General features: G+C 39.9%; 3 protein-coding genes and 2 non-coding genes across 7 annotated transcripts; all 5 read left to right on the plus strand.

Annotated features, from left to right (window-relative positions):
• Nucleotides 1-10222: 10222 nt before the first annotated feature.
• Nucleotides 10223-66326, plus strand: DENND2B (DENN domain containing 2B). 3 transcript variants are annotated; one of them, XM_054390559.1, is made up of 18 exons: nt 10223-10878; nt 13365-13501; nt 24603-24751; nt 27236-27451; nt 28466-28562; nt 29516-29560; nt 30786-30970; nt 31761-31870; nt 32569-32638; nt 40827-40904; nt 43416-43556; nt 46524-46672; nt 60777-60954; nt 62008-62049; nt 62931-63042; nt 64027-64266; nt 65195-65281; nt 65625-66326. In XM_054390559.1, exons 1-18 carry the CDS (start codon nt 10238-10240, stop codon nt 65657-65659), a joined length of 2712 nt encoding a protein of 903 aa, XP_054246534.1. In that variant the 5' UTR covers nt 10223-10237; the 3' UTR covers nt 65660-66326. The 3 variants fall into 3 exon arrangements, with proteins under 3 accessions (XP_054246534.1, XP_054246536.1, XP_054246535.1); XM_054390561.1 differs by lacking the exons at nt 10223-10878; nt 27236-27451 and having other exon boundaries at nt 13372-13501; XM_054390560.1 differs by lacking the exons at nt 10223-10878; nt 31761-31870; nt 32569-32638 and having other exon boundaries at nt 13372-13501.
• A 2276-nt stretch (nt 66327-68602) lies between these two features.
• Nucleotides 68603-71924, plus strand: RPL27A (ribosomal protein L27a). Its single transcript, XM_054390546.1, has 5 exons — nt 68603-68680; nt 69003-69066; nt 69617-69692; nt 70486-70660; nt 71747-71924. The coding sequence occupies exons 1-5, from the start codon at nt 68678-68680 to the stop codon at nt 71873-71875; spliced, it is 447 nt and encodes a 148-aa protein (XP_054246521.1). The 5' UTR covers nt 68603-68677; the 3' UTR covers nt 71876-71924.
• LOC128974258 (small nucleolar RNA SNORA3/SNORA45 family) lies at nt 70051-70182 on the plus strand. Its single transcript, XR_008489307.1, has one exon. It is a non-coding gene; the product is annotated as a small nucleolar RNA SNORA3/SNORA45 family (small nucleolar RNA).
• On the plus strand, nt 70973-71104 carry LOC128974259 (small nucleolar RNA SNORA3/SNORA45 family). The gene has a single exon (XR_008489308.1). It is a non-coding gene; the product is annotated as a small nucleolar RNA SNORA3/SNORA45 family (small nucleolar RNA).
• A 3319-nt stretch (nt 71925-75243) lies between the features above and the next one.
• TRIM66 (tripartite motif containing 66) lies at nt 75244-114449 on the plus strand. The gene is made up of 20 exons (XM_054390516.1): nt 75244-75424; nt 83096-83199; nt 85203-85350; nt 88034-88166; nt 88793-88909; nt 90123-90237; nt 91505-91651; nt 91788-91905; nt 93236-94128; nt 95162-95317; nt 104632-104904; nt 105121-105348; nt 108241-108308; nt 109027-109201; nt 109956-110263; nt 110666-110789; nt 112093-112167; nt 113117-113269; nt 113877-114095; nt 114411-114449. The coding sequence occupies exons 1-20, from the start codon at nt 75244-75246 to the stop codon at nt 114447-114449; spliced, it is 3774 nt and encodes a 1257-aa protein (XP_054246491.1).
• Nucleotides 114450-144179: the final 29730 nt, after the last annotated feature.

Genomic DNA, 144179 nt, shown 5'->3' on the forward strand with positions numbered 1-144179 from the left:
TCAGATAATCAGAGCAGGAGTCTTATGTGAATTAATTTTTTTGATGGTGATAAGAAGTAAGGCAAGCCCACAGGGGATATAGCATAGTAGTTATGTGCAAAACAATTTTTACATCACAATGCAAACATTTCTTTTTCTGGAGGAAGTCATTCTTAGGAATGAAAATCTACTGCCTTCTGGACAGGAAGATGCTGGCAATCTCATTGAGAAGACCAACAAAGACACAAGTCATGAGCATTACTAATGATGCTTCATGTTCTGTGAGTGTCTGTCTGTTAGGAGCTGGTCTAAGACCCTCATCGCTTTGCACTTGAGCTGCTGAAAAGGCATCACTATGGGAGAACAATTTCTATTCTGTGCCTTAATCAGTCTGGATTTGAATCAGTGGTTTAGAAATAAGAGTCTGTGTTCTCTTACTAGTTTCCCGCACTGTTTAGTTATACTAAAAAAAAAAAAAAATTCTACTTAAGCAGAACATAAAATTGAAAGAATGCATAATAGGAGTAAGATTGCAATGAAGATCTGAACATAATGAAATTAAGAAAAGTGAAAGAATTATTTCTCTTCCCTGATCAGAAAAAAAAAGTTGTCCACAAAGCCAAAGCAAGATGTGCATCGACGTAGCATCCTCACAGTCTTTTCACAGACTTTGTCCTCTAAATAGCATAACAACTCTTCACCAGGTAATATTGTACAGAAACTGGGAATTACCTAAGTGCTTGACTCAGTTTCCACATCGAGTGTCACCCTTATTCACACATGAAGAACTTTAACAAATGGCCTTTACAAGCAAATGAAACTGTAAGAATTTTCCTGCAAGCAGGAAAATAGGAGCTAATGGAAATATATAGGTGCCATTACAATATGTACATGGAAAAATGCCCATGGTGCCCAGGAGACTTTGATCAGGAGAGACGTCAGTGAGAGCTCTCTGCAGAGGAGCAGCTGGTCTGGTTTATTCTAATGGCACTGTCAGCAGACAGAAAGAAAATGTTAAGATTGCAAAGTAAGGCAACTTCTCCAGTGTAGGCTGTCCACAGTGTTGTGGCTGTACAGCAAGTACATCTTTATAGCAAACAATTAACAGCAGCTAATAGATGGAAATGGTATTTTGCATTTGGATTCCTAGAATATGGCCATTTTGCATCCGGATTTCTCAGAAGTAACCTTTTCCCAGGTAACTGAAAATGGAGCTCATTGCAGTGACAGTGTCATAGAAGTGTTTCGTATTTCAGAACCTCAGCTTATATTTTTTGAGCTAATGCTGGCAGGCACGTGGACTGCTGGTACCAGAGGTGTCTGCAGATTGGTATTCTGGGGAGTATTGATGGTATTCAGGTATGAGTAGTGTTGGTTACTCCCGTTCTGACAGTGTAAGTTGTCAGAACCTACTCCAGCTGACCCATATCTATATTTTTTCTGCACAGCAGCAGCATGCTTACCCAGGGAACCCCGCAGCTGTGTGTCTGTGCAGCTGCTGAGGCCAAAAGGGGACTTATCAGTACAGACAACAGAACAGATGCCCAGTAATCAGACTGCTCTCATGTGAAACCTCTAACCTCTTCACTTGCTGCTGATTTGGAAAACCTCTGTATATCAACACAAGTGAACAAGGTAGATGGCAGATAGCCTGTGTCTGTTTGAAACTGTTGGCAGAGACTTGAAAGGATTTGAATGTGGATTTTTAACCTCTCCCTTTCCTATCAAACAGCGTTGCCATCCATGTGGGCTTCAAGATAGGTGCCGGGTCTGGCAGGCCCGTTCACTGTGTCTACATGCATGTGGTTTGGTACTTGATACAGCTCTGATTTCTTTAGCAACAGCCAGCTGGATTGCCTCAGTTTAGAGCTCAGAAATGAATTGCAAACTGTTGCTCTCTGTGACGTTAAAATAAAAGCCCAAGCAAAACAAGACTTTTCCCTAGTCATGATCAACCAGGAGGAAACTTCTGGCTTGCTAGATCTCTCACACACCTGTTGTTTCAAAGCCAGCCTGCCAGATTGCAGAGAAAGGCTTTGCTACTGTTAGTTTTGTTAAACATTAATGCCAGTTTCCTCCCTTTACGCATACAAAGGGACAGAGGTTGGACAAACACACTCAGACTGTGTCATTTGTTATTTGAAAGTGAAGCAGGCAGTGTTCAGGAGGTGTGGAGGCTGCGTCAGGGCGTGCAGGGCTGAACAGAACTTCTCCGTCTCCATTCTGTGCCTTTCCAGGAGGGAAGAGCTTCTGAGTAAATCTGGGATTGGTATGCTGAAGCAGATGCAGTAATCTACAGTCGTGTGCTTATCAGAGGTATGAAAGGAGGACACTAGGTAAAGCAGAAGTGAAAAGAATGAAGTGTCACAGCACTGAGCTCCATGTCCATTTCTATAACCAGTTTTGCAGTAGGTTGGCTTTCTACTCATAAGTAGGAACTTGCCACCAGCCTTCTGCTCACTAAAGACATCTTCAAGGGTAGCAATGGGTATTGACAAATGAGTGAGACACAGAGGGCTGTTGGGTGCAATTGCATTACTGAGCGACTGGGAGGTTCTCAGTGGATGATAATACCCTTTATTATGTTGGAAAAAAAAACTCCAGGTTTTAAGCACAGAGGTCTTTGGATATCTAGGCAGGTGGAAATGCACTTTTCTAAGGGACAGAGTAGAAACAGTAAAACTTACGAAATGAAGCTAAAGATGAAGAACCAGGGCACATTTTTCTAGTCTTACCATTCTAAGAGTAATACAGTAACAAACAAGAAGCTGTCAGACTGCTTCATCCATACTATAGAAACAGGTGAAAAGTGCCCTTCAGAGGACAAAGAAGCTTTCTTAGCATTGTGTAACCTGATTGTATGTCATTGCTTCAGCTTTTTGCTTACCTTGGGGAAGTTTGCAGAAAGCTGAATTGAGCTGGGGGAGTTGGACTTAATGACAGGATGGCATCCAGCTACTGGTCAGAGATTAGACCCCTCAGAGGCCTGAGCACTCTTTAGAGAGGGTATAAAATCAGAATTACTCCTTTTCCACTGCCTCAGACAGTGTTACTTGTTAACTATCCTCCCAATAATTGAGCTTCAAGTGCGTGGCAGTCAGAGTTGGTTTGGAGAAGCTGTATTCAGACAGGGCTGATGTTGAGTTTGTTCTGGATGCACAGGCATAATGCAGGAGCTTCTGTTCTGTTGGGATTTTATTTTATTTGGGTTTATATTATTCTTATTTTAATGTTTATTGGATTTTTATTTCCTATGCAATGAAATAACTCCAGAAGTAGCAGAGACATATTCAGATCTTTTCAGTCTCTTTGGCGGTATCCTACTGTGACAGACTGTGTTTTCTCCAGATGTCCTAGGCCTCAGACTTGCTGGATAGTGATATTAGTAGTTGAAATGATGACAGAAATTAAAAATGTCTGTTTCATAGCAGACAGATGGATAATGGCTTTCAGTTTTGTAACCTGCTCTTCTAGGATACATTCTCACTGTGTTAAATAAAATATTTTGCAAAACCAGAAAATTGGAAAGACCAGATCTCTATGGAGAGACCTCCCTGGACATTGCCAGCATGTTGGGGACCAGAGCTGAGCTAGTGGGTGTGGAATAAAAAAAGTGGATATTGGTAGAAAAGAATCGATTTTGCATTTAGTCTGAAGGCAGCTGTTTCTGCATGGGTGAGATTGAAAATTGCTGTTAAAGATAGGATGGAGTAATGAGTTCCCATTCTTTTTCTGTTCCTATTAGATAGGAATTATTAGGTCTATTTGGTGAGGTTTTGTGTGACCTAGAAGTTGATTTATACGTGAAGCAGAAAAAGCAGGCTTGGCTGTATTCTGGATTGGTGTGTAGCCACAACACATGACTTTCTGGCTTACAGATCAGTTCTTTTCCCTTTGGATATAGGTTACTTCAGTGAAGTATACAGTGGCCTCATAAGGTTTTCTGACTTGTCAGAGCAGAAGAGGCATGGACCTATTTTATAACAGCTTTTCCAAAACAGAATTGCAGAACTGGAGGTCACCAAACCCAGAATGGCCTAAGATACTTAAAAAAACTAAGCATCACAATTTCTAAAAGACATTTTTAACCTTTGCCAAGTTGTGTTCCTGTAAGTGTAGAAAACTTGCAAAGTTCTGGCAAAATTAGTTCCACAGAGTTTACAGCTTTGAGATTCCAGGGCAGATAAACAAACATGTTGAAAAATCACCTGTGCTTTCAAAAACAAAGCTGGGAGCTTTCATGTGTGCTGGGAATTTGAACAGTCATGTTTAGACATGCTGCTAAAGAAGAGGTTTCAATATCTGGCAGTTTTAAAACAGACAAATAAGGGCTTGTGTATCCTGCCTGATTTAAGACAATGCTATCATTTGCTATGTTGCTACACTCTCCAACAAAACTTCCAAGGTCTTAAGAAAAGCAGGTGAGACAAAAACATGCTGAAGTGTTGCCAGAACATAATGATAAAAAAAAAGTAACAGTGGAGATATAATAGTGAAATATCTGTTGCATAAACTATTATTGAGAACATGCAATAGGAAAAGAGTAATGGCGAGAGGCTTCCATTTTTCAACTTTGAATCATGTTATTTCTTCTGAGGAGAAAGTGAGAGATGGTCCTATGAAACCAGGGCACGTTTGTTTTTTCTTCTCCTGTGTGTAGCCAACTTCTGATCACTATGATGGAAGGTACAGCACAGGCTAGTCAATCTGCTGTGCTTTGGGTAGTCATTTGTATCTGAAAAGAGGGAGTGATAAAAGGCTTACACATGGCATGAAGTAAAAACTACCCTGCACTTGCCTTCTAACAGAGCAGAAGGCTGCCATAAATCTGGAGTGGCAGGGAATGTAGCCCTCTCAGTGTAGATAATTTCACAATTTCTTATGTTCTTCGCCCTTAGAAATTTTTTGGCAAAGGCATTTACCTAGTGTATGTTGATTGATCGCATTTTATTTCATGGTCATTCATCAGATCTTCTTGCTGTCTTAGCTTTACAGATCCAGTCTAATTCCAGTATTTAGAATCTAACTCATCAGCTTTGATTTATCTACCCTTTTTTTTTTTTTTTTTTGCAGTTGCGGAGCATATTTGCCACTTCACGTAATTTACTTTGGCAGAATAACTCCTGAATTTCACTGGTGTAAATCAGACACTTTGCTTTTAAGCCATAAAAACAGTTCAGCTGGAGTCAGCTGTGTATCTGTGTATCATGACCTGACTGCAAGGACCCAGAGCTCTGGAGGGGGTTTGTATGCAGTTTTTCACCACAGCACCCTCCAGAATGCATCCCACAATTGTTATCATTAACTTGGTACATCTTGGGAGCACTGAAGCTTTAGATTTTACAAAGGGCACACAGTGCTTTATCTCTCTTTTGTTTCACAATCCCTGTGGTCATCGTTTTGTAAGTAGTTCCGTTATGGTCTCAATTTTTATGTACATGGAAAGTATCAAAATTCCTCAGGGGAAAAAAATTGAGAAGTACAAACAAAAATAACTGGTGTTTCTATTTTTTGTTTTATCTTTAAACATTTCATGATATTCATCTACTTTGATTTTATTGCTTCACTCTCTCTAAAAGCTGGGACTTTTCCATCACTAGCATGTGTTCATGACAATGAGCAGTCTTACAATGCAGATTCACTTTTCAGTTTGGAAAGTATTTTGTCTTGTTTTTGTCACAATCCCAAAGTCAACAGTAAAGGGAGGAGGTTATCTGGAATGCACGTTTTTCGGGGATTTTGAGCCATACTGCTGGTGAGACCTCAAAAATCAGAAACGGCCTGGTGGAAAAGGGATTGGTCTGTCGACACTTACATCACTTGGCTTTCCAAGAGAGGTGCAAGATATGACAAGCTGTACTGCTCATTTCGTTACCAAGCTGAATCAGCTCAAAAACCACCTTCCTACTGTGTGCCCAGAACAGATGTGAAAAGTTCGTGTCCTTTACTTACCATAAGCTGTTATGTAGATGTAAGGTAATTACAGTGTAGTTACCTTCTCGAGTTCTTCAGAAAATTACAATACTGTAAGGTATGGCAGAGTGCATATTTTAATACAAACATTTACAAACGAAACAAAATTCAATTTAGATTTAGTAGTGTGGGAGGTCCCTTTTGTCTGATCTTCATGTTCCTCTACTCCTTAGTTCCAAGAAATAACAATAACATAGATTCTTAAACTCCTAGAACAGCTAAGACAATGAAAGATTCAATTTGTCTTTGATGGAGTGCAACTGTCTGTATGCTCATTTATATTTCAAAAGAAAATGACAAAACTCAAAGCATTAATAAAGCAAAAAAGCCATTTCAGACCATGTATTTTGGTGATGGTTGTACATTTGGCTCTCATGCCACTCACCTTGTAACCCAGTTTAGACCAGTCTGCCTGCCTGTCTTTGTCCCCTGAGCATTCCCTGTTGTTTCCCTACAGTAATGCCTTGTTGAGCACTTTGCAATTGCTGTTCCTGCCTTTCTGTCCCCACTGATGAGGATGTAGCTAGGGATGAAGAAATGAAAAGAGAGCAAGTGATGCTTATTTGCTTCTCTATCTAGTGGTTTGTTTCATAACTTATCTCAAAATGCAGCCAAATGACTAACTGCTAATGTTTGACAGCTAAAACTGGACTTCTCATAGCTCCTTGGAGGAAAGCATAGAGGATATTATTCCTAGTTCTTGTATAGAGACAAAGAGGGAAGTTTTTGGGAAGTGCCCTTTAACATTGCTTCAGTCAAAGTTGTTGAGGGTTTTTTGGCTGCCTTCATGTTATTTTGCTGTTTTGCATCTTTAGAGATACAGATGGAAGATTGCTGTATTGCAGTAGTGTGTTCAGGTATTGTTTGTGCAAAAGTATTGATTGGAACCAGGAGCTTTCACAAGCATGAAGTGTCTGAGGCAGAAGAGTGCTTTTCTGTTTGCTGGGTGGTTGCTTGGCAGCAGCCCTCTTAGGGTAGCATGAAACTGTACTAGTTAGAAGGAGCTGTGAGTACTGAACTCTTCCAAAAGTGATTGTTTTGTCCAGGTCACAGAAGTAGTGACACACAAACACTGGTTCTAATTTGAGCTTCTCTTGGTCTCACACATTTTTTTTCTCCTCTGCCTATGATGTCAAATTGAGCAGAAGCACAATGAATGCCCTAGCAAGCCCTTACAGCTGTTCTCAGTAGTGGTGCATCAACGCGTGCATGGTACATATGATTCCTGTTAACAGGTGAGCAGGGTCAGCTTCCCTCCCACTCTGGGAGAAGGATGGATTCCAGTATTTACACTCACAATGGCTGGCATGAAGTAGGATCTGCTGCTTACTCAAGGAATCATTCTGAGCTGCTGAATCTTTCTGTTGCAATCTGACTGTTCAAGGCTTTGCTTTCTGGGGATATGATCTTGCCTTTTGCTCAGTTCAAAAACGGTATCGTCCTATTTGTTTCGACATCCTGAATTATGGATCAGCTCTAACCAATAATAAAATCAATTTTTAGTCTGAATACAAAAATGCAAGTATAGCTTTTTCATGTGGTGAGAAGTTACATTTGCAAGGGAGAAAAAAATCCTTTTAAGAATCCAAGAAGTTGAATCTTATTCTCTGAGTTTCTTATTTCACTTGCTTTTCAACCGCTTATACTTGTTGAAGATCTGGACACAGATCAGCTCACCCGAGCACACACTAAAGTCCCTAGGATTTTGGGGGTTTTCAGCATTTATTTTTAAAGATAATTTCAGTTTTCCATTCTGAAATCTGAGCACATAAGTTTTGTTTGCTAAGTAGCCAAAAAGATTAACAATTCCAGAAAGGTGTGGGCTTTGCCACTTTTTCCAATGGAGTGTTAGCACTGCATATCTGAATTAGTGCTTCAAATGATCATTTGTGTGCAGTCTTGTTCTTCAGAGACCTTCTTTAAATAAAGGCCTGAAGATCATTATTAACTGTGGTTATTAATTTGTAATGTCATATGAAATAATATGAAAGTTGGTAGCTGAGCATTTCTTAGCAGTTTTTTTCTTACAAATTTCTGGAGATTTTTGAACTCACATTCTCAGTTACCTGAAATCAGGATAGTTTAGTGTCCATATTAAAAATTAGTTTTGCTGTTGTTGCAAGGAGAAATTTCTCCTGCTTTTGTTTCAGATCTCTTTAAATATTGGCTAGAGCAACAAAAAGTCTCTAGTCTTGTGGGGTGTGCCAAAGCTGCTTAGTAACATGCTTATGGTTATCATCATATTCTGACATTATCATCACTCTGAAAGAGGTTAGAATGTCCTGATGAAATGGCAGAATGCCCTGAGAAAAATCAGAGATAAGCAGAAAGCCTACACAAAGTACTAAGAAAGCAATGTTTTCCTAGCAGAAGTGGAGAGAAAGTCCCGAGGAATAAAAACAGCACTGTGTGACTATGTGTGAGCTCACCATCCATCAGTCTTTATGTGAAATTATGGGATTTCATCAACATGAGCCTGGAAAGACCCAGTACCTTTTTGTCAACGTGTTTCTTGCTCTTTTTTTTCAGTAAGTGGGCTCCCAAGCATGAGCATGTTGAACTGGGAAATTCCCTGGATCAGAGCACCAAAGCCTCTTTTTATTCTGTAAGCGCTGATTTAAGCAGGAAAGATGGGATTTATGAAACTGAAAGATCACTCAACAGCTTCTGCCTGCTTGTCTTTCCTCAGAACAGGATGATCTGTGGAGTCACTCCTGACACTTCAGGAAAGCGAAAACTCACAGCAGCAGAGCTAAGCATTGTCTAGAGAGCTGGAAACCACCTCTCAGGTTCTGTTTATTTCCCCTCACTGTGCACTGGGAAGGTAGTTTTAGACCGTGTGACCTGTTCTTATAAGACATTGTGGGCTGCTAGACAGGTGATTTGCCTTTGAGACTGTAATTCACTGCTCATTTGCAGTTTTGAGAGTTGGATGAACACCCTTATCAGACAGGAAATTGGGGCAACTGATTCCAATGTGTTTTGTAAAATGCTGATGTTCTCAAAGAAATGTTATTGCCCAGAAAGAAGGTACCTTTCAAGTGAACTTGTTAAGAAACATAAACTTGATTCCATGATCTTTATTTATGCTGTTTATGTTTGAAAGTGTATGTGATGATGTGCTTTGTAAGGTGCTGCAAGTATCATTGTGTACGAAGCAAACTTCAATAAAACCATTTTTCTTTACAGTCTTTGTATTGAAGATTGCAAGTTCTTTCATTACCCGCCTCTGCCCAGTAATACTAGTTTTAAAGTCTGTGGGATTATTGTGCCTTCAAGAGACTCTTCTAACAGAAGTAGGTTTCTTGGGGAAGGACCATGTCATTATCCATTGATCATTATCCACTGGCCTATGCCTGTGGTATTTTCTGTTAATGAGCCAAAGGCAGAGAGGGTTGCCAGTGTGTCCTCCACCTCTGCTGTTCCATTACTGACTATCCCAGGCATGTTGTGTTTTATTCCTGCTGTGGTCAATAAAATAAAATTTTAACATGCTAAAGCATTCTGCATGGACTCTTCACAGGGTCTGTCCCAATCCCTTGGCTCTGTGGCTGAGTGGTATCTGGTGTCTTAGTGATGCTTTGGAATAGTTTTGCAGTGTGCAGTCACCCTCTGCTTTATCTGTGGCCAGAATTGGAAAATTTGGCAAATTGCTCTAGTTTCCCTAGGGATTTGATTTTTTTTTTTTTTATTTCTTTCTGCTTCTAGGTGTCACTCAGTCTCTCCACCGCCTCTTTTGTCCCCACGCCGAAGCCCAGCCTACCCTCTCAGTGACAGTGAGGACTCTTGCCGCTCTGCTCAGCTCACCAGAATCTCCAACTCCAGACTGCGCCTCAAGGACTGGAGCAACCGCACGTCCACGCTGCAAAGCACCTCCACCAGCCCGTCAGACACTGACTCCCCCAGCCACCCTCTCAAAGCCATCAGTGTGGGCGCTTTGGATAAAAGGCTCTCTGTGTTTAAGGCCGAGGACCAACAAGCGAGTTCAAAGGAGGCTCAGGATGGGGATGCAATAGGGAGCCATCCACTAGCCAGGAGCACTTTGTCCTTGGGCACTGCAACCAACTTGAGGAACCTCTCCCTCAGCCGGGCGAGTGTCCGCTCCCAAGCACTCGATATCCGGCAGAAGATCACAGAATGGGAGTGCCGCCGGGAGCTGCCCCCCAGGATGAGCACTGGTGTGGACAAGAGGGATGCTGGGGAGAGGTCAGGCAGTGAAAGCTGCCCCAGTGTTCTGACCTCTCCCTGCAGCGAGAAGACATTTGATTTCAAAGGCCTCAGAAGAATGAGCCGAACTTTTTCCGAGTGCTCTTACCCAGAAACAGAGGAGGAGGAACTGCTGGACAGGGATTCCTGCCATCGGTTTGAAAAGAGACTAGGCAGGAGTGAGCCTCCTGCTGCTGCTTTCCTCAAGGGCCACATGAGGAAAGAGTCCTCTGCTGTACTTAACAGAATACAGAAGATTGAGCAGGCACTGAAAGAGCAGCCCGGCAGAGGCCTCCCCCAGTTACCAAGTAGCTGTTACAGTGTTGACAAAGGGACTAAAAAGTCTCTGACTCTGAGTACTGTGGAGGGACTGAGTGAAAGCCCAAATGATAGCAAAGGAGGGAGTGTTATTTTGGGGAGTGAACCAGAGACACCTGAGGCTGAGAAAAGCAGTAAGACAAAACAGGGACTTACTGCAAACTCAGCTGGCCCTAAACTGCTCCTTGAAAGCCCAGATAACAGCGCAGTGAATCCTGTCCCCAAACCCAAACGCACCTTTGAATATGAGGCAGACAAAACCCACAAAACTAAACCAAGCAATGGCCTACCTCCTTCTCCTACACCTGCTGCTGCTCCTCCTCCCCTCCCGTCCACCCCTGCACCACCTGTGACCAGAAGGCAGAAGAAAGAGTCACGCTTTCACAGAAAATCCCAGAATAGGTAAAATTCAAGGAAATGTCTTATGCTTGGTCTTTAAATAAATAAATGGTGCTGTGTTGTGTTAGTAACAGTATTTGAAAATTTCACCCACATGCAATGCTTTTAACCTGAGAAATGCAAGAGATTGTGTGCAAGACAAGCATTTTTCTGCTGGACTGCATTGATGAGATGCAGTGGTACAATGCTTTACATGGCTATGGCGTTGGAGTTCTTCAACCTGTATTCCTTGATCCCCAGAAAAGGCCATGTTTGCTAAATGTTTTCCAGTTAACTCTAACAAATGCCCTCACTTGTGATTTTTAATGGAGCATAATTTCATTATCCTTTTGTAGTGGGACCATAGCTGATCTGTTGTAGTCCTGTTTTCCTGTTCACTGCAAAACATACCTGTGTTTCCAAAGCTTGTTCCTACAGCACTTTGGTCAGTTTTATGAAGTGTTGGCCATTTTGTTTAATTCAGTGCTTAGAAATGTTTGTGTTACTGTAATAGCTGTAGAAGATTAATGCTGAGATACCTGTATTTTAGCACAAAAAGACCTTTATGTCCTTTCTGAGTTCATGATGAGCAGACCATATGGCTATTTTTCGCCAGCAGTCTGTGGAACTTGTCATGTTTCAATTACATCATTGGTCTTGTCTTTTGGTAAAACTTATCCTGCTCACCTCTTAGAGAATTGTAGGTGTAGTTGTTGATAAGCATTCAAAGGAGGGCATTTTTAACAAGTTCACCTATCTGTGCATGTGTGTGATACACATGTGCTGTTGATATTTAGTGATGAACTTTGCAAATAACAGCATCTCAGCCACTTTCTATCAGTTCAGTATCTGGTGCTCGATGTTGGCTCAATTAATTAAAAGTTTATGACCTGAAATATGCTGGGGCAGGAAAAGCAGAAGAGGAGCCTTCAGATTCTGATCTTTACTTCCAGGAGACACCTGCTTCTGAAATGGATCAAACAGCTCTGCTGATGTGTGTTGTTTCTCTGAGAAAGGCGTGGGGGTGAAGTGTAGAAAGCCAAACTCTGATTAGCTGTGCTTATCTTTGAGTTCTGGCCATAATCTCAGAGAAAGTAAATCTGGTTTTTAACAAGAACTTGTGAAATAAACCTGATCTCATTTTGTTCAGCACAGCATTCACAGTGTACAGAAGACAAACAATAATTTCTTAGATGTTCTACTATAAAAGATGTCCTTTATTGGAAAGTTAAAGGGCAAGTGGTAAAATTCTGTGTTGTGTGGACAGGAAGAGCTAATTCTTGCACAGAACCACTGTGTGACCTACAGCTGAGTGATTCAAGTCAGTCTCCACTTACATGCTTGCACTGAGTTTGAGACTATGTAAGTCATCTAAGAACCACAGTATTTTGTTATGATGAGTTTCTGAGATGAAGTTTTGAAACTTCTTTCAAGAAGAGATAGAATTTGCTTGCACCTACTGTTCTGCAGGTTCAGTCTCCCGTCATAGTGGAGTGAGTTAGACAGCAGCTTAGTTCGACAACAGAGCCTCAGTTCTGGGTGGCTCCAGTCAGTAGGAGCCCAAAACAAAAGCAATATTTATCAACTTCAGTTGTGATTAGTGGAGTATAACTTGTAGGATTTACAGTGTTACAATGTGTACCTGATTAGCCTTGCAGATCAGTTTGATGTTGTACAGGGTAGCTTTCCATTTGTTTGTAACAGCTTTACCCTACTGTAGTTCAGTGATTTCTCTGGACTTACCTTTATAAAATCTTGTCTTTACTACTATCTATCCTTTAGTAACAGTAAGAAGAATTCCAGCATTTACTAAGAGCTTGAGACCATACAAGTCATCTGACAGTGTTTTTTTAAGTGTTATTGAAATCTCAGTCTTGAAACCATTCTCTTTTTGAGGACAGAATTCATTATGCCTACGTGGCTGTGTGCTTCAGACTGAACATACATGTAGTTTGCACTCACTGTATCTCATGAGAATGGATTGTGGATATTTATTTCTCTAATGTTTGGGTTGAAAGCAGTGATTTTCTTTGGCTAAATCAACATTATAGTAACATGGAGGAAGTCTTTCATATTTCCCTGCTAGCGTAGAGCCAGTTTGTATTCAGAGGACCTGGTTGCCCATGGAGCTTTTATGTTTCAGATTGATGTGACCTGGGTGTTCCCTAGTGGTTAGAGATTCTCTGGCACAGGTACAGTACAGGAGTGTCCCAGGATAGGCTTGGGACTACAGCTGAGTACTGTCCACAGAACCATTCTCATGGTCCTCTGCAGTCCCTGTCCACATAATGGAGATGATAATACTTCCAACCTCATAAAAGTGTCACAGATTGCTGTACTAGAGACTGCTGTGAACACAGGGCTTGATGTCCTCTAAAAGTCCTTAAAGTATGATGTAATTTTTTAAAAAATTGGTCATTTATTACAGATTTCTTAGCAAATAAGTGCTCAGCTAAACATTTGAGTATTTTGAATTCTAGTTACTAAATATGTATTGTTTTAAACTTTAGAAAATCCTTTGAGTTTGAGGATGCATCAAGTCTTCAATCCCTGTACCCTCCCTCCCCAACTGAAAATGGGACTGAGAGCCAGCATAAATTTGGATCCAAGAGCACTTTAGAAGAAAATGCCTATGAAGACATTGTAGGTAAGAACCTTTTGCAGTACGTGAGCTCGCAGTGGGATGTTGAGCAGTTATGGTCAGACTGTATTGTTGAACACATGCCCTGTGCAAGGATGTTCAGTGCTGTCAGTGCAGAGAGATTAGGTGAAGGGTAAATGGATTCAGTGCATCAGTGCAAACATAAGTCTCAGTCTGAATGCAGGAGGTCTTGATTCCTTTGGACTTCATTGGGTGGTAGTGGAAATGGACTGTCTGGTCAGCTTTTTGCCATGATTTCCAAGAACCAACTCATTCTTTTTTATCAAGGCCTTGGCTTGAAGCCTTGATTAGAACTGGGGATAGTGTTTATAGAACTATCAAATAGCAAGATTAACCTCACAAGCCATATGTAGTCAGCCTGATCTTTGCAGGGCTCCTGTGTGGACTGCCTAAGGCAGTTGTTTGTAGCACTGTTCCTGGTCTCCCCTAAGTCCCAGTTGCTGGTTAAAGAAAAATTAATTTCCTCTAGCTATGCAGCCATCAGGAATGTGCAACAAAAACAGTTTTGATTAAGCTTCTCAAGAAAAACATGTTTCTTTTGGTCTTAGAAGGAAATATATGGCCTCTGCATACATTCTTTTAACATCAAAAAGGTTGTTATAATTATCAAAAATTGGGCAGCCCTTCAGAGCACAGATTTTCCACAGAAGTGATGAATATCTACATTATTTTTAACTCTTTCAGTGTTGTATCATTACAACAGATACAAAGGCTATTTCATTTTACTTTGGACAATGCATCTCTATCTGCTGAAAGCTGGAGGGTTACCAAGATAGTTAGAGGCCCTAGAGCTCATGTCTTATGAAGAGACACTGACAAGCTGGGCTTGTTTAGTCTGGTAAAAAGGAGGACCAGAGTCACTCTAATACTTGTTTGAAGGACAAACAACGATGATAGAACAAAAATCTTCTTCATCATCAGTTGATATAGCAAGGAACAATGATCACAAATTGCAGTGTGGGACTCTTTGACCTTATAGCCAACTGCTGTCTCTGGCTTGTCAGGCTCAGTGGAAACAGTTTCAGCTGTGGTCTTCCACTATGTCATTCAAAAAACTGCTTTCAGAACACACCAAAAAATGCTGTTGCTCTTCAGTGTCAATAAAAATGAGAGCTTATATAGCTACTAATTTTCCTCCCCCCTCCCTTTGGAGAGCTTCCTTATGTGATCATCAGCCTTCTAAATGAGCAGTCAGACCAGCATTTCATTTACATATGAAAAAGTATTGTGTGTTAATTACAGTGTTCATCTCTGCTCAGGACCTATCAATGTGCTGCCAGATGTTAGGTGGTATGCTTCTTTTCCTTGCTCTGGTTTGTTAAATATCAAAATAAAATGGTAAGAAGCTTTCTCAAATGAGAAGAAATCTTGGGTTCAGTAAAACAAAATCATAATGGGCTTCTCTCTCTCATGGGAACTATAAGCCAGCTCACTGCAGATTAAAATTTGGGCATTTTGGAAAGGCAGTGGGAAGAGAATGCAAAATTTCAGATCTGTGGACAAACACAGAACTTCATTGTTTTGTACTTCTTTTTAACAACCTCTTTCCAAAGCACTTCATTCAATGCAGACAGTGTGGGGGAATACCAAAACAGTCTAATTCTTATAAACTGTCAAGTGTGATTAAAGACAAGCCAAAGTAGTTTGATCTCCAGCTTTAAAGAAACTATCGTAGTTTTGTGTATCACATCTCCATAATTTATACCAATAGTGCTAGACCCCAGTCTCTAAGTAGCACTTTTGTACTCATGTGAACCAGGTGTCTGTAAGAGTGAGTTTATAGATTTACATCTGCTTCTAAGCTATAAAGGACTCTTGTTACTGCTGCTTTGGGTTTTTGCAATCGGTTGCTCTAGAGGTGGTGGTGTACTGAGTGCTTGCACTCAGACTAGGGCAATGATCAAAATACAGCTTCTAAGAACATAAGAGCTAGGACTAGAGTCCTTGGTGTTATGCTTACTACGTGACCTCCTCATGTGGTGCATATGCATGCTAAACCTGTGCATTCCTCTACCTGTTTCCTTTCTTATTGACCAGAACAGTGATGAACTGAACTGCTAAGGCTGGTTTATGTTATATTGAGAGCTGATTGAAAAAAAAAAATATAATCAATTGAGGTGCATTAAACCCCAAAATTAATGTACTTTGAAATCCAGCGACATCATGAACCAAATGTTTTGTTTATTTTTGTAATATTTATATACTCTTTGTTAGATGAAATACCTGCATTCAGGACAGGTATTGGACTGGAACATAATTATCTATTCTGCATTTATCGACAAGCAGCTGTATAAAGGGGTGCATATTCCTAATATTAATCAGAGCTCTATTCCTTGTGCAAGGAGCCATGTGGGCTTCATTCATCTTCTGTACTAGCACTCACAGGAATGTGGCAGTCATAGTAAACTTAGCATTGTTATGCTTCTTGTGGTTTTGAATGAGTCTTTAATCAGACCAAAATTGATGTGGCTTTATGAATCCAGTTGGGGAAACCATGCTTGGCTTTGTGTAAATTGAAGAAACTATCATGGTATTAAGAGATGTCTGAGATGGTTGCTTCTGCTGTGTTTGTGGACAGCAGTATTTCCTGTCATATGCACCACATGGTTTCAGTTTTCCAGTCTCTTCCCATAAATGCAGTTGCGATATTTTACATTGTTATTTCAGGTCTGCTGTCTCTGAGGCATTTTTCACCTGACATCTAGAAGAAAGCGCTTGTTATCATCACCAAAAAAAGCTGAATGAGTAATATGAAGGCAGGGTTAAGGGCACAAGATTAAGTTTACCTTGAGAAAATCTAGTAAACCCATATAAATTATAGTTTGTATTTATAAGAGAAATTGCACTTACAGTTCAGAAATTAAATATAGTGGAAGAAGCCCTTGACAAGGCCAACCTTCTTGCTCTGTAACTTCTCAGAGTGCTGGATGCAGAAGAACAGGTGGAGACTTTTTCTAAGGGGACACTACGAAGATGTGTAGGAGACCTATTGCTGGGCTCTATGCATTGTATCATAGATTGAGAGTGTTTAATTTGATGTTGCACAAGTCCATTTGCCTTGTCCAAGCAAGAACCATTTGCTATTATAGCTGTGCTCATTTAAAACTTTTTTTTCCCCCCTTAAGAAAGTGATTAAAATGTTTTTTTTCCCCCTGAAGATCTGTGACTAACACAGTTTCTTGCTTCTCTGCTGTTTTTGAAGTCATAGGTGGACTGTTCAGCACATAAACCAGGTTTGGCAGTTTGGGGTGACATTAGCCTTTATTCTGCATTGGTTGGCATGCTTCTTGCTAGGCATTTGCCCAGTGCATAGATCTGCTAGAATTGCTCCAGGGCTGAAATAGGTCTTTTACTTTATCCCTCTTCATCAATTTCCTTTGAAGAGGAGCATAAGTGACTGCTGCTGCCCTGGGGAAGCTTTGACATTTTACTGGCAGCAGAGTCCCTAGGAACTCAAAGTCTGGGGACACCAGCATATTGCCAGTTATGTATAGCCAGGCCTGGTCTATGCCAGAAGTTAGGTGGTGAGCCAAAGGTGCAACAGGTACCAGTGCCAAAACTTGTTAGAACTGCTTGGTGGCAGGTCACAATGCTGTGTGGATCACTAGGCCATATGCCCCTCCTTTAACCTTGTGGATAGTAGAGTCAGCATCTTGGGGCTTCTTTGTTAGTTAAATCCAGGTACTTTTATCAGCTGACATTTTCGAATATACTGTGGAAGATCAAATCTTCACTGGCTGAGGGAATGTTCTTGAGGAGACTCTAGTAGCTGGAATATGAACCTGGGCATATGGATTGGCTGTTAAAGAGGGACAGATAACCTGTGCAGGAGAGGAATAGTCAAAAGTGTATGTCTCAGGTAACTGGCACAACTGCTTCATTCACAAGAGAGGAAATGGAGCAATAAGCCTCAAATTAGTATTACTAAGTGGGTGCCTGAGCAGTTGCAATAGGCAGGTGTAGACCTACATGCAAAATTCTGAGCATGGAGGAAATGTCAGTGATGAAACTTTCCCCATGGAGCTCACAACAGTGTGTCACTCCATTTACCCCTCCTGGTAAGGCACCTCTTCTCTCCTAAACTGATGAGTCTTTTTGAATTCTGATGTAAATTGAACATAGTGCATGTCGCATAACAAATGAGATGATTTAGCTGTTTTACTGAACCTTCCACTGTGTGTGCCAAGAGCTTCAGAAATGATGACTGAGGTCCAGTTGGAAGATGTTCCAGCTTGACATTGCTTTCAAATTAGAACATTCACAATGTTCTTCCAGTAAATGTGAAGAAAGGTTAGAAAGAGAGCAAGCTGATCTTTCCAGTAAAAGCCCATCATCACGTGCCACATTATCGCCTGTCATGTGTTTGTATCACATTGTTGTCTGTCACATTATCATCTCACGTCACATAAGTTGCACAAATCTGGGAGAAAATGGAATTGCTGGGCTGCTGTGAAGCTGAAACAAACTTGGAGACTGCACCTCTGCCAGCAGTGCTGTGTAAATTACTTCTCTGAAAACATTTTGGGTTTTCTGTCAGACCCTTATCAGGAGGTCTCTGGGTAGTCATCAGTCAAAGACAGAGCTAGGATTGATACAAAATAATGGCGCAGGCAGTAGTCAAAGAGACATATGCTCCACACCCCCAGTCTGTTTCTCACAGTCTAAAAGGCAGAGGAGTTTTTGAAAAGTGACAAAATTTATAATAGATCCTGTAGGATAATGGCAGCCAGAGCACATTAAATCAAACAGTACCCATATGGGCCTGTCAAAGAAAGGCCAAATACTCTAACTGTCTGATCCTATAGACCATCAGCCTGCTGCTTTGTTGCTATATTGGCATACATGGATTTCAGTTAATTTTAATGATTATCTCGTGCTTTATTTAGACCTCTGTTTTTTTCTCTGTAGAGTCTGTCTCACCATCCACTAGAGCTCCTTTTGACAGTGTGTCAGCTTTATTGCCTAGTTTCCTAGTCGATGCATCAGGATTAGTAAAATAGAGTAGAATGACTGTGAGACTGCTCTCCCAAATTCTAGTTTAAATTCAGAGATTGTGTTGAAGACAGCAGGGTTAAACTTCTGTGAAGCACAAGCAGCTTAGGCATGCTGATGCTGTAGTGTGCTAATAGATGCTCATCAGATGTTTTCACACACATGATTTTGGACTGCTAAATGCATGATTTTTGAGGCATGAGCTTTCTTATTCATTTATCAGCCATGTTAAATCTTCTCCATCTAATGTTTAATTATGATTACACCTCAAAGCTCTTGCAGTACTTGCAGAGACAGCAGGGAGCTGAAAGTATCTGCAGTGTTTCTTTCACTTATTGCAAGGTAAAGCACAAGTGTAAAAGTTCAGAAAAAAACTGTAGGTTGTTGCCTACAAACTCCATGGACCAGAACTCAAAAGGCTGATTGCATTTTAGACTTCTCTCTGCATGTTGCAGATGCTCTTCCACTTTTCTGAGAACATGGCACTAAGCTGATAGGATTGGAAAAGTGTAATGGCTTTCCAAAGCAGCTATAATGTGTCTTAGCTGTAATTTGATATTGAAATAGTTCCTCTTTCCACAGATTCCTGGGGTAAATTCCTCAGCTGAGACGCATGGTTACAGCTTCTCTGATGTTAAGAGCTCATCTATGTATTAAAGATCTAAGCTCAGATACTTTATTGGAGCGTGGAGATTTTGTGGTTTTCATCCATTTGATCTGAACAAGCTCGTAAACATCCCAGTGGCTGAGTTTCCTCCAGCACTGGTGGTGTGAATCTTGTGTAATTTTTAATAAAATGAGTGAGTAATGAACATGCATTGCAATGAGCACACCTGGATTCCCATCGCTCTGCAGTTCTTTGGACTTCAGTGCCCAGAGATGCTGGGAAGCTGTAAATCTGCACACCACGCGAATGCTGTGCTGTTCCTTCATGCAGTGCTTGCGCTCAGAGGTTGATTCCCATTGCTTCCTCTTCAACAGCAGCAAAAGCAGAATTTGCCAACCACCCTTCTCTACTGGCTTCTTCCTTAGAATAATAGAATTGTTTTGGTTGGAAAAGACCTCTAAGATCAAGTCCAGCCATTGACTTAACAGCACCATGGCCATTAAACCATGTCCTGAAGTGCCTTGCCCATTTCTGTTTTATCTTAATCCTCTGCAGGGCATTGTGCACACCAAATATGGGTGAGCTGGAGGAATTGGGCTACATCTACATATCATAGAACACAGAATGTTAGGAGGTGGAATGAATAAAGATTGTGGCAGGGGGCAAAAACGGTAGTCCAGAGGAATTATGTAGAGAAGGTAATTGATATTGTGCCTTGTGTCTGTTACAGAAACACTGCAAAATGCTGAGGGTATAGGTGCCACCAGCATCAGAGGTTTTTACAGACTGCTCACTTGAGCGTTTCTACTTTGTTATTCAGTCCAGATTCTGCCTAGCTGGGCTTCTTTTTGTGCTCGTTTATTGCTGCTATTTCCAGCTGCTTGCTTCTGGAGGTATGTGCTGCTTTTGCCCAGGTCTATCCCAGGGTGGCAGCTGAAGCTTTCATCTCCCAGCTCAGTGTAATGTAAAATACATCAATTGCATTATATTTTGTGTGTGAGCTCAAATGTGCAGGAAATACTTTGTCATTTGTGAGGTGCTAGCCCCATCCGACCCTCTCTACAGCTCAGAGGCCTGGGCTTTCTATGTTGCCGCAGGGTAGGCAGTAGGGTCTTAGCCTGGACACTCAGCATCACCCTCTGAAGGGACAGTATCTCCTCTGTGAACATTGGCTCCTAATTTAGGCACCCAAGTTGGCAGAAGCTGATGAGCCCATTCCGTTGCTGTATACCTGTATACGAGTTCCTCTCACTTTCTGGCAGTGCAAAAGGCAGGAGTTATAATCAGCTCTCAGGGAATCACTTCATTCCTCTGATAATTACTACTTCTATCTAGAAAGAAATGATGCAGTTCCCCTGTTTTCTATCAGTTATAGGGAAGCGTCTGCCTGCATTTCAATTTTTTTTCCCTCAGCCTTACTTTTCTCTCCTTTCTCAGTGTGAGACAGGACTGCTGAGCCTGCCTCTGCTTCCCATTTGCCACGTGTTAGAGGCTGAGCAGAGAACATTGTGTGCTGCCTTAGGCTTCAGTGGGCCTGGCTCACAGAACATCACGGCGTAAGGAATTGCAACTGTCGAAGGAGACTCATCGATCCTTAAGCTCAAGGACTGCATTCCTCAGGGCTTTTCTGAAGATCACTAGTTGTTTCTTCTTTTTGTTTTCTTTCCCCTGTGGGCAAAGCATTAAATTGCCTATGAGGTCTTCTGAAGATAAATGTCATGTACGTAAATGTCCCATGTGAACTCAGCAGCTGGGCAGATAGAATTCAAGAGAATGGGAAGCTTGAAAGACATGCTTATAAAGAGAACTGATCTGGGAGCTGGGATGGTGATCAGAGACAGTATTTGCTAAAGACTTGCTATTTCATGTGACCATATGCATTCTGAGGGTCTGATCCAGCTTTCTTTGAAGCCAGCAAGTCTGCTGTTGTCTTGTGTGGCAGTTAGATCAGCGTCATTAAGACAAGCCTGGCCTCTGTACTGTGTAATGTTTTTTCTTTTGGCTTCCAGTAGAGACATCCATATGGAAGGAACAAGGATGTTTCCTTGCTCTTTCATTGTAAATGTGTTTTCCTTTTGCAGCAAATCCAAATGAATGCAAAAGCACTCCAGCTTGCAGATGGTGAGCATTCTTCGTTTTAGACTAGAGAAGTGACGGTGTTGAGGAGAAATGCAGAGATCAAAGCTGCAAGTCTCTGAGCCAGCCCAGTTATATGGAAATGTTCCTCATTTTTGTGCTGCAGCAGCTGTCTTTGCAGCATTTCTCCAGAGCCTTCCTCTGGTGTGGGATCCTCACCTGCTGGTGGCCACGAGCTCACAGGTCTTTCTCTCATGGAAGGGAGTCACTGTGCAACCAGATGGGGTTAAATGCTCCTCTAAGGCAGTTTAGACTATCTTCACATATCTTTTTAGCTTATTTGATGTTTTTGGTTTCTTATCACTTCTGCAGAAACTAGTCTGGGCTGTCTAAATGCTCTTTTTGTTTACTTGGTCTTTTGTGGCTTATCCACCAGGGAGAACATACGTATGAAAAAAATGGTGGTTTCAAGGCTTGATAATTACTGAAGACCTTCAAAAAAAATCTCATCTAGTTCATTGACTGAACCAAATACATGGTTCAGATGCCAAATCAGCAAACCCAGATTGTTTTGGATTGATTAAACTATTTCACTATCAGAGATCTGTTGTGGAGGAGATTATTCTTTGGGGGAAAAAAAAAGAAAAAAGAAAAAGAATGGTTGAACCATAGTTGGCCTCAAGTCATTATTTAAAAATAATAATAAAAAACCCAAGCCCACCCTGAAATAATCTGATATTTAAGCAAATGAGGAAAATAAAACAAGTGTTCTTGAACAGAAAATCAGTCATGAAGCTCTATCAGATCTAGGGAAAGGGTTAAAATTGCTGTAGTGTCTCCACTGACCTCCACATTACACTGAAGAGGAATTTGGCCCAAGCTTTCTTTTGGTAGAGAATATGAGTCAGAAAAGCAGCCTCTGCTCATAGTTCCTTGCTCCTCCCTCTTCTCTCATCCAAGACTTCTCTGGTCCTGTTTCTGTACTTAATATTTTAGGTCAGTATTAGTAGTGCTGACTTTTAACTGGGTTCAAGCAATTGTTTTATATTGTGTCTTGGAAAGAGACTCACCCTAAAACTTTTAATTGCTTTACATTTTGAAAAAAGTTTCTTTTCAACTGATGGACTTGTTTCTTCTCAGGAGCTTGGATGCTATGCAGACTAATGTAATGAAATGTCTTTTCACAAGGAAGCATATGTTTAAGCACTGCCTCATGTAGCTGGGTATTTTGAAATCTGTTAATCCATTCTAAAATGCTTGCTTGACCTATACTTGACTTGGGCTTACAAGAAATTTTATTATGCTAGTACAGTCCAATTAGCTGAGAGTAAGTAGCAGCATTTTGCAAAGTTGGCTATTTATTGTTGTTATGATTGTCATATCTAGAGCTCTGGAGTTTACGAGAAACAGAATTAGTGTGCAACGTCTATTTATCTTTCTTCCTACAGAGGGAAGCAATCAGTTCCATAGTCCTCCCAGGACATTTGCAGCTTTATTTTTCTCAGTAATAGTTTTTGCTTAAGATTTATCCTGTTCATTGTATTCGCCAAAAGCTCTTTCTTCTCAGTACCCCACGCACCTGAAGGTGTTCTCTCCATGTGACTTGTAGGCTGACTATAATGATAGTGCAGCCTTCTAGAATCAGATTCCCACTGGATAAAATAATACATGGGGATTGCTAATTCAAACATTCATCAAGAGCAGCAGTTATGCAGGCTTCTAATTAAAACAAAGCTAAAACCTTCACTCCTGTGCTTATATTTGACTGGAAATCTCAGTATGATGCACTATTGAAGTCAAACTGCATTTTTTTACTTGTATTGTGAATATGTGAGCTTGCTAAGCAAAAGCTCTGGTTGCTAGAATTAATGAATCAACCAGTCTCATGCTTCCAGGCTTAAAAATGAAGTCAAAACACAAACTGCTTTTGTTTTCTTTTGTAGAATAAGGAAATGTACTACACTGTCTAACCTCCCCACCCTACCCTGAGAAAAAAAAATCCTTCAAACAAGGTGGGAGTTAATGCAGACCTTGCTCTCATTTAAAACACCTATGCCTGAACTGTCATCTCTGTAACAGCAGTGAATGTTTTCTGTAACAGTGTGAATAAGAACCCATTCTAGAGCTTTCTGTCCTCAATTCTTAAATGACACAGTATGCAGTAAAATCCAAATTTCTTGTATTTAATAGCTTGTATTGCAATATGTATCGTACCAAAGCCATGAGGTTTGGAGTCATCTTTAGATGTAAAACCAAAACCAAGTTGGTTCAAAAGCTTTACACTTCCTTTACGTTTCAAGTTTCTACAAATGCAGGTCTTGATTTTGAGTAGATTACTGTCTTTGGGATGATTTTTCTGTGTAATGTGGTTGGAAAACTGGAATAACCCTGTCTTCAAAACACCTGAAATTCTAAATGTGATTCTGGTTGGTAATTATGAACTGTCTGAAGAAATGCATACAAAATGTTCATTTTACTGGTGGCATTCATTCATCTTCATGCTTCTTAGCTCTGTGAAGGTTTTAATGAGTTTAGGAGTTTTGAGGAGAAGGTGGGTTATTCCACTGATCCTTAGGCTGCTGAAGGGTATTGGATCTCACTTAAATCTGGACTTTCAATTTTCATTCTTGTTTTCAATGCTAGATTTTCAAAGGCTGCAGTCTTCTTTTTGCTGTGCTATTCATTTATGTCATATTTGGTGATTAACTGTTCAAGCCTTTATATATTACTGGCAGGATGAGTTTCCCCTGAGAGATATTAGTTGTACATAAATTGAAATGAATAGCTGCTTAATTAGAAGGCATGATGTGTTTAAAAGACCACCTTGAGGATACAGTATGGTTGGGGCAGAAATTCTTCCCTCTTCTTTTACATTTCCAATCTTCTCTCCTGGCACTGTTGAGCTGAAGTGTTTATTCTTTGCATTCTCTCAGGGGAAGAGAAAAATGAAGGTAGCATCAAATAAAAGTTGTCTTATTGTGTGTAAGGGTGGTATGTTGAGAACAGCTATTTATTGCTATTCATTTCACCCTCTGAGGGGCTGCTATAGATTTATAAAAATCCACTGATACACTTTAAAGTAGTTCTGTGCCTTACTTTTTATACATCAATAAATTTTCCACAGCTGTGGATGCTCAGAAGCACGTCTTGTGAAATCTTTGCATTTTATTGAAGAAAAAAAAAAGAAAAGGCAGTAAAAAAAAAAACCCAAGAAACTTGTCGACCTCATAGCCAAGTTCTTCTCCAAATACTTCCAGCTGCAGCTAGAGGGATGAGTCATGCTGAAAGCCGAGGAGCTTTTCTAAAAGCCTTTCACTTGGTTCACATGATTTTTTTTTTTAATTTTTTTTTTTTAAACTTAACATTCCTGTCTGTTTTTCTTTTCTTAAAAAAAAACCCCAAACCGTGAAGGCGAGTCACCCAAGGAAAACCCGTACGAGGATGTGGAGCTGAAAGGCCGTCACGCGGGCCGAAAATCCCATCAGCTCTCCGAGAATTCCCTAGATTCTTTGCACAGGATGTGGACACCGCAGGACAGGAAATACACATCACCTCCCCAGGTAACGGCGTGACAGCCTCCGTCTCTCGGTGCTTGAGGCCTGTGTAAAGCTTTAGCAAGACAATCAGCCGTAGCATAGGAGGAAGAGCAGCCCTGCTGAAGGAGGAAGAGTGTCTGGTATAAAGGAGTGAGCAAACGCATAAATCATTGCTGGCAACGCTCTTGGCAGCCGTGGCTCGGCTTCTCCACGCTGTGCTGCAGAACCTGATGGCCTCTTTGTGCTGGCTATTGCCTGATGACTTAAAGCAGAATCCTTCCACCGGTTGGTTGTGAGCTGGGTCTGTCCCTAAACTATTTGTTTGGCTGCATCTCCTTGTGAATTGTCTCTGTGTTTGCTGCTGGGCTTTTAGTTGGGAAAGGAGGGGAGGAAAAACGCTGCTTATTCTTGCCCACATGTTGTTACGTGCTTTGCTCATGTGAAGCATGTAGCCTGGCATGTTTTATTGTAAAATGGAGATGGCCAAGTGTGCCCCCCAATAAATAAATGAATAATAAAATAATCAGAAAAACCTGAGTGTTTGCATTTAACAAGGTTGTATAAGTTGTGTTTGCGACACAAAGACCAAGAACTCTGCAGACTTTCCATTTTGTGGTGAATTTTCCAAGGCAGTCTGTTTTTTGTGAATGCTGTGAAACATCAGGTTGCTTTGTTGTTTATAGGATCATTGTATTCATCACATACTTTTGAGACTCAAAGTGCTTTTAAAAAGAACTTTATTTTGTGTGGAATCAACAGAGAATTTGCAGCTGAACAAGAGGTCACAACAATTTACGTTTTTGTTTTGTAAAATGATGTAGGAAAATAATGAATATATATTCTGGCTTTTGTGTGTGTGTGAACATCACAGTTCAAGAGACAAGAGAAATATCACCAGGACTCTTAGTGTACACCTAGTAAATCATTTGTGAAACAGGAGTGTTTTCAGCAAAGCTACTGGAAAGGGAACAAGGGGAAATTAGTAATCCAGCAGAGTGAGGACAAACAGAAACTGTAGCCACAAAGATAATTTCCTAGTGTAAGACATACTATGCATAACTATTACTTTTGGCTGTTAACAGGAATTGTGTAGCATCTAGACGATCCAATATGATGTACCATCAGGGCAAGAAACCTAGGTCCATAGTGAAACACTGTTCACTGTAAAACACAAAAGAATATGCAGATTAAAATGACTTCTGTAAAGTTGCTCAGTAAATAAGTACTCTCTGCTATCTTTGTAACAGGGCTATCTTTTTTGGCAGCTTCTTTTTGAAATATTGCCAGGAGTTTCCTGCCAGGAGTCAGTCCTGCCATAACTGCATTGTCATTGTGCTGATATTTAAAGCAGAGAGACACTAAGCACAGGTCAGTTATGGGCCTGGGTAATTCTCCAATGACCAGAAATAGAAAACTTTCAGTTTCCTGAGGAATGAGAGCTTTGGCAATGATTTATCACCCAGTTTTTCCATCATAGCAACATAGCTGGATTAGCAACATGACTTTTTGGTCATGGATGATGACAAACAAGATGGAAGAGATCAGAAGGTCAGCAAACTGGCAACAATGATCTTCAAAAAGAACTGATTTTATTAAAGTATAGACTGCTGCAGATTTTCTAGGCATGCTAACCTGTGGTAAGCAGAGACCTCAGAAACTCTGGTTTGTGGTCAATTTGAACTCCACTGTATCTTCTCCTTTCCCATTCATTATTTTCAGGTTTTGAAGTCATCAGAGATAAAAAGACAGTTTTACTGATGACATTATATTTGTGATGCAAAAATGCATAGAGAAACACCTATGCCTACCCTCATATAGCGGTGCTGTAATAGGTAAGCCCTCCAAGCAGAACAAGTGGGACATTTATTACCTCCAGGTTTATAGCTCATCATACCGCTGATAGAATATTGACAACTGTTTGACATAATAGTACAAATGCTGGGTAAGCTTCTTACAGTGTTTGTGTTTGGGAAAAGGCAGGGACCTGGCCTTGCCAGTCTGCCTTCCTGAGAGCTGGACAGAGCTGCTCAAAGGACTGCTCCAAAAGAGCTCCAGTTTTCTAAAGGTAGCTTTTACTTGGTGTCTAATCTTGTCAATAAGATTTTTCCTTCCCTATGCCATGAGAATGGTTTTATGTTTCAAAAGGAATTTTTTGGGAATGCAGGACAAAGCTGTAACTATGCCTTTGCATGTTGGCAGATCTTAGACTATCTTAATACCAAGGAAACACAACAACTTTGGTTTTCAATTTCCTTTCTCTAAGATAGACAGCTTCAATGTAATTGCACAGGAATGCACCAAAGTCAAACATTCTATTGCTTTAGAACAAGCCTTATGTCTTGACCTTTGTCCCTTCATTTTGACCTTAAACCATCTCTCTGTGCATATCCTTCAGAGCAGTGGCTCACCTGGCTTAATATCCTTGTGAGGCCACCACTCACAAAGAGCTGCTTCTGTGCTAAGTGTTGCTGAGGAGAGAGAAGGCTCAAGCTGTTCTTGTTCCTGCAGCTACCTTCGAAGCCCAGCAGCCAGTCTCTGCGCGTCGGGAACTGGTCAGAGAGGAAGAGCCACCGCTTACCACGGCTGCCCAAGCGGCACAGCCACGATGACATGCTGCTGCTGGCTCAGCTTGGCATTCCCTCTTCCCCTTCCAGCATCAATGAGGACAGCCTGAGTACCACAAGTGAGCTGCTGTCTACACGACGGGCCAGGAGGATCCCAAAGGTACTGGCAGGTGATCAAACTTATGCTGAGGACAGGGCACCTGTGCAAAAGACCTTGCAAATTTCTATTCAATCTTTAGCTGTCACTGAGAACACTTTTTGTATCCTAAAGGAAAATTGAGACCAAAACAGAAACAGTAACTCTCAGGAGCCAAGACATACTCTTAGTAATCCCAACCTCTTGTTGAGGGCACTAAACACAAGTTCTCTCTTTAATATTATCATCTCAAATTTTTTTTTGGATAGACAGTTAGGATTACTAGGAGTTAAAATTCTGACTAGTGCTGGTTAAAAGCTGGCTAAAGGCAGTACTAGTAACTCACTTCAAAATACTTTTGTAGATAAGGATAAGTTTGGAGAAAGTAGATAGACCACTTCTGAAGTGAGTACAGCATGAGTTGCAAGAGGAACAGAGGAGAAGTTCATATGGAAGCTGATATGACATAGCCTCAAAGCAGATGGTTTGCTCTGTAACAGAAAAGGCTTGGAAAAAAGTTAGGGCCATCTCCTTCTGTGCTTATTCGAACACACTAAAATCTCAGTTCAAGAGAGGTGCTAACATACATGTTAATCTTATATCCAAATTCAGAATATGGTCTTAAGGTCCATGAGAGTGTGGCAAAATTGGATATGGTTAATGAGTTACTGTTACTGCAAGTAAGAGGCAAAAAACAGCATAGAGAGAGAAGAATGAGGTGGTAGAGGAGAACATCTACCTTCAAATTCTCAGGCTGATGCTTTTATTGCAGAGACTGATGAGACTTTTGAAAATGAGACTTATGTTTCTGAGCTATTTAAACAAAATATAGGTAAATGATTGAGGTTCAAAGTAAGTTTCAAACAAATGGGATTAAAAATAAGAGAGATAAGAAATGCATTTGGAAATAGTAAAGGCTTTGGGTGGTTCAGCTGGTCAGTCATCTGTGGCCAAATTCTTTGTTTGGATAGATTAATTAAACGTATCCTGGTAGAAGTGTGTTTGGTCTTACTGATTCCTCACTTTCTTATTTTGCAGCTTGTCCAAAGAATCAATTCCATCTACAGCGCAAAAAGAGGGAAAAAACGACTGAAGAAACTTTCTATGTCCAATATCGAGACAGCATCCCTACGAGGTATGACATAAGTGTCACATCAGTGAATCCATTTGAATGTCACAGTATTAACAGATTCTCTTCTTTCTTCCACACCTACCTTGGGCTCTACCTTGTTTGGAACTTTCTTCAGAGGACAGTGATAACTTGCTGTCTACAAGAGAAGAAAATGGGGATTAGCTAAAAATAAAGGAGAGTAACAGCATTGTTTGTGCTACTAATCCCATGATCAGCTGCTTCTTTAGTTCACTTTTTGAGTAATTTGCTACTGTGAGTTTTGTCCAGAAATCAGAGTCTTGACCTTGTAATTAATTCATGCTTTTTGTCCTGGCATGTGAACATAGCTCAGACTGCACTTCAGACTGCTTCTGAAAATGCAGGGTCCAAAAAGAAATGCAGGCCATGTTTCTAGCAGGCGTACAGCAGAACCTGAATGCAAGTAATACATTTTGTCATAAGATTACTTTTGCATATTATTCTCACTCAGTTTGGAGAGCTCTGGTGGTTGAAAAAGTTGCCCAGACAGACAAAGCTGATAAGGTTTACAATGATTTCTCAAGGGCTGCATAACATGGCTTTTTTTTTTTAATTTTTAATTTATTTTCACTAAAAAAAAAAAAAGTCTTCAAAAGAAGTGGAAGAGTTAAAATCCTTTTCCCAAATGCCACATTCATCTCTGTAGCTCAGTGTAGATGGGGGGGTTCAGCGCAACCAGTTGCTGTAATGGAGAATGAATTTTGCAGTTTCATCAAAACAAAGCCCTTACTCTAAGCAAAATGGAAACTTATTCCAAGCAAAACACAGTCTAAGGAGCTATTTGAACTGCTTGTTCCAAGATACTTTCAAACTGGGGAGAGAGCATGCATGGATCACAGGGCTCAGTATGAGACATGATTTTTTCCCACTTTCACCATACTAAACCAAATTTGTTTGCTTTGGTTTTGCATTAACTGATTCTTCTGTCTCTTCTGTAGATGACAACAGTGAGAGTGAGAGTGACTCAGATGACAGGTTTAAAGGTAAGGGATCAGCCTTCAATAACTTATAGTCAGCCACTATCATAGACCTTATCAAAGTACATTCTCCTCTTACTGCATGTTGTTTCTGTCCATGGCCTTTATTTTCATGCCTGAACTATACTAACTCCTTATTGCAGAGCTCATGGTTTCCAACACAGGAGCATGAATGTGGAAAGCAAGGACAAAATGAGCTGTGAGGATCTAACAAGGATTTGGCAACTGTGTTATATAATGAAGAACAGGACCTTTGATAGATTTGCTTTGTCAGCCATTTCTCAGATGCTGATGTTTTCCAGACTGACTACTGGGTGCAGACTTAGAGGGATGAGATTGGATAAATATGCTCTCTCCTTATTCATGCACTGCTTTAAGTGTTTACTGCTAGCTGCTATTGGAGGCAAGACCCTGGGTCTGATCCAGTGCAGCAATTCTTATACTCTTTTATAGGTCTGCAGTCTCCAAATTGTAGAAATTCCTTTATCAGCACACAGCACCTGCACAAACTCTGCTTGAGCCAGGCCAGTAAATTAGTCCTTCCTTTTCAAGAGTCCTGATACACAGAGAGAACTGTAAAAAAGCTGAAGGCAGCAACAACAGATTTTATTGTTAAAAGCCTCTTGTGTTGGTAGTGAGGGGAGAAAACCCCAGAAGTGCTGTGCTGTGGTTATAAGATAAGGGGCAAGTTTTTCTATCTACTGCAGATGTCACCTGCTTAATGTTCATGCAGCAAAACTTGCTGGTAAAAATTGTCTGAAGGAAAATGATTGGTGTTGGTAAGACCACCCAAAACAGGCTGTATGCAACATTGTACAGTGATGTGTAGAAAAAGACTCATTGCTCTTTTTCAGCAATGTAACCCAGGTTCAAGACAGGCCTGAGATGTGCCACCCTGGAAGCTCTAGTGCACAGCCACATCAGGGCTTATAGTCTACTTTTGCATGTGAGGAAAAAGCAGGTTTTTGGCAGGGTAACAGTTATGAACTGCAAATTATTTCACATTTCACACTTATTGTCACATCACTTCAGTACTTGGAGAGAGTTTTGATTTATGGGTGTGATTCGTGAGGGAGACTATAGTATGAAGGTTTGCTTTTGAAAGGCGAACCTGTTTGGAACAGTACACTTATGAATTTCAAGGCCCTGTGAATGGCTGTGGCCTTACATATTACAGTCTCAGGTAATGATCTGTCTCTTTTTTCTTTTTCTCTTTGTTTTAAAATGTTAGCTCACACTCAGCGTCTAGTACACATCCAGTCAATGCTGAAGAGGGCTCCAAGTTACCGAACCCTGGAACTGGAGCTGATTGAATGGCAGGAACGGGAGTTATTTGAGTATTTTGTGGTAGTGTCACTGAAAAAGAAGCCCTCTAAAAACACTTACCTTCCAGAAGTGACATATCAGTTTCCCAAGGTAAAATGAAAATTCTTGATGTTGTAAAATCAAATAAGTGAATAAGTGTGAAAATGAATAGAATTTGTTCACTGTGAGGGTGATGGAACACTGGAACAGGCTATGAAGTCTCCCTCTCTGGAGATACTCAAAACCCCTCTGCATGCATTCCTGTGTGATCTGGTATAGGTGATCCTACTCTGGCAGGGGGGTTGGACTAGATGATCTTTCAAGGTCCCTTCCAGCTGCTAACATTTTGTGATTCTGTGATTCATAATTGTTCCAAAGTGTTCTGTTCCAAAGTGAAGACCATATAAAAGGCAACTGAAAGATTTTATTGTTTGCCAGTTTATCTTTTCCAGTGCTGGAGAGTTTGGCATGATGGTAAGTGCTTTAAAGACTGTGTCTAAATTCAGTTTCTAAGCATTTCACTTTAAACTTATTTTGACTGTGTTAGGACTTGTTCCAAAACTCACTGAAGTCAGTGGAAAGATTTTTGCTGATCTATGGCATGTCTCTTGTGCTCTTGCAGCAGAAAGGAATTTGAGTGTTTTAAGTGGCCATTGTGCAACAAGAGAGTTTGGGGCAATTAAATATATATATGTTTTTAATAAACCCAGCAGTGATTATTTCTGTTGTACTAGCATCCATAAACCTGTCCTGGGGTCATGCCTCACTCTGTCAAGCACAAATAAATGACAAGCTGATGGCCGCTTGCTCCTCAGAGCTCATTGGTAACCCCCCCTCCTGAGAGGTGCTGTTCAGCTGTCACTAACAGGAACTGACTGAACCTCAATTGTCTGTCCTGCAGCTAGAAAGACCAACCAAGCAAATGCGTGAAGCGGAGGAGCGTCTCAAGGCTATCCCTCAGTTCTGCTTTCCTGATGCCAAGGACTGGCTCCCTGTCTCTGAATACAACAGGTAAACCTTCTGGTGCTGCTCTGCTGCAGTGCTGATGGAGTGCATCTGGAGCAGCCACAGGCTTGCCAATGCCCAATTAAGGAAGTAGCAGTTTGAGTCTTGGCCACTTCAGGCTCAAGCAGCTGTATTTAATTTTTTTTTTTTTTGTCAAGTGTTGTATTATTTTTCTTCCTTGTTCTGCCTGCCTCACAGGCTGATGTGGCTGAAGTGGTGACATTTGAAGGTTCCTCTCAGTGCTAAACCCAAAAGCATAGATAGAATTATTTAAAAGAAATCTTAAAAGGGACAGGGCCCTGCCTAGCACCTGTCCCAGTGCTTGTCCCTGAGTGCTTGTCTAAAATTGCAGGATACTTCTTCATTTGGCTCAATAAGGGGCATACGGTATTTGATCACTGCCCTCAAAACCTGGTTCTTGTGTTGCTTTTGCAAGAGAAAGGGACTGAGAAGTCACTGACATTCAGCACTCATCTCATCTTGCAATAAGATAGCTGGGTTGTCCATAGCTGTATGGGTATTTTTTTCTCTACTGATGGTAGAATTTGTCCACAGAACATATCCAGATGATGGGCAGGGGGAAGGAAGACCCTACAACGGGTAGAATCTCTCCCTGGATAAGATAATATCCCTTTTAAAATGATCTACCTCATAGCTGTGCTGTAGTTCTGATAGTAAGATCTGGGTAATTTATTTTCTTCTAGTGAGACCTTCTCTTTCATGCTGACTGGGGAGGATGGGAGCAGGCGGTTTGGTTATTGTAGGAGACTGTTGGTAAGTATATCACCTCAAAAAGCAGAATTCTGTTAAACAATAACTCAAAGCTGTAATCTGAACTTTGAAGGTGTCTCTCATGGTTTTAAAAGAAAATTAAGTTACCCATTTGAGTTTTGGAAATGTACAGAGCTAAAGTAAAATAACAACTTGTAGTGGCTGCCTCAATCAAACGGATCCCAACTCATGTGGGAATTCCTAAGGATGTGGAAAGTTTCTTGTATGTGCACTTACTTCTTAAATTCTGCTTTCAAGCAGAATCAGAAATACTATAACACTGCAAACAAAGGCAAATGTGGTATTTCTAAACATTTGTGAGTTGTATTTCTCTCTTGGACAGCTGCTTACATCTCCAAAGTACTCTGCCAGCACTAAGTAGTCTGCAGCTGGCCTGTGGTGTAGGTAAATAAGCCACCCTGTTGAGTAGGAGGGCAACAGTAGTGCAGAACATGCCATCATCACCATTTGCTCAGGATCATGCAGTAAGCTGATGCCAGTGCTGGGAGGTCTAGGTTCTCAGGCTCCTTTTCAGTCCTTGTGACTGGGAATGGTCAGCTGGTGATGTGGGGACCAGACTCAGCCTACCAGGCAGTTTTGTCTCATCACCTGGAAAATCACTGGTCACCTGATAAATTGCATCGTCATTGATAAATGATAGTTGCCTGCACTCTGTTGGAGAGTTTATATGAAATTGGAAGCTGCAGGAACCTTTTGTGTACTTTCTGTGCAAAATGGAGCAACATTGCAAACTTGAATAAAGGTACACCTAAGAGAAAGGGACACTGACACTTTCCCCTTCCTTTCCTCTCTGGCGTAATTTCCACCTTTCCAAGCCTTCAGTAGCTTTCAGTGGCTTCCAGTAGATAGAGCAAGTTGCTGTTATTAGAACAGCTCCCTCCACCCTGCATGCTGCCTGTATCTGACCCTGCTCTTTGTCTATGGGAAAGCTCCTTGTGCAGACAGCAGATGCTGTATCTGGGAGGTATTGCTGTGTGTGGTGCCTCTATTTGTAAGAGGTTTCCTTTAAACTAACAGAACAGAAACCTTGTTTACCAGTTCTGTGGGTGGTATTTGCCATAGGTAGCATCCCAGAGACTTGCTCTGTGTAACACAGCAATGGGCCACAACAGAGTTTGTATGTGAAAAGAAAATGTCAGTGAGGCTCATGCTTGTGTAAATCTAGGGCTGGTGATGAGGTGATTCAGAGGGAAAAGAGTGAACCTAGAAGGTATTCTTGCTGGTGAAAATAAGCATGACAAGATGTAGGGCAGCAGTACAATTCCATTACTTGGTAATGTATTGTGATTTAAAAGGACGATAAGGTATATTTGGAAAAAAACCCCAACAAAACCTCAGAAAATGTTGCCTAGAATTAAATTATAGAATGTTTTCACTCTGTCAGTTAGGGATAGCTTAAGACTTTTATATTTCTGGAAAGACTAGCAAGTTTGGAAACACGCAGAGCTCGTATTTGTGAGATGCCAAACAGTTGATCCTGGACCAGGCTGAGACTGAAATCATCAGACATAATAAAAAAGACATATACACACAAGTGTTGAATCAGTTTATCAATGAAGGCTTATTTTTTTTTTTACTCACAGCTCAGTGAAATCCACCCTGCATTAAAAGCAACATAGAACACTGACTTTCAGCTGATGCAGAAAACAGGTTAGCACAGTAGGAAACACCAGGAGCAAATTAAATCAGTACTACACACCTGTATATGAATGGTGTTCTGAAAGACAGCATTGGAGATTGTTTTTATTCTCCACTGACTATAGCAAAAATCAATCAATCAGATAGCAAAAAATAATTTTAAAAAGGGAAAAAGAAGTACTGTTTTGCTAATCTGTCTAATAATTAGATCACTTGATTCAGGTTGTTTCATCTGGTTCCAAAACCTGACACATGGGAGCTGATGTGTCTCATCTCACTGGCACAGCCTACCCAGCATAGGAAAGTGGAGTGATACCCATGTACTTTACCCACTTGTCCTTTTCAGTGCCTTCTGAGAGCAAAACTAGCACAGTCGGGGCTTAGAAAGAGGATTTTGGAAGCTGCGGAGAAATATCTTAGTATTTCTCTGTCTGGGGATCTGGTAAATGTAGTGGAGATCTACTGTTATTTGGATCCTGCAACCTCCTTCTGTCTTGCTGGGAGAAACGGTGGAATTGGGGTTGGTACCTGAAGTGCCTTCTCCCTATGGTTCTGAAGTGCTCACAGAGCCTAACTATTTCCTGTGCCCTGCAAATGTCAGAGTCTGGGTGGAACAGCCTTGCCAATGTGTACCTCAGGGTGTTTCTATTCACAGTCATGTGCCTCCTTTCTCATTTGATATATGCAAATACAAAGTTTGTACAGGTAACAAGGAGCAGGCAAGTTCTACAAGCACTGTTTATATGCCAGAGGCTTGAGCTCTAAAATAGATTTTTATATATGTTTTTTTTATATCAGAGGAGTGCACAGCATCTCCTCTGACTGATCCCATTCCTGACTCACAAGTTCTGTCAAATAGAGTTTTTGGCAAACATTCCAAAAGAGAAAGGTGAGGCTGTACTGTGTAATATAGAACCATAAGAGAACTAAAAGTGTTATAAACTGCTCTGCTTCAAGAAAAACCAACTGCTGTAAAGCTAATTCCTTAGAAAATATTCTCCAGCTGTTCTGGTGAGAGGTGTCTTGTAAGAGAGGTGTCTCACACATCCTAGAGCTTTTGGCACTCCAAAGCAGCAGGCTCCACAGCACCATGGGCCAACAAGCATGATCCTGCGAGAACAGCTGTCTGTGCCTTCTGCAGGGCATTCTGATTCCTTTGTTTATGAAACAACTACTTTTTGTCAGCCTTGTTATCTTTTGGCATGTTGGGATATGAACAAACTGCTCCACTTTTGCTTTTCTGCCTTCAGATTTCAGATTCTTCCAGCCCCTTTTTTTGGGGTGTGTGTGCTAAAACCCTGCCAAAACCACCTCAGGGGATACAGTGACAATTATGTTCTGTTTGTACTACAAATCCTGTACAGTACCCTCTTTGAATATATTTGTATTAGTTTGTTCCATTTTGGAACAGGATTAGAACGGAATGTAACCTATTGTACCACAGCAAATAATCTGCACTTCCATAGACAGCATGTAGTTTTCCTCCTACATCTTGTTACCTCCAAGGCAATCATGTGACAGCTTTCCTAGTGATGTGGTGTGAAAAGCATGCACCTTCAGAGAAAAAGAAAGGGACTAATACTTAGTAGAGATACTAACTCTCTTCTGTGCCCTTTACCTGCACATAAGACTTTAATAACACAGATCAGTTTAACTTTCTTGTCATGCTCATGAATCTTCACAACTTGCTAGGCTCTTTTCTAGAGCCGTTCCTTGGCTGTGGCACTATGATACCCACATGTCAGCAGCAAAGGGGGTTTGAGCAGTACCTGCTGAAGGCTTAGCCTCACCTGGCCAGTCACAGCCCTGCTTTACCCTCTCCTACCTCTCTCTTCCCTCTCCTGTATAAGCGAAGACAGCTGGCCTCAGGAGTCAGTGGGGGAGCAGGTGCCTGAACATCAAGTGTGTACGTTAAAACATGAAATACAGCCATGAGGGTGGGACTAGCTCTTGCTGTGTTTCCTGAGACAGGAGAAGGGATTTTGTTACCCTGTGAAAGCAACTTTTGTGGGATGCAAACTAATGTTTATGGAGCTGAAAAAAAATTCCCTGGAAGACCTTTTCTTCCCTTTGCCACCTTCCCTCCATCCTGGCCTTCCTCAGGCACCACTGACAGCCCTGTGCTCACTGGATGCTCTGGCATTAGAAGCTCATGTTTCACACGTAACAAGAAGACGTGAAGACAAGCTTTTGGATTTAAAACACCCACGGTTTTCTCATTGTCCAAATTTGGATTGGCATTAACAAGGAATCAAGAGCTGCACAGAAGCTGGCTTGTGACTGATATATTAATTTTGGTCTCTCAATATTTGGATTCCTGATGCCACTGAGAAATGTCCCTGTTTTGGGATATGCTGGTCTGCTGGTGAGTCTAGGGCTTGTGTGACCATGAGGCTGTGATTGCATTAGGCTTGGGAGACTGGTGATATAACAGGACACAGCAACTTGGTTTCTGCAAGCCTGACTTTTCAGTCTCTATGTTTGTAGGTCTGTCATTGTTTAAATTAAGCTGGCAATAAACCAGCAAACTTCCCAAGAAGGAGCTTTGCAGGGTTCTCAGTATGTCTCTCTTTCTGAAACTGCCAAGCCTTACCCAATGGATGCAGAAAAATGTTCATAAGTAGCATCTCCTATATCTTCTTGATGATGTAATTTTAAGTGATGCATCCCATCAGCTTGTGGGTAGCTCTAATATAACAGAGCAGGAGAAATGCACTGGAAGGTTTATTCAGGAATAACATGTTTCCCTGTTCAAGCTTTAGATTAAGTCTGTATCTTTCACCATTGCAAGATCAAGACAGTCCTAGAGCCAGGTAGAATTAAAAGTGTCCTTTTCAGTCTCCTGCAGAAGGGAATAACCATTACAAAATGTGTGTGTGAAAATGGCACTTGCATTGCCACTTAGAGTTCAACGTTTTTATGTACTATCTGTTATATGACCATTGCTTTAATTACACCTTATGGCAATTTACAGCTCTGGTCTGCAAGGGAGAGAGGAGGCTTATGCACATGCTTTGCAAAGGCTACTTCCTTCAGACTAATCAGCTGCTGCTCTGCATTTGTGATGGTCCTCTTTCACCTGGTCTTGGGGCAGCCCTTAGTGCTTCTTTCATTTTTCCTAATAATGCTCTCTGGGGAGATGTCCTGTCTTATTTTTGGGAGGAAAGAGCACAGCCCTCCTGGAGTCTTCAGGCTGATGCTAGTCTGCTTTTTGCTGCACTTCTGCTTCTTTGAGATGGCAGATAGGACTGTGGTGCCTCTTTTTTGCTGTTGATGGGTCTGGTTTTCCTGCCTATCCTGGGAGAGAAAGTGCAGAAGGGAAAACATGTTTGGCCCCTGTTGCTTTGGTTCCACTGATGTCAACATGCTAAGACTAGCATTCCCCAATTGTTTCTGGGGCTGTGAAACCAGGATTTTTCCTGATACCCCACAGCCTCCTCCGTATCTTAAAAACCCCAAACCACTGAGTTGTGTGTTTGAAGGGATGGTAAGTATGCACACTGCAGGGACAGCCTGCTGTGCTTGGAAAGAAGGCATGTGCAGTGTGTGAGAGACTCAGCACTGTGCCAGACTGGGAGGAGATCTCAGAAGGCTCTCTTGGATTTCAAGCACATGGGCAGAAAGGTGTGATTTGAAAGAGAAAAATGGCAGGCTTATTTTTTGGAGCAAAAGCCCTCTGTTTCTCCTGCCAAAGCAGGTTTTGGAGTCGTGTTAACTAAAATTCAGATTAAACTCCCTATACAAAATATTATCTGAGCCACTTGTGGACCAGCCCTGATGCAGATCTCAGCTCTCCCATCTCATTGCCAAGTTCCTGTCAGTTTATGTTCATCCTCTTGGGAAACTATCTTGTTGTCAACAAAACTCATTAGCATTTTCATTTGTGATACTGCACTATGGCTGAAAATATCCTGGGTTCCATGAAAACAAATGGAAAACAAATCAAAACCCAAACATCATCCCCTCTATCCCTGTTCTTCCAGGAAGAGTGCAGTGCATCAAGGCAGAGTCACTCAGACGTCTCTCAGCTGTGTTACTTTACCAGCTTCCCTCAACTGGACCTATTCCTTGTGTATGTAGAAGAATGAGCCCTGGAGGACATGACTCCAAGGCTTTGTTAGCTACCTTCTAGAGCACACAGCCTACAACTTGGGGGAAGAGGGCAGATTAAACCAGTACTGTTGGCCAGACCCAATACCCAAGTTGTCCCTGGAGAAGAGAGATGAATCCAGACAGGAAAAGGCGGAGTGTCAGGTCCCATACAATGCTTTTCTAGGAAAGAAGCAAACCGAAGCACAATAAGCAGGTGCTTTTGCTTGCTACCTTTCACAGGTGATTTGTGTGCATCTGGGAGGCTCTGCTGTCTGCAGGAAAAAGTCTCTGAAATAATAGAAAAGGATGTTCTATGATTAGTGCAAGGAGGGAAGGAAGAATCCCAGCTCTCACAGATGTAGCCTTTAAGACATTTGAAAGCAATGATATTTCATAAAGGAGAATCTTTGAGTAAGCACTAAGCAGTTATTGTTTCTGGTCTTATTGATGACCCAGGAATGTGATGTTTTTATTGGCACTCAGTGAGACAGCTCTTGGTTGGGAGCTATCCAAGGCTCCTGGCATGGCTTCGGCATTCCTGCAGATTTGACACAATGATTTTAACCAAAATCCCACATGCTTGATATAATCACTCAGTGCTTTTAGAAAGGGTTTTATACCTAATATGGACAAAAAAAGGGCTCTGCTTTTTCAGAGATGTGACGTGTAGTGAGCAGGTTTGGATCCAGAAATAGACTGACTCATCTGTATTCACTTAGCTTTGGGGTGTTGTGGTTTTTTTCCTTTTTTTTTTTTTTTTTTTTTTTTTAGTGGTCTTTATTATAACAGGCAGGCACCTGCTGACTGTCCAACTCTAGATTGCAATATTGAGATTTAAAAAGCACAGCTGCCCCTCAGTTTCTCTTGGTTGATGTCTGTGTGGCAGGTGAATGTCAAACCCCCCATGGTGAAGTTAATCACTGAGTCTGATGATGGGACAAAGATGAAAATACACTGGTCTTTTATGTGGATAAAGAGAAGTTGATCAGCCAGTTTGGCTGAATGTGCAAGTGGGTAGAAGCTGATGGAAGCAGAGTGAGCTCCCTTATCACAGTCGTGATTAATGGAGATGATTCTGCCACTGCCACATATCGATAACATATGGCTATGCAAAGAGGTTAAGTGATGCCAAGAGACTCTTTTACAGACTCTTTTCACTCCATGCAGCACATGCACAGCTGACTCCATGAGACGGAGGGAAGTAGGCAGCCTCGCCTGTCATCTCAGTGCCCAGTTTCCACTTTTTGCTGCTGGGCTACTGGGATTTGCTAGTGTACCTGCAGCCACTAGCTGGATGTGATGTATGTAGCTCTTGGACAATGCAGTGCCAGGACTTCCTTGCTTTGTGTTTTGGGTCTATAAATGACTGTGTCTGAAGTCAATAAGCTGCTGTGTTAAAAAGTCCCTAGGAAGCATGTGCCTGCTGATCTGGTGAAAATCAATTGCAACTACACAAAACTGGAATGCTGCATTGCAGTTTGTTAGAAATTAAGTAGGAAGCTGCTATGCACGGATGTCACTGCCATCTGCACACATGGTACACAGGCAGACAGCTTTCTGCACTAAGGACTTGCCAGTGAGGATGCTTTTTCTAACATGATCATCATCGGCTTAGTTCTATTTAGTAAATAGAACTTAGTTCTATCAGTAAATAAGTAGTGGTACCATCCTTTCACATACAGCACTGATAGGCCTTTCAGGCAGTGGTACAGGCAGGGGTGCAGAGTCCTGTGAGGGACATCAGTTATGACCATTTAAACCATTTGCTTCTCTAAGAAACACCTTCAACAGGATTGTTACAGAGCATGGTCTTCATAGGTTTGTTTGTTTGTTTGTTGTTTGGGTTTTTTTGGCAGGGAGGAGAGTGGAGGGGATGTGCATCACAACATGAATCCATACTGGAGTTGTTTAAGAGTCTGATGTTTATCATGCCTTAATCTGAGGAAGTTAGTGATTTAGCTCATGTAGCTTGCCTTTGTTTAGGTCTGTGAGCTTGCTTTCTGCGAATTCAACTCTCTGAATATCATGAAATGGGGAACTAAGGCTGTCATAACTTGCCTTAGGATTGTAGTTCTCATCTTCTAGCACATGGCTCCAGGGGGGCCCCACTCCTCGTGCTACAGCAGAAGCAGAGGACAATGATAGTGCAGGCATGAGTTACAGTCCAAGATAAATGTGCTTTTATGGCTGCAAGTTGGAGTGCTACTGGAATACGACTCCAATGTGCTGTGATTTCCAAGTGGATAAGTGCTATTTACACTTCTTAGTTTCCTGTCTTATGGAAGAAATAGGATGCTTTTCCAAGAGGAGCCTTTTTGATGGAGAAATGGATAGTGAAAGATGTCATATGATGGCCAACTGTGTGACCAGAGAGAGAAACGTATTTCCTTATGGCTCCAAATTAATGTCCGGTTTCAAATATCCTTTTTGCTGTTATCAGCCAAGTGGAAAAGGCCCACGCCTACCTGAAGTTTATTGTGTCATCAGCCGGCTGGGGTGCTTTGACTTATTTTCCAAGGTAAGAAGACTATTTTTATTTTTTTTTCAATATTGCTTTTTAATTTAATTGTTTACTGAGAATGTATCCACAATGATGAACCAGCCAAGAAGAATTTCTACCTCCGATGGGAGATAACTATATTTTACCGTTGCTCTTTTGGGTTCATCAAAGAATATCTTATTACTTTTGTGACTGAGGCAGCACTTGATTCAAAGAACATCTGGGTGTCTGTGTGATCTGGCTGACTGAAGTTTTTTCCATTGTTTTCTAAAGCTGTTCTGTGCTGAGCTGTAATTCTTGGCATCCACAGTTTGACTGATGGGCCAGTACCACTTTTACTGCAATACCCTGTGGAATGATGAGGTTAAGAAAAATAGATTATTTGATAAGTGAATTCTATATGCTTAATTCTATTGACTGCTAGGAAAGCATGGATAAACTTTTAATTGGCCTCTGCATTAATGAATCCAAAGCTGCCTGGTATGCTGCTGTGGTTTACACAGCTAATACATCTCTTGACATGAGTTTTGAGACAATGAGCAGGGCATTGCAGCTAAACTGAGGGATTGAATAGCCATAGAAACAGGTAACTGCCTCCAGAGCCAAAAGCATTCTTTTTTTGTAAGACAAAAAATTATTAAAATTAACTATTAACATTTCCAATTGATTAACATTAGGGCCTCCTAGTCCTCTGAGAGTGTGTCCTGCAAAATCCAGTGAGCACTCAGAGTATCATATAGGATTTGCTGGTGATCTGTGGAGAACAATGAGATGTCTAATGTCAAATAGCTGCCTTCCCCTTTTCCAGTTTCAGTACAGTGTTCACAGAAATGTGGTTTTAATTTGCCAGAAATTTTCACTCAGGATAAATCTTACAGAACTCTCACAGATTTTTCTTGTTCATTTATATAGGAATAAAGTTGAAAAGAACATGTAAATCATTGGTGTCAATAAAAATCTTAGAGTTTATATGATCTGATAATCATACAGAATGGTATCTTCAAAGCAGGTTTCAAGTTTTTCTAGATAAAACACTCAATTGTACTTTCACAGAATGACAGAATTGTCAGGGTTGGAAGGGACCTCAGGGATCATCTAATTCCCACCCCCCTGCCATTCAACTTTCTTTCAGTTTAAATGCTCCTTCTCCTATGTGTTGTGAAGTTTGCTGGGACAGGGATATGACACATATATGGCCACAAACTCCAGCAACATAAAGCATCAAACGGTGAATGCAGAAAAAGAAATATGCGTTGGGCATGTTACAACCAGTTGCCCAAATGGGAAGCAGTAAGGAGCCAAGGCAACTGGTTGTGTTTGGTGGGGATAGTTGTTATGCTGCAAATTACATCAAGAATGAAATTCATAACTTCATTTATGGTTATCTGCCATTTCCAGGGACTGGAATGCAAGCTATATACATAGGATCAGCTTTGCTTTAGCTAGATCTTTACTATGTTGCAAGAGGAAGGGGAAACTATGCACCAGTGCATGCCTCTGTTGGCATTTGGTGTCACTATCTATCATTGTGAGTCACCAGCCTGTGCTCAATATCTCTTAATGTTTGTTTTCAGTGAAAACCATTTCCAAGAGAAACAAGGGAAAATGCCTGGCTCAGACCCACTAACTTTTGTATGGCCTTTTCCTCTTAAGTGATGGTTAAAAGCTCACCATTTCAGGTCAAACCACTAATTTCTTTGAAGCTTGCTTTCTCATCTTCTTTAGGTTTATCATCTATATGGTCTGTCTAATGTGGGAAAACTTAGCTGTGATATAATTTATGTTGGCCCATGTGAGAAGAGAGAGAGAAGAAAATAACAGTTCTCTCTATCTGTAAGAAGTTCCATCTGCTTATTTCAAAACTAGATTGCTTGCTCTGAATCATGTCAAACAGCAAATGACCTTAATGCAGGCACCCAGTCTAAACAGCTGGGCATGCTTCATGAGGCTGCTCACAGCTGGCTGCAGCTCAGCACAGGCTGCCACGTGACTGCAGCTACCATGGGCCGGACTCGTCCAGGAGCACTTTCCTTGTGGACCTCTGCTGGTATCATCATGTGGCAGAGTTTGTTTTCTTGCTGGTCTCAGTTGAAATGGAAGAGCTTTGCCTTAATACACATTTCAAGATGTACCACTTGGATGTGATGCTGACCTGGCCTCTGATTATGGGATTTATCTTGATCTTTGTCTCCTTCAGCTCACCCTGTTGTTCAAGCAAAATTGCAACAATATAGATCCCTTTTGCCATGCTGAGTTGTCTTTCTCCTTTTCAGATTTTTTATTTCTTCCTTGTCTCTGTGTTAACTGCACTCACAAACAGGCTTAATTTTGTAACTGGAAAAGGTATTGTTTTCAGAGTTTAAGACTGAGTCTTAAGATTTTAAAGCAGTGAAGATATGCAAGGCAAAGAAGAATTAAGTTTAGATCTGCCATGTGTTTAGGCACATGTGGGTCAAAAGATGCTTCAAAAGTGTATGTGGTGCTGACATATTCTGTCTCCTTGTCTCTTATGTCTTACTAATGGATCAGATCTTGGATGAGGTTGAAAGAAGAAGGGGAATATCTTCTGCCTTGGTTTATCCGTTTATGAGGAGTCTGATGGAATCTCCTTTTCCTGCACCTGGAAAGACAATCAAAGTCAAAACCTTTCTGCCTGGAGCTGGAAACGAGGTAAAAAGCAACTGCAAACATTAAAAGCTAAAGGCTTCCCCCCACCACTCCAATTTCGAACAGGAAAAGAAAAACAGGAGGAGACACACAGATAGAGCAAGGCATGTAAGGTGACACACCCTCAAATTGAGAAGTGCAGGAGCTGCACCAGTGTTGATATGTTATTGATAGTTCCCATGGATGATTATAGGCCAGTTTATTGTTATGCATTGGTTATTTTGCATTTATTAATAAGTTGTATTTAACAAAAAAAAGCCATAACACAAATGTCCTAATATGCCTGGCCTGCTATAGTTAAGAGACTACAGTGCTGCTGGGCTTTATCACAGAGATAAGAAGCAAGTACAAGTTTCCCATGCTGACTGTACTTGAATAGTTCAACAGCTTGTTGTTATTGCAAATCTCATTACTGCTGGTCCTGGCATTAGTAGGAGGAGTGACCAGTGGCACTTGAATGGCTCTTTTTGGCAAGAAATACACTTTAATTTGCCCTCAAAGAAATAGTCTATATTTGGAAAAGCATGTCATAAAAGTTTGTGTGTGTGCACACAAAATAGATTTCATTTCCTTTATTACTAACTCAAGTAGCCAGAAGCCTGGCACTGTACAACATATGCCTTCCTGGAAAATGGCAATATTGGTGCCTTGCCTAAAAACATTTTTGTAACTTGAGGCTTGCTAGTCATTTGCCATGTCAAAATCTGCTCTCTGGATGTCCTCATGTAAGTAGGCATTAGCTCCACACAGATGGACAAGCATATAGAGGAAATACATTATTGCAGCTAGGGACAGAATTTGGCCCAGTTAGTGAAAGCAGGAAAAAAATTCCCCTCTAGGGTTATTTTACACTGCTTAAGGTTAGTTTTACGGTGCTGTTATTATTTTAACATTGAATCATATTCTCTCCAAGTATAATGACTTCAGTAGAGTGGGCCTGTAACACCACTTGGTTTGAAAAGTAAAGGGTTCCTTGCAGAAGTGACTTGCAAGGCATGTTTAAGTTATGAGCGTCTTTTTCCAAAGAAGCAAAGGAAAGCTGAAAGGCCAATTGGAGTAACACTGATAAGATCTGATAATGCTTTTTCGTTCTGAATATATCTGGGAACCATGGATCTGCAACTTCTCTCTTCACTACTCAAGTTTCTAAACTTTCCTAGAGAAAAACATTGAGAGAATTCCAAACAAACAAACAGCTCTTCTGGCTGAGCTTTGCTGTCTGTTATGCTAGTACAAACTCGTTATTTAAATGGAATGCACTGGCTTAATTAGGAACAGAATCTTGTCCTTCCATTGTGGCTCCACTGGCCTAAACAAAGATGGTGATTAATTGGGATGTAGACAGTATATTTCTTTTTGATGAGCAGATTGAAGTAGAAGGCTTTGCCAGGCAAAAGAAAACATCCATGGCATTTATAAAAGTTGCTATAACTTGCATTGCGTCCTACCCCGCAGCAAGGTTTTTGTGCTGGAAGTTTTGCAATAAAACCAGCTTCTCAGGATTTGGCACATGAACACGATCTGAGCTTGCAATCCCAGTGGTAAGGAATGGAAGTGGGCACCTTCCTGAATATGAGAGAGAGGTAGGCAGGCAGTGTTTCATGAGGAGGTATTCATGGTATGCCATCGTTCCACAAACTGCTGTTGGAGGCAACACCCAAGCAATGGGTGCCTAATACTCTGGCACCAGAACATTTCTTTTAAGCTTTCAGGCTTAAAAGAAATCAATTTTGTACACAAATACTGTTCTAACAGTGACTTTCTTTTTACAGTCTTGTGTTACTGGTCACAAACAATATTACAACTAAACTGCTATGAACTAGTTTTGTTTCCAGTATCCTGTGGTCTTGACAACATCCTTAAAACAGTGTGTTTGTGAGGAACTTTGTAAAGGGCTACCCCAGTTTGAAACCAATACAGTATGCTCATGGAATGTGGTGTCATGGTCATGAAAACGTAAAAGTGGTCTAAAACAATAAAGTGATGGTGATTTTTGGACATATGGAAAGGAGGATATGTATATATGTTCCTGTTACTATGTCTTCAGAGATTTCAACACAGCTTCAATTTGGCCAGCTTTTCCCTATTCCCTTCTATTTCCTCAAATTCCTCAGCAGTTCATCATTTGCTCTCTTGCACTTCATATTTTTCTCCCTCTGTTACTCTCTTCTTCATGTTATTTTTCCCTCTTCTTTTTTCTGTCCTCTGCCTTCAAGTTCCACATCTGAGCATGTCAATTGCAGAGTAAAAGGAAGATATAATAAGGAATCAAGCAAAAGGCATTTGAGAAAAGGAAGGAGAGGGCCTGAGGTCATGGATGAAGTATGAAAATTAGACTTTAAAGGGATGTCACAAGTCACCATCTAAGACCTTGTCCTGACTCCCCAGTTAAGTATATATATATGTACATATCTTTATGAAAAACAAAACGGTTTTCAGTATTATCTAGTGAATTATGCATCACACAGAGGAGTGAAAATGAAATACATTTGGTTTAAATTTTGCTTTGCCTTGAAGTTCAGTCCCTGACTCCTATCTAGATGTGAATTTGAATTGCTAGCCAAGTTTATAACCAAATTTGCTTTGTCTTTATGACTGTTTTCATCTGGTAAGCTTCTGGCTCCACTGCTTCCAGTTACCTGCTTCATATGCTTGACTCAGCCAAGCTTTACACCTCTGACAAGGTGTTTAGAAGGCAGAGTTATGCTTCCCTAGGAAAAAACAGATTTAATGCACTCCACTCTATTCTGGGAAGAAGAATGATTCGATAGCAAATTGTATCATGCCCCATTTCTCTGGAGTCCTATGCCTCCAGCCTCAGTTTGCAGAAGAGGATGGGGATCTTTGTATTTGTCCCCTCAACAGGAAAGCATGGAGTGGTGCTAGAGGGCCAGGAATGGGGTACCAGGTGCCCCTGGTGCTGTCAGCCCTGACCAGTGATGCTGACTGATGTTTGTTGGCTCCGTTCAGGTCATTGAGCTGCGGCGGCCCATGGACTCGCGCCTGGAACACGTGGACTTTGAATGCCTTTTCAAGTGCCTGAGCGTTCGTCAGATCATCAGGATCTTTGCTTCTCTCCTGCTGGAGCGGCGTGTGATTTTTGTAGCAGATAAGCTCAGGTAAGGGGCAAGAGGACATGAAGCACACGCTCGGGGCAGTTCTGTCGCTGCATACAAACGACTGTATGATATGTCCAGATTGGTTATCAGATTTGAGGATCTTCTCACTGTGACATTTAAATAATTGTTCCATCAGTGGAAGTGATTTGCCTCAGGTGTGACACACATTTGCTGGTGGTCATTAGACACAAGCCTCTTGCTCTTACTTTCCTGTCTGTAAAATGGCAATACCAATGCTCCACCTGTTTCATAGTCAGCAAATGTTTGCACAGTGTATTGAAGCAAGATAGTCCTACCAATATTTAATTTCAGGTTTTGGACAGGGTACTCATAAACAATAGCAGAGCTTGCCACAGAGGTGTTTCAACTTGTGGCCATGCAGTGAAGCCAGGCAGGGAACTGGGGTGCTGAGAGTTCACCTGGTTTACTCCATGCGATGCAGAGAGTTTATAAGGGGCCTAGGTTTCAAATCCTGTGCTACCAAACCCATCCAGTGGCAGTCTCAAGAGTGCTATTATGGTCCATCCCAACTAATTAGGACATTTTTCCTTATGCTCATATGACCTGAAATTGTTTCCTTTCCAAAGCTCCACCTTGGGCTCCTTGCTACATCCTTTTAACATGCCTCTTGCTCCCCTGCCCTTCCATTGCAATCTCCCCTCTTTGGCTTGTCTGAGGCATGAACTTATCCCAAGGTGTAAGGAGTAAGAGCAACAGATCACAAGTCCATATGAACTTTACCAAGGAAATGGGAGCTCTGTGTAGGCTGCAGCCCTGCCCCACAGCAAAGTACCACACCTTTTTTCAGAGGTCTGTGTAATCTATATAGAAAAGGGTGGACGTTGTAAAGAACACATTCTTAGCTGTAGCATGATAAGTAATAAAAGATGGCAGATCAAGACTGTAATTTATTAGACTTGGGAACATCCAGTGTCTTTTAAATGGACACAAAAGGCTGTATGGGTGGTTAAAAATACAGATGGATCTACCCAAACAAACTCTGTTAAACACTTTATCAGCCCCAACCTTCTTTGAATTACTGCCAGAAATAATAGCTGCCCTTAGTGGCCGCCAGTGTATATAATAGCAAAAATACTTTGCATAGTAAAAGCTTTACAACCTTTAGGGGAGAATTTCTTAAAGCTGCAGACCCTTTGCAGGTTATAAAGTCACTTCCTTAGCTGTCTTTTTTTGTTGTCCAGAACAACAGGAACTTTTTTTTTTTTCATCCTTTCCCTGTCAGTAACTCTTACTTTGAATGATCATTTGGGATGACTTAATTTTCCATAAATGCCTGTGTAGCTAGACCAGGGCTTCTGCAGTACTTTAGTAGGCATATGAGTTACAGTATGAGTATGGGGCAGCATGAAAACACAGTTGGTCTGTTCCTTCTGACTCTGTTCCTACAGCATGCTTGATGGCCTTGCCCTGTCTGTTCCTATTTTACCATTCATTTTGCAGAATTAGTGGCACCCACAAGTCTGACTGTGACTCAAAATGACACAGGGCTGTGTTCCTTCAAATGGCACAGTGATCTGAGTGAAAAATCACAGAAATGGTACAGAGAAAATGAGGGCTGTGCCATGCTGCCACCAGCTCTTGCTCTCCCTCAGAGTTCCCAGTTACTCCTTTGTGGTTTGGCAAAGTACCCTGATCCATGGACTTCAGGCACAGAACTCCAGGGATGGCTTGCTGCAGGAGTTATCCTCAGTTATGAGGGCTGGGACAGGAAACAGCCATTCCCTGGGGCTTTCCTCTGGGACAGCTGGCCTAGACAATGGCACATTACGTTTCTGAGCACTGCTTGGAGAAAAGAAGCAATGTTAAGCCCACTTTGACACACTCAAGAGAGCTTAGCTTGGAAAATAGCTAAGTTATCAATGCTGAGGTCTCATTATCAGGCAACCAGGGTTTTACACACATTGCAAGCCTGACTAGAAGCTAAGAGTTCAGACCTGCCTGTGCAATTCCCTTTCTCCTGGTAGCTGCCTAGTCCTAGAGGCCTCAGAGCAGAGGATGGCAGCATCCTGCCTACAGGCAAAGCCCTACTGCTCTCCCTTTTGGCACACAGAAATAGGGCACCAGAACCAGCAAGAACAAGAAAGTATGAAGATCCCTTTTGGTAAACACGTATTCAGGCACTGCACTCTCCTGCAACAGCTCATGTTGCTGTGACGAGAGTGACCCATTGGGTTGGAGGCCACCAGCATGTGCTTTCAGAAGGGAGAGGATTCAGGTGGATCCAAGGGGCTTATGGAGTTTTGTGGTTGCTCTGTGTAAGAAGGGACAGACCCTTCTTATATAAAGGCTTACAGTCATACACTTTTTATATCTCTATGTACTCTCTATTATATACACATAATTTGTTTTGTTTAAAAAGAGTGTGACAAAATCCATTGTGGTAGGTAAGGCCCTGGATTAAGGCTTGTGAATCCTGAGCTTTCCTTCTGAACCCTCCAACCTGCTGCATGACACATGCTGGAAAAGTAGCTCCTCATTCTTATGTTTTGCCTGATCTGTCTGGGATCCTGAGTGCTCCAGGATGGAATGGCTTCTTGCTCTGTGTGTGTGCACACAGCTCTACTTGGTACCGTGTGGCCCCTCTCAGCATGGAGTTCTAGGAGGTACTGTAAAACAGAAACTAATGAGTCCTTTGACAAAGGCCTGCAGAAATTGATAGTGGATTTAAATTCAATACTTACTGAGGCTTTCATGGTTTAAATGGGGATGAAGTCTAAAATGAAACACTCTGACTTTGAGCTAATAACTCTCTGTCTTGGACCCTTTGCCTTGTCTGACACAGATTTTGTTTATGGGCATCATGGCTGAAACTGAAGTTTACCAGTCATGTGGGAAAAAGAAAAGAAGTGAAATATCTTACAGGTCCAGTCTGTGGGCCCAAAGAACGAGAGCAGGAAATTAAAAAGATATTACAAGGGTTTGATTTCTGCATGTACCCAAAAACTAGCTTAGAAATAAAGGATGTTGAGGTTTAGGCTTCAAACAATGAAGTCTGATGGGCTTTTGTGGCTGCCTGTTTTATAGGTCTCCAAGCAATAAACAATTTCACACGTTATATAAGTTTGGGTAAGTCATGCCTAGTGAAGTGAGATTCATTCAATAAATTGCTATTGGTTCTTACGGTTCTTACAGTATCTAGAATGTGAAAATTTATAGTCTTTGATCTTTGAGCAGAAGAGTTGCCATTTTTCAAGACAGAAAGTGATGCTACCAGCAGTGAGGAAACAGTAGTAAAGTCTTGAGTGACAGGACTGTGAAGCTCCCTTGGGTAGGTATGTGGCTAGGCCTGTAAGTTGCTTATATACTTTTTTCTGCTTGAAATTTGGTGAACAAATCCCTGATTCTATTTGGCAGATTCAAATTAATTTTTGAAGGTAAGCAGTGACCTTTCATTTTTTTGCTTTTTCATTAGGGGTCAAGAAGACAACAAAGAAATTTATAAAGATGTAACCTAAAGCTCCAATTCCTTAAACATCTACTGAAAGCACAAGAAAGATGCTATGTCCCATCCCAGTTCCAATCCACATCTCATCTGAGAGCCTCTATTTATGTTCCCACCAATTTTCCTGTTCACCTCAACTCTGAAACAGTCCCATGACTGCCAGCTGCTCTAGTGCAGTCCTCTGGGGTTTGAAAGGCTAGGCAGCAGATGCAAACTGAGTGGCTTCAGGGGCTCAGGGAACATTGGCATTGCTGCAGGCACAAAGGTAGCAACAGAAAATAAATAGAAAACAAGCATTGGAAGAAAAATATTTATCTGCTTATTTTAGTTTTATGCTAGGGAAACAAATTGGTGGATATTTTTGCTGAGGAGCTGATGCATCTGTGTGTGAGAATAGTCTTTGGAGGGGAGGGAAGGAAGACCTTGGGCATCTCAGTGTCCCTTTGTTATAACCCCATTTTTCATAAGTAAAACCCACTCTTGCTTTAATCCACTGTATTGTGAAGGACTCTCAGCATATTTTGCTTATGTTTCACATGTGGGTCAAGACCAACACCAACTGGAGTGTTTGGATGAGTCTTGTCTTTTGCTGTGGGTCTTAACTCCTAGAATATTCCTTTCAGTGGCCTTTCTGAAGCTTTTAGAGGCTATGAAATGCTTTTGCAGAGTCCCCGCTCTTGTAAAAACACAGCAGCTTTTGTTTGTTGTGAATTTTGGTTTTATATGACATATTTCAGCTACTTTTGATGAATCAGCAGATGAGCCTCAAGGGAAAAAATCTCTCAGTTGATAGCAATGCGTTTTATGCTCCTAAACCATATAGGTGATCTTGGAAATGTACCCTGAAATGAAGGTCCTGTCCTGGGAGAGGGGCTGAGCAGGGTGTTTAGGCTGGAGTTGGGCAGGAGCATTGCGATGGGTAGACTTCAGGCTGGCATTGCTACTGAAAGGTGTCTATTGTGCACCATCCTTAGGTATGAGCCAGCTGAATTCACAGGACCTCATGAGATAGTGTAAATTTGTGAATAAACCCACAAATTTTTACCTGTGTGCAAGGGAGATCTCCGGCAATAGGGTGAAGCAATGTTAGATGACCATGAACTGCAGTGCAGCTAAAGTTCTTGCATTTAAGTGTCTTCCTCCCTTAGGGAGGACCACAGATGAGTTTGTCTACCCAAGGAGAGTTTTTTCCCTCATTGTTTTTCTGCCCTTCTGCCAGCACACATCCCTAACCCTCCCCAAAGTATTTTAGATTGCCAGAAGGAATCTTGTCTTCCGGTGCAACTGCAGAAAGTCCAGGCGGATCCCGGACCTGGCCGAAGGTTCTGGGCTCCAGACAGAACACTGACTAATGCAAGACAGAAGCATAAATATGTAAATACTGGGGGAAGTCATCCCACAGGCACGTCTCTGTTAACTTTGTAGAGCAAAAGGGGAGCAGAGTGTACTTGTGTTCAAGGGCAAAGGCTTTCAGAACCAACAATGGCATTTCCCTAATCTCAGGAGCAGAGACAGTTTAGGGCTGTCCGTGTTATGCCTGGGATGTTTGGGGAGAGCTGACGCTTGTCCTCACATTCGAATCTCTTGTTCAGGGACTCGAGGCCACGCTAGAAAGCAGTACAGTTAGCAGTTGAAAGGCAGCTTCAGTGCCTACCCAGAAGAACAGTATTATGGATCCTTTAATCTAGCAGACAAAATCATGATCTAGTAGCTCAAGGTAAAACATGTAAATTTAAATAGGAGATAAGTGGCAGTGTTTTAGCAGTAAGAGTAAACTATTGTTCCTCTGCCTTGTAGCAAGGTCAAGTGGAAAGGCCAAGAGTAGCTAAACTCTTGAGCAGATTACTAAAGGGAAAGCTCATTCCCTATTTCCTTATTATTATTCCTTATGATTTTTTTATTAACAAAAGTAGAATATAATTCTTATAATCAGGGCAAAGATAGGCCTAAATAGGATCACCTGCTGCTTGGGAATGCTCCTTTTCAATAGTCTGACCTATTGTAATGCCTGGAAAATCTGCCAGCCTGCAGCTTAAAAGATAAAAACATGTGTGTTAGAACAAAGAGAGAATGTCTACTTAGTAAACACACTGAACTTTGGCCACTGATAAAGATTTCCTTTACTTTTCTCTGTCACAGAAACCTCTACACAAAAAATGGTGAGAGAAATTTGACAACAAACACATGCCAGAAACCAGCTTGTGAGGGAGAATTTACTCCTACCAGTCTGTAACTGGTCTGTACAGTTCCTGAGCACAGGCTGCAGGAGACACAACTATGTCTACTCTTGGACACATCTGGCAAAGCCCTGTACTAAGCTGCAAGTCCAGTTTGTCTCAGGGAAAGCTTTTTTATAGTTAATAGAGGCTCATCAAAGCAGGAAAAGTTTAGAGCTGCAAGCTACTCTACCTGTGGGATGTGTAACAGCTCCCAGATCTTACATCTACACTCAAGGGAAGTATGAATGGCTGATATTTCTTCTGGTATTTTTTCATCCAAAGATCTTGCAATGCTTTCTTGATACTGTCAGGATTCTTATACTTGTATGGTCTGACCTGCTGAACATAAGCTGGAGAATTTCTTCCATCAATTTCTACAGAGGAAGGAATGAGTCCTTGTATAATTATCCAGTATGTAACCAAGCCTAACAAACAGAATTTAGTCTACAGCAAAAACATCCATTTCTCATGTAAGTAACCAGAGCTTCCATTCCTTCAGTGAGAGCCAGATCAGCTCCTGTTGAGGAGGGATTTCGAACCTCAGACCACCCCTGCTTTACCTATGGGAGAACAGCTTGCAGCTCCATTCATCTTTCATAGAAGCAGCATCCTCTGGAGCCTGAATCTCTGTTGCCTCCCAGCACTTTTGTTGAGACTTTTTCTCAATCCAACTGCACTATGAGGTACCACTAAGTAGAAACATACATAGTGAAAAAAGCCCTTAAACCTTCTATAACATTTAGGTATTTGGCCTGATGTAGCTGCTATTTCTTGATATTGTGCTTCTTTCTTTCCAGCCTAACATAGCTCATAATCTTTGAGTAGAACACTTGCATGCAGCCCAGTGCTGCAAGATGCTGAGTGCCTTGTCTTACAGCCCAAACACTAGAATTGTTCGATGTGATGTGAAATTAGTGGTTTAAGGTAACTAGCAGAGCTGTCTCTGAAGATTTTTGAGAGAAGTTTTGTACTTTCTTCCCCCCTCTCAAGAGATACTCACATTTTGTAACACCTAGGTTACACTTCTTTGGGACTTAGATTGTCTGATGACTATGCTAACATAGATAGTAGAAAAATGTCAGGCAGAAGACACAGCTTGTTTAAGATTCTGCAGTCTCAGAGAAAAACAATCTAATAATGACGTTTTTAATCTGCAATAACCCTCAATGGCATTTTTAGTATGTCATACCACAAAAGGGTAGAGCTTTGTATGACTTTTTCTTTTCCTTCTTTCCTCCTGCCCTCCTTTCCAGTGGCATTTATTCGTGTCACTTGAGGCTTTGACCAAGGCTCTACAGCAGGAAAATCTAAGTTTTCCACTTATGATTCTTCCAACAGAATTCTCTCTCCTTTTCCCTTTCCCATGGAAGGGAAAGGGATAAGATGACGACTATGTTGTTCAGTAATTCTCTTCTGGATTGCCCATTGGCACACTTATTGGCAGTAAGTTGCAACATTTCCTCAACTTGCCTCTAGCTCTCCACAACAGGATTTAGACAGTTCCCTCTCTTCGGCTTTTGAATGAGAAGGATTAGGGGTAGGGATTGGCTTTTTTCCTCCTTTGTTACTACCTAGAAAAATTCTTCATCCTACTTTACAGCTGTCATGTTGTTAATGGTGCAATGATTGCCTGCAAATCTGAAACCACCAGTCTGAACATTAACAAGGACTGGTGGGACCAAAGGTCCCAGTGTGGAAAGAACAAGTCATTAACATTCCTGTGGAGCACCTGGGCCAGAACCACTTTTGTTATGGATTTGTGCTAAGAGACTGTCCTGCAGGACTGACTGGATTACTCTGTGGGCACTAAGGATAACCTTTCACTTATTTTTTTTTTTTTTAACCACCTAACAAAGCTTGGGCAGGTGGCTGATGTGTCCAAGCAATGACTTTTTGCCAAAAATCCCATTTGCTTGAGCTTTCTGGAAAGTACAGTTGAATGCTGGTCCCTTGAAAAGCCAAATCCTTGTTCTGAATAGCACTTTGCATGTCTCTTTCTCCAGGGGCTTTCCTGTACCTCTTACACACAAATATTACAGAAGTAAAAATTAATGTCTCTGTTAAAACCACATTCTTCTTTAATCAACTCAGCTTTTTTTAAAATTAAGTACTTCAAAGTTGTTCTCCAAGAGAGAGATCTGACAATGCATTCTCTGGTCTGCATCTCCCAGCTCCATGTGATGCAACATTGATGTGTGCCACGAGCCAGGGTTGTGGTTTGCAGGTTATCTGTGGGACCTCAGACTGTCTGTCACTCAGGTATTGCAGGAAGGGAGGAGCTAGATTCTGAAAATGCAGCTCTTAATGAAGTAAAATCATTTGTGTAAAGTTATGATATCTTTTGGAAATTGGATAAATTTTGTCTTGCAATATTTGGATGAAAAACAAACAGAAAAATATCTTCTGTATATTCAAAATAGCCTCTGCATTTACTACTTCTTTGATAACATCCCCTAATGAGTTATAGAACACTGAAAATCTGAATTACTTTGACAAGTACAGAAACTGGGTTGTAACCACTGTGTTTATCAGAAAAAAAGTCTCCTGTCTGGAGCCATCAATAGCACAGAGGAACTGGTGCCTGAGCTCTCTGAAACTCACCTTCAGCACTCACTGGACTGTGTCCCAAAATAACTGCGTCATTGATGCCCCACTGATAAGGAACTGCAGCACTGCTGTCAGCAGACAGGTGAAGCCATATTGCAATTCTTTTATGAGAATTTTACAAGTTTGGTTTTTCTCAGACTGCACTATAGAAAGTGCCAGATAAAACCTGAAGTATGACTCATTTCTTGGAAAACAAGGTTTGGGTTTGGCTTGTTTTCATGGGGGAAAAGGAACACCATTGAGGGGTTTAAGGGTTAAGTAGTTATGCTCTTTGAGTTGTAAGCATAGTTTGAAAGATTCTGCAAAAGACAATAACTGATAATTGGGCTGATGTGATGTGGAAAATATGCATTTCCCCCTCAGTCTCTGCCCCCCTCTCCCTGCTAGTGGTATCGCTGAGGCCTTATTTGCACTCTGTGGAGATATCACAGAGGTCATTTGCAGCAAACGTGTCAGTATTCACATTAGGACAGCTGCTGTGACTTGCTCAGCCTTTCACCCCTGCCAAAGCACAGTCAGGTTCTCACTTCTGTGTCAGGCTGCTGCTTGTCATGTCAGGGAGGCCTGGCTCTGGAGGCTGATAAGGGTGGTGCAGTGTTCCTGGTCTGCTACATCTGTTGTCCACCCTAGGACATGTTCACCTCTTGAATAATATTTTTCCTTTGTTAAGTTTCTATACAGAGTGAGGGATTTTCACCCACTTCTGGATTAAGAGCAAGTCATTAGCTCACTGCTAAGACTGGGCAATACATGTTACAGTCCATAATAAATGGGGGAGATTTCTCATTTGTGCTCTAGAGAGCTCTTTACCCAGTTGTAGAGGTCATCTGTAGCAGCATTTGTTGTAGTGTGTGTGTAATGATTAAGTTATGAAACGTTTAGAACTGGCTGCTGCATTTGAGTTGGCCCAAATGCATGAGGCTCATGATGATCCTCCCATGAATTGTATGTGTTGCTCTCAGCCACGATCACATTTACACTAGGGAATTCCCTGGTTTATTTAGATAGTAGGAGCAGAGTGTTCTATGGGCAGGTCTCCCCTGACATCAAGAGAAAAAGTAGCCTAAAATATGCACATAGAGGTCTGTCCATATTTCCTGAATAGGCTGTCAGGTATTGCTTGGAGATAGAGTATTAGCTGCATACTGTAGGACAGCTACTAACGACCTCGTGTCATGACTCTTAGTTTACCTCATACTTAATTGTTTGCTTTAAAAAAAATAAATCACAATGCAAAACATTACTCTGGCTTTTACATTCTAAACTCACTCAAATTTCCATGTAATGTGTACCCAGTATTTTGATGTTAAACATCTCATTGCTTATTCTAGAGAAAGGTCATATTTACCTAAAGGGAATTTAGAATGTTCAGAACTTCTTTCAAGTTGCACATGCAGCCACTTCTTCCTAAACTTCCTGCAGCTACACAGATTTTCACAGACTTACCCAAAGGTCAGCTCAGGAGAGGTGCCTTGGCAGTGGCAAGGGAGTCATCCTCCCTGTCTACCCCTGCATGGAGATGAGTCCTTTACAGAAGGATTCTGCCACAGGCAGTTCTCAATCCAGGAGGTTGAAATCTAATTATTTAATTTGAAACCACATTACTGTATATATAAATGTAATAAATATATTAATAATATTGTAAAAATAAATTAAGATTACTTAGTAGCTTAAAAAATTACAGTCTATACTTCCAAATGACCTTAAAAAGGTTTGAAGGATTCTCTGTACTTTGCTTTAGCCCTGAAGGGCTTCTAGAAAAGTAAAAAATTATTCAAATTTCAGAAGCTGAAACATGCCTTGCTGAGGAGAGATTGACTTTACAGCCATTCAGAGAGCAGGCAGGGTACTCACAGATCAAAAGGGGCTATCATGTCTTGTGGTCATACTTGCAGACTCTTCATGAAAAAGAAAAGGTCTTTGAGGCTTCATTTCAGCAGAGTATTTCACCATAATGAAATACTTTGAAAGTGTGCTGAAATTAATAATCAAATAATGAAGTCGTGCTGAAATGCTTTGCTGAATTAATGCCCAAACCAGTATTTTGCCTGTCCCCTCATGTTTTGTTTTAATTGGCAAAGCCAGGTATGAACTGGTTATAATTCCTGCTGCTCTGTAATCCTCAGAAATACTTTTTTTTTCTACCAGTGTCCAGATAAAATTGCTGCATTGGAATTATTTTGGTTCGAATAGCAATAAGCTGATCTTTGGTTTGATCATAACATTCAGTCTCTTGCATACAGGTAAATAAAACAGTTGTGGAGGAAACTTGTCTTTTCAGATGTGTGTGAGAGTTTTATCCATCTCTCCATTAGTTTATCCATAGCCATTGGTTTCCTTGGTGCTTGTGTCATTGAGTCCAAGCAGTGACTGTCTCGTCTCTTAGCTTTGCATCCTAGCCTCTTTGCCCTCAGTTCGTGTTTCTTTTTCACATGTTTCAGATCAAACACCGAAGTTGGGGTTTTTATTCAGCCTAGTGAATATAAGGCATAAGAAGAACCAAAACCTCAGTAAATTGCAAATAATTTTAAACAAGATCATAACCATGGGGGAAAAAAAGCTGGAAGGAGAAGTGGTGTGGATTGCTTGTGTTTTGCAATCAGTTGAAACTGGGTATTTTTCTAGCACCTGTTCACTAATTTTGCTGCAGCAAACAACTGGGATGAGTACAGGCTAACAGGGTGAGTTCAGTGGTGTAGGCTGTGTAGTATGGCTAGATAATAGCCCTACATACCTAGATGTAAGAAAATTCTCTTATCCCACAAAACTTGCAAACACAGTCACCTTTTCACAGTCAGGTACTGTTAGCAGGCTTCACTCTGTGTGTACAGTGACATGTATGTGCAGGACAGCCTGTAACTGACAGAGCAGGGATGTGCTGCTGGCTATAGGCAGAAGGCTACCTCAGCAGCCAGAGCACTGCAGGCCAGCAGAGTAGTCCACGTCTCTGGGGCAGGATGAGAGCTTGGCATCAGTGCTGTGGGCATGGGGCAGTGGCACTGCCCATGTGTTGGAGGGAGGCAGACACCAGTGTGGTGCTGGCCCCAGGCCGTACGGGGGTGGCCAGGGCCCAGGGCCCATCACAGTGTGCCTCCAACTTGTGCATGACTCCAGCAGCACTTCCCCTCTGAACTAAGTGATGGTTTATGCTCCTCGTTAGTGTGTGACTCATGCAATGGTTTGGTTTCTTGTGCCTATATACAAAATTACCTGCATATGGGTAATATAAGAAGTGTTTTTCAGTAGAATGACAGCTAGAACATTAAGCAGCATTCCTGTTAAAACCACACAGACCAAATGAAAAAGCCCACTCTAGAAACCAGCTCTCTGCATCACCAAAACTGCCCTAGACCATTGAAAGTGAAAATATTTTGGAAATCTAATTTCTTTGACTACTCTGTTGCTTTACTTTGTGTGCTTCACACACCTGAAAGAAAATAAATCTTCTGACCTTACTTCTCATTTCATACAAACAAGAACAGTGGGACAATGCATGGGTTGCACGTCTTGAAAGGAAAAACTGGAGCAGACTTGATCTGTCAGGGTACGGCTTGCTTTTCAAATTTACCCAACACACCTCTCATGAATGATACCATTTTAAAAGGATCTGAGCTGTATTTTAGAGAATTTAACTGGGATTCCCTTACATCTGTCACCTCTGAATTTTACCTTATGGAATGCAAAAACCTCACACTGAAGTGAAAGATGTGTATCCTTTCTAAATATGAATCTTTCCAGCTACCCAAAGAGACACAGGCACTTTGAACAAACAGTGGCTGGTAACAGCCTGTGGGACTCTGCCTGTCCTCTGCATGAGCAGTGCCTGGAAGGGAGGGCAGCAGGCAATTCTGGGGACCCAAAGATCAGAGCAAGTGTTTCATGGGGGTCAGCCTGGGACGTCTCATAGGGAAAGATTTTCTGAGGCTGAATTTTGGAAAACTTGTGCAGAGCCTCAAAATGCCCAGGCCAAGGTATGGATGGGGGCAACAGTGTGACCCACAGGATGCTGGTGGAGCAGAGCAGGCTCAGCTCAGCTGCTGCCTTGCCCCAGCCAGCTCCCAGAAAAACTCTGGAAGAGAAACCAGTGTCCTGGGCTGGAGCCCGAAGCCTCCCCCAGCGTGGGAATAGCACACAGGAGAGGATGCAGGGGCTGATTTACGTCACAACACTGCATGTAAAACAACTTATAAAAGGGCATTCTATCGAAAGGAAAAGAGTACTAACTGAATATCAGAAGAATGTTTGTTTTCCTGCTTTTAGCTTAATGTGGCCCTTTTTTTAGTCTCTCAGCAAAGATGACTGCATTTGTAGTAGCTGAAAATGCCAGAGAGTTATTAATGTCAGCTTGAGAAAGTGCTGGGAGTCTCTACCATGCTTATTATGATAGGCACTCAAGACCAAAATAAGAGACAATGACAGCACTGCTGCCTGATATAAAAAGAAACCCCAAACTATTAGAGAAGTACATAATTTTACACGTCAGCCAACATATGCTACAAAAACATGCTGTGACTGATAGATCTCAAAGGAAATGTCAAGTAAAACCAACTCTCAACAGATTATCTGCAGTAAAAGATAACATCTGCTCTTCACCAACCTTTTATTTCTTTGTCCTCTACTTCTCACTTTTCCCATTCAGCAAGCTTCAAAGGTTAATCACTGATGGGAACAAATAGGTGAAACCTCTCCTGGCCTTAGAATAATCAACTAAAAATGCTAGAGGGTTGTTCTAGTGGAGGTCTGATGCCACCTAAAGCCTCCACCGAGTGTTGCAGTAGAAGAAACTAGCATTTTAGCCAGTACTTAAGCAGTAACACCTCTGAAGTGGTTAGTTAGTTATAGTTCTTTGTGGCTACATTAAGCACAGCAGAACCTTGCACTGTAAAAATCACCTCAGTCATGCTAGGCTGGGTGAAAATCCAAATTTCTGTCATCCCTGCAAAAAGCAGATGTTGTAACAGTCCAAAATCAAAGCTCTGAAGCGGAGGGCCTGCCTTTGTTCTCTTGATGCTAAAACTAACTTGGTAATGATGCTCCTTTATTTTTAACATTTGGAGACCATGTGACTGTAAAAGGGAATCAGATTCAGCAAGGGAAGGACAATGAATGTAAGACATTTTCTATGAATGATATCAAGCCTTAATGCTTAGGGAATACCAATGTGTATTTCAGAGTACTCTACTGAGAAGGGTTAATACCTTTTATCACTACAGCTGGTCAACAGCCCAATTAAAATTTGCTCTTGTTGCAAAAATATACAAACTTTTTAAAATGTCTTGCTTTTACTAGACTTCCTTTGGAGTAAGTATTATTAGGGTTTTTTGTGGGTTTTTTTGTTGTTGTTGTTAATGTCTGAGGAGGTTTTCTTTTGGATTTGTTCATTTTGTGCATTAGTGCTTGACATAAGAACATTGGTATTATGCAGTTCTACTACTGACATGTTTAAAACAGCAAAGAACTGCAGTTGCTTTTGGATTTTAAGCATCATCCAAAGTGTCTGTTATTGAGTACTATTTGGAACATTAAACCTGGTCTTCTAGATCAAAGGGTCTCCTCACTGCTATAATGAAACAAATTGATTGTAGCTTTTTACCTTTATTTTCAAGTTACCTAGAGGCAAGCATGGGAGGAGAAACCACACAGTATAATACAGAGTGGAAGGGACTGAAAAGGGACCCAAGCTGCCTGAAATTAGAAGTGATAGATGGGCAGCCCCTCGAGGACTTGCATTTTAATGTGCTAATTTTATCAACAGGTGGTGGTTGTTCTGGAAAAAAAAGAACCTTGGCTAACGTGGTTGTTCCTCTCTCTCCAGCACTCTCTCAAGCTGCTCACATGCCGTAGTAGCCCTGCTGTATCCCTTCTCCTGGCAGCATACCTTCATTCCTGTTCTGCCCTCATCCATGATTGACATTGTGTGCTGCCCAACCCCCTTCCTGGTGGGACTGCTCTCCAGCTCTCTGCCTAAACTGAAGGAGCTGCCTGTAGAGGAGGTAGGAGTTGGCATCAGAATTCTTTGCCTAAAGAAAAGCTGCCCTCACCCTGGAGAGGGCCTGTGTTCACACATAAATTCTCACATCTTTAATTTTGAATGTGCATCTTTTTTTTTTTTTTTTTTTGCCTAATTCTCACGGGTGACTGCCTCTTGGTAAAACCACTGTAGTAGGTTTAATTTTCTCTTTATCCCATCCCTCTTCCCATACCTGGCACCTTGACAGAGAGAAGTGGGTGTGTGGGTGTTAACCTGGTCAATAAATACATATGATGTAAATATGCTGATTTGTTCTGATTTTGTTGTGCCTGGAACAAGAAGAGAAAGACATGAAGTGCCATCTGCTAAGACAAATACTAATGGTAATGGAAGTTGTGTGTGAAGCCATAACCAGCACAGAAAATAAAATCTTTAAGGCTGCTGCCTTTTTTTTTCTGTTTTTCTAAGACTTTGTTAGTATCATATTGGAAATCAAATGAGAGTCATATTTAATCAGCTCTTCCAGGAAAATACCACCAAAATACTCAAGTAATTTTTTAATAAAGTTCTCTTTTCTTGTGCTCACTTTCAAGGCTCCCTGTGCCTCTGGCCCATGTGAATCTCTGCTCTGCTTTCCTCACACTTCCTCAGCATTGCTTCCTCACAAGAGCTCTGTCTGTTAGCTTTGCTGCTTCATCATCATGAATATTTCACACCCTTGCCCTTTGGAAGCCCTGCTGCTTCAGATGATACTGATGTCATTAATCCCCTCTGAAATTTTTCATCTGTACCTTAACAAAAATGATTGGCAACAACTTCCTTGGGCTTAAGAAAACAAGGCCTGCCTAACCATTTATCTGTTGTATCTAACTAGGATAATTTAGATGCTGAACTCTAAAGAAAAAAATCCTTCTTGTTCTATAAATCACACAATTTCTTGTTTCACAAGTAGGAATTTGATTCATGTTGAGGCTTGGGATCATTCAGATGATCTTTTGCTATTAAAAGGCAGACCACAAATGAATGTCTTCTGTCACTTCTGATATATTTCACTATAGTATTTGCTTTTCTTTAGGCTTTGATGGTTAACCTGGGATCTGATCGATTCATCCGACAGGTAAAGTACAGCTCAAAATGTTACCAGGCAGGAATTATTATGCAGTGGGAAAGAGACGAGTTTAAAAAAGTGCTTGTTTTCTATTTCATCTGCAAAAGGGATCCAGGCTGTGACTGTCAAATCAAGAACTGTATTCACAGCACAAAGATATCATCCAAAAATAATAGTCTTGCTAGCAAGAAAACTCTCACTTTTGGAGGTGAAGAGGACAAAAATTGCAGTGGAAAGTTGCTGAGTGAGAGAGGAAAGGTGAAGATCAATTTAATGTGGTAGGAAAAGCAGAAGCCTTGTAAATAGGGAGATGAAGGCTCACCATCTGATAGTAATGTGGCACTAAATGTTTTTAAAAATGCTAACAATCTGCAGGTTAGATGAGTAAATTATCTTGTATTATTCCCCAGAAGAAACAGCTGGTGAGAAATAGTGGTTCCAGAGCTAAAATTCTTGTCTAGTTGCTTTTGCTGAACAAGCATTAAATAACATGAAAAGAGAACAAAGGGAAACCCAGAAAACAAGATATGCTAGAACATCAGTGAAAACAATTGTACAGAACCAAAGAAGCTGCCTAAAACCAACTAGAACCGCTGTGTGTACATGTAGCTAGGCTTGGCACGGTGTGTATGTAGTGAAAAACAGCTATTTGGACTCTGTCATGGAAAGAGCTGATTCCAAGTTTCTGTATGTTTACCATGCTCTTTGGATTATCGTTCTTAACTTTAATCTCATTAAACATGACAAATTTTGCTTAGAAATATATGACAATTGCACATAGGTTTTTCATAGCAGATATGAAATACTTCTGAATTTTAAACTTTGCAGAAGTATTTGCTGTAGTTGCTGCATAGATTACTGTGACCTAAATATTTTTTTTCCTCTGTCAGATGGATGATGAAGACACACTATTACCTAGAAAATTGCAAGCTGCTCTGGAGCAGGCGCTAGAGAGAAAGAATGAACTGATAAATCAGGATTCAGATAGTGATTCAGATGATGGTAAGTTCATTTGGCAATGGGGACTTGCATAAACACACATGTAGGCAGTATTTTGACTTTCCATCCATGAGAAATAAAGATGGAACTTTAGTACTCAAATACTTTTTGCACCATCAAAGATAGTTTCTGAACACAGAGGGAAAGGGACTGATACCATCAACCCACAGTAACCCATTGTCAGCAATCTGTTTTAATTTCTTTGTAAATGACATGCACTCCCATGAGTACCTCTACATCTTTATGCACAAGTTTGCAATTAACTTGGCCCTGATTAAATCCAGATAACTAGATGTGCTTTGGGGTGTGTCTGAGTTTGGAGCTGTTCTTGGTGTATTCAGGGGAGAGAAGCAGGTACCTCTGGAAAATAGTTTCAGTGCAACAGGGACTGTCTTTCCTCTGAAGGTTCAGGTTTCTCTCCAGCAATTATGCAAACAGCCCTGGGTGAATGTAAATGTCTGTGGTTAAATGGTATGAAACAGGCCCCTATTCAGTTTTTGAAATTTATTTCTAGTGTTACACGTGTAAAGCTGTTTTAATATTTCAGGAATTACAAACCCCCAAATTCTACAACATACCCTTTTTGATCTCTTCTTGTTAAAGGCTTATTATCCCCAGAAAAAAAGCTTTTATTTCTGAGTATTCAGAAGCCTCTCAAGAAAATTTACTCAAGAGTTAAAATATGAGATATGATTTTGATAAAACACCCACAAATTTTTTAATATCTGAGCTCTTTCCTGAAGGCTTGTATTTCTCTTTGACTCTTGGATATGAAACACCAGTTATGTAGACTGGTACTCCTGATTATAAAGCTGTGACCCTTTTGAGTGTATATTCTAGCCTGCAGGGAGCTAGTACAACTGCTTTCAGTCATAGCGTGGCATTGTTAACTTGCCAGATGACAGTACCTGTCCCCCATGTGGATGACAATGCTGACAGCTCTGGCAGCAGCTGATTTTGGTGTCTTATTGCTGCCTTGTTTTGCAGAATGTAACACCCTGAACGGATTAGTGTCTGAGGTTTTCATCCGATTCTTTGTGGAGACAGTTGGCCATTATTCCTTGTTCCTAACCCAGAATGAAAAAGGAGAGCGTGCCTTCCAAAGGGAGGCTTTCCGTAAATCAGTGGCCTCCAAGAGTATCCGTCGCTTCTTGGAAGTTTTCATGGAATCCCAAATGTTTGCTGGCTTCATCCAAGACAGAGAGCTGAGGAAATGCAGGGCAAAAGGTAAGGGTGGGTTTGTGTCCCAGAGTGTGGTGGTTACTCCTGCTGGCACAGGTCCCGTGCTGGGGCTCTCTACTGTCAGGGGCAAGAAAATTTGCCGTCACTGACAGATCTACCCAACACTTTGTCCACTTTGTGTGTGCTTCAGCTGGGCTGTGGTGGTGGGCACACAAAGGATTTACCCACAACATTCACCTCTGAGCGCTTCGAAACACTCGACACGATGGGAAGGGTGCTGCCCATCCCCGATGGGAACCTGCTCAGCGATTGCTGCCGGGACTCGCCGAACAAAACCTAGGCAGGAGAATCAATCCCAGAGCGGCCACGCTCCGCGCCGCCGCCAGGGCCCGGGGCCGCCGCCACAGCGCCCCCTTCAGGACCGGCGGCTCCCCCTGCAGGACCGGTCTAGCTCAGCCCGCCCCGGGGCCCAGTGGGTGACCGGTGCCGTAGGGCCGTGATAGGGTGGCGGCCGTGACCGCGCCTGGCGAGAGCTGGAAGCGAGGCTGGGGGTGTCCCGGCCGTGCTGGGCAGCAGTGGCGGCAGGCCGGTTTCCGGGCTGCAGCAGTTGAGCGGCGAGCCCAGTGCCGGCACGTCCCGTAGCCTGAGGCGATGCAGCAGGTAGCGTGGCTGATGGGAGGGCGGAACGCGCAGCAGGCCTAGGCGAGGACGGCCCTGCACTCAGGGATGCTGCGGGGAGTGCAGGCCATATGCACCCCTTCGCTTTCCATCCCCGAATCAGTTACCCTCACGTACCGTCGGGGGCTCGCGTACCTGCCTTAATGCCATGTGAAACGGAACAGTCTCTTGCGGTAGGGGATTTTAGTGTTAGAGACACGGGGCTGCAAAAGTACAAGGTTGAGACTGTGCAAAGGTGTTGGGGCAGAAGTTTCAGCCCAGCCCGGCCCAGCGCCCTTGTCTCCTCTCTTCACAGGGCTCTTTGAGCAGAGGGTTGAACAGTACTTGGAGGAGCTTCCAGACACAGAACAAAGCGGAGTAAACAAGTTTCTGAGAGGCCTTGGTGAGAAATTATTTACATGTATTTTTGATTGTTTTTTTAATTTAAAAAAGCCTTATCTGAGGTGAAATTAGATAGTTTCAGTGTGACAGAAAATATGAAAACAGCGAGAGCACACTTGAAGCTGACAAACCCAGATTTAATTATGATCCCGGTCAACACTTTCATTTGGGGGCAAGGGAACCAAAGAGAAGAGGGAGGCAGCTGACCTCAGTATTCTGTTAGCTAGCTGTCCCTGCTGGCACTCTACAGCAGTGACAATACAAATCAGACCCATTTGCTGTGTAACTTTTGATTGCCTTTGGCTTTCAGCAGATAATAGAGACTGATGGTGTGCTCTCTTTAGGAAACAAAATGAAGTTCCTTCACAAGAAGAACTAACTGCTTTCTGCTGAAATAACCAACCCAAAGACTATGTATGATGCTGCACCTGAGACAGCTGCAGTGATTCAGAGTTGGATGTGGGAGGAGAGTGGAGCAAGCTGATAGCAGCTTTAGGTGACAACTGACGCTGTTAGTGTGCCAATGATGGCTCCTCTGAAAGAACTTGTACATAATGTGCTGTAAGCTTTTGTAACTGATTTTGTAATGAGCAAGGAAAACTGTGGTAAATATTTGTATATTCCTGAGAATAACAGGTGCTTTTTTTTTTCTTTAGTATGAATTGAGTTATGCTTGGTGCAAAAATGAATAGCTGATTATGTGCAGCTGACTGTCTCAGCAGAACCACTGACTTCATGGGGTGTTTGTGAGAGCTACACTGATGCCTGGATACTGCGGGGGTGAATGAACTCGGCTATGTGGGAGAGGTTGTACACATGGAGGCTGCTTTCATGTGCCAGAGTCATGGGCTTGGGTTTAATTTTTTTTCCTAATTAATTTTCAAAGAAAGATAAACAACAAAGTAACTTGATAATAAGGTACTTGGTTCACAATACAAAACTTCCACTGGGTTTGAATTCTGGTCAGTAAACTACTTGTAATCCATTCTGCACTAAGACTGCTAAACCTGAGGGGATCTCAGTTCTTTGACATGCAAGCTGCAGCGAGTAGGTACAGTACATCCTTTCCTAATGTATGTATGGTTTTTAATAAAGTCTGTAAATACATCTGGTTGTTTATATTCATTGCAAGCGTCTCCAGTTTCTGATGTTGAGTAGGTATAAAACTCGTAACTCTCCTGTGACTATTAAAATGAATTTGTAATTAAAACACAAACTGGTTATTGAGAACCAGTCTTTCACAAGGTTTGCTATTTCATAACATGTAATTTGATGTTTTTTTCCTCAACATTTTTCACTAGGGCTGAGAACAAAGCATTTTATATCCTTACCCTGTTAACTTTATCCTAACAGAAGCATCTCAAAACATTTTACTTTGTATGGGTAAGCAGCAGATTACTTTCTGCCATTGTATCATTGATACTGCTCTTGAACTGTAGTATTGTCAGCTTGGTTTTGCACTACATTGGTTACATGATCAGAGTAGATTACTCTGAAGAGCTTGTAGCAGACAGCCTCTGCCCAAGTTCTTGATAAGCTGGTCACCTACATATCATCAGTCTGCTTTTGCAGCAGTTGCAGTCTGCTTAGGTGATGCTTCCATTTCTGTGAAGGCTCTTCAGTGCAGAACAGGAATGGTTAGCTTGCCGTGCATGGCCTTCTGCACTGCTGGGAATGTTTCCCAGGTACCACATTCATCGACGAGATTCTGTGTTTTCGCTTAGTCTGAAGAAGAAAATGTAAAATTCTTGAGTATACTTGCAAGTCTGACAGCTAAGCAAAGCCAGCTCAAGTTTCTTCCTTTTAGAAAAACCAAGAAAATAAACACTGTGTTTTTATTCATTTGCAGCATGATTTATTTAGGCTGGTTGAGGCTTGCGCAATTCCTAACCTGACAGTGGTTCTGGTTTGCTATCAGCCTCATAGAGTAAAATCGAGGGATTATTAATTAAAAAGGTGAAGTAATTTCCTTGTTTTTTTTTTTTTTTGCAACTCCCTCACACATCATATACAAAAGCTTCTGAAGTGTACATGGGATTCAATGGAAATGTAATCAGTCAATTTCCCAGAGTTTATATGCAGTGAGTTCCAGATGTAGTTCTTTATAGAGTTGAAGGAGTAACATAACTTGCATAGGTGGATTCTGGCCATTTTGCAAACAATAACTGCTGGAAAAATATACAGGGAAATGCATCTCTAAAGAAATATACTCAAGAAAACGACGGCTAAAGCATCATTGTGCTAGAGTTACTACAAAGGCCATGAAAAAGCCACCGACTGCTGATGTACAAGGGTGTGTCGCCCATCTCCCACACCAAAGCTGTTTTCTTCTATCTGCACTTTAAAAGTCTTAAGTGGAAATATTTTGAACGTTTTATCAACACATTCCAGTTCTTGTAATGTGAACTAGAGGCCAGGACTGGACAAGGGGAGATGTTGCAGCAAGTGTCTTGGTCCTCTCTGACTATGCTTATAAAACAATTCTTGTGTTATTCCCAGGTCTGTGTTTGAAAGGATCAGTGTCTTATTTTGCCTTCTGTATGGTTAAAACTGATGGTGTTCCTGCACCATGGCACATTATTTGTTGCGCTACGTAACAGAGAAGGAAATCCTTAAGAAACCCAAATCTGGTCCTAAGCCCCAAGTTTTAAATCGGTAAAAATCTGTTTAAAGCCTTACGGTATAAAATACACACTTGAGAAACACTCCCCAAGAACTGTTACTGCATTGCGGCAGATGGCTGTGTTAAAGAATATTTTCCCGTTGTTACCGCTATTTAATAAAGTGACCAAGCATGTACATCTTCCTCAATTCCTTCCTAAATCCTCCTGCTAGAGATGACGGAGGGAAATTAGTTGTACCTGTAGTTAAGAGGAAGCAGTACTTAACGCGATCTGCTTGCCAAATTCCCCCCGCTGTCCGGAGCTGCGCTTGCACCGTGCTCAGCGCAACGCGGGAGGGCCCGGCAGAGCTGCAGCAGATGATGCTGTGGGCGCAGCCCACAGGCCGCTGTGTCCCCTAGGGAAGCCATAGATGATTGGTAAGCGGTGCTGGCGCTGCAGCTAGAGCCAGGAACCCCCTGAAAAGCTGGCGGCCCACGCTGGCCGGCCGCCGGCTCCTGTCTCGCTGCAGCGGTTCTGTCCGCCCTTCGGGTGGCTCCGCCTTTACCCGCGGACGGCACACACTGTAGCCCCGCAACAGGAAAACGTGCTCACACCGCGCGGTAGATCTCGCGAGACACAAGGCTCAGTCCCCAGCCCATTTCGCGAGACCCAGCGCTGGCTCCAGGTGCCTGAGTGAAGGCTCGCGAGAGCTCGGCCCTGTAGCCACCCCCGGGGTGTGTTCTCCCGCTCTCGCGAGGGACGCGCTCTTTCTCTTTCCTGCGCACGCCGACAGGATGGTAGGTGCTGCTGCCGAGGCTCTGCCGCGCCGGGATTGCGGGAGCCGCGGCTGCTGCCCCTTGCTCCCGCGGCGGAGCGTGGCGGGGGGAGTAGAGGGAAGAGGTAGAGAAGGTGCTTCTCCGGAGCCACGGCCTGCTCGGGGAAGCGGCAGGGGAGAGCGGCGCGCTGAGGCCGTTTGGGGCCGGGCCGCCATGTCGCCTGGCTGCGTTGCCGCTTAGGAAACTGCGGCCTCGGAGCAGCGCCGGCCCCGGGGGAGGGTGGGGGTTAGACCTGCTTCATGTTCTCCGTTCTGCTCACAGCCGCTCTTGCGCTTTTCCGCAGCCTTCCCGACTAAGGAAGACTCGGAAGCTGAGAGGACACGTTAGCCACGGCCATGGCCGAGTTGGTGAGTGCGTCCTCGTCGGTACCGCCCTACTGCTGGGGGGGTGCTGCTCTCCTCGCGGGATGCAAAAAAACATGACTCTTGAGTGCGGGATCCCGCGCACACCGGGTAGTGAGCAGTACGGAAGGCTACAGCGTGTGAGTGGTGCGCACGTTGTGAAGCCAGATACCACAGTGATGGGCTGATTAAAGTATTGCACGTTCTTTAAGGCCTCGCTGGATTTTTAACTTGGCATTGCTCAGGCAATAGATACTGGTTGTGTGACGTCTATAGTGGTTTATGGGACAGTGCTGTGTCTCTGAGCATTCTTACCTTGTCACCTCGTTTGTGCTCACATTCATGTCTTTATGTACTGTAAGATAATGAGAGGCGTGCTATTGTTATTTCTTTTTAATCCTGCAGAGTTTTCAGTTTGCTCATCTTCTGAATTAATCTCAATTAAGCAAGAGAGGATGGAATCAGAATCATTAGCCTAAATTGACATTGAACATGCCTTTAAGGTTAAGCATGTGTAATGTTCTTAGTGTAACAAACTTAAAATTTCTCATTTTAGGCAAACACAGGAAGCATCCTGGTGGGCGTGGTAATGCTGGTGGTATGCACCATCACAGGATTAACTTTGATAAATAGTAAGTTTACATTTTTAATGTATACTAGCAAAATATCTTGAAGTAGAAACAACTGAGTTCTGCATGTGAATAAACAAAATTCTTTGCAATCCTCTGTATTCTGATATGAAGTGTGGCATCATAGCAACAGTCAACTCATGTCCCCGTTTACCCTAAAATCAAATGCCTTTCCACTTCAAGCAGGTGTCTTGTCTTTAAGAGCTCTGTGCAGCATTTAGTAAACTTGACCTAACTTATATGTTACAACATAGTCCCTTCGTAGTGATGCACACACAAAATGTTGGGTAAATTTAAAATGTTAAATCCAAACTGTATCCTATTTAGCTGCATACTGTAAAGGTAAGGGACATTGTTTATTGCCGAGACTAGAGTCACATCTGGACACTGCCTGTTGTCCTGGTGTGCTAGAGTGCTCGAAGAGTAACTACTAATCTATGTTCACTGGCTGTGACCATACCTGACTCAGTCAGTCACCAGGTTAGTGATAAGAGTGACGAAACTCCTTGGATTCACAGAATTGGGGTTGCCCTGGGACTACAGTGCTGCTAGAGAGTTAGCAGTGAAGGGAATTGTGAGTTTAAGGAACAACAAACTTCAGGAGAGTAATTTTCCTTGGTTGAGACACTAGTGTTGTTACACTTAGATACTGCACATATTAATACAAATAAAAGTAAAATGTGACGTTTTGATTACTTTGATGAAGTAAGAGGCTTGCTTTGCTGTTAATTTGTAGTGCTACTTGTTCAGGATGAATTAAAAATGTGATCTAACGAGGAATGTGTTTCTTTCACAGTCACCCTGGATACTTTGGAAAAGTAGGCATGAGACACTATCACTTGAAGAGGAACCAAAAGTTCTGTCCAACTGTCAATTTGGATAAGCTGTGGACACTTGTCAGTGAACAGACTCGACTCAATTACGCAAAAAACGAGGCTGGCCTGGCCCCAGTCATTGATGTTGTGCGCTCAGTAAGTTTCTGCTCATATTCAAACCTGCAGTTCTTGATCGCTTCGTGTGTAACACTTAGCTTTGTGTATCCAAGTAGGAAAAGGGTGAACTGCAAAGAAGCTATAGTTTTTCAATATTTGTAAACTTCAGAGGACAAGTATCTTGGCATATGAGTAGTTACACAGCTGCTGCATCTTCTATAAGAACTTTTTCTCATGCTTGTGTGTGATGTGGACGGGGACATCCCTTATTAGGGAAGGTGGTGAAAGGTTCTTTAAATCTTACTGAAATCGTGTATAAAAATGGGGCATTTACATAAAGTCATCTCTAATATCGAGACTAGAGTCACATCTTAACATGTTTGATTGTCTTGGTGTGCTATAGTTCTCGGACATGAACACCTGATCTCTATTCACTGGCTGTGATGGCTCGTATCTCAGCCAGCCACCGAATCAGTGACATGCATAAGTCTTCCAAGTGGATATGTTCTGCCTCCCAAACTAAGATAAGCTGTGTTGGCCAGTTACCCTGATTGATGACTTCAGCAGCTGTAGCATTTATGGACCTCGGGCTGTGATTTTCTTTTAATGTAAAGGACAGAAAATAAATGAGTGTTTCAGTGGTAGAGAACAGCTGTTGCTGTGAAAGCTTGCAAAAGGTTTGGCTGTACATTTAAGAGGTGCTCTGTTCAGAAGTACCAGTCTTACTGGTCAAGAGCACTGACCAGAGTCGTTGGGTTAGTTAGAGAATCTTAGAAATGCAGCTAACTGCTCTCCCCTTCAGAAAAGTGGGGAAAAGTTGGTGACTTCTACCACATTTTACAGTGTTTTGTGTAGAGGGAGTAGTGGGGGTGGCAGGGAGGAATTCCAGCTTCTGAATTGCAGGAAAAGTTTTTGCAGTTCCCACTATCCTCTGAGCAAGTGCAACCCCTCTGTCATGCACAGTGTTTTTTCATTCATTTGTACCAGTTTTGTGTTGGGGACAGATATGGATGGGGTTGTGGTGATTGTTTTTGCTTTTAACTGGTGCATGCTAAAAGACAACTGGTTTTGAATACAGGAGCCTGCAAGCTGATATCAAACACTTAACATGTTTTCATTTTCTAGGGCTACTACAAAGTCCTGGGCAAGGGGAAGCTGCCCAAGCAACCTGTAATTGTGAAAGCAAAGTTCTTCAGTAGAAGAGCAGAGGAGAAGATCAAAGAAGTTGGTGGTGCCTGTGTGCTTGTGGCATAAAAAAAAGCGCCTTTGTTTTGTTCGAATTTTTTGAATAAAGGCATTGTGTAAAATACGTTGATTTACTGAAGTTTCTGATTTTTTTATTTTCTCAACTTGTGTAGACACTGTTCACACTTAAAGTCTTGTCTGCTTAGTTACTTCTGGCAGGTTTTGATTTGTGACTTGACTATTTTTCACTGTCTTAAGAAATTGCCTGCCTCCAGGGTGCAGCATTTGGTATGTACGAATTACAGAATTGTTAAGGTTGGAAAAGACCTTCAAGATGAAGTCCAACTGTAAGCCAGCTACCAGGACCACTCAACCATAGCTATATGCTTCTTGAACACCTCCAGGGATGGTGTCTCCGCCAGCTCTGCAGGCATCTCTTTCAATGCCTTACCTCTCAGTAAATAAATTTTTCCTGATGTCCGATCTATACTTACCGGTAGGTGCCGCGCCCGGGCAGAAGCACTGGGAGCGCGCCGGGAAGCGGCGCTGGGCCTCCCTCCCTCTCCATGGCATCGGCACCACGGGCTCTCCGCTTCTGCCGCGTTCCCGGCGCCGCCTTAGTCCCGCCCCGCGAGTGTCACTCACGGCCGTTGTGCTAGCGCCCTCCCCTCACAGCCAGCGCCCTTGGAACCGGTCGTGCCGCCTCGGGGCTCGGGCTGCTCTGCTGCCCGCTGGCCGGCACGCTGTTTCTTGGGGTAAAATACTGGGCTAAGAGGGCTGAGTAATCACAGCCTATGTGCATTTACCGGCTTTAACAAGAAACTCCTGTGAGGATTGATTGGAAGCCCCCAGGACGGCTGTCCACAGTGGCTAAATAAAGGTTCCTATATGAAATCAGGAAAAATCAACACTGACTAGCTTCCTAGATGTAAAACCTCTTCCTTTTTATTTGTTTGGGGTTTTCTTGGTTCTGACTGTTTTTTTAGCTGATAGACATACTTGGGGAGATAGGAATATTTTATTTGTATTAGATGTTTTCCAAATTCTTGGCAAGTTACAATACTGCTAATGAAGCAATTCTAGGCAAAACTGGTAGAGTCAATGTCACAACATTTTAAAATGTAATGAGCTTCCTGTACTAACATCCACATCTAATGGAAGAAGTTACAATAAAAAGAATTGGTTATGTCTGAGAAAAAGGAACACAGGAAATTGAAAGCCTTGCACAGAGAGTTTTATCCCTAAAACACAGAAATGATAAAATTAGAAGAATGCATCATTACTAACTTCCTTTGTGTAAATAGACTGATGCTTTACTGGAAGTGCAGTCTTGTGATATCTGGATGCTTCTCTTATTTGTGTTGAGGTGGCCTTTGCCTTCCCAAGGCCATGACTTATCTTTTGGTCCGGAGGCAGCCCCCCATACTGCCCTCAGCAGGAAATTTTAAACCCTTTTTATCATCCTCATCCTTCCTGCCAAAAAACTTGTACATAGTTTCACATGTTATGCAGAAAGCCTAAGTTAAAATGTATGGTAGCCTACTTCTGCTCACTCAGCCACAGGTTTGCCCTCTATAGTGATACAACATTTCCTAGTACTAGGCTTTGTTTGTACTGATTCTCTGTGCGTGAATGCTCTAGTCCTGGGCTATGGTTTCTCTCTTTAAACAGTGTGGTAGTCTAAGACCTCAACTTCCTACTGCAGAAATTATATGTTTTTGTAGATGTTGGTTTATCTTAGCAACAGTAGTTACAAAAAAAAATAAAGGTGAAGTGAGCTGAGAAGCTGTGCTGCTCTAATGACATTCGCTTCTGAAAGATGGTTGATGAAGATGGAGTATATGCAGTGAGCTCATTTAATAAACACTGATACAATGTTTATTAGCTAAAGCACAGGTACAGTTTCCACAACTCATTTTTAAGGGACCTCTAGTATTGAAATTATAATCATAAATTTTGGGGGTAGGTTTGAACTTGTCTAAGTTAATTCAGTAGTGTTGGTTGATATCTTAACTGATTTCAGAGTAAGTTTTTGATATGAAGTATGCTGGAGACTTTAACATATGGTCCATTTTTCCTAAAGTATTTTAAATAGATTGCTATTTAAAATTTATTTGGCTGGTGGTGAATTTCTGAGGTATTCTTAAATCTTTTGCATTGTAGAAAGAAAACAAAAGACCCACTTAGTAACCATTTTCATGGGAATCTGCCCTGAAACAAGATCTCTCAAGAGAATACACAGCCCTAAGATTAGAGCTGCTGTTCTTCTGTGCTGGGGAAATCTGAAGATCATAGCTATAAGTTATGTACTACTGATAGCAAGGCCACCCAGACAAGGCAATTGGCATCTACTTGGCACTCTGGCTCCAGGAGTTTTGGTCATCTGTAAGTGTGACACCAGGACAAATGAGACTGTATTTGCTTTTTCTCCTCTGATGCAACTTGCAAAATTTTCTCTTTGCAGTTTCTAACTGATCAACGTCTCCTGAAATCTCATAATTGAGGATAGAACGTACAATGATGGGGGTTCGAAGTGACCTCTGAAGATCATCTAGTGAAATCTGCTAAGGCAGGTACACCAACATCAGGTTGCACAGGAATGTGTTCAGGTGGGTTTTGAAAGTCTCCAGAGGAGACTCCACAACCTCTCTGGGCAGCCTGCTTCAGTGCTGCAGCACCCACCCTCAAAGAAGTTTCTCCTTAAGTTCAAGTGAAACATGAACTACAAAACTTTCAATTGACTTGGGGAGCATACTTTGGCAGAAGGAACAGTGTCCTGCTTGTGGAAAGCTCAAGTTTGGTCTATAATTTGATCTGTGGCCATCTCGACAGTTGAAATTTCATTACTGCAAAGGGCATTTTATTGAATTTCTGCAAGGAAGATTGGCAGCAGATGCTGTACATTTATCAAGACAGCTTTCTAACATTAATTGCTGAAGTGGTGGACATATGATCAGTTATGCTTATTATTTATTTTACCTAAAAACTATTAATACTGAGGTAAAATTGTAAAAGCAGTCAGAAAATACCATCACTTTTATTGCACAGTTTCAATGCTTCTAGCAGGAAATGTGTGGCATGTGACAATTCAGCCTGGTAACGGCTTTGTAAATAGATCAATAAAGCAGATTACTTCAGTTTTTACAGAAGTTGCAAGTACTATAGAGAGGTAGTGGGATCATGGTTCGTAAACCTTAAACCACACCTTCCTGCACAACAATCTGCTAAGACTCTTTTTTTTTTTTTAAGCAGGTATGTGATTTTCAGCTGCAAAGAGCTTCCTCTTTCTTTGGAAGGACTTAAATAAGTGTTGTTTAAGAAGGTGCATCCTGCTGTTTGCACATTCTAGTCTGCACTTTAGTGGTCAAGGGTTTTGTTAAGTAAAGGGGTTGTCAGTAGCCATTCTGCAAGCTTCCGTGTTTTTGATATCAAACTTTATGAAGCCAGCAGAAATGGAGACCCTGAATCTGCTGAGGAATTGTTTGGTGTGCAAATGGGACTTGTGGAGGAGAGCCCCCAGAATATTACCTTGCTTTCATTCCTTCTGTAAGGACTGTCTTCCAGATTTGATTCAAGGATATAGCTGTATTCCCACTGACTATGAAGTTCTGTATGAAGGTAATACTTAAGATTCTCTGGCTTGTATTCTTTGTATTGCAGTAATATAAAGATAGATGGATTGAGAAGTGTTTTTGTAGTGTATTCCTTTACAGCACTGCTTTAAACAAATAAAGTATGGGATTTAAGATTTGCATGAGTAGAGGGTGGATTGGGAACAAGCCTCCTTCATTATGTTTTTCATCTGAAAAGGAATGTTACACTCAGACAACATTTAAGATTTTCCAGAAAGGGCTAAGTTTCAGTTACCATATATGACATTCTAAATACTTGAATTGCTTGGCTTGATATATGAATAGATGCCATAAGGTGGTTTCGAGGCTATGTTTTTATCTAATCTTTTGGACATGTTGGACCTTTCTATGGTACCAGTTTGGGTCATATTTTTATCTTTCCTTCTCTTTGCTTTCTGCACACCTTTCCCTGTCCCAAACACCAACAAAATCATCCAGTTCTTTGTTCCTAACAGAGGTCATAATAATTGTTATTAGAATGTGTATTGTGGTGCACTGAAACATTTATCTGATTGTAACTGTGGTTTCCCTCTGTCTGAACCTCTCTGGCTGTAACTCAACAAGCTGAGTTAACTGGTGAGGACAAGAAGTGTTTTGTGACAGTGGCTTTTGAAATCTGAAGTTATTTGTACAGTTTTTGGTTGTGATGGTAATAGAAAGTATGATTTTTTTTGTTTGTTTTGGAATAAGACTGCAATCACAGAATACAGTCATTTCAACTGAATGAGTCTTAACTGCCATGAGGAAACATTCCGGACTCATTACTAATTTATAAGAAGAGCAAAGGCATGTAGATGACTTATATTTTCACAGGCTTTGAACATCAGGTGAATAGGAGACATCATTTGTTATCTCTTCCATAGCAGATTTTAGAAACATGTAGGAATAGAAGATACCTTCCCTGAGGTGATGGTAATCTGAATTCATGAGAGAACATAAACTAGACAAATTCAGGCTTGAGAACAAATGGAGAGAGTGTTAGGAGGTGACTGTTGAAGGGCTAACAAGACACAAAAGCTAAAGCAAAAGAGAATAATTTAAGAGCAAAGTTAAGAAAGGCTGTTCATGTGTAGGGTACAGACAGAAAAAGATATAAAGGTAGAAGGCAAAGAGAGCCAAGGAGTCATTTCAAGTAAATGTCACCTTGAAAATTTTTAATGCCAAATCATAGTGGGCTTGAAGTCTGAGGGAGCTACTTTATAATCAAATACTGTTGAAAACAACCACTTTATTACTTTTAATGTATTCTCCTTTGACATCTAAGCCATTCCCTTATCCTCGTTTCTGTTTGCCAGGTGGAAAAGTGAACTTATACCTCTTGGTGGTCATGGATGAAGCGCAGCAAGAGGTTCTCATGAGCTGTTAAAATACTGGATATTTCTTAAAGTTCTTGAGTGGATTGGGAATGATTTATTTGTAGAAGACTGGAACTAGTTTATTTCTGCATTCTGGAGGTTTCTCTGTTTACTTCCTCACTCTTGTAGATAGGGAACTTCTACAGGAAACAGCAAGATTAAAGAAATGAAGAACAGCGGTGACCCAGTAAATGAAGTGAGACAGCAGGTGCAGAGACTCAGTTAATATATGAGCAAGGAAAGCAGAAAATCCCAAACATCTGTGTCTATTTAAGTCAAGGACTGAAACTGCAACCAACTGTAGGTCAACCAAGATAGATTTGTGGAATCTTTTGATTCCACAGGCTAAATATTGCCTGTCTTACCTGCACTGATGGCTGAGTTATGGGCAGTATGATATCAACTCAATTTTCAGTGTTATCTTTAAGTGTGATCATATCTAAATCCCAATGATAAACTGTAAGTACAAGTGCTAAATCATTTTAGCTGACTAAATATGAAATATTGCCTGTAAGAAAAATGTGTTCCTTACTCACTGAATTCTTTAAAAAGACAGAAGAATGGAAAAAGCGAACAAATTTCCAAGTGCAATCAATCTGACATTTGCTACAAAAGCATACTTGAATTTGTGGGCTTTGTTATGCTTCACCATAAATAGCACTGTGCTAGCATAAAGCTCTTTTCTAGTTTATTATTGATGTATTAAGATTGCTGAGAAGATGGTGGTAAGTAGTCCTGATGCTTGACAGGGATTGATGCTGGAAAATTACCTTTATACCTCTATGTATTTAAGATGACTCTAGCAAAAGCTTTGAGAGAGCTAGAGCTCTTATGGAAATGCTGCACGCTCATTAGAATTTATTCAAAGCTCTGAGAACTGAGAGTTTGGATGTGATTTGAGTGGAAAAATAAAATGCAGGTTTTGCTCCTGCACATCCTTCTTATATGAAGGGGACTTTAAAACTCTTAGTCATTCTTTTTCTGTAGGCAGGTGCCAATTTCTGATTTTTATTCATCTAAAAGAGAATCCACATTCTCCTCTGCAGATCCACAGGTTTTTTTAAAGAGAGCGTGGGTAAGAAAAAGAGAAAATTCTTTCATGTCCTGAGATAGAAATTTTCAAGGAAAAGATTATGCTGTAGGAGTCCTTTGGCTCTGGGCTCATTTTCCTTATGATGATTTTGTCATGAGAACTATGGTGTACTGGCTAAGGAGACTTCAGCTGTCAACATACAGTGCCTTATCTTGTACTAAGTCTGTATGTAAAATAAAAAACCAAAATACATGCACATCTACAGAGTTCTTTAAACACTTTAGCCTTACAGTGGAGTAGAGTCTGGCTGTTTTGGAGTTACAGCTTTTGTATCTCCAGGACCCAAGTAATCTTGTTTTGATGCAATCATATGAAGCAAGTGATGCAATGTATCACATCCACTTAACACCAAATGCATGTTTTAGTTCTAAAAATGGAAGCAGAAAGGTGACTTTAAAGAGGGAAATTGTTCATCATAAATATATTTAGTAATTTTTTAAAGAATTTAAAGTTAGTCAGCCCTTCTTACTGTTCTTCAGCTGCCATACAGAAAAGACAAGTGAAACAATGGTGGGTTTAGTTATATAAATAGAAAGCTGTAGGGTGGGAGGTTGTCTTCAGAACTGTTTCCTATAACCTATAATTGGGTCTCCAAGGAAGTGTAAATTATGCCTGAAGCTTGAGTTGTAGATAATGCTCTGTGAGAATAATTATTCTGATAGTTGCTGGAGGCAAAAGAGCAGAGGAATAGGTGCAACATGTGGACAGCAAGTATAAATGTGGTGTGTATGTTAGCTCCACTGTTTGTTTCTTTATGCTAATCAGTTCTCATGATAATGATAAGTTAATTATCTGCATTGATTTATTTCTGAGACAACCATCTTGAGGGTTCTTTCTATTTAAATCTGACCAGACAGGAAGACCTTGAAACAAAATCATGAGCTGTGGCTTTTGTCTTTGCACTCACTTTCCATGCATGGTGGGGAGGTCACAGTTTGCACTTTCAGAGCGGATTGCTGCAAATTATCCACAGTTCTGTCACTTACAAATTAGCTTGTTACAGTGCAGTTGGAGTAAGAAACTTGAAAGCACTCAGAAATTTTAGTTCTTTTGTTATCTGTGCTTCTACAAAGGAATGCTCTGTATGAGGGTCACTGCCTTGGTGTCTGCTTACTATTCCCTGGGTCCAGTGCAGTGTGTCAGCTTTCATTAGCAGAAATGAAAGTGCTGTGGGATGTGAGATATCTGACCTGTGGGGAACTAGGGCTTGAATGTTATATGGCAGAACCTTGTTGTTTTCTTAGAAGCTGATTTTGGATATCCCAGGTGCAGAGCTTGACAGCCCAGACTGAGCATCTGTGCCTGGCTACGGAATCCAATGCCTTTGAATTTTCATTTTCCTGTACCTGTGGTCAAGTTACAATTGCTGATGGAAGAATGAGAGTGAAAATAAACATGTGACTTATGAAAGAGGTCTGCAAACCGGTTCATCAAAGCAAACATCTGCTGCTGAAGCTTTTTTGGGCTCAGAAATGTCACACAAAGTGATATGTGTGTATGCCTGTGGCTTTCTAATGCTGGTGGCTTTTGTCATGGTGTTCAGGTGCATTAGTCTACTATGGATGGTAGTCAAAGGAGTAATGGAACCTTGGAAGGATGTAGGTGTAGGATTATTCTTCCTCCTCTCTCATGTGATGAAACTTCATGGGAGTCTATTCAATACAATGTGGTCTTCAGTGACTATTCAATTCTAGCTGATATCTCAAATACACTGAGAATAGTTTATATGTGGTTTATCTGGCAGATAATTCTGAAATAGGGTTTTATTCTGTATATCACAATGAAACAGGGCTTAACTCCAACATTTGGATCATTGTTAGGCTTTCTAGGTCATCTCTTTAGCAGTGCAAAGTGATGTCATAAATAATGATTTCAAATGATAAACAGCAGGAGGTAATGAACTTCTAAAAATTAATTTGTGCAAATGTTCCTCCTTCCTGCCTACCAATATAATTTCCATATAAAAATAGAGCATGTCAACAGCTGTCTTAGCTTTTTGCTACTTCTGAAGGTTTTGGTAACAGTAGTGGACTTCATTTGGGTATCATGATTGCACCACAGCTGAATTTGGCTCCTGGTCTCTTAATATGCAAACTGTTGTTTGAATCATGTAATTCCATGTTGAATTGCTATTTAGTTGCAGAAATTGCATCATTCTCATACGTACAAACACTGAGTCTCTAGGGCTTCTGACTACTCTTCCCTTCACCCACAGTGCTGTAATAATGATATATTTAAATGTGCTGTCTGCAAAGTACAGGTTCTTAAATTAACCATGTTGTTTACAGGCAGTGGCAAGGTAGGAAGGCAAGAAAAATGTTTAGGGAATGGTCTGCTAAATGTAATGTGGGAGTGAATGGTGTTGTGAGATCTGCTACTACACGGATCTAGAAAAGCTCTTCTCTTTCCTTCTGCGTGCTTGCTCCAGGTTATTCTGAGGACTGAGGGAAGATCCAGGCAAGCAGGGAAGTAGGATGTTGCTGTTCATTCTCTCTATGGGATTTTTATTCTACCACTTCATGAAAAATACAACCAAGGCAAGTTAACAGAGGCCTGAATAAGTCTGAGAGGCAAGGGCAAGAAAGAAGGCAAGAGGAAAAAAAAATGCAGCTGTTAAGTGGCCCATTCCGTCTTTTCACCCTGGTGATTTGTCAGCAGTTCTGGCTGAAGAAGGGGGAGCAGCCCCAGGTCTGATGTGATTTCAATCTGCAGCACGGCTGAGCCCGCTTCCAGGAAACGTGCTGTGTGTGCATCCTGCTTAATAACCACCCGCTCTGACACGAGTGATTCAGTGTGTAGCTCTCTGAGTGACTGGTTATCCAGAAGACAGGTAAGGGGTTTCTAGGAAATTGTACTTTACTCTGAGCATGAGCACAGCATAATCCACTCCCTTTTTAATGTTGAAGTAGCTGCTGCTTGTGGCTAGTTGCAAATACGTATGTAAGGTTCTCTTAATTTCAGGGTAAGTGCTTCACAAACTATTCTGTAGTGTGTTTATTATGCTAAGCTATCTTTAGATTCTTTTGGGAATTTATATGGAAAAAGATTGGGCATTTCCAGGGAGCACAGTTTTTTTATTAGATGGAAAAGGAATCAAATAAGAAGCCCAATTAACTGAACAAGTTATGATCTCTGAAGCTACCACGTTCAGGGCATCTCTCTTTTAGTAAGATGCAAAATAATCTCTTGTTCTTTGACTGATCTTAAATATAGAATTCAGTATTAGGACAGGTGAAATGTGCTTACTGATTAGTCCTTCTATAAGTGGGAGACTACTTCCAATAAAATATTGCCATGCATGGTGTCCCTCTTTATTTCCTGTTAAATCTTATGTTATGCCCTTTGTTCTGGTATTTTTTTTAAATTATGCTGAGGGCTGTACATGTCTTTTATTCATCTCCAGGGAGCTTTAGATTTTAAATCTTTATAATTCACAGTTACTTGGCTGTTTGAGACACACTTTGATGTTTACACCATTAAAGCTGTACTTGATGGTCTGTGGTAGTGTTCTGACTTACATGTGTGTGACTCACTCCATGTGTGTTTCTGGAACAACACTGATTTCAGTAGAATAACTTGAATCTAAAATCTGAGAAAAACATTGTCCCATGGCATCTAGGGCATGACTTTTAGATATCCCCTAAAATTAATCATCAGTAATGTCATCTGCCTCCAAAATCATAACTGTTCCATATTTCTTAATACCACTGCATTTCTCAGTATATGTAAGAAGGCTTTTGTGCAGTACTGAAATCCATGCATCATATATGTTTTCTTTAAATGTTTAAAAGAATCTTCTAACTCATTGTGAAATTAATGCATTCTTTATACAACATATTTTATACTTCACTGGTTTGTAACAAATTGGCAGAATTTAAAGTTCACATGAAGGTACCTGAGGCCATGAACATAAATATCATTCACTTGGTATAGTTTAACATTCTGCACTAACTGAATAGTGTTGAAATGCAATAAAACAGTAAATTCAAAACAGTAACTTCAACATTAACTTTTTCTACCTTATGTGATGTGTAGAAAGAAGTTGTCCTTGCTATGGCAAAATTCTGAGCACTGCTTTACTGCTTTTTAAAGAATCACAGAATCCCAGCATGGTGGGGTTGGAAGGAGATAATCTAGTTCAACCCCCTTGCTGAAGCAGGTTCACTCAGATCAGGCTCCACAGGTTTGTGTCCAGGTGAGTTTTGAGTCACTCCAGAGAAGGAGATATTTGGCAAAATGGGAGACTATCACTCCTCTTTCCCCGTAATAAAGCAATTAGCAGAGGATGGTTTTGTTTCTCAATAAGCAGCTGTTCCCAGCAATTCACCTGAATGGCATGTGTAGATGAAGGAACAACTGTGAGAGTCCTGCGTTTCTTACTTCAGAAAGTAACTTGTTGATACTTTCCCCTTTGGTAAACTTGTGGCATATTGTATAGAGGTTTTCTCTCTGTATTAGCCAGATGAAGAACTGGCACTGCTTGGGCAATGCTGTTATGGGAGTAAGAAACTGGTTCAAAGTCTCAAAGGGCTAGATGCGATTCCCTGTAAAGTCAGTAGATGTTTCCTATCAGCGGCACCAAGAATTAGAGCATGACCCATGGGACTTATTTGAGAAGCTGCTTGCAAAGTAGGTATTTTGCTTCCTAAGTTTTCAGTCAAAATGTATCTGCCTTTGTATTGCTGCTGCTCTTAGAAACGTGTACCTTTGTAAGATGCTCACAGGGAAATTTGAACACTGTTTCACCTTCTAGGAGTTAGCCCTACAATTCCCTGGTGCTAATTGTATGCACCGTTTACAAGGAGTAGGAGGGCACTGTCTGTATAACACATTTAGGTACTTCAGTGCTCCTACTGTCTTTGTATTTCTCCAGAGGACCAAGTTGTTAAGTGATATCTAAAACACACACACAACTGTAATCTGGGAAAGCATGGAGATGTTTCAGTGTGACTATTGTAAAAGCATTCTATTATCCTAAGTTGTAAGATATGATGGTGATTAGCTACAAATACTTCAGTTAAAAATGCTACCTTCTCAGCTGCGCTCCTTATTTTAAAGATGCAAAGTAGAAGAGTTTAAAAGACTGCTACAGATTGAGTGTAATGTAAAAAAAGCCAGCAATACTGAAGTGTGATTTCTATAATTTCATGGTTCACATGGCTGGTGTGCATTGTCTTAATTGTGGTGGTTTTGTTTTTTAAAAATTCAGGTATCCTTTGCTGTCCTGTGTGCAAACAGACCTGCTTTGCAAGGGATGTAGTTGAAAATTGCTTTATCAAGGGCTTTCCCACTGGTAATTCAGCTATGGCAAAGGTAAGTGAAAACCATTAAGCTGGGTGCCTTGTGAATTTTTGGGACACTAACAGATGAACACTGTTTAAAAATGGAACAACCTTTGTGTTGAACAACAGACTCTTGTCTTGTTTGCTTGTGCAGCATTGTGATTACTTCACTCCTAGAGGTGGGTATACTGCCTAACTTTTATTTGAAGAATGAGTTAGACTCTACACTTAGAATTGATAGATTAAAAATTATTGATACTAGTGATGTGGGAGTGGATCTGTGACCATCAATGTATTAGGAAGATAGTGAAACTCTTGGATAACTCATTGTCCCCTTTCTCCTCTAAACACAAAGTAAATAGAAGCAGACAGTTGGCTGAATTATCCATTAGATCCTGTGGGCAAGTATAATTTTCTGATTGTTTTAGTGATAGAAAAGGTCACATCATATTTCAGTTTTCCATTGGGGAATGGAAGCAAAGGACATTTGGAAGGCATAGGATGCTACCCTGACCTTGTAGTGACACTGTACACAGATGGTTTTCACTTCTGTTAAATACCCAGTTAACAGGCAGGACTAGTTTCACAGTTTTTTAGTTGTCACTACTTTGGGTCATGAGGATGGACAGAGGAAGGTGTGTATTTCTGCCCCCTCCATTATAACATACTGTTGTATTATTTGCATAAATAAGAGTGATTGCAAAATGAGGCAATATTACCTGTAGCTGGGAATTTAAACAGGTGAAATCTTGTTAAAACTATTTTGTAATCTGCTGATTGTGTTATCTGAAGGGTGATCCAAAGCAAGGGAAGAGTAACAAAGAAGCAGGGATACTGGACTTTCACTTTCTGTCTCTTTTGGGCTTTTAGTGGGGCTGTAATTCTTCCCTGTTAGTTGTTTCTGTGTTTCATTTTCTCCATTTTTAAAAAGAAAAGATGTGTAACCTAATCCTTTGAGTTTCTAGCTTACTTTCTTTTTGTTGATAGTCATGTATCAGTGAAGCTTACATACTTTCTTTTAAACCCCCACCCCCAAAACTAAAGCAGAAGCCCCAGCTCATCCAACCGAGACACAAATGAACTACCTAGTATGTTCAAATGGGAATCTGCCAAAGCTTGTAACAAAGTGTTTGGAAGCAAAATATTTCTGTGTGTCAGTGATGCATCAATGACAGAGTCTGCTATATATACCAGCAACAGGATTTTCAGAAATATGCAATTCAGAATCTCTTGGCCAAAAACCCACTTCCATATCATAAATAATGTAACTCTGGGAACATTCTGTGCTCTGCAATTGGCATAAGTAATGTTAACACAGTACAGTGTCAATATAAGTTGTAGTCAGACTGACAACTGAAGTGTTACAGTCAAACCTGTGAATAAGCAGTTCTGGTTATTGCAGAGAGAGCAGAGCATCCCTCAACTTTTGACCTGTTCCCTAAGCTGTCCTTTCATGGGTTGCTGATAGACTATGTTTGACTCTTTTACATTTCAAATATTTACTTGTCAACCTAGACTATCTTTTCTGAGGTAGCAAATATCTCTACATATACATACATATGTCTGGTCATTTGATGTGTTGAAGCCATCATTAAGTAGTACAACACTAACACAAAGAGGTTACAAAGCATAACACCACTTGTTTTCAAAACTAACCCTCCTTAACTGAAATCAGACAAACCTTATTTCATAGTTTCATGGCTTTTCCAGTTCACAAACCATTATGATTATTTCTTCTGATGCGAAGTGTAGCATGGAGCCTAGAATTTTGCTGAGTAATTCTTGCATCATGGCATAATTATGCTTGATTGTGCTGGAGCACATGACAACCAGATTGGTTTAAGATCTTCAAACGCTGATTTTATTCTGTTCTCTTTTACAACAATAACCAGACTCTTAGAATAACTTGAATTGCATTACTCTGAGGAAGAAACACATTAACCTTACCAATCTGAATCATAGTCTATTAAACATAGCAGTTCATGTGGCTTATTTTTTTTATCCTTGTGTCATCCTTGCGCTTTTTGTTCTCAGAGCTGTGCTACGTGTAAAGGGAAGCGACCTGCTCACAGTCTCTGTACAAGCTGCAATAAGTGGTTGTGCAGCTCATGTACAGAGGAACATGGACACGGCAAGGAAACTGGAGACCGCTTCCTATCTGTGTCCCTGAAGGGCTGCACAGGTACTGAAGACACATTTTGAAATTTGGTTGTTTTTCAGCTGAAAAAGAAGCTGTTGCAGGCTCTGTGCCACAGACACCGTGCTCTATGACGCAGAAATATATATGTGTGTCAATAAGAGATTGTGATTTTTCTATAACTTTAGAGCCATTACCACAAATGACATCACACGTTATTTGAAAAATGTTGGATGTCTGTTTGATAGAAACTGTCTTTCCCACATGCCTTTTCAGTCTATGGAGTGATGGTTTGGGGTTTGGTAGGAACAGATCTTTCCCTTTCAGTATCTCTGTCCTCTTTTAGGTAGTTTCCTTCAGGAAACTACTATAAAGCTTTTCCTGTGCTTATGAACAAGGTGCAGGAGGGAGAGTCACAGACAGAAGAAGCTGTAATCACTATAAGGATGTTCCTTTCCTAAGCCTGGGATGAAAAATGTGGTTCCAGATTGTGACTACTTATATTGTCATCAGCAAGCACAAATGAAGCCCACTGGCAAACATGTCCCAACGCTATACAATTGTGACCCACAAAAAGGATTATCAGCTGCTATTACTGCTCATTATTTTCTTTGCTTGTGTGTCAGAAATCTGCTGATGAGTATGCTAACCTAAACTTAGGTAAGCAATTTGTAACCTGAAAGAAGTTTTGCAATTTTATATGGTGATTTAAATTTACACTTTGCTCATATATGAAGTTATAGCTAGAGTTTGTGCTGCACTTCTTCATAAGAAAGATGAAGGACAGAACAAAGGATAAATGTAGGTGTAGCCTACTGACTATACTTTTAATATTATTCTATTTTTTGGCTTTAGCATTTTGCTTGTAGAGGCCTATACTTTATGCTTGCTGTAGACGGAGTTCTTTTAAGTCCTGGTTGTAGGAACAGAGATTTAAAAATTTTTGTTAATTATTCAAGAGACCCACCTGAGATATAGAAAATATAGGCTGTAGAAAATGGTGATTCAGACAATGTAAATTCAGAATTTTAGGGCAACTGAACTTTTCCTGTTCTTCAAGTGAAGTTCTTTTCAAGAAGATAACATAGTTGTGGTCAAGATGCTCCTAGAATGCACAGGCTTGTGTCCTTATTTAGTGTTTGATTTGTAAGAATTCAATTTATTTTAAAACAGAAGAGTGTAGCTTTGAACTGAGTATAAAGTAGGTCAAGAATACCATGGCTCAGTGGCAGTTCTCACTGATACATCAATTGAATCTGGGAATTAGTAGTGGCAGAGGCTGGGAGTCTGTGTGTAATTAGATAACATTGATTTTTATCCTTAGTGTGCATTTGAAATCTTCTTGTCTCTTATATCTAGCACAGTACTAAAAACCTACAGATTTCTCTGGGATGATTACAATCACCCAAAGGCTAAGAACCCTTCAGAGAGAGAAAATTGGAGAAATCGTTATATATGATTGTGACTAAGCTTCATTATACTTGGACTGTAAAAACCACATCTCATTATAAGTTGGAGTTTAATATGGCTAATTTGATCCTGAGTTTTCAGAAAAACAGCCTGTGTGCTCTGCAGGTGCTGGATACTTTGAGGAGCTTTACCAAATCATGAAAATTGAGATAGTTATTACGGGCTTCTTATTTTTCTTTTAAGATATAATATCTGACTCCATTGGGGAGGAAAACATGAGCTTCAACTACAATTCCACTATAAGAATAATTGGATAGTGTTTTTGTAGGAACACCTTGACAATGCAATCATGTACTTTTTTTGTCATTTCCGTATGTGTCCCTACATGTTGATAACCTGGGTGGTTCTGTGGACAGGGCATCTGAACCCTGACCTGCATAAATCAGTCACTGTGCTTTAGCATTGCCTCTGCTTTTTGACTGTTTAAATCAATAATAACAATGGGTAGCCCTTACACTGGCTAATAAAATAAGGCTCTGGACTCTTTCTCAGAGTCCAAGGAAAGAGCTTTGCCCTCCCTGCCTTAACTACTGATGTAGATGTACTTGTGAATGTCTAACTTCATTGGAAGGGGGTTTCGTTTTGCCGTGGTTTAGTGGTTTATTTTCATGTTTTCTCACTGACAGTGTTCCTTCTTCCTAAAACCACTCTGTTGTGTCCAGCACAGAAGACAAGAATCAATTGTACTGGAGCAGTGTTTCCCCTTTACATTTCCACTGTCTATTCTTCATCACATTACTCCTTAGAAAATTTTTTAGCAATGGGGTTTACTGCCTAATATCAGTATCCCCTGGCTGATGAATATTGTGTGCTGAATTACCACAAACAATTTGAAAAACAGTTCCTTGTGTGACTTTTTAGGAACAAAGGACTTCCTTGCTTTTCTGCATTTGCTTTTCTATATTTTACAATACAGTTTTGTTAACTGGCTTACCAGACCAGGGCATTCAAAGTTGTTAAGTAGGTGTCCAAAATCATGACAGATATTTAAAACTCATGACAGTTTTGAGGACAATAAGATTTTATTTCTGAACCCCTTTGATGTGCTCAATTTGTAGGATGTATAAGGCCGGGAAAAAAATGTTAACGACCTCTGGTTCATATAATCTGATGGTTCCAAAGTCTGGATATTTTAAAAATAGCACTGAGAATTTCAATAAAATTGTGAGAATCTGACAACTCTTTTTTTTTTTTTTTTTTTTTTTCTGGACTATAAGACTAATCTTTGTCAATGGCAACATTGCTTTATATTCCTCAGGAACTGCAGATGAAGCAAGCATGTTTTCCATATTTTGTCCAGTGCACACTCAAGAGCCACTCAAGTTGTTTTGTGAGACCTGTGATACCCTCACGTGCCGCAGCTGCCTTCTGACAGAGCATAAGGAACACAGGTAGCACACATTGCTAAATCATAATCCTGTCTAAAACTAGCTAATTTAGATTTAGGAATATTCATCTGTGTTTCCAGTCAGCTGAAGTTGCAGGCTAGTCCAGTCTTAAAAGTCACAGCAAACAGAATTCAGTTGTCTTAAGCCCAAGCAACGTAACACAGGGGTTACTGCCCTCGCAGAATCACTCCCTGCTCCAAGCAGTGTGTACCTTCCTTGTTGCATTATCTGCCCAGACTCTAGATATGCATGCATATGCTTCCTGAGATTGTCCTCAAATCAAAAGTTGAACTCATTACTTAGCATGGGTCAAATAGTTCTGTCTTTATCAAAGTCAACACGACTGTACAGGACCAGAGTTACCAATGCTTAAGCACGCTGCTTGCCAGTGGAATTGTGTGAGCTATGTAAGGAACTGTCTGTAGAATAACACTTGTTGTAAGATGAGCCTGCTTATATGAGGAACAATTAAGTTTAGCTGTCAGAGAGAACATCCATAGTAGAAAAGAAGCAGGGGACCATGTCCAAACAAGTATTAAGACAACTTGACCCCTAGACTTATCAATTGATAAGTTGATTACTTATCAACAGAAAAAGACCATGGTGTGAGAATTTCCCTTTCTTCACAGGTTCAGGCATCTTGATGAAGCTTTGCAAAATCAGAGAGTGATCCTAGAAAATGTCATAACTAAAGTAGAAGAGAAAAGAAGTGGGATTCAAGTTTCAACTAAACAGATTGAAGACAGGTAATGCCCTCCCCCTACCCCTTTTTTTTTTTTTAGTGAAAGTGATCAGTAAAAATATAATTTTCCTTAGATGTAGGTTAACGGAAGTAAAAACAGTGATGAATGGTGTCCCTCAGGAGTTGATAGTGGGACCAGTGCTGTTTAATACCTTCATCAATGACACAGGCAGCGGGATTGAGTGTATCCTTAGCAAATTGGCGGGTGACAGCAAGCTGAGTGGTGTGATTGACATGCTAGAGGGACAGGATATCATCCAGAGGGTGTTGGATAAGCCTGAGAAGTTAGGTCATGTGAACCTCATGAGGTTCAAAAAGGCCAAGTGCAAGGTCCTGCACCTGTGTCAGGGCAACTCCTGGTATTAAGACAGGATAGGGGGTAATGGAATGGAGACCAGCCCTGTGGAGAAGAACTTGAGACTACTGGTGGATGAAAATCTGCACATGAGCCAGCAATGTGCACCTGCAGCCCAGAAAGCCAATTGTATCAAAAGAATTGTATCCCCAGAAGACTAAGCAAGGTGGTTCTGCCCCTCTGCTCTGCTCTGGTAAGACCTCACCTGGAGTACTGCATCCAGCTCTGAAGTCCTCAGCACAATAGAGACATTGACCTGTTGGGGTGGGTCCAGAGGAGGGCAACAAAAATGATCAGGGGGCTGGCACACCTCTCTTATGAGGACAGGCTGAGAGAGTTGGAGTTGTTCAGCATGGAGAAGCAAAGGCTCCATGAAGGCTGATTGCAGCCTTTCAGTACTTAAAGGGAGCCTATAAGAAAGATGGGAAGTAGACTTTCTAGCAGGGCCTGTTGTGACTGGTGATGGTTTTAAACTGAAAGAGGGTAGATTCAGACTACATATAAGGAAAAAATGTTTTACACTGAAGGTGGTGAAACGGTGGCATAGGTTCCCCAGAGAGGTAGTAGAAGCCCATTCCTCGAAACATTCCAGGTCAGGCTGGATGGGCTCTGAGCAATCTGCTCTGGTTGCAGACACCTCTGCACATTACAGGGTGGTTGGACCAAATTACCTTTAAAGGTCACTTCCAATCCAAAGCATTCTGTGATTCTGTGTTGGAAGAGAAATATGGGAGAACTTATGGGAAATGGTGCAACCTTCATTGAAGTTCTCTGTTAATGGTTAAATGAGTTCTTATGGCAAATAACTACTAAGCTCTGAACAAATGACATACCAGTTTTTTGGTGTATCTCTTACCCACAGGCTGCTTGAAGTAAAACATTTATACAAAAAGGTAGAAAATCAAATAAAAATGGCCAAGATGATTTTGGTGAATGAAATCAATAAACGAACAAACATCCTTCTGGAACAACTTGAAGTAAGGCTAATTTATTTGACAACTTGGGAAACTGAGCTTAATTAAATATAATGCCTGTGCCAATAGAAAGAATATAGGCTGTGAGAGTTATCGTTCCCTTGCTTATGTTGGCAAATACTACTTTTTCTTTTTTTTAAGTGTAGAATTTTATGTGGAATCAGTGGTTGACAAAGATTCAGGATAAAGTACCAAAATGTTTGCTTATCCTGAGTTGACCACATTTCTAATGCAATTATAGAGAATGTGTGTGCACCTTCTGAGTAGCGTGCAAACTTAGCTTCTGATTGTAATGTTCCATTTGTAGAAGACCACTAGCAGCACATTTAATAACCAGCGTTGAAAATGACCCTCTGGTCTATTTTCTGTTACAGAGCCTGCAGTTTTGACTCCTCAGTTTTTACATGTCCAGCTGAAGTATATAGGATTTTATTTTGAAACGTGCCAAGCACTAAAAATGCTCTTGGATCTGACCAGGTTATATTCTTGGGTTATTTTAGCAGATCTTGAAAAGAGAAGGCACTCAGCACTTACTGGCTACCTTTGAACTTACATATTTGACTCAAATATGGCTACTCAGCTAAGCAAAAAAGAGAAACCTATGTTCTCATTTCAGTGTTATTAAACATTAAGTAAATTCAGCGCTTATGTGTTTTAACAACGTTTCAGTGTTTGAGTCATCTGTGACCACAACAAACTGTACGCACACCTGAAGTATATGCACAGATCTCTGTTGAAGTGCTGCTGAGTTAAAATAGGCAAGGGCAGATAGTTGTTCACATAAATGGTAAGTAAGCGTGGAACTCCTTGCTGCAAGATGTTTTGCATGTGTTCAAATGGAGTTAGACAAATTCATAGAAAAATACACCGAGGGTAGTAATGCAGGCTCTGTTTTTTGTGGATCTTAATTTGTGAATTGCTGGAGACTGGAAAACCATTCTGAGGAACTGCTGCATACTTCCTATTTTGATATTCGCTCTTGAGCCTCTCCTGTTGTGTATTGCAAGAGACAAGAAAGTGGTGTAGGTGCAAATTTCATCCATCTTCTACAGCTTTCTTGGATTACTTTATTCTGTTAAACACAGGGCAGGGTGATGTAGGTTTGTTGGTCCTGGAGAAGTCATAGGATTTACTTTCTTTTCATGACTGGTGCTTAGAAGAGTTTCTGAATAACAGCGTTGCTGCAAATAATGCATAATGTGATGCCAATGATGGCATGGATGATGTGTCTAAAGAATGACAACTATCTTCTGCTGATTCAAATTAACAGAAAATCACCAGTGAAAGGAGGCAGAAACTGGAGCAGCAACTGCAAGGTGTTGTGGTTTTAAGCAGACAGGTAGAACATGTGCAGAACTTTATCAGCTGGGCAGTGTGCAGTAAAAACAACATCCCATTTCTCTTCAGTAAAGAACTGGTAAGAGCAATGCTTATTTTCTCAGTAAACTGAAATTGTGCAGTAAAGGAGAGAACTGTTCTGAGGATTTAATGTTTCTCAAAGGAAACACTTTTCATGATTGTGAATAAAATCATCATTTTTTGGTTGTTATCAGATTGTATTTCAGATCCAACGCTTGTTAGAGACAAACTGTAACACAGACATAGGCCCTCCTCTAAAGATCGCATTTACTTGGGATCCCTCCTACTGGACCAAACAACTGTCCAATTTGGGTAAGACAAACATATTGTTGTTTATTAGGCAAGTTCCCCAAGACAGATACAGACATACAGTACTTTCCCTGAAGTACTCTCTTTTTGTTTTGACTTCCAGTTTGGTAACATTTGTCATTTTCTGAAGAAAAGCCAGTATGGCTGAACTTGCCTCTTTTTTCCTCCAGTACTATCAAGTCACCTATTAAAAGACATCATAATATATAGAGATATTACCTTGCAAACATCACCTAGAAATACACTCCATGAATATAGTCTTTGACGGTCTTACAAAATCTCAGTGTAAGAATACAACTACTAGTTTAGTGGAAGCACAACAGATAACTGATATTACATAAAATGTGGTGTTACTGGCCATCAGATAGCCTTGAATTTCCTCAGTGTGTTTGAAATTTGGTTCAATCCCAGCAAGTAATAGCACTGTACAGCACTATGACTCTGGCAGTCTCCTGTAAGGAGAAATGGAGTATCTGCAGTGAGCCTTCTGCTAGTTCCTGTGCCTTACCTGGGGGTGGTTGAGCTCAGTTGTACCCATGCTTCTCAGATCCTTTACTATCTTAGTGGCCAAAAGACCTGAGTAGTGCTTGAGACACAAGTTAACGAGCACAAAAATTACCGTAAGACATTGACTGTATAATAAATACAGTGTTATTGGTATAATGAGTGTGCATACTGTGACTTTGTTTCCCACCAGCTATAAATTTCCCAACTGCAGTGGGTTTTTACAGTAAATTTACCTCAGTGGGCAGATCAGTGGTCAAAAGATTGGTTCTCTTCCCATTTTAAATTATTAAAAACTAGATGAGGTAAAACACTATAACAATATTACAGGGAATAATCTTCTCTTGACTAAAGGCATGGACAAAATCTGGGTCACTTGTAACTTTTAAGATTCTCACCTACATAACATCAGTCTCTTTTAGTTTTTGTTACTTTCACCCTGGAAGCGTTCTTTTGTACTTGTGCTTATAGATGAGAAGATATCACAGGGTCACAGGCATGTTCCTACACAGATATGCTCATACTTCAGTAAAAAATGAAAGTATAAGCCACATCCATCAGTTCAAGTAAGGTGAGGTCAATTTTTCAAAGCATTTGCTGGTCATTCAGCTATGAGTTCCACTGACATCAGTGGGAGTTTGCTGTGATTTTAGATTACTGAAAAATCCTGATAAATTTGTCTTGACAGTATGTTGAGGGACTGTTTGGATAGGATATTTATATATGTTTTATATTTGAAATAAAGACAAGGAAATGGCCATCAGTCAGTTTTTTTATTGTGTAAATTTGCTAAGACCATAGGAGGAAGCAAATCTACTGTTTTTTCCAGGGGGTTTCACTATGGAAGGTGGACATATTTCTCATTCAGATGTGCTACTCTGTGGAAGTGTGGAAGGATTACAGACCCCCTTGCTTCAGGGGCTGCGGTCACCAGCTCCACAGCTGGGACCTGTGAATAGCCAGCTACATCAATTTCCAGCTGCAGCTCAGTGTCCTGTGCCTGCGTGCTGCTCGCACTGCCTCGGCGTACCTCACCCAAACAAAGCTCAGCCTTCTTACCAAGACACAAATCGCCATTACAATTTTCGACAACCTCCTGAACTGCACCAGCAGCGCTTTCCTTTGCAGTACAGCATGCAGCAACGTGAAAAAGAGTACAGGGGTGTCCCTCAGCCCCTGAAACTGACACAGTCTGAGCTGGAACAGCAGCCGCGGTCGGAGCCAGAGACTGTCTCTGGGAGGATGGGAAAGCACTTACCTGCCCAGCAGCTTCAGCAGACTGCGCCCTTGGGTTATGCCGTTCTATCGCATGAGGCTCAGCAAGTTCACACCAGCCATCTACAACCACTGCGCACAGAAGCTTGTTTGCAGACATCAACTGTGCAAGTGCAACTTGGTAATCTCCAGAAGATAAAATCTAACCACTTGCAGCAGCCACCGCAGCAGCAGCAGCAGCAGCCACCAGCATCGCCACCATCAGGTCAGAATGAGAACACCCACAAACAAGTCGTCCAGCAGAGCCTGGACATAATGCACCACCAGTTTGAGCTGGAGGAGATGAAAAAGGATCTAGAGCTTCTTTTGCAGGCCCAAGGACAGCCCAGCTTGCAGCTGAACCAAGCCAAGCCACCTCAGCACGTTCAACAGACCATAGTGGGTCAAATCAACTACATAGTGAGGCAGCCAGCCCCAGTTCAGCAACAAATTCAAGATGAAGAACCAGTAAGTTCTCTAAAAATTATTTCCTATTGTGTTTAGCCAATGTAAGCTCAGAAATCAGAGACACCGTTGAGATTTGTGTATTTGGTTGAACTTTCTGAATTGTCTTGTCTATATTTGTATTCAGCACAGGCTTCATGCCTCATGCAGATTAGGTTAAAATTTTCTGTCAAGTGCTGCATTACCTGGAGCCTAAAGAATCTTTAAGTAGATAAGGTGAACAGCAGGTGAGACAATGAAAACGTCATAATTTGTCCTTCTTGAACATGTAATGGAGGACTGCACTAATCTTACTCTTCATTTTAACTCAGTTTACTGGAAACGAAGCTCTGAATTCTTGGAAAAGATTCCCTTTTGATTCTGAATGATTAGTGAAAAGAGAGCAAAGAACAACTGGGTTGTTTTTTGTGTTTGGTTTTTTTGGTTGTTTTTCTTGTTGTTTTTTTTTTCAACATCTGGGAGTTATTTCCCATTCCACTGGTAACTGCTCTTGCTGCTACGTATGTCCTTTTAGATTTTCATCAGTATTCATACTTACTATTCTGTTAGTTTCGTCAGCACAGCTAATTTCTCCTTTTCCTCTGTTGGTTAGAAACCTACTTTTGGAAAAGGAACAATGCTTGGTGGTGAGCATCCAAACTACAGGGCAGAGAAGATGCACAATAAGGTGGCTTTGAAACTTATTCAAAACAGCGGGGACTGCAGCATAAAGGTGGCTGCCACTTCACATTGTGTCAATTCTGTGGAGCTCCCACCTTTGAGTAGTGGTTTACCTGTGGGGGCAGACTGCAGGCTTTTGGAATAGCTGTACATTACAGCAGCATTTCACATTTTTATTTAGTTATTTATAATCCATTATTTTTTGAGGGAAAATTTTCTCTGTGCATTTATCTCTTTGCTTAGGCTTTGAACATCTTTCTTGGTTTAGAGTTTTTGCCAGTCTTGCTATGTTGTGTATGCTGTGAGTCGATGTGAATTTGTTACCAGTTTTCTTTATAAGATTTTGAAACCACAAATTCTTAATTGTTATTTGTAGGTCTATGAGAGTTCCACTGATCTTGATGCCCAGAAGCCTGTAATTACTCTTGACAAAAGTCCCTCCCTGTCACAGTCACTAGATGAAGAAGCCAGTATCAGCAGTCACTCCTCTGAGAGCACATTGCAACAATCAGCTTTCCATCCAGTGAGAAAGGTATAAGGAACTTTTTTTTTAATATTTTAAAGAGAAAACATGCTAGTATCAGATATAATATGGCATTGGAATTTGAAATCAGATTGGAAAAAAGAAGTATAGTAAAACTCATCAAAAGGCCTGCTAAGTCTTAGAAGACAGTCATAGCTGAACCTAGTGGGCATCTCCCAGTAAGATGCCCACACGCTGTGCTGAGGCCAGGATTGGCAGCTGTTCTATAAGCTGGTAGTGTTTAGATCTGGCTGGGCTGATTAAGTGTGAGCTAGTAAATAAACAGAATATTTCACTGAGTAAATTCTGCCCAGTCCCTATCTTTATGGATATAACTATCAGGACTTGCTAACTACTGCACTAACAGCAGTTAATTTGATAAAAAAGAGTCAGAATCTGATGAAGTCAAGACTGAGAAACATCCTTGAAAATAGTTGCCTCAGAAATAACAACACTAATTATAACTGAAGATGTTGTGTCTGAAAGGGATATAATTCTGTTATGCTCCTTGTCCATGTATAAGCAGAAAAAGAATGGATTTCTTTATATCTAGAATATTTCAGCCAAGCTTTGATAATTCCACCTAGTAAGAGGCACTAACTGTTGAAGAAGCAGCATAAACAAAATCAGGAAAGCTCATCTTTATCAGTAGATCCTTGCTGGCCTTGGATATTGCCTATGCATTTCAGGCAGAGAAGCTGCCTTTTACCTCTCTGTACAGTTAGTTTAAAACATTCCAAACTCAAATCTGTTTGGATTTCTGTGCATGACTCATGTTGTGTACTGTGTGTTTTTCATGGATAGTTTTTCTTGAAATGTGTGTGTGTAATATTGTGGAAGGACTTGTATTTTCTTACTAGCCCCCCAAAAGGAAGTTATTTTATCCTTCTTTAGCATGTAGCTTTGTTGACCCAACATAGTTATGATGCAATACCCATTCAGAGAGCTGGAGATTCTTTTGGGAATTGTAAAGACGTGAAGAGATAATGATTACTGAATTGTGGAAGCCACAAATAAATCTGCAATTGCTAACTTAATCCTGTAGAAATTATGGACTTTCTGGATCAGGCTGATGGTATCACAAGATTCTGAGATGAATCCCTTTACTCTGGACTTTTACATGCAGAAGCTGCTCTCCCTCAGTCTCAGAAGACAGAGCACAGGACAAAGGAAAGCTATGCAAATTTTCTAAGATAAGGTTACCTTTAGGGTATGAATTGTAAAAATTGAAGTTGTGTATTTAAAGTCTGAGCAAGACTGTGGACCTGAGCATACACTTTTCTTGTAGTGCAGACACACCCTCAAAATTATTTGTGAAAACAAATGGTGATGCTAATGAGCCAGCTCTCAGAGGCTTTTCCTACCTGCATGTTGAAAAAGCTGTCCTTTGTATTCTGGTCCTGTAAATAACCTATACTTCTGACAGCTTAAACAAGAAAAGTTAGAAAGAGGGAAGAAAATGGAAGCAGATGTGCAAGAGAGATTAGTATAGACTGATGGGAAAAGAAGGAGAAAAAAACCAAACAAGGTCTGATTCATCGCTGTACCAGCGGAGAAGAGGAAGATACTCCTAGAGAAAAGAAAAAGGAAATTTTTCTAATGGTGCTGTGATGTGTATGTTTTGGTGCAGAAAGCACAGGTGTCTGGTTTTTTACTATATTTGTGGAGCTTCTGCAAAAAATATGGATGTTCAACAGTTACAGTATCCCACTTTGCTTGTATTTATCTCTTGTAATGAGCTGTTTGGGATGAAGCTGTACTGTGCTGGCAGCTTTGGCAATGGCTAATTAGAAATAATGAAGGCAAACAGCACAGTAAGGAAACCCTTGAAATACATTCTCGATGAATGCTGTTTAAAGATACCTGCTTTTGCTGACAATTACTTTAAATCTGGGCTTAAATGGGAGTTTGGTTCCTCTTTAAGAACAAAGGGATGTATCTGTTCATTCTCGTTTCTGTTTCCTCTGATGAAATATTTTCACACTCATCTCCAGACAAAAGTTTCTGTATAGGCATTACTTCTATATGGCCTGTATTCAGAACATCTCATCTCTGTCAAGTTTTCTGAAGACATGAAAAAAAAGAAAGTGGCGAAGTCTAAAGTGCTACACTTGGGAAATATGATACAGAAAATGGCTAGAGAAACCTTTTGGTACCTGGAGAAGAACTGTATTCTGCCGCTTGGAGGATAATTGATATTGGTCTTCCTTGGTTTTGTGTTGCAGTTCTGCTGAGCTTTGTCAGCCTTTGTTGGTGGAGTAGGTAATGCCCTGGCTGCTGAGATTCTTTCATTAAAGTGAAAGCAGTGTGGTGTAACAAAACTCAGAACTGTTTAGTTACACACTCACCAAGATCTGTCAAAAAATACAAGCTTCCATTAGCTCAGTAGTTTCTTTTGTGTTGGAGGAGAGCAAGGCTTGATTGCTCATGTAATTAAACATCTGTGCATTGATTTGTAAACATGTTTATGGCCTGCATTTGACGGTAGTGACTGATAACTAGATGAATTGTCTGCATATGAGGTCATAGTAATGCATGGAGCAATATGGAGCAGATCCTAATTAATAGATTGGGATCACAACATGGCTCAAACAGGGAAACCACAAGTACATTATTCAGATCATCACAGACAAGTGCAAGTGCAGCTGTGTCACCATGGTGAGAGGCACTTGTAAGCCATGTGAGTGCCTTTGAGTTCAAAGAATGCCTCTTCAGCATATTCTGATGACTGCTGGTTTCTGTCCCTCACATTGATATGCAGTAGAGAAGCAAGAACGAAACACTTCATGTACTTGTAAGATCTCCCATGTGTGCCTTTTACCATCTACCAGGACAAAAATTAAGTCTAGTCTCTTTGAGCAGACAGAATTTTGGTTTTCCAGCCCTATAAAGTAGGTGTCAATCAGAAACATTGGCATCAAGGCTACTGATGTCTTAAAGTTCAGAGCAATTCCTATCTGTGCCCATCTGCTGTGTATGCTTGTGTATAGTATAGTCTCTAAATATGTAACGTCAGTTATGTATGGCTTGTTTTCATTTGTTTCTCTGATTTTGGAACATTAATAGTGGTATTATGTCAACCTGTATGTCTTCCTGTGTATTGCTCTATTTTTTTGTGTCAATTGAATTTTTTTGTGCAGAATAAATATTTCTATACTTAGACCATGGATTGTTTGATATAAGTCAAGCACTTCACTTAGCATAACTTTGGGCTTGATTAGTACCTTTTGAGAATGCAACACTAGAAATGAAAATTTTCTTTCTATGTGCAAAATGGATATAATTTTCTCTTCATGCTCTCCTGTTGATATATTTGACTCATGTAGCCATCTCCATGACTGCCAAATACCCAGCTTCTCCATTAAGAGAGAGGACATATTTCAGAATAAATGTTGTGATACCTGCACTTTTGTTCTGGGGAATCGTGCCAAGCTCTAGCCAAATAGTTTTGTACACCCTGGTGAACTGCTAAGTTGCAGTGTGAAGGAATGAGTACTCAATTAGATTTATCAGTTTTGTGAGAAGGGTTACAAGGCTTCTGCAATGATATGGTCCTCCTGTTGCTTTTACATAGTGTGATACTGAGTTATTAATTTGTGCTCAGGCCTGGAGGGGTTATCTGTTCTGGAGCAAAGGTGAGAATAATTAGTTAGTTTTGGCTTGATTGTGTTTTCAGGAGTAAAAAAGGGCATGCAATCCACATTTTGCTTACATGTACCTCCTTGTTATTTGACTGTGATGAGCAAGAGGTCTAAAGGCTATATGTAGCCATAATTACTGAACACCTATAGTACAAATTTGTAGTCTGAGCCTCAGGTACTGCTGCAACAGACACTGGTGGTGTTGCAGGACCAACTGGATATCTCAGACTATAACTTCACCCCTTTCTCTAGTTAGAAGCAGGGCCTTTACTTTTGGGAGGGAGGATTCTTTGACTTTCTTGTCCAGTTGTTAGGTTGGGTCCCAGGCAGTGGAACAGTCTGTACCATTTGCACTCATCCTAAACACCTAACTGGATTGGCCACTCATGGTTCTGCCTTCTGTGACACTGATTAATTGTGAGTAGACTGGACAGTGTTGGTCAGACTCAGTCTTGGTTATGTTTCTTAGCAACATTTGAGGGTTTCTCCCCTTGAGATGTTATTTCCCCTTCTCCTCAAAATAAATCTGTGAACATGCCATGCACTATATTAGTCAATTATTACTAATAAACCAGTGAATAATCACTTGGTGTTCATCACCCTCATTACACCTGTGCTTTATAGGTCAGCTTTTTGTAGCTGAAAAGTGATTGCTGGTCCCTCTAGAGTATTTTTTTTTTTTTCTTTCTCCCCCAAGGAAGTAATTTTGTTCTTCTTTGGTCTGTTACATCTTTGGCCATTTCCCCCTGTATTTTGTGGTTCTGATACAACCTTTTGAGACAGGGTGACCAGAAATAGTGACTGAGGTGCAAGCCAGTAGAAATTTTATGTAGTGCTGTAACACTGGTTGTTTTGTACCATTCTTTTTGATTTGCAGTAAGTCTGAGCTCCTTAGATCAAGAGGTCTGTTTGTCTCAAGCACCATAAAGTGCTTGGAACAGGGAAATCCTCAAAACTATTCCATGCCATCTAAGGAGCACTCTTGAGATTACTTTGAGAGAGGCTTTTGCTTTATTGCAGTTTTATGCAATGGTGACATTTCATCCAAGACTAACATGATGACACATCATAGTGGAACTTCTCAGCCTCTTCGGGGACTTGGTGCATGTGAACTTCTAGGCTCTGACATGCCAGTGCTGCTGTTACTACAGGATTATCAGGGACAACAGCTGTTTCTCAGTCTGCTGGAGGTGGCATTCTTGTGTATTTGCCCCAACATGTTTATCATAAGCTTTACTAGTGACAACTCTTCCATCTCAGTGGCAAGTGCTTAACTGTTGATTTCTTGTGGGTTTTTTTTTTTTTTTTAATCATGTGAAATTTGGGGAAGGGTTGGGGGGGCACAGTACAGATTTTTTGTGGTGTTTCTGTATTGCATTAAGTATGTTACTAGCTAGTGACTGAAAGTAATAATAAATTAATACCTGACCCTAGGACTTAGAATCTGAGCTTGGGACCAGGATAAGTTTATGGTTGTTGCGCCTTCCACCCCTGCTTCCCCCCCTTCCCCCTTTTCTTCCTAATTACTATTAATTTTAGGGTATTAAATGTGAAGGAAATAATAGTACTCTCCTGGAATTTAGGGTCCTGCAAATTCCTAAACATCAGAGTATTTTTTGACTTTAAAGAATTGAGTTGCTTGCAGCACAAGTGTGTTCATGCTTAATGCAATTAGGTGCATTTCCCAGAATGTTAATTTAACAAAACCTTTTCCCATGACCTGGAAAAAGGGATAAATAAAACATGATGCTGCTTGCTCCATACAGTTTCTTCCGCCTTCTGCTTTAAGCCAGCTCCACTTTATTCAGAGAAAATGTTAAGGAAGATTTGGATTCTTTTTCTCATAAAACCAGAAAGGAAATTCCTTGGATTCTCTTCTGAAATTGGGAAATAGGAATAGGAAGCATGTGTAGACTGTGTTATCAGTGCTGCTGTGTGCGGTGAGTTAAACAACTGGATGGGAGTAGTACATTTGTTTAACCTCCTAGCATAATGAGCTGCCAGGGGGATTGCTCCACTTAATAGCAGCCGTTCATTACTCTGCAACCATTTGCAGTGTGTTATTTCTCTTATAGCAAAGAGAATTGGCAGTTCCTAGTTTTAGCTTGCTTTATCTGTGACATTTAATGTCAACAGCCTTGAGACTTTGCCAAAACAATCCTAACAAATCCTAATCCCAGTGTTTTAAGGTAAGTATTTGCTTCTCAAAATTCTTCTGTATTAGTGCTGCATGTTTACACTGGACCTTTTTAAAATGCAACAGTGATCAAAGAAATATTTGGTCTGAACAATCTGTTTATTTTTTGTTCTCTGAAGGCACTTTGCATGTTCTTTTTTTCTTACCTTTCTCTACCATAGATATGAAATTTGTGGTAGAAGGTATTTTGGGGTGGTGATGTTGCTGCCTTTATATTATAAGGACCATCAGACCAAAATTAATGATGAGACAATGAGAATTCCATTTATAATGACACAGATGTAGTTTCATGTGCCAGGTTGTACACTGAAATGCCAAAAGTTTCCAAATTAACCTACAGCTGAAGCCACCCTCTACCCAAGAGCATAATTAATGCTTGTTGTTGTTCAAAGGGTGCAATGTAAAAGCAATAGAGCTTTTATAAAACAGAGATCAATTCTTTAAAGGCATCCCATTTGCAAAAACTTGCTGAACTGTCAAGGGAAAAGAGAAATTTTTGCTAATGGCAAAAGAAATGATTATTTTAGGGAGTGAATTAATAGGCTATTAATGAGCCTTGTTCCCAGTGCATTGTTCACTTCACACTTGACAGCAGCTCCATGGATCAGAATGGAATGTGTCTGTTCTTAACTGTGAGTTTTAATATTTTGCACTGAAAGATCATAATGTTGCTTCATCATTAAAATAACCACAAAATTAACTTTTGCCCCAAGGGAAAGATAGATGGCAGCTTGATGGCCTCATTATTCTTTTTTTCTTTTTAACAAGAGTAAGGTTTTATATTGGCTTATATAATCTAAGAAGATCTCTGAGGAAACTGATGCTAACTAGAAGAAGAAAAAAGATATAGCCATATAATGCAATTGAATGTCACTTTTCTATAAAAAATTTAGTTATAACAAAGTCTTATGCATTCATCTGTTTCTTTTTTTCTGTAGTAGGAGTTGTCCCAGGGATGACTCCCACTAAGTAAACTTGTCTCACTGAAGCCAGAAGTAATCCCACCATCATCTTTGCAGGGCTAACATTTCACCTGCAGTGTATAGAGTTACACAAAGATGGGTATTCACAGATTCAGGTCTCAGCAGGTAGCAGGTGATGGCATGCTCTGAAAACACAAGGGTAGGAAGATGCATGTGGGGATTAGAAGTGAATAGCCACAAGGTCTCTAGTTCATTTGCTGTGCAGCTTTGGTTGGTGTGCCTACCACGTGTGTGCATCAGTGTGCCCATTTCCAATAGCACACAGTGTTAGGTAGTTCTGTTGACTCAGGAATTTGGAGATGCTTCATGCTTTTGAGAATCTAGCTAAATAAATACTTAACTATCTCACAGGGATTTAATGTTCACAATGGACTTTGAAATATGAGGAAAAGGCAAGACTGATTGCAGTCCAGCTGTTCAGTTCAAGCACCAATTCTGCTTATTCGTTTTACTTCTTTAATGAGAAAAAATCACTTTTGTCACCTGAAGAAGGCTTGTGATTAAAAAAAAAATGTGTACTCAATAGACCACATCTGTCACTGCATGTGCAGGAATCTGTCACAAGCAAGTTATGATAGCAAATGAACATTTTTGATCTTTGTGGACTTCTTTAGGATATGTGACCATGAAAACTGGATTCCTTTCTGAGCTACCTATATTCCTTTGAATTGAAACCTGAGCATTCTTAGAGTGCTCTGGCAGACAGAGTATGGAAAATTGTGCCTCCACCAGTGCATTTCCTCATTTGCTGTGGTCTAGATTTGAACTCAAATATAAGGTAGAAAGAATGTGTTTGACTGATTCCAACTGACTCCAGGAAGTTTTTGTAGCTCAGGCAGCTTCAGTTCAGGGACATTAATTTGGCTTAAAAGGAGGAAAATGGCCCTGGCTTCAGAGACCCAGTACTTCCTGGGATTTATTCAACATGAAAGGACTGTTTAGAACAGACTTACTGCAGCACTGTGTGGTAGAAAGGTACAAATCTTCCCTAGCACTGCAGAAGAGCTGACCTCTTTCTGCCTCAAATGCAGGCTTTTTTGTCTTGCTGCATATGTGGTCACTGGTCCTACAAGGCTCCTACTGTGGTGTCTATTGCAGATTGAGCAAAAATAAAGTCACATCTTTAGATGGAAATTAGTGTCTGTGGATAGTGTTGTCTTAGCACATAGGTGATATTCGTTGTGGACAGAGGAACTGAGGATTGACTTGTTTGGCATTGTGTAGGATTTTCACAGGCACAATGGACAGCTCAGTGTAGACTACTGTGTTTACCACTACTGAAATAAGATGGTCAAAATCCAAAATGGAGTATCAGTTGAGAAAAATACCAATTAAATCTGGGAAATGGGTGCTGTCTCACTTTCACTTTTAAGTCACAGGCCCCTAGCAGAAAAATAAGTACAACAATGAAATTAAACCCTAATTCAGAAGCAATCAACACATTTTTTTTTTTTTGTCTTTGAGTCATGCTACAATGAGTGCTACTGACTGTATTGTAGTCAAAAGAAAAGGATTTATTTAGTAAATTATCAAGGATGAAACAACAATGAACTATGATGAAAAGAATGGAAAATTACTTATGCAAATGACACAGATCTTCATACTTCTTAAGACTGCTTATATTTGCTTCATTATGAATGCTGGATGAGTCCTGATTTCAGTACACATTCCTGGATGTAAGGCAGCTTAAGGAAGTCACCTAGATGGATGGATTTGCTTTGTTTTGCATAAGAGTATTTCTGTAGTTTTGACAGTGACAAATCACAAGAGAGTAGAAAATTTATGTTGCTAAAACTATTTCAGACTTTTACTGGAAACTACTTCCCTTCCCCTGGAAACTAGATATATACATCCTTTCCTCCTTAGTACATGTAGGATGTTTCTGGATTTACACTATGATATTTAAAGGTCAAGTGCCTTAGGTTTTAACGGGACAGATTTGCTAACATAAAATTTTCAGGATCCTTGACAGTATGATACTTTCATCCACTTGTGTCAGATCTGACCCCCATTTATTTTGAATCTTTCTTCTGAAGAAAGTGACCTGATGATTTTTGAATAAAATGGTAAATTTTATGATCTGAATGCTATTTCTTCTGTAATAACTTCCAGAAGCTAGTAGGGTTTATATGAAGGATTCATTTAGTACAATATTTTACATGCTGAGATTTCCCATTCATTGTAGAGAGTTAAAAATCAGGATCCCTTGGCCTGATGAAAGAAAGACATTTTTTGTCAATCATCGAAGAGTAACCTGGGTGTCTCCTGTTCCAGTTTTCAGTTTTAATGGTGGCAACTCTAAAGCTTTTGGAAACAGTCTAACAATACAATAGGTATATACTTTCAAGCCCTTTTGACACAACTGGTTGATTACATGTAGCTGAAAGGGGGTCTATCCACTATAGAAAGAGCAGTAGAATTTTGGTGCTGGAAAGCTTATTAATGTATTGTTGTTTTCTTTTCTTTTTTTTCTTTTTTTTTTTTTTTAATTTGTTTTCCCAGCGTTCAGCATCCATAAGCATTGTGGACTTTTCAAACAGTTTAGAAATGGAATTACCTTCAACAAGGTTATCTAGCTTGGCCGATCCGCAGATGCAAGGTGCAACTGCTGTTACGCTTGGCCCATCTTCGGATGCCCTTTGTGACTGTGATACTTCATCAGAGCCAGTGCCCAGCTACAGCTTGACGTCAGGCAAAGCTCCAAGTGGTCTGAGTCCAGGGGCTGCCACTGGCCTGGCACTGAGTGATGTAATCCAGGGCAGCACTAAGTGCAAGGTAGGAATTGCTCAAACTCCTTTACTGTAAGGAAATCCAATTGTGATGGAGTTAGTCAGTCAGAGGCAGCTGTTTCAGAAAGTAAGGCTTTCCTTATCTGGTATTTGAAAACTGATTGCAAATTATTTTCTGAAGATGTAAAGAAAGAAAATTAATAATAACATTTTCTTTTCCTCCACCCCACCCTCCCCCATCTCCCCACTCTCCCCCCTAAAGCTGGAAAATGAAAACTTCAGTACTGTGGATCATCCTCTAGAAGGCAGCTTGGCTATTGCTGGGCAAGATGTAGTTAATGAATTAACTCTTTCTATGCAAAAAGTGCTGGAAGAACCAATTAATCTTTCCATCAAAAAATCTCAGCATTGTATTTCTCCTTGTGAACTGCTCAGCAGCACTTCTTTCATACCCAAGAATGCCAGAATGAGACAACATGGAAGCAAAGAAGGTATCATCCTTTTCGTTATTTCAGTTAGGGTTTTGGTCTTTCTTTCTCAACATTGTAATTACGAGCATTGCAAAGCACAGTGCTTATTAATGTGCCTACATATAAATGTGCTTTCCCAGGAAGCTTCAACTATATTATTAGAGTACTCAATCCAATGGAAAAGTGTGTTTGATCTCATTTGCTGAGGAAAACTATGGAAATTATATGCTTTGAATTTGTAACATCCTTCATCTATGACCTATAAACGAGTGTGTTTATGTGAAGTACCAGGAGTATTAGTTCTGTTAGAAGCACTTCTGTTAATGAGACCTGCAGTTATGACTATGGAAAAGCTGTTTTGAAGAGTCCAAATTCAATTAAAAAAAATATCTGAGATGTAATATGTCCTCTGCTAAGTCCTTCATATCAGTAACATAGCAATTTTTTTGGGTTAATATATTGGATGGTCTGTGCTTTTGCTTGGCTCTGTCTACTGTGAAACAGGGAACATTCCCTTCAGCCAAGGCCTATTTCTTCAACCTAAATGGAGAATTAGACCTTACTTAACTCTTTTCATGGGCGCTTTGCCAGCATCCTTGTGCTACAGTGTAAAATCTCATTCCTGCAAACTCTAAAAGTCAATGAGACTATTCATGCAAGCAAGGCGTTGCAGGATCAAGCTGTTATCCTGTGGCTTATGCCAGTATTTGGCTGCTTTTCTCTGTAAAAGATGAATTAATATTTCTATCTTTGTGCTGTATTTTTATTCTGAGAATTCTAATTAGTGCAAAGGAGGCCTAGCTCAGTGAGCCAAGGAAATGTGTTTGTCTTCTCTTATATGTACTACACCAAATTGTGACAATTATGCCAAAACAATTTGTGTGAGTTGTATGAATCGGGTGCACCCTAAAAAGCTGTGCTTCAGTCAGGCTTAAGTGTCTATGAGAGGAGCAGCTTTGTAGTATCTGGTTTGACTCCTGTGACACCACACATGGAAAACAGCCCCATCATACAGAATCTCCCTATATATAACATGCTGCAAAACTCCTCTGTGTAAAGCACAGGTCCTGTCATGCAAGAGGTTGGAAAGACTTAGAACATTAAATTTAATGCTGCTCCTTTTACACAGGGAAGGATCAGGAGTGAGCAATTCTCATCCTGCTCTCACTATTTGAAGGTGTATGGTGAGGGGGAACTGAGGAGATACGTTTGTTGTATGTAGTATGCACCAGTGGGAGAGATCAATGCTGTTGCAAAGGCAAGGGTATCTCTGCTGGTGGCTCTCAGTAGCATTTACTGGTTTCAGCAGTGCTGTTCTGCCAAACCCTACTGCTTCTGATGTTTATCTCCAGTGACTCATCCTTTTGTAATATTAAAGCTAAACATTTCAGCTTAATTTATAACAAAATATTTCTTATCCTAGCCCCAAAGGGATGTAGTAAAATTTGTACATAATTTCATCATTTTCCATCTTACAGCCACTTTCCTTTTTATCATGACTTGCATAAACACCCTCCTCTTCCCTTCTCTCTCCTAGACTAAACAAATCTGATGATTTCAGTCTCTCCTCATGGTTCAGGGTTGTGATTATTTAAAACCACCTTGTTCCTGCTGAGCTATTCTGGGTTCTCTACAATTAAGGAGTGCTGCCCACAGCCAGAGGCAGTGCTGCAGTTGAGGCCTCTGGGGTGCCATGCAGAGCTTCTTGTTTTACATTCCTTACTGCTGGTAATATGCTGCAGGATGGCGTTTGCCTTTTAAGCAGCAGCAGCGTTATGTAGCTGACTCACATGCAGTGGATGGTCCACATTAAGCCCCAGTTCCTTCCACAGAACTGTTCCCTAGTCAGCTGTTTTCCTTTGTGGTTACATTCATCTGATCCTTCATAAGCATAATCACAGAATGGCTTGGGTTGGAAGGGTCTTTAGAGACCACCTGCTTCAACCTTTCTGCAGGTTGGGATGGGATGCCTCTCAACTAGACTTGATACTCAGGTATCTCAGTTCAGTCTCACTGATTTAGGAGATTTTTTTTTTTCTCTGATATTAAGATTTTTTTAAAAATTAAGATTTTTTAAAATTCTAAACATTTTCCACAGGATTTGCAACCTCTTTGATTTGGTGTTTTCCACTAATTTTACAGGTACTATTATTTCATAAGCCATGATGCTGATGGAAATGTTGATTAATATTAGGAACCCATCACCACTAGAACATCCTCTTGTTCTACAGCTTGCAACAAGAGCTGCTCCTTCAGCTCAGTGTGCTGTCATTCATTAGTAATTCTGTCCTGAGCCATCACTAGCACCCTTCATCTAAGCAATAATCACAAGTGAATAACACATTAGGAGTGATATGAAATGCACCTTTCCCATCTCTCCAGAATTGTTTTGTTATTCTTGTGTCTAGCATCAGTGAACAGCTACAGTTACTTGCTTATATAATGGATAGTTTTGAATTCGTGTTTATATGTTACATGGATTGGAGAATAGAAAGGAATCATACAGTGAAGCTTCTTAGTATGGAGCAGGAGACTGCAGAGACTTGCTGATCCTCAGGGATTCAGACCTCAGCAGGCCTGTTTTTCTCAAGTGAAGGCTGTAGAGCAAAGAGGATTACTTACATTCTATATATATGGATGAATGTGGCATGTGCACATATATAATTTTCTAGGAGTGTAACCATTTTGACAACATATTTTGGAAAAGCTTCTCATATTCAGAACAGAAAGACAAAGATTGTATCCCAGAATAGAAAATAGCTACACGTTTTCTATACATATAGATGAAATGATTCCATAATTCACTTACAATATCATATTACACAGCAGTCAGAAGTACATAAATATTGAAGTACTTTCTACCCTAATCTGACTTTGATATTATAAATATTTTATTCATTTTCTTATCTTCTGTTCCAGATTCCAATAACTGTGAAAAGGAACATTTAGAAATGAATATGAAAAGCAATCAGAATGTCAGGTAACAGTCTTTTTTCATATGAAAGCACTGGGCATGAAGTTTTATGCATGTATTTAGAAAATTTGTCATCCTTAATGATAACGGAGAACATAAAAAGAATTCAAGATTCGTTCTAGATAATAATTCTGAAAGTTGTAAAGGACTCTCTAAAAGTTGAAAACAATTTAAAAGAAGTGGTGAGTTCATCCATTTCTGTTAATCTGTGTAATTTTCCAGGATGAATAAACTTTTGCAAACTTATATGACTTGAACAGTCCGAAACTGTTTAGCCCCAGTTAAACCTGAAAAATATAATGTGACAAGATTGACCCTATACCATCAATTATATAAAGTTTTGTCTTCAGCTACTGCTTGAATGATATTTTAAAGTTAAGTTGATGATGTGCTGTGCTCCTACTTGCAGGTAGCCTGAAAAGTATCAATCATGACTTATGTTGGGATAATTAAAGCAAAAATATACAGAGCAGGGCAAACTTTTTAGCCCAGAAGTTAGTAATGCATTTACACGTGTGATTAATTTAAAATGATTGCATTTGTGTTTCTTAAAGAATCAGCATGTTAAAAAAAAAAAAAATCCAAATCTTCAGCATTTAGCCAGGAGTCACAGTTAAAAAGGAAGAGGAGCCCAAATAACAGTGTGTAAGAAAACGCTGAAATTGGGTAGGGTTGACTTTTGTGGATTATCACTGGATTTAACCATGTGTCATTTCGATTGTAGAGCTGACCCTAAGGAGAAGAAGATTCCTTATGTGCGACTGGAACGCCTAAAAATAGGTACATCAGAAGCGGGGGAGCTGCCAGTGTTTAAGCTCCAGCCACAGCACAATGAGCAGGAGGGCAAAATTCTCCTGATAATTGAGTGTGGGACCCAGTCTTCAAGTATGTCTATAAAGGTGAGAGTAATTTCCTTGAGGCTTTACTTGCTTTCTCACCTTCATCCCACTGTCTTGTACCCACAGTTTCTGAAAGTTATATGCTACACAAGTCTGTTGTTTCGTTTCACCCTTGGATACTTCTGTGATAGGTTGAAGTAATAGAGAATGTAGCTTTTAGTTTGCTGTGTAGCTCCCTGATATTTCCATTTCTGAGAAGTGTGTCTTTGGGATTGGATAGCTGTAGTGTTCTTGTGTTACACCCATCAACCTGGCTTGTCTGTCTAGTTACAAACACAGGATAAATAGCTTAAAACTGACCTGATTCCAGAAGACACAATGTAATAGATTTTTAAAAGCTTTGTATGCTCTTGCTTCATTGGAATCTTGATTGTCAACTTCTTTCAACAGAAGGAAATGGAATTTCTGGTGGGAACAAAAACTGTATTTTTTGGTTTATTTTTCTGACTTGTTTATTGTAAAATCTGCAAATAAGATTGTAAAGTAGCCTGATGTTTTTTTTTTCTGTCATATGAAATATGTACAGCTTTCTCACAATGCTAGTGCATTGTGGTATGTGGAGGAAATTACCTGACTGAGGTGACCTGGCCAGCCAGGGGCATAAGTTGAGTTGACCATGGGCCTGCTGAACCCCAGAGTTCTCTCCAGTAGAGTTCACTGCAGAGAAACTATTTTGTTTGCAGATAACCATTGCTGTTACATGCTTATGTATGAAAATGATGATCATGTGATTCTAGATTTTTCTCCTTTCAAGATAAATAAAGATAGTCCACCTGAAGGACTGAAATCCAATGGAGAGAACTCAGAAGACAGGAAAGTTCTCATATCCCAGGCTGCAGGACAGACACAGCCTACTCCTGTGGATACTCTGTCTGCTGATCAGAAGCTCAACAATGGCATCTCCATTATAAAAAAATCTCCCATTACTCAGGAAGTTAATCCAATTGAAAACGAGGATTTCTGTGCTGTGTGTCTTAATGGAGGAGAACTGTTATGCTGTGATCACTGCCCCAAGGTCTTCCATCTATCGTGCCATGTCCCAGCCCTGCTCAGCTTTCCAGTGTGAGTATGTATGACGTTTAGCTAATGTGCTCAGTTTCTGCTTGCTGCCTTGGGGCAAAACATATCCTCAGGGATGGATGTGTCAGTCTTACACAAGGGCAAAAACTGCATCTCTCACTTGCCTCTTTTGTTGCTTTTCTTGCAAAGGGAAGAATTGTCTTACACATTAGGAACTAAATGAATTATTAACCAGAACTGTTTCCAGCTGTGTATGCCCTTTCTGCAGTTAGCTGGACAGTACAGCACAGGTGAAAGAACATTTAGTACCATGGGCTTCAGATTGCCTGCTATTGTAAAATTAGTTAAGGATGAGAAATATTTCCAAACGCAGTGGTTCCTTGGCTTATTATTTGACAAGGCTGCTGACAAAATGTGACACAATGGTTTTGGCTTGTTTTGCAGGGGAGAATGGGTGTGCAGCCTTTGCCGTAACCCAGTGAGGCCGGAGGTGGAATACGACTGTGAGAACACACGCTACAGCCACAGCTATCCTGCGCAATATGGCCTTGATGACTGTGACCAGAAGGTGGGGATAACTATTTATTGTACTATTTAGAAAAGGACATGTGATATCAGCATGAGTTATAGAAAGATGAAACAGGCAGGTCTGGAATTCTTTTCTTCTTTGAACAGGGAAGTTGCACTCAGCAGTAGAACAAGCTTCTCTGAGTCAGCTTTGCCTCGCTTTCTGCCACTAAATCTTTTTACTTTGAGACTTGGCACTTTCTCAGACATTACTTAGGCCAGTTACAATAACATTTTTAAATGTAGACACTTTTTGACTTTCAGTTGGATTGAAATCATCTTCATGTGTACTCTTAATTCCCTTGAAGATTACATTCAGGCACTGTTAACTCAGCCTGCATGGAAGTTTATCATTTTACATCCCCATTGCCAGTTTTCTCCACCAAATCTCACATGAAAAAAATGCCTTTACTTGAAGACCACTGGGTATTTGGAAGCTATAAGTTCCAAATAAATGTCCTGTGTATATTGTACAAATTAACCTAGAATAAGGCACTGATTAGTCTGAGCAGCACACATAAAAGCAACAGCAATGGTTCTTAGAGCACTGGGGCCCCTTGCCAGGGATTATGAGCATAACTGCAATTTGAGCACTGCTCAAATTCATCAAAAACATCACCTGTGTTGTTTCCAGACCTGAGCTACACTCTCCACAAAGAGCTGGACATATTTTCTTACTGTTGATATGATCCCTGTTTCCACTGGACTCAGTACAACTGGCCAGAAATGGTTAGGTTTTGGGTCTTGATTAATGAGGTTCCCTTTAGAAAATAAAGTTGAAGTTCTATTGCTTGTGAGCAAACATGGCTCAGTAGTATATTTGTTTTGTTTCAGTGAAAAAAACCAAAGTTTAAAATTATTAAACAGAACTCTTTTCATATGGTATTACCAGGCACATTGCGTACATCCACTTGTATGAAGGATGTAAACAGTGTGAAGCATTTTCCATTGAACTGTTTCCACGCTGTTGCTGCTGTTCTATTAGTCAAGAGCCAAGAAATAGACCTGGAGTGAAGAAGGGAAATAGTGATAGCGATGAATTCCCCAAAGTTTCCAGGAGAGATGCATGCATACATTTTTACATATTATTTTTTTCCTGGCATTTCTTGACTATCCTAATTTTCAATACTGTAAAAATGCTATGAGGCAAAATGTCCCCCAGGCTAGAGTGAACTGTGACTTTCTGCATGAGAAATGCACAGGCTGCATGACAACTCCCCTTGTTGCTAGTACAACTGATTAACTAAAGGCAAGAATGAAACAGATTTCTTTTAAATGAAAATGTATTACTTTGGGTTCTACAGAAGTGTGAAAAGCTGGTGCTTTCCCTGTTCTGCAGTAGTATGAGCCTCCCATTCCATGAACCTGTCAGCCCACTGGTAAGTACTAAATACACGTGTGTCTGAGGGAATCCAGAGAGTACTCTGGCACACCTCACAACTTTCTCTGTTGTCTTCATGAACAGTATTGTTTCCTGGGGATGGGTAGGTGTTTCCTTCTTGCAAGTGCTTTGAAGGTGTCAGGCCAGAGGCAGATAAATGGTGACCAGTGTTCTTGGGCCAGAAATTGACTTGCTGCATACACGGAGAGTGTTGTACCAACATAAGAAAGGTCTGCTTGAGAAATAACCCTAGATTACCTCTGTTCTGGTCTTTTGCAAAAGTGCTAATATGACTGTGTTCATGGGAAGAAGCAGAGACTGCTGTTTTACCCATATACTCAACAGTTGCAATATTAAGTGGCTATTGTAAGGAAGATGTAGATTAAAGCTATTGTAACGATATAGAATATAACGTGAAACAAGTTGGAGCAGGAGAATGAGATGCAGAATGATTTAAGGAATGGAATATGCTGGTAGCTGGTGCCCATTGCAAAAGACCTTCACTGAACTTTCAAAAGAGTGCATAGTAACATATTTTCACTCTTGGCAGACTACTTTCTGCAGTACCAGCTGCTCTTATTTCAGCACATTGTTTTCATAATTGCTTGGGGGAAAAGTTAGCTAATTGTCAGTGTTACATATATTATTGATTATAGTTAAATGATGGCATCTTTATCTGAGAATAAACTTAGAAAGTGCAAATAGCAGAGCAGTCACTGAAATGTGCTGTTTTCAAGACTCAACTTGCAAGCAAATATTTTTTTTAATTAAACAAAAAAGCACCCAGGAAGATGATGTGGAAATACAGGCACCAAAAGACCAGAGCTCTCTTCCTTGATGAAAGATATCCTCTACTGTAATATCTGTCCAAACTTGGATGAAAGTCATTGGAGAGAAAATATTTTAATAGCAAAGGTTACATATCTGTGTCTTAATTCTTATTACAGGCTCGGCATTATTATCAGATCATCAAAAGGCCAATGGATTTGTCAATCATAAGAAACAAGCTGCAAAAAAAGGACAAGTCTCACTATTCCACACCTGAGGAACTTGTGACTGACGTGCGTCTCATGTTTTGGAACTGTGCAAAGTTCAATTATGTAGGTTTCTAATATGCATGGGTAAGGGATTATAAATGAGAAGGCTGCTCTTTCAAGCTGTAATTGATGTAACTACTGGTTCAATTGACAGCAGGTATGGGTTTGGGATAAACAAAAGTGTTCATCAGTTTTACTCTTTGGAAATTATTTATATATAGTTTTAATGCCAGAAATTGAGATATATATGAACCTGAAGTCTTGATAAATATATATGATTCTGAAGTTTAAGAGAGCCTTCTTAGTGGACAACTTTTTTTAATGATGCTGAGTTTGCTGTGAGAAGCCAGTCATAACCAGTCATAGCCAGCAAAATAACAAGGGAAAATTCAGGTACATAGACATTCCTAAGCAATGATGACTGCTATTCTTTCTAGTTCATTGCACATCTCCTGTTCTTAGAGGTGCAGAAACATGTTCCTTAATAGCAGCATCTGGTTTTTACTTACATTGTAAATGCAGAGGGACTAATGGGCTGTAGAATGTGTGCAGAGACTAATGGAGATGCAGCAGACAGAGCCAAGGTGACACATGAAGGTAGAGTAATCATTTGGTTTTGATCCTTGATGATTTCTGTGTGTGGTAACACTGAATGGTTGTTCTTTTATAGCCGGATTCAGAAGTTGCTGAAGCTGGACGATGCCTAGATGTATTCTTTGAGAGCAAACTGAAGGAGATTTATCCAGACAGGCATTTTCCTTCAATGCAACAAGAGGAATCTGATACTGAAGAAGTAGAGAGTCAGAACAGCAAAATGCCACCTCAAGATTTCCAATGGCCATCAGACGGACAGGAGTGCATTCAGCCCAAAAGGAGACGGCGCCATGCTGTAAGACTGCAAAAGCAAAAGCATTTCGTTGCCAAGTGGCCACCCTGCTAATTCTGTTTACAGCTACTGATGGGAAGTTTTGACAGGGCTGTGTGGGAAAACTGTCAAGCTTCTATCACAGGGATGTGATCAGTTCCACAATTTTATATCAAGATCCTCTGAATGGAATAAAGTGTCAGTTGTGTATAAATGTATGAGCATGAACAGATGAAGTCTCTCAGGCCACACAGTTATCTTCCTAACAGAAAGCTCTGTCAAGATTTTGAAAAAGACTAAGCCCTCTAGCTATTCACAGTTTATTTCTTTTGTACACAGGAAAGTGAAAAAAAAAAAAAAGGTGTCTCAGCCAGCTAACAGCCTTCCTCAGGTATGACCTCCTCAAGATGTGAGATTTGCTATGAGGAATCCAGCAGCATAACTGACAGAGTTAAGGTGTGTGGGAGGAATGCAAAGCACTTGAGCTGTTTATTAAACTCTCCTAATCTGCTGACCATATGCCTTATTTCTAGATCTCGTGGATAGATAACAGATCCAAAGTGTTTGAATCTGTCAATATTCAATCTATTGAATCATGTATATGTTTTGCAGTGTTTACATCGAAGTACTAATGTTTTGGTGATAGGTAATTATGATTAATAATGGAAGTAACATGCTAATAATATCTAATACTGCAGTACAATTTTATAATCTGTTTTATAGAGCACAGGTAACCGTGTAATGATCTTGCAATGTCAGTGTGAATGTTGGCCATGCTTTGTGATAAATACAGCACGTAGAGATAAAAAGCATAATCCTGTTGTTTTCTTCAATGATTTTCCTGGGAGCTTGTCTGCTCAAGGTCTGTGAGATGTAGTCTAATGTGATTATCAGATTAACTGTTTCTTTTGAAGCAGAGCATTTTTATTAAATCACAAAAGAACAAGTGCTAGTACTAGGGCTCTGTGTGGGCTGTTTCTGAATGCATACTAGATGCTCTTTTTGCCAGGAATGATTCTTCTAGTGTTTAATTCATACGTGGTAAAACAGTGTGGGATTTCTTGGGTCTCAAAGGTAGCACTTCTATACAATCCAAAGCATTTGGTTTTCTTTAAAACAGATACTGGAACTCAATAAATTAACTACAAAACAAATTACATGGTTATAGAAGTGCCTATAAAATAACATAATATATTCCTGTTATTCTCTTTGCTTATTTTTGTAGTTGTGATTGCTAACAGTGCTAGAAGATGAGGGTAACATGATGTGTAGAAGCTCAAAAAGAGTGAAAGGGTGTCTAAGGGTTGTTGTTGTTTTGTTTTTTTTTTTTTTCTTTTTCCTATACTCTGCAATGTGTCAGCAGACCCAGAAGAGCAATTTTAGAGTTTGGCTGAACAAAGGGTAACATGTAATTGTAAAGCATGAAGGGTGGGATGGGTAAGAAGACATGACACCTGATTAGAAAGGGATGGTTTGCAAGCTGCTTCCCACCTCTTCCAGAAGCAGGTGAGCCAGACCTTTGTGTGACCAATGCTTTTTTTGAGAGGCATCTTGGCATCTTCCTGCTTGGAGCTCTGCCCAGCAGTGTCAAGCTGGGCTGTGGTCTGGCTCTAAGAAAGCAGGGTTGTTGCAGATCTCAAACACATTGAAAATGAATTTTAATTTGGTTCCTGTAAATAAAGATGATATTTTTCAGCATAGTTTATAAGGGCTATTTGGTCTGATAAACTATGTATGTTATTTTAGATAACACTTTAAGGTAAAAGTTTCTATATGAAATACTAAGATGTGAATGTTATATTCTACTATCTGTGACTTACTGTTTCCCATTAAGTTGGTAGTGAGCTAAAGTTTTCTTTGAAGAAATGAAATCTGGATATTATAAGCTGACTGGAAAACCCTGAGATGAGGGAATAGCCTGTCAATTCCTATGTGTTTGCTTTCTGTCAAACTCCTGTCTCAAAACAGTAAGTGTCTTAGCACAGGGAAACGAGTGTAGATTTGTAACTGAATTCATCACCCTTGTCTGTGCTACAGGTTTCGCCTTTTCGCCACCAGGGACATACCTTTTACAATTGATAGTACAAAAATGCTATGCTGTGTAGCCTTCATTAAGGGGCAAAGGTAGAAATGGGTAAGATTGTTAATGAGTTCCTCTTTTCCTGGAAGAACAGAGTCAACAAGAACCTGCTTCTGTTTCTTAAAGACTGTAAGTTTATTAACTATTCCATTATTTTTGGAGAACACTTGTTTTAATTAGATTTATCCAGAGTTTATTATACTTTTATTAATAATAGAAGTGTACCAGTTTGTCATCGTATATAATATACCCTTTGGGTATTTGCTGGCAGGACTCTATGGCCTAATGAACACTCTTAAAGCTAATTTTGTGATTGCTTCTCTAAGGCATAGTAATAAAAGAGCTTGTAAACTTCATGTCATGTTGGTAAGCAGAGCAAGAAATGAACTCACAAGTATAACTATACATACTTTGAAACACAAATCTGTGGGTCAGGAACTTCACAATACATTGCTTGTTGTAACAATAACATTGCCCATCTTGGACGTTGCCTTAAAATTGCTAGCTTGTGATGTTCCTGCTGCTGGACACTATGTCACCAGGACCTGTAAATTCTTGGACTGTTTATTCTCTTGAAGTCCCATTGCACACTGGTAGCAGCACTGACAGGTATGAAAGAAAAGGTCTATCTTCTAAAATCTGACAGCCTGTGTGGCCTTAAAGAGAAGCAATATGTAGATTATGTAGTTACTTTTTCTTCTATCACACAGCCTTGATTCACAATCCAGAATGTGTAGGAAAGGAAGAAACAGGGAAGCCTAGAAGTTTTCTGCTGGAAGTAAGTATAGCAGAAACAAACACCAGAAACACTGGAAACCCCATCAAGTGCTCTTGGTTCCTGCAAATGCAACCAAGGGCACAATTTTCCTTTTGTCTTCAGATATGTGTTACGTGTAAAATGGGAAAAATCTGTTTGTGCTTGAATACTTGGAAAAGAGATTAATTACACTTCAGTAATAGGTCTGTTGAAGAAATGACAGCTACAAATTTGGCTTTCATTCCCTACAGGCAATTTCAAAGACATACTTCTTCCAGTACCATTACAGCAGAATAGTGGTAGAGTTCCTGCAAACAGGTGTTTAACAATTCAGATTATTGAATGACTGCATGTTTATATGTGTAATGTGCTTTGCTGAACAATAAAATACGTGAAATGTATTTTTGCACATCAATCTGAAATTTTTGCTTTGATTACATCTGCTTTCAATTACTGTATGGATTATATAGTATCATTTAGCACTTATTAGCTAAGTTGTTGATAACTACTGATGGCAACACAGAATGGTTACTAGAGCAGCTACTGTAACACTGGAAATCAGCTGCCTGTTTCTGCTGGAATCTTCAATACCATGTAGATATTTTACCCTTTTTGTTTTTCAATTAGTTGAAAAATATGCTATGAACACGTAACAAAGAATGTTTTGTAGTTTAAATATACATATACATTAAAGTGCCAAGGTAAATAACACTTACTAATGAGTTGAAAAAATTATTGTGGTGTATTTAATCAGAAGGAATCAGAAAAGATAGTATAAAATGGAAAATACTAGAAATTGGCAAATTATGGAATCATTTGGAAAAAAGCTGAACAAAACACTCTTGGTAAAATGTCAAGCAGACACTTGTTTATCATTATTGGCTACTCTCAGTTTGGTTTATGATAATATAAAACTATCAGCAGCAACTTTCTGATCTGGAGGCCTACTGGCTTGAGGGTTAAAGAATTCTATTTTCACGGTTACAGTTGTGCTTTGCTTCAGACCTAATTAAGACAGAAGTAAATTTTCAATTATATTAACAGGGAAATGTAAAAAAAACTTCCGGGTGTGTGATTCCTCTAAGTGTGAAATACAGGCAATGGACTTCAAAACTAAATACTAGCTGAGTTTCTCTGCCTTTAAGTAGATATCAGTGAGATAAGCTGGGGGAAATTAAAGATATGCAGTAGTTATGGGCTATGGAGGATGCATATCTTTTGAAGCTGTCATTGTAGATCAGGAGCAAGAATTGAGAGGTGGAATGGCTGTTTTTTGAGAATTGTTATCCCACTCTCTCTTCCTGTTCTTTAGCAAAAGTTCATGGAAGGCTGTTTTAGTGTGTAGTTATGTACCCTTCCGTGAGAACGTTTTGTAGATTGCTAGCAGTTACTCTGCTAAGTAGACTTTCATATAAGTTTATGTTAGGATATGTCACAGTAGCAACATGGTATCTGGATGGCTTTGTTGAGAGAAGTGTTTACTTCGGAATACATAACTGTGGAGGTGAGAAATTACGATGTTCAAGTCTGTTGTCAAGTATCTGGCTCCACCTGTTCCATTTTCATTACAAATGTCTGAAAAGGGGTTCTTGAAAGATTCCTTTTTTGATAACTTCTTCCTGCATGGGATGCAATTTGTAGCAGATTTCCTGTGAATACTGTCTTGCAGTATATTTGGCTGTAGAAAAGTCCTTTTAAGATTGAGGAGATAAGACATGCAAATGTTTTTCCCAGAGAAAATTAGGTAGTATCTGAAAGTCAGGGAGTATTTTATTGCTTTTGGAAAGTGTTTAAGCTGGTTAGCACTTTTATGGAAGTAGCAGCACTGATTTATATTTGTGCTGTGGATGTTAGTTTGTAAGTTGCTATTCTTGATCTTCATTGTAGCACCTAGGACAATTATGTCAGTGTGGAAGCATTCCAGAGGCAGTCTGATACTGAGGCAATGCTTATTAAATTTGTTGTGGAAGTCTGAGGGAATCCAGGTTTCCGGTACAAATGATAGAGATGTCATTTAATTACTTTAGGCATAACATAGATGCTGTGTTCCTAGGTGGTCTGTGCTGAGATGAGACATCTGTCCTTTATTTAAATATTCCTCCTTCACCTGATGCACCTAATTGCTTGCCACACTAGAATGAATTTTTGACAATGTTTCTCATTAACAATCTTGAGTTCACTTTAGCTGGAGAAAAATACAATCTATTTTTATACACTGCTATTTGGGCAGGAAATGAAACATGCTTGAATATTTCCCCTTGTTTGCTTACTGGACTGCTCTTGCTTCTAATGAAATCAGTAAAAACAGGAGTGGTTCTTACATCTCTTATAAATTCAGTACTTGCTTTTTATTCCACAATATCCTGTGAAATCATTGTAAAATACTCAAATCAGAGATGATGTTTGGATTGTACCTCTGAAACACTGAGATTTGTTCCTGTGGGTAGATGTTATACACTTAACTGGTTGCCAGCTCTTGTGCTGACTGCCTGCATGGGACTGAACGTCTCTTCTAGATGAGTGAACAAACACAGCACACTTAATAGTGTTTCAAATGTTGAATTATGCTCCTAGAAATTCCTAGAACTTAATCTGGGCCCAGCAAATGCCAGCATAAAGTGACCAAGAAAAAAAAGCAGCAGAGCAATGCTATCCTCAGACGTTGCAAGTGTTACAGATAAACTGTGTTCCAGTAGGGAGTTTAGGGTACTGGAGTGGTGGGATATTTTAAGGAGTCATTTCTGGACTGCATGGTAATTTGTAAGTCAGTGTGTTCATTCTGTAAATACTTGCATTTTTGCTATTCACTACGCCTGTAAATTTTTAATTTTTTTTTTTCCAACAGCATTAAAACAGACCTGAATTTAAGTCAAGGAGCAGTTTATTCACGTCTGTACTGTGCTGTATGGTCTGTGGTACATAGTGAGATGTTTCTGGATTTACAGATCACTGGATCGAGCTAAGCAGTTCTCTCCTGCAGCAGAACAGCAAACAGGATTTTTTTCCCCTACAGTATTAATAATGAAACAATATAAGCTTAGATAAAGCAAAATTAAATTCAATTTCCCTCCTTACATGATACCCAAACCCTCTGCTGCATCTTACACTTGACTGCAAATACCTCAGGCACCTGCAATGCAGCATATTAACATGTACAGGTGGACTTCAGTTTATGAGAAATAACATTAAGAAGTTCAGTGTTTTAAGCACACACTGGACACTTCTTTATTTCTTTTTCCCTGTGGTCTCTGAGGGCTTTAGAAATGTTGGTAAACTGTCTTTCATCCATGTTTGGGATGTACTTATAAATGTTTCCCATTTGTAACTGTGAAAAACAGCATATTGGAAGCTAATGAAACAAGTAAGTGGCAGAGATAGAAATGGAATATAGCTCTCTGTCCTGATTGGAGGTCTAATGAAAGTATTGTGAGACATTTCTGGTTTGAGCTGTGCAGCTGAAACCATTCATTATGGAGGAGGTAAATTTGGATCTTGCAGTGTGCTTGAGGTTAGCATCTCCAGTCCTAGAGCAGTGCTGAGAATCACACAAAGTTTTCCTTACCTCCCGTGAAGGGGAATTGGGTGATGCTCCATCCACTGCTACAAACCTACCAATGCCTTACCGCACAGAAGCTGTGGCAGTGGCCTGGGCAGTGTGGTTAGTATAATGATAATCACTGGCTGAATGAGGGTATCTCAAGGATATTAAAAACAGGATGGATTTTCTGCAGAGAATGAACCTCATAAAGGTTCCCCAGAAAGTAGTGTTCCATACCATTCAAGAAAAATGAAAGTCTTTGTCTTTATTTTTGGTCTTTTGAATACCACAAAAATCTCTGCAGTGACAGCACTATTGGTTGGCATGGGTCTGCTGGAGAAGAAAATCACGGCAGTTGGTCTGAGGTGACACTCTCACTGCTTGGTCATGGCTCTTGCATCATGTTCAAAGCTTTTCCCAGACTGCTGGCACTGCGTTATGCTGTGTTGTGTTGCATCATGTCAGCCTGAGCCCCATAATCCCTGTGGGCAGCAGAGACGAACCCTGCTGTGGGCACATGCTGGAGTGGTGGGAGCACCCTGGAGACATTCAGCTTCTGAGCAGGGACTAGTGTAGCTCCAGCACGCTCTTCATCCTTCATCTGCTATCTAAGTAACTTATATAGCAGAAGATGTTTAATAGAAGGAGAATATATGATTTCCCTCCTTTCACTGGTCTTAATTAGGAAATACTGTAAATGTCTCAGTATAGGGATAACCACAGAACTTGGTCTTCTTACTCCTCTGGCTAGAACTAGTCTGCAGTCCCATAACGCCCTTCTCATTTTGAGGGAATTTCTGCATTATTAATTCAGCAGTTAGTAATGACATGATTAGCTAATCAAATTTTTCCCTCAGGAGTGCCAGTGTAAATTCATTGAAGACTCATTGATCTAACCGAGGTCACTCAGAGATATTTTAGCCTTCAAACTCTCCATTATGAAGGATGAGAAACAGAGGAATAGATCTCATGAGGAAAAGGGGGCAAGAGGACTGTATCTTTTAACCTTGTACATGTTTTCATGTAATTCCTGTGGAAAAAATATCAAATGAGTGCTTCTGGAACTAGAGATCCAAAATTGCATGGACTGTTGTGTTAATTTTACTCTACCTGTCAAAACTGCAGTCTTTTCTTTTGTTATCTCTGTTGTTTTACACTGTCTCATCGTATGGAAACAAAAAGAGAACTCCTTTAAAGGAATTAAAGGTGAGTAAACACAAAAGGGCAATACTATGAGGGTGACATTGCAGCATTGTTGTTGCTGGTTTTGTTAGAGAATTTCTATGTGTAGCTGTCTCACTAATTTGAGCAAAACTGTTTCTGCAGCCCATATGAAGAGATAAAACGCTTACACAGTTGTAAAGGGGTGGAAGAAGATGAAGGGAACTCTTTTATTTCTTCCCCAGTTAGGCATTGCTCAAAAGCATTTAGGTACTGGTCACTCCCAGAGGTGGTGATGGGTCAGTAAAATCTGATGATGTAGCAAAGCTCAGGTTTTCCCAATAGTCACTTTAAACCAAATGAAACAGTGAAGGAACCTGCTTCTCTCCGGTAACAGGAGATCCACCACCCTGTCATAAAGCAGCATAAAGCTTTGGCAGGCAGGCTACCAGGCTGTAGGGTAGCAAGCAGAGCTGGCACTTCTAAAACAAGGCACTTGGCTCCCTCTGCTGATTTGCAGCATGATTTTAGTTCTTTTAGGCAGTGAGCGCATGCCTCTTTTAGGTCTTGGAGGTTCCAGTATCCTTGTGCCTTCTAGTTTTAATTTTTTTTTTTTTCCCCTGGAGAAGTAGCTACAAAGCTGCATGTTCCCCTTCAGCTTAAAATCTGTACAGAACTTTACAAAGATTTATATATTTATTTATAACCAAGAATCAAACCATAATGTGGCAGCTGAGTATAAACATTTTAGGTAAGACGTCCATAAAATTGTAATCGCACCCATCTGTTTCCCTTAAGTATCCAGTAGGAAGCAGTTAGTGCCTATATATCCCTTAATAGCTCTCAATTTGGTATTATGGGGAAAGAGGGAAATTAATTTTTTCCCCTTATTTTTTTTTCTAGAAAAAGATATTTCTTGAAATCTAATATATGAGAAAACCAAGCGGAAAACATTTGTTAAATGAACTTTATCTGTATATGGATAGTGTCAAAACAGCAGAGTTTTCCAAAAGACTCTCTACCCCTTATGCAACAATTACAGAAAAGACAGAATGGGCACATTGCTAATAAAGCTGTGGCCAGCTAAATAGTTATAATCAATAAACAAGCACACAGCCTTTCTTTAAAACGTGCACACTTGCATCAAACTCTTGGATATAGAAAGAGCTTTGTAGATAGCTGTAAAGTGAATTTGGGTTGAGAAGATGCAGCAGGAAGCCGTACTGCAATGGCTGGCTGCTATGTGACTGACCAGATTCTCCACCTGCGGTAAATAAATGAACGCCTTGTGGAGGTCTAAGAATGGGGAGGTTTCCACTGTGTCTGAGGGTAGCACATTGTGACCAGGCAGTGTTGTCACTTCACAGGGCATCTTCTGAGCTTGCAGCAGCAGCTTGCCGGAGAGGATCTCGTTAAACTTGCGATTCTACCTGCAGCTGTCTCTGGCATGGTGTGCGGTGTGACTAGGTGAGTGTAGGCTCCCGGCGGGCCCACTGCAGGCTGCCGCAGGTAGCTGGTACCAGTAGATGGAGCTAAAGGATCCCAGTCGCTAGGAGATGACAAAATCAACCGAGGAGTTGGACAAGATTTTCCCATTCTCGTGTGCTGCCCTTTGCTATGACATTTCTCCCCCCTGCCCCGCTCCAACCCCGCTTCCCGGAATGAACCTGCATTTAGAGATTAATACAAGTGGAGCACTTTACAAGATCTGAGAAGTCAGGTGTCTAACAAAAATCGAAATAAACATTTACTACTGTGTGTCTATCTCCAAATAATGCTTCCCCAATCTCACTCCTTGTTAGTGATACTGCAGCTCTTAACATCACATTGTCACTGTCATGGCAATTAGGTAAATGCACCTGATAAGCTTATTCTGCTGTGTATTGTGAAGGTGGTAAACAAATCTGTGAATCTGTATTACAGGATCTTTCTAGAATTGTGCTACTCTGATAAAAGGCATCATTTTAAATCTCTGGTAACTGTTTCTTCTGGTGTTGCTATTGTAGGGGGACATGGCTGAAGGCATTTTAACTACTGTGTATTTAATACCGTACCTGAGACAAAAATAAATTTCTGCAGGCCCTAAGGAGAGAAGCAGGTATACTCACACATCACAAGATAAATATTTAGATACATAGCAAGGATATCTAAAGCCTTATCTAAAGCTTTCCCATCCACTTTCCATTAGTACACTCCTATGCGATTATTTTCAAAGCACAGCTAAGTAGCAGAGAGGAGTGATAGCTTCCTAAAATTCCCCTTTCAGATAAAGAAGTTTAGATGTCACATGTCAAATGTAATGTGACCTCTGGGGTTTCAATCCAGTGTTTAACAGGCATTTCTCAGCCTTGAAAAAGCATCTGGCTTTTGAAACAATGACACCTTTCAAGAACTTCAGCTCAATATTATGGCATGAAGGTCAAGATTGTCTTGTACTGACTGAGAGGAGTACAGCAGCTTTCACAGTGGTTCCTTTCTTCATACGTGGCTCTTCTACTTAATGTTTTGAACTGAAAAAAGAGAAATGTTAACATGAGGAAGTATCATTTTATATGTGAAGCTTTGATGTGTTTTGTCTTTTAGCCTTATTATTGTCATTGTAATACTGAATGCTTGTTCTTTTATTAACTGATACACTTTATTTGACAGGAATATTTATTTTGTTGGGTACTTTTCCTGGCAAGGTGTGCAGACAGTCTGAACTCGAACCTTTCAATGGAAGACAATCCAGTGTGTCTCTTCTGAACAGACTACCTAGTGGAATAAACAAATGATGGACCGGTATGAGACTGTGAACAAGCCTGGTCAGCTGAACCTGACATAAAGAAGGTAAATTACAGCACGGGCAGGCTGAGAGCAACTACCAGAAACGCTGGAAAAGGTTATGTTAAACCCTCTAAGATCTGAATAGACAGATTGTAAAAGGATTTTGCACGTTGTATGTGTGTAATTTCTTCAGAAGAGCAATCCTGCTCTTGCCCCAAAAGGCAGTTAACCAGTCAGAGAGCTGGCCAGGGACAACATGGCAGAAGCAGCCCTGCATTAGATTATGTTACATTACGTATTTTTGTTATCGCCCACCCTGTACCCTTCTTGCTCTTTCCTGAAGTGACTGCTGGATGACTGTGTGAGCTGGCTCTTGCATCTGTGTAATAAGTTAATATAGTCGTTTTCCTTTTTTGCCCTAGCTATTCAGAATTCTCTTTTATAGTTGCCTGTGTTCAGCTGCACAGGATAGCCCATGGCTACCAAAAGAACCACCCAAAAGTTACAGTGATAAATGGAACACACCAATGGGACAGCAGGTGACTGTGCATATCTGATAGGCACACAGGATTGGTCTAGTGCTGGGCTGGACACTGGGACAGCCATGGCCCAGCTACAGCCTGGACTGTGGTGATGAGGTGTGGCTGGGCAGCAGCAAACCTCCATGTGGGAGCCTTCAGGGGAGCACTCTGAATTTCAGCATTAGTGAGGGGCAAGCAGCAGCTCCCTAAATTAAAGAAACCTCTAACATCAGATGAAGGGAAAGTTAAATAATAGTGGAAACCCCACAACTGAGTTAAGGGCACCACGAGCCATGGCAGGAGCAGAGGCCGAGAGGTGGACATGGGTTGCTGGGCGTGGGTCCATCTGCTGCCTGTTCAATAGTAATTCCAGTGAATGGGACATAAGGCATTTGCTAATTGCTAATTACTAGGTTACTGGGCCCACTCAAGACAGCTCATGCACGCAGCACTTGTGGGTACTACTGCAGCTCTGACAAAAGTCTGGACATGGAGGGTCTCACAGGGCAACATGGGGTGGGGATGGCCACTCTTGAGCCCTGTGGTGGGAGAGGGCTGAGCCAGAGTTTGGGGGTTAAAAAGCACTGTGAGAGTTAGGACTTTCATTTCCTCTACACCCCCTCCAAATTAACGGCATCATCCTTTAAATAATTCAAGTAAGGGAGTGTTTTGGTCCTTGTCCAGGTGATAGCTTCCTCACATGTCTGTTGGCTGCAGTTTACTAAATTGGGCCATAAATAACACCCTTCACCTTTACTGCTACTTTCCCCCTTGTTCTCAATAACGTAGCTATGCCCTGATTACATTGCCATTCAAATTCTTTGATCAAATCTACTTTGTAATTATGTAGACCCTGATCCTATAAAGCCCTTGCATTCTTCGCATAGCAGTTTTGTTTTGTGTTATTCATTTAACCACAGAAGAAGTGCTTTGCACTCAGCTTATTTTGGTAATCTAAAAATGGTGAACAGTGTCTCTGTCAGGGTTAAGTCACAAAGGTTAGCTACAATCTTGCTTCTGTTACCAGTGCTGTTTTGTGGTTTCAATATATATATTTAATTTTCCTTAACTCTGCTATTATTCATAATTTGGAATAGAGGAAAAAAAAAAAGCCAGTTAACTAAAAGCAAAAATTTTGATCTATGTAATAATGTAGTCCAAAAGGCATACAGTGAGAAGGTAGGATTGCATTTGAACGTTTTCCAACATTGAAAATGTGGCAGGAACATTGTTGCTCAAAAATAAAGTACTCTCCCCAAAGTAAGTTGTTTGCCAGAGACATCAAAGATGTGAGGATTTGTATTGATATGACAGTGATTTCAAACTTCTGTCTGCTCCCCTAGTAGCCATTAATTCGTTTCATGTTCAGTAGGGCTTAGAAAACACTCTGGGTGTTTACAATACTAGGTGGTTTAAAAAGAATGGGGTAGAAAAAAGTATAATCATTAGGTACAGTTAAAAATACAGTAAAAAGTTTATAAGCACTTGCCAGGAGGACACAAGCTCAGACTTGCCTGATCTATTTCCACCCATGTCTCTCCACAGTCTCTTGTTCTGAATCATTTGGGAAGCTTCCTTATCTGTGCATTACTCAGTAAGGGGTTTGCCATCTGCATATTATGGTAAATTAGAGGATTCATTCATCTCCTATCTGAGATAAGTATGGTTTTCCTGCAGGAATTTACTAAATTCTATAAATTTTAATTCTCATATCCCTTCTGGAATACTGAACAAAACTCATGTTATGACTGCAGGGTTTGAAAGCAGAAGGGGCAGTAAACTAATATAATTAATCATTGTGTCATTGCTACAGAATAATGGACTAATTCTCTTCCTAATTTTCAGTTACTTATCATTTGAAATCTCACAGGGAAAACAGCACTGTATAGAAAGCAACAAAGAACAACCAATTAAAAAAAATAATGTTTTGTTTCATCATATTAAGCAAGTGTAACAGAACTGAGGAAACTCTGGTTGTGATTTATTAGTTGCATTTGTCCTTGGAGTTTTCACATGCAGTAAGATATTTCACTGAAATGCTTCAGATGAAAAAAATAATGAATTTCTCCGTATTGACATAATTTGTGCATCAAATTTGCATTTAAAAAAACCCACTGAAATACACAGAGTAACTGACTTGAACTAAAATGAGCCAAACAAGGAATCTAAATCTCTTAGTTAACTAATTTTTAACATTTTTGTTCTACTGTGGAAAAAAACCTAAAAATTCCTGCAATTATAAAAATGAAATTGTAATCTGATACTGTCCTAATTCAGGCCGTTTACACTAAATACTTAAGTTCTGTGTCTAAGAATGTTTAAAATGTTTATTTCACAACTGAATTCAACTCAGAATATATTCTTTACTGGTTGGTCATTTTAAATCTGTCAGCTATTGGTCACTAGTTTTGTCATGAGTCTGGGGACTCTACTAAATCTTTCCAGGTTCAAGTTTAGACTGGCACAAAAAAGATGGCCCTGTACCTCTGGTATCTGCCACTGGGATTGGAATTTGGATACTTTTGGGTAGATTCAGATTCATGCCTTTTCTGCTAGAGGCAAAGGGAGAATATCAAGAAGATGAAGGAGAATGAATGGCAATGGAGTACTATGAAAAATTTGTTCAAAGATAGCTAAGGAAGGAATTGAGGAAAAAAAAAATCATGGAAAAGACTGTCTGGAACTTGTGAAGATGCATCTCAAAAGAGATGAAGGAGAAAGCAGAATGGGAATGCCAGAGGGGAATAGAGGTGCTTGATGGGCATAGAAAAGGAAGTTTTGGCACGCATGATGTAAGGCTACATGGGATGTGTAGGACTGGAGGAGAGAAGGCTTGTAATATCCAACAGGGGTGAAAAGAGGAGAACGATAAATTGGTAGTTCCTGTTGCTGTACAGAGTTTAGCATCATTTCTGTCAGCAAGCTGGAAAGCATTTAAAGGCTGAGCTTTCAACTAAAAATTCTCATTAAGTGGAGGCCCAGTAACCCTGTCTGAAAGGTTAGAAGAAAACAGCAAACAAGGCAGCATTTTTTCCACTGGTTTTCATGTAAGTACATCTAATTGAACTGAACCTAGAAACGTAGAGGAAATACTGACATGAATCATTTAAATTTTTGTTTGTTTGTTTTGGGTGTTGAACAGGAACTCATCATGAACCATCTGCTACTTGGAAGTTTTGTTAATCTGTAACAACTTCAGTCATTACTGAACACAAATCAGAACCTAACTAAATAATTAACATGTTCGACCCTTGAGTTAAATGTAGTAAAGTCAATATCAGGTTTGGACAATACCTTTTTCTGCATTCCTCAGTTCAATCCCCCTTCTCTTTTATCCTGCCATACTTACAGTGTCCTGCTTTGAATCAGGTGGTGCTATAGATTGTATAAGACCTTTCAGTGGGGAAAATTGGTAGGCTTTGGACCTGTGAATAGTGTTTCTCAGAGTTCTCTTTTTTGGTTTTTCTGTATTACTGCTTCCATCGTCATGCCAAATTTCACAAAGGGTGCAGAGGAAGAACCTACCTGCTTGTCAGGCACCAGGGAGAATATTTTTCCATGTTCTGTTGTGCTATTTAGCCAGCTCTCCTCTGTAGCGTTTCGTCAGAGGAGTGCTGCTGTGACAAGCCATTTGGAACAAATGAAACAGGGTTTGTGTGGGATTTCATTTAGAAGCAACACCAGGTGTTTAAAATATTTTGAAGAAAATGCTGTGAAATTCAGATAGAAACTGCAACAGTTCATGCCAGTTGTGTTGTTAGTAAATGTAAATGTTGTACAAGTAAGCGCTCTGATTTTTCTTTAATTTTTTTTTTGTTTTAAATTTTACTCTGGAGAACATGACGGCAAGTGTCCATTTTTAAATTTAAGAATAGTCTTAAAGATATGACTGCTCTTTGATCTAACGTTGTGTTGAAGGTAGTTCGAAGTTATAAGGAGTTATGTTGTATCTTAATGAAATGCTTGTCTGAAATTGTACTGATAGCCTGCTGTGAAAAAATCAATTTACCATCAGCAAACTGAATGTACTTGATGCTCAATTTAGTTCACCCAACTACTTCACGTTCCTTCCCTACAGTAAAACAAAAAGGTCCCGAGAATTAATTACAGTGTTAGCATCTGCTTATGGCAGCTTTGCTGATACACAGTAGAGTAAGATAGTAAAGGCAGGAGTGAGATGGAGCATGGAATTTTCCCCACTACCATTTCTTATGCAAATAGCTTTTAAAGGACAGACCTTTCTGTCGATCCTTTTTGCAACAGAGTACCCAGCTGTGTATAAAACCAGCAAATAATGATCACTTCCAAATAACTTTTGTTGTGTCACTTTTTCATGATTCGTATTTCTGTAAATACTGCTGGCTGCACCGCAGAGTATTGTTTATCTGAATACTGGTAATAACATCTCTTCTTTTAAAGTAAATTCCAAACTTTTTGGGGATCAGTAGATGAATGAGAAGTTTGCTGAGATTACAGGTTCCTGAGATTCCTGATGTTGAATCTTCTATTAGTGTAATTCCGACCTGCTGTGCCAAGTACACTGTGGAACAACCTTGAATGCCGGACAAGTATACTCTTGTGTTCTGCAAAATCTCCTTTGACAGTTTTGTCTTTATCAACACCAAAAAACACTTGTGTGCTAACATACCAATATAAGCTGAGGTTTTATTTGGCCTAAACATAGACTGAGCTGCAGCACAAGCTCACAAAATACTGGTGATTTTAGTATTTAATAATTTTGTATTCTAAGGTATATTCAGGAAAATAAATCTCACTCACTTGTGCTAGAAGAAGGAACAGGTCCTGTATCCTGGATCACAAGGTATAAATTACCTTTCTTTGAATGCTTGAGAAAACATGATCTCTCAAACCTAAAAGTTTTTAATTGTTTTTAAGTTCTCTATAATTTCTGTCACGTTGGATTTGAAAAGTGTTCATCCCCATCACTGTATTTTGGAGAGGATCCTCTTAGATTTCTGTGGGATAGTGCCTGAAATTCAGACTTATCATGACCATTTGTGATGGCAGTAATGATATATACAGGTTAGGCCTGTCTGCGGTGGTGAACAATTGTAGTTCCTGTAATTATAATACAAAACTTCAGTTTGGTGATGTAGGAACAGGTTCATTGTCCTCAGTAATTTGAAGAGGAAAATTATGACCAGAATTAGCAGGAATTCTAAATGTTTTTAATATTTATTGTTTCATAATTTCTGACAAGCTGTGAGCATAAATGGGAAAATTGTGTTTGCATGTTTGAAGGTGTAATATATCCTCTAAGCTTTCAGAAAAATTGCCTGTGGCCCATTAGTTGCTCACAGGTTTTGAATGATAAGTCATTACCCCAAGAAATACAACCCAATCTTTCCTTAGATTAAGCTTTTTCTTCTGAAGATATTTGGATACTCTTTATGATATCATTTGTTAATTTTATTATTTTCTATATATATACAACATTATCATTAAAACTTCAACTTTTATATTGGATACAGTTCTTAATTTTATGTCCATTAGGTTGCCATATACCAAATGCTTTTAACTTCTTAACTCATAAAAAAATTACTGAAGTGGTGCCTGGCACTGGTCAGGTGCAGTGATAATTAATACTGAAATGAAAAATATTCAAATTCTATTTTTAATAAATTTATACTCTTATAGAACTGCAGTAGCATAGTGTGACATCATATGCACACCTTCATACCTTGTTTCTTCTATCAAATAATGCTTTAACTGAGAGTTGAAGGAGTGTAGGACTTTGCTCCCAATCAGCCTCACAACTGAAAAACATTTCTGTATTTTGCAGATATGCTTTGTTAGAAATCACATGGCATGAATTTTAAACTCTACTCATGTATAGTAGTTCTTGAAAGAATATGTGGTTTGCTACTCTTTCAGAGCAAACACATCCTCTAAATAACAACCATTTGGAATCTACCAGTTGTGAAGGGAAGCATTAGTGAAAGGAGCAGCTGGCTGAAGTCATTCTGCTTTTCTCTCCTTGTTTTGAACATACTTAATTGGCAAATACCATAACCACACAGTTTATAATGGAACAGTCATCTTTGTTATTTGAGCTTCTTAAACACTTAACATACATAGATTCCTACATGTTGTTAGCCAAAATATTTGATCTATTGCATAGAGCAAGTGCTGTTCTCTTTCCAAACCCACATTTTCTTATATTATTGTTTTATTGAAATGGATTAATATAATGAAATGTTTTATCTATTACCTTTCTTTTCATCATATAAGTAGCTTCCATGGTGTACATATAGAAAGTACATTGAATTTGAAAAAAAAGAATCTTTGTACTTGTTAATACTTCAAACATTTTTTTATTGCTTTGTACCTACTTTAAAAAGCCATCCCGAATGTGGGGGAAAAAAAGTCTCATTTCTTTATAAAAATAAGATGGTTATTTATTGAAGTTGCTGGTGAGGGTGTTTGTGATGCCTTTAGGTATGAAGAGACACTCAGATAAATTGCAAACTAGTGGTTTTTATGATTCTTGAATATAATTCAAAGCAAGAGAGATGTTGTATGTGTTGTTTAGCATATTGAGGGGAGGAAAAAGAAATGTTTTGATTTGAACTTGTCTGATTTCTTGTGTTTTTAGGATGTAGGTGTAGAAAGGCTACATTTAGATTTTCTTTGAGATGATTTATCTTTTCATCTACTCTTGGCCAAGACTGAAGTTCAGAGGGAAAGTAGGAAATGATATTAGAACAACTCTTTAATAAACCATCACAACAGGTGTATCCAGTTTACTGGAGGCTGTTTCATGGCCTCATTATTTATGTAAGAGGTCATTTTTTCCCCATGCATATCTTATTTCATTTAGATTATTTTTTTTAACTATGAAAACAAATTAATATTCTTTATACAGCAGTCTGCAATATTTCTGAACTTGTGTTACTTGAAAAACTTCAGACTGAAGACATTTGGAACAGGAGCATTAAACTTAATGGTAGGCAATGTTCAAGAAGGAATAAAGAAAGTTGTATTGGAGGAGCAAGCAAAGTAAGAATTAACTTTTCCTCTTGACATTTCTAGTCAGTAATATAATTCACATTCTCCTGTTTGTATTCTTAAATTTTGATAGATTTCTGGGGTTTCTGACTGTCTAAATTGCATGTTAATGGCAATATAAACATGAGTGGTGTTTAATTTAGTACCACTGAGTTTTTGCTTTCAAGAAAGGTCTAGGTAAAACGCATGAATGTGATACATTCAGGAAAATCCTAGGAATGGTTTTCTGTACCCTTTTCCCCTTTCCAATCTTTGACATCCAGTATTTGAAATTATAGTTGACATTTTGAATTCTTTTCATATAAAGTATTAAGTTTAGCCTTTGTTTGTGTCCACACAAATGTGTGTGTTCCTGCAAACCTTTTTATTTAATGTAGAAGAAAAATTGGTACCTGTCCAGACCATGATAACAAAGTATGGAATTAAGGAATACATACATTTGATTATGGCAGAAAACTAAACACAAAAGAACAGCAATCAATGACAGCAGGGTTAACATAACTTCTAGGGAGAAAGGTGTGTTAGGTTGCTTAGCTTTTTCCTCCTCTTAATATAATTAAAATCTGCTTCACTATTATCTAAGATTTTTTTTTATACCTAATTTATAATTATTTTTTAATTATCGCTACCTTCAATGCATTTTCACAGGCAATAAAATCTGTAATTACATGCAATTTCATAATTTAAGGACAGTATATAGCTCTGTGCCTATGGAATATATGTACTAGTATGTAACTTCATGCAGCACAGAATATCATTTTGGCAGGTAATATAATAATAAACTTTATGTAACTTTGAAAACTCATTATCTTTGTGTGTAAGTATTGAATAACAACTATTTCAATCAGTATCAGTAAGCCTAGCTTTACAGGTTAAGCTAGCTTTATACATGTTTATAGTTTTCGATTTTGAAGCTTTAATGCTGAGAATACCAAGTATTAGCACACAGAATACCAAGAGATTTTCTGCAATCATGTCTAAAGCAATTTGTCTTTTATATGTAGTAGGTAAATTGAATCGGAAAAACGCTGAACTGGATGCCATGACTTGTAAATGGATTCCTATCTTGGCAGTAAAATCAGTAAATGCTCGACCTTAAAGGAAGAAATATTCATGATTTCTGAATATCAATTCTAACATGTCTTTGCGTAGTGGCCTCCAGTTTTCGTCTGAGGTTAGGGTATTTTTAATAAAGATGAAGTTGTTTCTACATAGGCTACTAAAGAAAGAAAAGGTAGAATAAAGATGCCACCTTGTGGGTGAAATAAATGATGCAGTAGACTAACCAACTTGTTTACCAGATTCTCTGCATTTGTGACTGGTTGCTAGAACTTGAGCTTGCATTTTCTTAGATGTTTGCACTTATTTCTGGGTTTTCTATTCAGCAATTTTGTATGAGTTATCTAAGTAAATACAACTAGACCACTGTGCAGTTTTCATATATACTGTTTGCACAGCTTGCTCAAAGTGAGAGGGGTCTGTGAAGCGCTTCAGGAGAAAGGCTCCAGATGAAGAACTGATGATATTAGAAACATCCGAGAAGACAGGTAAATAACTGTTAGATACAGTTTTTTGTATGTGGTTGTGCACATGCTTGAAGCATGCTGAGCTCTGCCTTGTAACCCCTCCACCTGTTAGCGCTATGGTGTTTGTGAGTATTTAAACACTAATGTAGTGCTGGAAATTAACATCCTATTTACTGGCAGCTGTCTATTCCTAAGTCCTGTAAAAGTGCCTTTGTTTTGAAAGGTTTATCTTTCCTGTGGCAACTGAGTATTCTAAACTTAATGCTTTGCACCCTGCTCAGAAATCACAGGCTATACAGAAGATACTCTGAAATCCATTCAAACTTTTAAAAACTTATTATGTCTAGGAGAGACAGATTTAAGATTACTGAAGTTTCTGGTTGAAGTACTTTAAGCAGAAATCCATACTCCATTAGGTTTTGTAACATTATGTGACCTTAATTTTCCAGGTATTTTGCCCTTCAAATTGAAGATAGTATTTTAATACTATTTAAGTCTCCTGAAGAGCCTTGTAATATGACAGTCTTAAGTTGTGAAACATTTGAACAAAATGAAAGCTAAAATGTTGTATTTTTTTTTAGGATGTTGTATTTTTTTTTTTTATGTATAGCAACATAAAGATACGCATCAAATACCACATTGAAATAAGTGATAAAAGCCTTTTTCGGAGTGCATTTATCAGTGAAGTTATGTGTACATGCAGTCAGCCTTATTTCTTGCATGAAGGTCTTTCTTTGCCTCTGATTATTTCAGGCAAAGCCATTTTCAGTACTTTGAACTTAAGGATTTGTCTCCTATGTTGTTGTGTACTTTAAATAAAATTCTACCTGGGCAGCAACTGCAGGTTCCCGTTTCAGAAGATGAAATGGTAGTACAGAGCTGTACTGACTTGTTGGGGAACAAGCTGAAAAGTGTTTTTTTTAAATCTTGCCATAAAAGATAGCAGAGAAGCTTTTCTTATTAATAAAGGTGATAAAGTCTTTCAGAAACCTGGATTAGGAGGAAATGGAAATTATCAGCAGTGTTGTGCACGTCTCCAGAATGTGTTAGAACTGGACTTAATAAATTACATCAATAGTTTCTGATGTCTTACTCCCAGTAAGCTAAACCTCAAGCAGTCAATGGCTGTGCAATGACACACAGAGAACACATCACTTTCAAAAAATATCAGAAAAACTGGGAACAATATGTAACCGCAATGTAATGGCACTCATGTTGCAGACTGTCTTATCTGAAGATTTTAATTATTTTTCTGCTGGAAACAAAATATTATTTAATGGAACATTCTCTTTTTTTGCAGGCTGATAACTAACAAATGCTGTGAACATTATAATGTCAAACAGAATCACCTGAGATGTGGATGCTAATACTGAGACCTTATCCAGTCACTGCTTCAGATTGGGCATTCTAGTTACTGAGTACAGGAAGGAATATTTAAAACACAACTCAGCAGGCAACAACTAATTACATTTTGCTTGTCTGAACTGTTGTTTTCTTCTTCTTAGCTGCCAAACATTGTGATTTCCACATGTATTTTATTAGTTATTCTCCAGTCCCTTGGGCTTAGCTGTACATTTGGTATACTGGTAAACTTCTCTGATAGTTTGAAATGTAATGATTGGTAGTAACTACTAAATTTGGCCTCACAGGCTGGTCCAGTTTTGATGGAGTCAGAATAAGTTACTTTTGCTGACAAGACTTCCAGTTCTGCTTTTTAAGCTTCACAGACTGCCTTGGCACTTGATGAGTGTGAACATTCACCCTGCATTCCTGCCAAACTTGGAGAAAGACAACTGTGAGTGCAGAAAGGCAGCCAGAAATCTTGAATCAGAGCTGTGAAAGATTAAGACCCTTTTGTCTGTGCTTGTGGGCTCCTTTTGCCAAGAACTACCAATTTGACCTCTGGCTTGTCAAATTTTACTAATTTTACTAATGAGTAACTGCAAGTATTCTAAAAAAAAGATTCTTCCAAGTTAAAAACCTTTGCATGTTTGCTGATTTTTAAAATTATTTATTTTTGTTTTACCTAGAAAGCTGCAAAGTTTTCTGTCTACTAACACGGAGCAATTAACTGAACAGTCTGACATGCACAGAGTAAGGGGTTAGGAAGATTATGAGAAGGAAATTGCAGCTAAAATATGAAAAGGTTAACAACAAAAACAAATTTTCAGTGTTGGGGTAATTAAGGAAAGATGTTTGTCAGATTTCTAGAAGTACTGAGCTCATACCATAACACATCACCTTGCTTTATATCTTAGAAGTTTCCTGAGCCAGAATTTTTGTAATTCCATTAGTCTTTACTGAGACAAGCTTCTGTCTGTGGAAGGATGTGAATTTGCTTTTACACCTTACTGTTAGTGAGAATTTGATAAATTTGTGGGCACTGTTTCTGCCAGTTGGAGAATCCCTTCACAGCATTATGCCATCTGCAGTGGTGGCACTGACAGACTTGTGATCTCTGGTGATCTTGCATGGTAAGCACTGTAGGGCCTGCTTAAATGAAATCAAACTTTCTTGCTCTTCACATCACAGTGGCAGATGATAATAATTCTTCTGGTAGAATAGAAGGCAAGAATGTTTCTGTCTGGCACTTTGTAAGTAAAGAACAGAACTTAGTTTTAACTTTGTTTAAATAACATGGTCTTGTCCTTTTAATTGAAAGAAAGCATCCTTTGCCAGTGAAAATTAAATCCACCACAGTTTGTAGTCACTTTTCAAACTCATCAACCCAACAGTGAAATTGTGTAATCTGATAATAGTGTGCCTGAGGCTTATTGCATTTTTTTGGGCAGTGGTATTAGCAGATGATGTGCTCTGTTGATTTTAATCACTTAGGGTTTGATTCTGATCCTACTGACCCGAGTACAAATGCAGAGTAAGTTCATTAACTTCACTGGAATTACAAGAAACTTCAAGAGTGATGAAATCTGCAGTTATTTCTTTGCATTTATGGTTCCCTTACAGGATATTCAGAAGTCACCAAAGAAAAATGTGGGTGACTTTTCCCATCTATTTGTGACAGTTTACTTATTCAAACAACATTTGTGCTGACCAGTTGTTAAAACTGTCATGTACCTGTCTGTGTGTTTGTACCGGTGACTCAAGGTCGCTGTGCTAAATGCTCACACTAATTGACTTTTCATTGTCTTACAACCAGAGTTACTTTAAGATTCCTGCAGCCTGTGACTAGAATTTGTCTTGATTCATGAGCTTTCGCACTGACTTTACAGTCAGTTTGAAACCGATATGAACATACTTGAGTGTCTGTGGATGGATGGGGTAATTGGACAAGTTCTAGAACACTTTTTTGGTGAGTGTCCATAAATAAAACCTATTGAAATGTGGGATCTAGTCCTGCAGTCATTTTTTTCTGATACTGCCAATGGGAGTTCTATCTTCAAAGCAGGGACTAAGACACTTGCACAGAACAGAAATGTAGCTTGCTCACAGCAGATTTTATAGCACAGATGTCTTCAGTGGCACAGACGTGAATGTTTCCTATTTAGTGAAGCATTTCTTGACACTGGAAACTTTTCAGAAGCCAAGCTCTCCACAGCAGACCCCTGAGTAGTGGTTTTGTTTTGTTTGGTTGGTTGGTTGCTTTTTAATTTGGTAAGAACACTTAATTTGATGTTGAGCCTAAAGTGTTTTTTCCTCCTTTATTTTACCAATCAATGAACATTAATGGGAGTCTTGTGCCTGTTTGTTACTTTTGGTTCTCAAAATCTCCCTTTCAAGTGTTTTAAAATTTGGAATAAAATATGCTAATCAATGAAGGTCAGAGATACCTGTTTTAATAACTGCAGCTCATGTGCTGCTCAGGCTTCCCATAGTGACAGCACCCATAGAGAAATGCGCTGGGTGCTCTCAGTATTGGTAGCCCAGCAACCACCTGGGCAGACTGCACTGGAAACCCAATTTGAATTGAGAGATGTGAGACAACTTTGGAGCAATTTTTTTTTTTTCCTGACACAAGTGAGGCAGTTGAGGACATGTGTGAAAGCAGAATTTCAAGTGAAGAAAAGTATTTCTACCTATCAATAAAGCTTATCTCTTCTTTGTTCTAATTATCATACTTTGTTCTTTTTATTTCTTTTCCTCATAAGTTTCAGAGAATCAAAGATTGTAATAATTTGATCATATTACAGTTAAACATTTCTTAGATGGTAGGAATAAGAGTACTAATATGTCAAAGGCTTAAATATGGAAATAGAGTATTAATCACATTTCATGTAAATTACAGAATGTAGGCTATCGAGATTAGAAGCTCCTCTTATTATAAAAGCACTATATCAGAAAAGAATGTTCTCTTAAGTAGTTTTTGCCTGCATATAAGGATTTTGTACTATTGTTTTCTAATAAGCCACCTGTCATTCAAATTCAAAAGTCCTAGATCTGTGAAGTGAGGGGATAGAGAGGAAGCAAAAGGCTTAAGGAAGTTCAAATGACATCTGAGTTTATCTGAGGTGCATCAGAAGTGTTGGATCAGAGGAGATCTGCAGAATGCCTACTGAAAATTTGATTCTCATTTTCTGTAGAAACATGGATTGTACACATTTGGCACGAGCCAGTGTTTTCCATTTTCTTCAACTCTGGATCCTTCTTTTAGCTTAGTTATCTCTCTTGGTCTACTAAAATGCCATCACCCTTGTAGTCTCTGTAGACTGAGGCCCCAGACTGCCTGAGATGAAGGAGGTTGCTTTTTAAAGCTGAGCAGGGCTGCAGCTGCTTCAAGTTGGTGTGAAGTCCCTCAGTGAGGGATGACCACAAACATAGGCACGCCGGTCCCTGTCCTGCAGCAGGTGAACCAATATCAGTAGTTAAAGGTAGTTTCAGTTCCTCACGTACACTAACTATCTGGAATGCAAGAACAGCTCTCTTTCATAAAGAAACTAGATAGTTTTCCAAGAGTTAAAGGTAGTTAATAGCTCCCTAGTTAATCCCCTAACAGTTTAAGGTATTGCTTCTTCTCAGTCCTCCACTGTGGATGAACTGAGTTCCAGTATTCTTGCCTGAAAGAGTTTTGATGAACTTGCCTTCTTCAGTGCATTTTGACTCCCTCTGAGCCTTTTTGCACAGCTTCTTTCTTGAGAAAAGCAGACTTTGAGAAATCATGTAAAAATATCAGTAGTTCTGCAGAGGAATTACAAGAATACCCTGAAATACTTGCTTTCATTATCACTCTCTGGGCAGTACTGCTGAAGTATGTCCTCGCATGACACCAGTTAGAAGCAAAAGTCCATTTTTATTTGACACTCCAGATCAACAACTTCCCAGTTTTAACTAAGTATTTTGAAATCCTTGAAAAATGAGTTGTATACCGATTGCCTTGAAGGAAAAAAAATCTATTACAGTTTTGTTCTATCTGGTGGAAAAAATATTCTGAGGGTTTGATTTTTTTTTTTTCCATCTCTGAATGCAACCAGCATTCTGTAGATAGACAAGCTAAAATATCATTCCTGACTACGTTTTGTTCTTGCAGATCTGCTCTCCAAACCAGTATGCTATGTTATGCCAATCTACTTCCTCATTAAGTGTGGCAGACAGCTGTAGTTGGAATACAAGGCTTTGGAGTTCCACCAGCCCCCTCATCTCTCAGTTTTTATTCAATTTCTTCAAGCAGTGGACACGTTTCTGCCAGTCTCTGTGATTTTCTTTAATTTGAGCAGAGCCTATAGAAGACTGAATAGATGTCTGAAAGCAGTGAAGGGATGACCAAAAAATGTATCAGGTCCTCAACCTCCTCTTGAATGAAGCAATGTATTTTTTGCAACAAAGTTCAAATGTGTTTTGGAGGTGCCTAAGAAGCATCCAGCCAAGCAGTCAATGAGAGGAAGGCTAGCAAGTAGCCTCACCTTTTGAAGGATCCAACATGCATAGAGGATGTAATCAAACTGGAACTGGACCAATCATTTCCTGCTATATATTTTTGAGGTCTATTTTCAAAAGTAGCTCCCCCCCCCATATTCTACAGTTATTGGTGCTCATTTCTCTGAAGTAAAGCAAGGATGATATTTCCAAATGAATCCTCTAAAGTGTTATACAATAGAATAAATTCTCTTCTACAGAGAATGTTTTTGGAACTCTTGCACCTTAAAGACAACTCGGTGTTACTTTTAATGGTCACAGAAAGCTCTGGTTTCCAAGAAACTGATGAAAACAGAATGGTGGTTACATCAAGTAGTTGTGACAGGAATTACACAGCAGAGGGTTTTCATTGTTTCAAAGCATCCATTCATAGGAAGATGTGTTGAACAAATTAAAATAGTGAGCTTTCAAAAATGGATTATTTTTTAAGAATTATTGTTTCACCTCAAGGTAATATCATAAATAGGAGGAATTACATCATGTTTTGAAATGGTCTGGTGGTGTGTAGTGATATTCATTTAGTGACATTATGCCTTAATTTTAAGATTGAATCAATTATTGCAGAAGGCTTGTTTGCATTCCCAGCGGATCTCTTTTTACCACTGTATAAACTGATGAAGAAACACATGCTCTAAAGAGCTTATTAGTCTTACAAGCAGCCTAATGTGTTAGATTATGTTTATGGGCTTTGAAGTTGTAAATTAGACTAAGGATTTAGGTCTGGGTAAATGTGTAGAGAAAACAATAAAGTTAAAGTAAGTAAAACTCTACTAAATCCATGTCAGCCATAATCAGGTGATACCCAATTAGTTAATCCAGTCCTTGAATTTGAATTCTTTCTTGACTCAACTCCTGAGGAATTGACCTCTGAGGTCACATGCTTTACAGCTCTGTTGAACAGTTTTAAGTGCTACTAGCTTGATAAAAATACTGGGAATGCATACATTCAGTTGCAGATGATGACATTCGCCTGTTCACCATATTTTGAAAAATGAAACTTTTGTTTTAGGAGTCAGGCTTTGCAATTTTTTAGTTTTCTTACCACCCACTTGTAGCCCTGATGTCTTTCAAATATGGTAATCTTCAGCTATATAATAGTGTAATATAGTATAATAGTGTGTAAATGGTAATACTATGTTAATGATAGTAGGTGAAAAAATTCAGAAAGAAGTTGGATTTGAAGCTGATTGCCTTTAATTTCTCTGTGGTTTGTTCTTATTGATGTACAGAGTCTCTTTTCCTGCAGTAGTTAACACGTTGATAGAGATGTATTTATCTTGTATCATAATTCCTTCCTTAGTATTGTAGGCTTTTAAATTTGTTCAGTTGAAAACTTTAAAAGCTTTTGTTGGAGGAGTTTGTATTATATGTACCTCTGAAAAGAAAATTGAAAGAAGCACTGAGACAAATTTCAGAATAAAATCCATCACTTTGGATATTAACATAAATGGGTCCCCTTTCAAACAGCATTTTTACATACACATTTCTTTATATTCATGTACATGGATACAAAGTCACTCTCATCCCAAATTAGTAATATACGAATATACATCCAAATATTTTTGTGAGTTATGTGGAAAAGGTGCTTAGTAGGAGGAGATGCAAAACATCTTTGAAATGTTTGATTGCAAAATTTAGTTTACATTAATGGATAGTAAATATATTATGCTAAAACTTTTCTGAAGCTGCAGGTATTTTTTAATGACTTTCTGTTTCTTCCTGAAATCTTTTTTGGGAAGGAAACTAGAACAAGGCAGCTTTGGAGTTGTAAAATACAGCAATAAATTCACCAATAAGAAAGTTATCAGCAAAAAAGATAAATATTATGTAGATGGGTGATTTTCTGTAAAATATTCTGAGTTTCCTCATGATCTGATGATTCTTTTATTTCCAATCTCTGTGCTCACACAAAGATATCATATTGGATCCAGAATTTGTCTTTTCAGATACGTGGATATGTTTGTTCTCATTTTTCAGGTGTTATTTTGCATCTTAGTCATCATCCCTGTAGCAGTATAGGTTTTTAAAATACTTGTACTCTGTATTCTGATCACTTAATTTTGCATTCTTATTCCTTCATGAAGAATAATTGAAAAGATGTTAATTACAAACTAAGAATATATCAAAGAATATGTGCAGTTAAAAGTGTTTTTTTTTTTACTTTTAAATTTCAGTAAGATATAAATTAGGAACAGAAACTGTCACATTCATAAGTCAGTATGAACACAGCCATACAAGGTTATGCTTAGTTTTGTGGCTGCATGATGAATGATGAAACTTGCAACTCCTCAGGTAAAAATTCAGGTATTTTTTTTTCTCTTGATCTTCTAAACTTGTCAAACTGTCAATAAGAAATTATTTTAAGTTTTGGTTGGTTTAACAGGTCAGAAAAATGCTGCAATGTTTGTAAAATGTATTTGCCATCAACAACTACAGGTGGAAGTTCTGCTATGAAGCTACTTAAACAGGATGTGAACTTCTTAAAGAGAGTGAATCATGGTCATATAGTCCACCTAGATATTAAAGGTAAGATTGAACCAGTAAGAACTTCTTCCTTTATTACAGGATTGTAGTGAGGAATGAGATTTGAAAACTTGAAATACTTACACTACTACCTGGGATGAAATGGGAAAGATGCTTTTGGTTAGGCTTCCAATAGTTCAGAGTAAAATTTACTGGAACTGCTCAAAGAAATTACTCAGTCAAAAGAATTTTAAACACTTCTGTCAGAATATCTTCACTGCAAACTTTTATTTCTTGCTCTCTCTTGGCAGATACTGTTAGCAGAGATCTAAAACTGGAAAACATTTTAGTTAAAAGCGGTGACATTGATGAAGCAAATGAAATTAAACATAAAGGCAAGGTGACAATTGTAGCAGTTCTGCTTCAAGAACTGATTTTAATATCCAGGTATTACTAGGAAACTTGACTTTGATACCTACTAGCAGCTTTTGAAATGAGTTACTAAATGGTGTTATTAAGGGAAAAAAAAAAGTAGTTTTAGAAGCTAAGTGGCATGGCTGAAAAAGGCTTTTTTATGTTTTAAAATGTTAAGTATATTATAGATTAATTAAAAAAATTAAAATCTTTAAACACACCTTGTTCATCTAGATCTAAATTAACATAGTCCCAAGCTATTAGTTACAGGAAGCCAGTAGGTACTGTGAGATGTAATTAACTTTTAAACTAGGAATATCATAACTTTAATGTAAATCTGTTAGTAATTTAGGGAAAAAAAAAAGCCTGTTTAGACTGCTCCTTGATTCAAATACAAATGCATTATAGGAGTCTTTTGATTTTGATAAATGTTTTCTACCTAAACACAATGTGCCATATGCTTACAGCTTCTTGGGGAAAGTTCTCTGGTGCTTAATACATTAAATGCTAATTATCCATTGCTGATTTGCTGTTTTAGTAGTAGTTCCTGTGAAAATGTAAGCACCTTCTAAAATAACCTTGCAGAACTGAATTACTGGATCATGAAAGTATTCTCTGGGGTAGAAAACGCCATGCTAAGAAGCATTTCAGACACTGAGGAGGATGTACAACTCAGTAATTTATGGTGGTAGAAATCTGCAGTGCAGAGATCTGTTGCTAAAGGGTGGAATTAATTTCTAAAAACTTTTTTCTTTGAAAATCTCCATCCAAATAATGTGTCCTATCCCAGTGTATGACACTGATTATTTGATGTTGAAATGAAAGTTGTTGGAAAAAATCACAAAAGCAGGTAATTATGATGTAACCTGCCCAAAGGCCATCCTCTTCAGGTTTTTTTCTTTGCCTATAAAGGCAACAGATGCTTTGCATTCCATGATATAAAGATTTTTACCTCTTTCTGTATATTGCATGCTAGAATACACTTCATTACCTGATATATCATTCTACAAAGTTCTTTCGCTCCATCGTGTACTTCCAGCAACACATTTTGCAGCTTGCCTATAACAAACTAAGCAAAAAAGAAACCATTTTGAGGGAAGATAATTAGTCCTGACATTGTGACTGATGAACTACTAGTAGTATTAAATACTTCTTTAAGTGAATGGGATGAAACTACTTTCTGATTTACTAATCATAACAGAAACAGAAAGTCTCAACACTGGAAGAGACCCCCAGTAATTTGATTTATTTCTCTGTCCAGAGAAAGAAGCAGCTATGCTTAAGTAATTTCTGATGAATACTTGTACAAAGTGTACTTAAAGACCTCCAGTAATGGAGGCTCTGTAAGCTTCCTGGGCACTCTATTCTGATGCTTATTATCCTCCCAGAAATTTTTCCTCCTGTCTGCCCTGAACCTTCAGTTTGTCAATCAGCTTAAATTTACACCTACAGGCCATGATCTAATCACTTCTTTCATTATAAATTTTCAGTTAACTCACCTGCAGCCACAGAATTGCTTGAGCTGAAGGTGGTGGGAGTCTGTATGTGGGGCTAAGTAAAAGGATGGAACTATGCTTTGTGCTTTCAGATAGGAAAAAAAGACATTATCTGTCCTGGGTATGAAGAACAGGTAGCCACTTTCCTATTTTCAGCAATCTAATGTCACACTGCTCCCTTGCTCTCTTGTTCTTTAGTCTAAATAGGACGGATTTTTTCAGTCTTGTCCTGCATTTCTGATCTTTGTGATTGTCTTGTCATGCTCCATGTAGTAACTATTTATGTCAAAATGGAACTATCCAAACCTGAGTACAACATCTAGTTGAAACCTCACCAGTGCTGGGCTGAGGGGAAGGATTATTTTCTATATGCTGCAGACCTCAGGCTTGTGTATAGAACACCAGTAATGACCATCTTTTTGTAATTTATTTAAGGACTGTGAAGTCACATAAAAGAAGGGCTGGGAATAAAACCTTTGGCCTGGTTTT

Source organism: Indicator indicator, chromosome 21 (assembly GCF_027791375.1).
Source record: "Indicator indicator isolate 239-I01 chromosome 21, UM_Iind_1.1, whole genome shotgun sequence".
In the NCBI taxonomy this organism is placed as follows: Eukaryota; Metazoa; Chordata; class Aves; order Piciformes; family Indicatoridae; genus Indicator; species Indicator indicator.

What these genes read in the sequence shown, in the direction of transcription:
- TRIM66 (XM_054390516.1), top strand. Translation starts at nt 75,244, where the DNA reads ATGAAGCCAGCAGAAATGGAGACCCTGAATCTGCTGAGGAATTGTTTG. An exon ending in CTTTCCATCCAGTGAGAAAG is followed by an intron (nt 95,318 to 104,631) that starts GTATAAGGAACT and finishes TTGTTTTCCCAG; the next exon opens with CGTTCAGCATCCATAAGCAT. An exon ending in AGGGCAGCACTAAGTGCAAG is followed by an intron (nt 104,905 to 105,120) that starts GTAGGAATTGCT and finishes TCCCCCCTAAAG; the next exon opens with CTGGAAAATGAAAACTTCAG.
- RPL27A (XM_054390546.1), top strand. An exon ending in CCACGGCCATGGCCGAGTTG is followed by an intron (nt 69,067 to 69,616) that starts GTGAGTGCGTCC and finishes TTCTCATTTTAG; the next exon opens with GCAAACACAGGAAGCATCCT. An exon ending in TCATTGATGTTGTGCGCTCA is followed by an intron (nt 70,661 to 71,746) that starts GTAAGTTTCTGC and finishes TTCATTTTCTAG; the next exon opens with GGCTACTACAAAGTCCTGGG.
- DENND2B (XM_054390559.1), top strand. Translation starts at nt 10,238, where the DNA reads ATGAGCCGAACTTTTTCCGAGTGCTCTTACCCAGAAACAGAGGAGGAG. An exon ending in CACAGAAAATCCCAGAATAG is followed by an intron (nt 10,879 to 13,364) that starts GTAAAATTCAAG and finishes TTTAAACTTTAG; the next exon opens with AAAATCCTTTGAGTTTGAGG. An exon ending in AGGAGCTGCCTGTAGAGGAG is followed by an intron (nt 60,955 to 62,007) that starts GTAGGAGTTGGC and finishes GCTTTTCTTTAG; the next exon opens with GCTTTGATGGTTAACCTGGG.